At 33.9% G+C, this 144,179-nt stretch overlaps 1 protein-coding gene and 1 long non-coding RNA gene across 2 annotated transcripts; one reads left to right on the top strand and one right to left on the bottom strand.

Moving 5' to 3' along the window:
- Nucleotides 1-4,799: 4,799 nt before the first annotated feature.
- On the bottom strand, nucleotides 4,800-69,341 carry BCHE (butyrylcholinesterase). The gene is made up of 4 exons (XM_019024713.4): nucleotides 69,144-69,341; nucleotides 61,348-62,872; nucleotides 18,031-18,197; nucleotides 4,800-5,403 (listed from the first exon to the last, which is right to left on the bottom strand). The coding sequence occupies exons 1-4, from the start codon at nucleotides 69,256-69,258 to the stop codon at nucleotides 5,279-5,281; spliced, it is 1,932 nt and encodes a 643-aa protein (XP_018880258.3). The 5' UTR covers nucleotides 69,259-69,341; the 3' UTR covers nucleotides 4,800-5,278.
- Nucleotides 69,342-119,880: 50,539 nt separating this feature from the next.
- Nucleotides 119,881-126,899, top strand: LOC129532270 (uncharacterized). The gene is made up of 3 exons (XR_008677935.2): nucleotides 119,881-119,974; nucleotides 124,089-124,181; nucleotides 126,114-126,899. It is a non-coding gene; the product is annotated as an uncharacterized lncRNA (long non-coding RNA).
- Nucleotides 126,900-144,179: the final 17,280 nt, after the last annotated feature.

Here is a 144,179-nt window from a genome sequence, read left to right on the forward strand (position 1 = left end):
AATCCCCTTTACTTTTTCCTGTGTTTTTCTCAAACATAAGTAGGCTCTCTCCATAGCCACCACAACTGGGAATGTACTGAGTCTCATTTGAAGCCAGCAAGTCTCAGAGTCTCACCCAACACCCTCGACATAGTACCTGGGTATTGCTGCTGGTTATTCAGTGCCCAAGGACTTTTCAGTTATCAGGTGATGTATACCGCCAGGACTTGGTCCTTCCCTTCAAGGCAGCAGGTTCTCTTCTGGCCCAGGGTGTGTCTGGAACTGTTGTCCAGAAGATAGGCCCTGGAAAGGCAGCCTTATGACTCTGACCTATGCCCTATCATGCTGTGACTGAGCTGGTATTCAAGATGAAAGACAAAGTCCTCCCTATTCTTGCCTCTCCTCTCCTTAAGCAGAAGGAGAGGGTATCTTTTGGAGCTATAAACTGTGCAGCCTGAGGTTAGGGGAGAGGTGATGCTAGCTCGCTAGCTCTCCTTTAGCTGCCCTCCCAACCCCCAAGCAACCAAGTTCACTGTCTCTTGACCCAGTTCAGTACTAGAACTTTCCTAGGAGTTGCAGTTCTTGTGGCCTAAACTGCCTTTCAAGTTTATTTGAGGCATGAGAGCTCTTTAGCTTGTGATGGTGAGGCTTGCAGGAACTCAAATTCTGACTATTGGAATCAGCAAGTCTCCTCTGGCTAGGGCTTGTTTGCTCCCTCTGTGGACAGGCATCAGACATATTTTAACTGCTTTTCCTTTCTGTTATAACAGAACAGCACTGAGTTCAGTGCCTCACAATTGCTACATTCTCCCTCCCGCAGTGCACAGAAATGTTCCCCACACCACATCACAGCTGCTAAGGAGTGGGGGAGGGGTGGTGTCTCGATTCAAGACTGTTTTTTTCTACCTCTTCAGAGTCTTTATTAGTTATACAAAACTAAAGCCAGGTACTGTGAGAACTCACCTCATTTTTGGTTCTCATAAACTTGCTTTTGTTGTGTAGACGGTTGTTAAACTGGTGTCTTTGTGGGGGCAGGGGACTATCCTGTGGTAGCTTCTGTTCTGCCATCTTGCTCTGCCTCCTCTTTCTACTGCAAACTCTAATGGCGTGATTTTTAACCAGATGAAAGACAGGTCAAGATAAGTTAACCTCATTGAATCTGGGGGCTAATGGCTAACTGTAGAGGAAAATTTCTCACTCACTCTCTCACTTTTCAAAAAATTCTGAATTATAGATATTGTTTACTTTTGGATATACTATTAAATTTCAGTGTGGCTATATAGATATTTTTATTATTTCTTCCTCCATTAAAACAGTAATACCTTCCTATTTTTGTTGATAATATTTTTTACTCAATTACTGACAATGTAATATAATTTTTTATTCAATTAATTTGTAAATAAAAATGTTTTCCAGTTACAGCTGCAGTTGAAAATGACAAATCAAAAATGACAACTGGCCCTAATATATGTTATATTACATATTTTAATTTTAAAATTATATATGTATATAAATATTTTATATTATTTTATATTACTTTTTAATGCTTAATTAGATGACCTCCATAAGATCACCACAGACTGTCCTTTCCTAGGATTCAAAATATCCTTCTTTTTTCCTACTTGTGGAGACATTTATTGAATGGCTCCTTAAAAATAAAATGCAGTTTTCATCACTGTAATCGTATGTTGGACATCAGCAGGCTCCTGTATGTATAAACTTATGTAAGTATACATGTGCATATGCATGTATACATTTATAAAACTGGTGTCCCAGGTTTATTCTTTTACAGTCCGAAGGTATCACCAAGATGGTGTTGATAAATAGTGCTTCAGATTTACATTTACATTAAGTATGTTTAGTCAAAAAATAAACCCTATTTTTTTCTTGATTGTCTCATTTTAAAACACTGTTTACATTATAGAGAATATTGAATCCAGTATGACTACAGCTGCAACAAGAAATTGTACTAAGTATCGAGTTTTTCACCCCTCTTCAGCAATGTCAGGAAAGTTCTATTTATTAGAATATTATTCATAAATGTCATAATTAAAATTATGTTAAAATTTATCTATGAAATTTAGTTTTGTATTGGCCAGAAATTAATTACCTTAATTTTAAAAATTATTCTCTTCAATACTGTTTGGATCTGTGTGCCCACCCAAATCTCATGTGAAATTGTAATCCCCAGTGTTGGAAGTGAGGCCTGGTGGGAGGTGACTGGATCATGGGAGTGAAGTTCTTGTAACTGATTTAGTAACATCCCCCTTGGTACTGTATAGTGAGTGAGTTCACACAAAATCTGGTTATTTAAAAATGTGTGGCACTTGCCCCTTGTTCTCTCTTCCTCCTGCTCCATCCATGTAAGACGTTCCTGCTTCCCCTTCACTTTGCAGCATGACTGAAAATTTTCTGCATCCTTTCCATAAGCCATCATTCTTCCTGCACAGCTTGTGGAACTGTGAGCCAATTAAACCTCTTTTCTTTATAAATTACCCAGTCTTACATATTTCTTTATAGTAGTGCAAGAATGGACTAATATGCTCTGCATGCTAATAATATTCAGCAGCCAATTTCTGGAAAAACACAACTAGCTGTAATTTTTTTAAGGAATGTGACTTGTTATGCTAATCTTATAATGCTACATAAATACCAAATGATAAAGAATAATTACTTTCCAGTACTTAAAAAACCGATTGGGCTAAATGCCCTGATACTGGTTGGACTTACTACACTTGTTCTTTTCTAAACTTAGAGCTAATTTTCTCTCACACTTTGGAGAAATATACCTAAAAAGTTTACCAAAATCAGGTAATAGCCCCTGTGGCTTTGTATCGAATACAAATGCCTGTGGCTTTGTGTGTTTATTCTAAGATAACATCTCACCACAGTCTGCCCTGTAGGAAGGGTTTTATTCCATTTGGTGTTTTAATACTTACACACTGTTAATGTTAAAATTCACCAAACTTCTTGTCATCTATGTGCCCACTAAAGTACCAAGGAGAAGCCAAAGATACTGACTTCCATGTTTCTACCATCACTTGGGAGTCCCTGAATTAGAATCCTCCCTCTAAACTGACCTTTAAGTGGTGATATCAGTAAAGAAATTCACATGGATTCTGTTAGGCAACTTTTTTGTGGGTTTGTTGTTGTTGTTGTTGTTGTTATAATCTTAACCTAGATTTCTGCAACAGTGCTGGGAAAAGTAGATTCATGTTAGCTTTTTATAGAACAAACAGGGAGAGGTTTATGTGCTGGCTAACACTTCTTGTTGCATTTGGCTAAATGCATTACAATAAGTCAAGGAATGTCTAGATATAATTCAAGAGCACACCAATTGGTTGTCCAAGATGGGACAAAGTAGTTCACGGGATCTTTTCATATGACTAGGACTTGTCATATCAAGCAGTTTACAGATGTTCTATGAACATTTGTTGTTTTCCTAATGATTAATCTTAACAAGTATATTTTTCAAGCATCTTTAATGGTGTTGAACAGGTGTCATCCTGTTTTATATATCAGAGTATTCTACATCAAAAGGAGACTTAAGTGATTGAGAAAAACATAGTGGAATCCGGAAAGAATGACACCTGAAACAAAGATGGCGAGTATAATAACCCATCTATCCTGTGTGTGGTTGTTTTTTCTCAGAATGAGGGAGAAGCTATAAAGCAAATATCTTTATTTATCTTTATTTACAATAACTCATAAGTAATATAAACACTGACTTGGCTCTTATTATAACTGTATCTAGGGTACCATGAACTTTGAGTGACTGAGTGAAGATGGCAGACCCATACTGTATCTAACTATAGACACTTTTTGATGAATAAACAGTGGGGCTTGCGGCCAGGCACAGTGGCTCATGCCTGTAATCCCAGCACTTTGGGAGGTCAAGGCCAGTGGATAACTTGAGGTCAGGAGTTTGAGACCACCATGGCCAACATGGTGAAACACCTTCTCTACTAAAAATACAAAAATTAGCCTGGCGTGGTGGCACACACCTGTAATCCCAGCTATTTGGGAGGCTGAGGCAGGAGAATTGCTTGAACCTGGGAGGCAGAAGTTGCAGTGAGCTGAGATTGTGCCACTGCACTCCAGCCTGGGCGACAGAGGGAGACTCCATCTCAAAAAAACAAAACAAAACAAAACAAAACAAAACAAAACAAAAAAACAAAGAAACAATAGGGCATGCTTTAACCATCAGTACACAGACCTATACATTCAATTTGTCCTATCCTGAAGGCAAATTTTCAATGCTTAATTAGCATAAACAATATACACTCCCTTGTTTTGGAACTTAGAATACTCTGACTTCTCTCCTTTAGTAAACTACTCAGTAAATTTATTCAATGGCATGTGCTCCCTTGCCAAGCATGCTAATAAATGCAGCTCTGTAATTTTTTTAATTGCAAAAATAAGACAGTTTGTCTACAGAAAGTACAAACATTTCTCTTCTGGAATTGAACAATTTTCCTATTAATATGTTAATATTTCTGGGTCCAGGCAAGGGTTGCCCTGTCCCAGATGGTACACAACCTAACTTTAGACTTCTATGCATCCACTTTTTAAAAATTTTTGAATTACGGAAAGGTAATTCACATATGTACCTGTTTGTGGCGATTTGAGGATAGAGGAGGTGAGGGAGAGCAAGAGTCAAATGAAGAATATAATTTGAAGGCATTACATAAATAATTACATTATTTTATATTTTGTTTCTTGGTAGCAGCATTCTGTTTCTATTATAAGGTGTTTTAAAGTGGCTGAGCCTCTCATTTTAAGATTCTTTCTTGCCTTTATATAAAAAACAAAGAGACCAATGATTTTCTGTGCTTATTTTAATATCTCATATTGACATTCAATTCTTATTTTAATTAGGAAACATAATATTGTAAACTATGGTGTACAGTGTTTCAATATTTAATTCATTTAAAAAAGATACCTTTTTACGAGTGGTAATGAAAATACACGTGACTAAAAGCAGAGCACTGATAATTTTGAGGGGAAAAAACTTAAATTTATTAAGGAAAGAAAGAAATTGAAACAGGCCATTGTTTTAATATGCACATAATTAACTGTAGAACTTTATATTGTGAAATTTAATTAAACACGTTCTAGCCATTTGGGTTTTGAAATGCTAGATAAAATACTAAGTTAAAGATGTGAGGAATCAATATTATCCTTCTGGCATTTTTGTTTCAGCTACATAATAACTTTCTTAGTAGGTGTGTAAAAAAGCTCCTGATATTTTTGCCTTGATCTGAAGGAAAATACGTTCTATAAAGGGTAAATCTATTAATTAGAGACCCACACAACTTTCTTTCTTGCTAGTGTAATCGTTAAATTGATTTTTCCAGTCCATCATGTAATTGTTCCAGCGATGGAATCCTGCTTTCCACTCCCATTCTGCTTCATCAATATTTCCTGTAAAATATGGAATAAGTTGTATTAATCTAAATTTTTATCTGTTTCATTAACTGAAAAGTAATTTCAAATACAAAATCCATTTTCTCTACACAGTACAGCATTATTTTCTTTATTTATTCTTTATTATTTGTTATTAGCTCGCTTTGCCTGAAGAGATTTTAATAAAATCTTTACAGATTATGTGAAAATGCAAATAATGTATATATAATTTATATAACGTATAACATATAAAATGGAAAATGAGTTTATATATTGTATTATGTATAATTACATTACATATATTTTCTTTAATTGTCAAGAGGATATATAGATATTATGCTCTTTTCTTGACCCGCTTTAAAATAACACAAATTTCATTTAATGGTCTCATTTACATATAGTTACATAACAGATAATTTTTTCTGATGAAAATTATATATTAATACAGTCATCCTTAGTATTTGTGGGGAGTTGGTTCTAGGACCTCTCAGGGATACCAAAATCCTCTCAGACTCAAGTCCCTAATGTAAAATAGCATAACATTTTCACATAAGCCATGCACATCCCTAGATAATTCATACCTAATATAATGAAAGTGCTGTGTAAATGTTTATTATATTACATTGTTTAGGGAATAATGATAAAAAAAAGGTCTGTATATGTTTAGTATAGATGCATTTATTTATCAAATGTTTTTGACTCATGGTTGGTTAAATGCATGGATGTGTAACCCGCAAATACAAAGGGCATACTGTATTTATTAATGCATAAGGATAACTTTTTAATTATCATTCCACATAGATTTTACCCTTATTATAATACAATGTTTTATTTTATTTATTTATTTATTTTTTTTGAGACAGAGTTCACTCTTGCCACCCAGGCTGGAGTGCAATGGCACCATCTTGGCTCACCACAACCTCTGCTTCCTGGGTTCAAGAGATTCTCCCTCCTCAGACTCCCGAGTAGCTGGGATTACAGGCGCGTGCACCACCATGTTTGGCTAATTTTTGTACTTTTGGTAGAGATGGGGTTTCACCAGGTTGGTTGGCCAGGCTGGTCTCGACCTCCTGACCTTAGGTGATCCGCCCGCCTCAGCCTCCCAAAGTGCTGGGAATAGTCATGAGCCACCATCCCTGGCCAATACATTTTAATGGGAAACAACGTTAAGTCATTGTTTCAGCCACTTACTGTGAAAGCAGTTTATTAATTGTGTTGTAAAATAGAAGTATGATTAAGATAATTCCTGCTTTCAAGTAGTTTGCAAAGTATATGCATGTGTTAGGAGAAAGGGGTGTGCAGGTAGGAATAGCATGAGGCAGTGAACCACTGATGGTCTATATACTTCAAGAACTTTGAAATTCTGATTTATTTGGAAGTGTATTGTTAAAAAATACAGATTGTGAACAGTAAAAACTATTAAATTACAATGTTTTAAGACACATATTTCTGTTCCTGGTATAAAGGCATAATAAGCATTATATATAACTGTGGTTTTCTTACTTTTTAAACTTTTAGAATGCTAAGCTACAGTCATTAAACTAACAAAAAATTTTAAGTAATTTCATGTATACTGAAAATAGGGACTGGCAACTCTTTTAATATATACTTTTCAGTTAAAAATCTTTGAAATTAATTAAACTTTGTAAGATATTACTTTGGAGGAGAAAATTTAGTGACTAATTTTAAGCTAGTACAAAAATAAAAATATTTAAACCTTTTTGTAGACATTACAATATCCCTTGTAATTTAGGATATATTTAGGTTTGAAATGTCCACAGTGCTTGGACATTGGAAAAATATTTGAAAGTTTACATAAAATGTTTCACTTTCATGTAAAAATGGCTTTTAAAAAGGTCAGTCACTATAATCACAATTTTTTGGTGAATAGAACTTCTATAAGGGGTCAAAAAAGATTAGATGTGGAAGAAAGATGTTAAATATCATACCAAATTATCCATTTTTATGGTCTTTTAAAAAATAACAAAATGTTGTTTTAAATATTACTTATATAAAATAAAAACTCTAAAGTCCAGAAAAAAATTTTCTCGATAAATACATTTTTGGTAATTTAAAATTTAGACCATGAATTTTAATCCTTGTAGAAAGAGTCCTAGATCTGATTTTCCTTTTTTGTTCATGGAATAATACCAAATTCACTGATTTACATAAATTTACATTTTTTCCTATGTGTCTTAATCAAATGTCTATACAATTTAGTATTTTGAAATGCTTTTTAGTTCACAAATGCTCTATAAATCTAAATCTGCTTTAGAAATAGGGGGCATTGACTGAGACAATAAAATATGAAACATTTAATTATTTCCTAATGAAATCCAGAGAAAGTGAATACACCATAATGAGTAAATAAAATATTGAGTTTGAAATAAATCAAATTCAAAATTAAACGTTTTCCTCTTTCCTCTCCTTCTTTTCTGAGTCCTCCTCTTTTCTTTGTCTTCTTATTTCATATTGGCTTGTTTATTACTAAGAAGACAAAATCTAGTCACAAGTCAATTTTCACATTATTATCAACATCAGCAATATTCATGATTAAAAACCATGTAACTTAAGTGGCTGGAACATCATAATAAAAAATTTAGGGCTGGCACATTATAAACAAGGATTAAACTTGATTAGCAAATTTTAACTTATTTAAAATTTGAGGGGATAAAGACCTTTATGGTAGGCAATGTATTTGCTTTACAATTGATTAATTAAAACATAATTATATTGTAGAACAGTCATAATGCTCAAACAATGTAAGTTTCTTAGAATTGTAACCTCAACCAAAATGCAGGCTTCTAACTCAATGTACTTATTGTGAAGGGGATCAATATATATTTTGTATGAATTCAGAGATACAAAGAAAGAATAATGCTGCCACCAATGTTTCTTTTCATGCCTCATGGTGTCTGAAAGTCCACAAATATAATGATAATAGCAATGTTGATTGTCATTCTCTAAGTGTAAATATTTTTTATGAGAAAGGGGAAAAATAATCAAATGCTGAATGAGAGAAGAAAAGGAAATGTGTAGAAAAGAGAAAAAGAAAGTGGAGGCTTGATACTAAATGCACAGGTCAAATATTGATGTGACGTTTTCTTTAAAGAAGATAAAAATTAATTTTAGAAATAAAGAACCCTAACTTGTAGAAAGAGTTTTATTATTATTTTTTCTTCTTTATACTGGTAACATTTTGTGTTTTGGACACTGTGAACATAATGGAAAGATTACCATAATATATTATGGTTTTAATTATATTTTATAAAGAAAAATGAATCAATTGATTGACCTTTCCAGATTCTTATGTAGAGAGTAAATATAAAGTCCTCTTTATTCATACTACGATGATCATACTATATAATAATATGTATAAAAAGTGTCTTAATTCATAATATCAACAATAGGTCACATAGTATTTATCCATTGACCCCAGCTGATGGTATTTAAATAATACATGTAAAATACAGTAATATAGAGAAGTGAAAATAAAAGAACAAGGGCAAATATATAGCAGAAATGTAAAAAAAGAAAAAAAACAGAGTTGGCAAATGTATAGCAGGCATGGTAAAAATCAAGGCCACAAAATAAATGAGTAAATAAGTATATATTAATAGGATTTTAAATCTTCAATATTAATAAAGCTTACAATTCTTATAACTATTTTTCAGAGAAATATCTTCATTCTTGTAGAATTTCATGCAACTTTATTATTTCTTAAATAAAAATAGAGCAGAAATAAATAAGGACATTGAGGACCTTATTCATATAACTATGTAGTAAGAATATAGTTGATTTAAAACATATGTAACCTTAGAGACAGATAATTTACTTTTTGCCAAAGAAAAATAATGTGTTAAAAATAATGTGTTGTTACATTATCACCCCAATAAAGCTTATTAAATTTGTATTTAATAAATATATAAATATGTAAAATAGGGAACTGTATAATCTATGTTTACAAAATAAAAATTTATGTCAAGATTTCGAATGATCAAATAGACATATCAACTAAAAAGATTATCTAATACTTAAGATAGTTTGTGAATATTTATAACGTACACATATGTACAGATATATTAAAAACAAGTTTCTCCAAAGCAAATCTCTGTGTGCAAGGGCAAAGCAAATTTGCAAGTACAAATGTTTAAAAGAAAAGGTAAAAATATACACACAGTTGACCTTGAACAACATGAGTCTGAACTGCACAAGTCCACTTATATGTGGATTTTCTTCCACCTCTGTCAATCCAGAGACAGCAAGACCAACAGCTCCTTTTCCCCTCCTCCTACTCCTCAGCCTACTCAATGTGAAGATGACAAGTATGAAAACCTTTGTGATGATCAACTTCCACTCAATAAATAGTAAATATATTTTCTCTCTTATGATTTTCATTTTCTTTACACTAGCTTACTTTATTATAATAATATAGCATATAATACAAATATTATTCATAAAATATGTTAATCAAATGTTTACATTATTGGTAAGGTCCAGTCAAGTAGGCTTAATTAGTCAACTTAATCAGTAGTTAAATTTTGGGGGATTCAAGAGTTACAGGCAGATTTTCAACTGTGCAGGGGTTGGTGCCCCTAACCCCCAGGTTGTTTTTCCAGAGTCAACTGTTTATGTAAACATAGATGATATTTCCAAATTTGCATTCAGAGGCAAATTTACTAGTAAATACTTTTACACTAAAACAAGAAAAAGCCAGTTTAGAATAATTTTTAAAGCATAAATAAAATAAAATAAATATAAGAGAAGTGAATATATTCCTGATGCGAATGAACCAGCAAACAAAAGCAGCTATTTGGAAGAAAGACCCTACCTCAGAAATGAAATTATTATGTTGATGCCATATAATATTCTTACAATCTAGACTCTAAGAAGACAAAGGTAAAAAAAAAAAACTCGTGAATATAGTAAAAGCTTATACATTTATGAATCAATAACCAGAACTTGTCAGTTTCTCATTTAAAATTACTAAATGGCTTTACTTAGGATATAATTTAAATTCTTTAGCATGATGCACAAGACACTTCATCTCTGGTTCCTGCTTATCTGGCTTCTCTCCACTTTGCCTTCATATTGAGATTCAGTGCAGGTATCTTCTCTTCTTAAAAGCTTTCCATGGTCCTGGGCCCTGACTCCACTTCACTGTGAGGAAGCAGACCCTGTCATTTTCATCTGTGCAGCTCTAGCTGCTAGTGCAGTTCCTGGCTCACAGGAGCAGCATATAGGCTCTGTAAATGTCATCAAATTAGTTGACAAAAAAGATTTTTTGAAAGATAAATTATATTTCTATTAGGTATCTTGTTATACATCTGATAAGATGTCCTGAAAACATTCAGAAACTAGTTAACTGTCAACTACCTAGGAAAGATAACCCATTTAAAACCACCACAAATGTCTATTTATAATTTTTTTCTCTTTCCATTTTTTATATTTTTGTGGGTAATTGCTATTAGGAATATTTCACATCAATTTTCATTAATAAACATTTTGCAAACCAGTCACCTCCCCACCCACAAAATACTTATGTTGGCTTTAACAAAAATGTTAAGTGGTGTTTTGGAGAGGGGATTATACCAGCATTACTCATACTCATTGTAATTTTGACAACATATTAATCTCGTACTACGGATGCAAGTACATTTTCCACTCTGTAGGAAAAGAAACTGTTTGAAAATTCTGCAAGGGAAATGGCCTTCGATGAAATTCAACATCACCTCATGTTAAAAATTCTCAATAAACTAGGTATTGATGGAACATATCTCAAAATGATAAGAGCTATTTATGACAAACCCATAGCCAATATCATATTAAATGGGCAAAAGCTGGAAGCATTCCCTTTGAAAACCGGCACAAGACAAGGATGCCCTCTCTCGCTCCTATTCAACATAGTATTGGGAGTTCTGGCCAGGGCAATCAGACAAGAGAAAGAAAGGGTATTCAAATAAAAAGAAAGGAAGTCAAGTTGTCTTTGTTCGTAGACAACATGATTCTATGTTTAGAAAACCCCATCGTCTCAGCCTAAAACCTCCTGAAGCTGATAAGCAAATTCAGCAGTCTCAGTATACAAAAATCAATGTGCAGAAATCACAAGCATTCCTATACACCAATAATAGACAAGCAGAGAGCCAAATCATGAATGAACTCCATTCACAATTGCTACAAAGAGAATAAACTATGTAGGAACACAGCTAACAAAGGATGTTAAAGACCTCTTCAAGGAGAACTACAAACCATTGCTCAATGAACTAAGAGTACATAAACAAATGGAAAAACATTTCATCCTCATGGATAGGAAGAATCAATATCGTGAAAATGGCCACACTGCCCAAATTAATTTATAGATTCAATGCTATTCCCATAAACTACTATTGACTTTCTTCACAGAATTAGAAAAATCTACTTTAAATTTAATATGTAACCAAAAAAGAGCCTGCATAGCAAAAACAGTCTTAAGCAAAAAGAACAAAGCTGTAGGTATCATGCTACCTGACTTCAAACTATATTACAAGGCTACAGTAACCAAAACGGCATGGTATTACTACCAAAAGAGACATATAGACCAATGACATAAAACAGAAATCTCAGAAATAACATCACACATCTACAGCCATTTGTTCTTTGACAAACCTGAAAAATCAAGAATGGGGAAAAGATTCCCTATCTAATAAATGGTGCTGGGAAAACTGGTTAGCCGTATGCAGAAAACTGAAACTGGACTCCTTCCTTACACTTTATACAAAGATTAACTCAAGATGGATTAAAGACTTGATGGTAAAACCTCAAAAAATAACAATTCTAGAAGAAAATCTAAGCAGTACCATTTAGGAACAAGGCATGGACAAAGACTTCATGACGAAAATGTCAAAAGCAATTGCAGCCAAAGCCAAAATTGACAAATAGGGTATAATTAAACTAAAGAGCTTTTGCACAGCAAAATAAACTATCATCAGAGTGAACAGGCAACCTACAGAATGAGAGAACATTTCTGCAATCTATCCATCTGACAAAGGTCTAATATCCAGAATCTACAAGGAATTTAAACAAATTTATAAGAGAAAAGCAAACAACCCCATCAAAAAGTGGGCACATAATACAAACAGACACTTCTCAAAAGAAGACATTTATGTGGCCCACAAACGTATGAAAAAAGCTCAACATCACTGATCATTAGAGAAATAAAAATCAAAACCACAATGAGATACCATCTCACACCAGTCAGAAAGGCAATTATTATAAAGTCAAGAAACAATAGATGCTGGTGAGGCTGTGGAGAAATAGGAATCCTTTCACGCTACTGGTGGGAATGTAAATCAGTTCAACCATTGTGGAAGACAGTGTGGCAATTCCTCAAGGATCTGGAACCAGAAATACCATTTGACCCAGCAATCCCATTACTGGGTGTATACCCAAAGGAATATAAATTATGCAACTATAAAAACCCATGCACGACTAGGTGCAGTGGCTCACACATTTAATCCTTGCACTTTGGGAGGCCGAGGTAGGTGGATCACCTGAGGTCAGGGGTTCGAGATCAGCCTGACCAACATGGAGAAACCCTGTCTATACTAAAAATACAAAATTAGCCAGGTGTGGTGGCATATGCTTGTAATCCCAGCTAATCCCAGCTACTCAGGAGGCTGAGGCAGGAACATCGCTTGAACCCAGGAAATGGAGGTTGTGGTGAGCCAAGATCACGTCATTTCACTCCAGCCTAGGCAACAAGAGTGAAACTTCACCTCAAAAAAATAAATAAAGCCCATGCACATGTATGTTTATTGCAGCACTATTTACAACAGCAAAGACATGAAACCAACCCAAAAGCCTATCAATGATAGACTGGATAAAGAAAATGTGGTACATATATACCATGGAATACTATGAAGTCATAAAAAAGTATGAGATAATGTCCTTTGCAGGGACATGGTTGAAGATGGAAGCCACCATCATTGGCAAACTAACACAACTAACACAGGAAGAGAAAACTGAATACTGCATGTTCTCACTCATAAGTGGGAGCTGAACAATGAGAACACACGGACACAGGGAGGGGAACAGTACACACTGGGGCCAGTCGGGGGTGGAGGGTGAGGGAAGGGAGAGCATTAGGACATATAGCTAGTGCATGCGGGGCTTAAAACCTAGATGACGTGTTGATAGGCTCAACAAGCCGCCATGACACACGTATACCTATGTAACAAACCTGCACGTTCTACACATGTATCCCAGCACTTAAAGTAAAATAAAAAAATAAAGAAAATTCTGCAAAAGACCAAATGGCTCAGTATACATAAAACAGTTAAAATCTGGCAGATTATAAATTTTTATGTGGTATGAAAAATAATAAATAATAAAGTTTTTCTTTTCTAAAAATAATTGCCTAATGGATGAATGATAAACACAACACAGAAAATGTGAATTTGTATGATACAATATGCATAAGTAAATGTAACAACTCATATTGTTGACCTGAGTATTCCTTGGAAAAATGATAGTACTTTATACCTAGGCTAGCAATTTTAGTATAAATTTTCAAGCATATTAATAGGACATGAATCTAATAAGAGGTTAGAGGCTCTCTACATAAATATGAATATATCACATATATATATTCACCTTGATACCTATGACCTATTAATTTGTTATATTTTTATTCTCCAGCTTTCTATGCCCAATTTTAAATCAATAATAATATCCTTTTTAACCAACTCAGTAATATGAGTGATTTTAGTACTTTAAAATTATTTCACATGTCACCAAGTCTTGTTGTGATTGTAAAACAGAGACAACTTGCTTTGTGTGTGGGTTTTGGGGAGATAGAAAAGATGGGAATCAATTTTTTGTTTAATGCCTCACAGGGTAAAGAGAAGGGAATAGTCGTGGAAGGCAATTTGTGAAACAGTAAATTTATAAACACATTGGCATAACTTTTTCAGTTCACTTCTTTGTGATCTTTGTTTTGCATGTATTGTCACATTTGAAAAAAAATCGTTTTCTCTCCTTGAAAATAATAATGATAAGTTTTTTGTGTGTGGTTGTTGTTTTTTGTCTAGCCAAAAAGGACACTGAGTAAATTTTCACCAGAGCTAAGTCTATTTAACAAAGTCTAAGGAATTAGAAAATATTTTAGTCCATTCAGACTGCCATAACAAAACATCATACACTGGATAGCTTATATACAACAGCAATTTATTTTTCACAATTGAGGAGGCTTTCCAGCAGATTATACTTCCATCTAAGATCAAGCAACAGTAGACTGTTGTCTGATGAGGACCTGCTTTCTGGTTCATAGATGGCAGTCTCATTGCTATGTTCTCACATGGAAGAATGGGGGAGTTCCCTCAGGATTTTTTTTTTAAAGCATTAATCCCTTTTAAACGGGCTTTTTCTCCATGAACTCATCACCTCCCCCAACGATTGACCTTCGAATACCAGCACCTTAGTGGTTAGGATGTCAACATATGAATTTTAGGGGGACACAAACATTCAGACCCTAGCAGAAGAGAATGCAAAGGTGAATTAACCCACAATTGCTAGTGGAGGTGAAGATAGGAGAGATTATACTGATATTTAATTAAGTCTGCCATCATAATTAAGAAACAACAACATTCTTCATGTATTTGAGTGTTCACTGAAAATCTCTTCTGTCTCCATCACATTATTATTTTTCTGTTTTTGATCAGTTATTAAACTTATCATAGAATGCATATTTCTTTATGCAATAAATCTCAATCATTAATTGTTCTGTTGTAATTTTGAGCATGGGGTAAGAACATAGAGTGAACTAGTATAAACTTAGGCTAGGCTTTGTGAAGACTTCATGTAGTTTAAAGTGGAACAGTTAATTTAACTTGATTATTAAGTTATTCGAAGCCACTTGTTTATTTGTTTTGTTTTGCTTTTAATGAGGAATTGATAATTCAGGCATATTAAGACAATAAACTAGTTTCAATATTTTCTCCAAATCACCTTTGCACTCCCTCATCCTTGACTGCCAGTCTTGCTAACTGATTAGCAAATAGTAGTAAATGATTTTCAAAGTAACCAGTTCAAAGGGTATTTTGGCCCTTAAATTTACACGTGCTTTTTAGTGTTGGCAAGCACGATTTATTCAAAGGTCAATGGAGGAATTATTGGATCTAACTTTTTTTCTTCATTAGGATAATATGAAGGACTTTTATTCTTTAAATAAATTTACTCTTCCACTTTTAGTGAAAAAATATTATTATCCTTGACAATAGGTCATTTTTCTACTTTTCTTTTTTCAAATAGGTATGATATTGTAATATTGAATAGTTATATCCTTGTGGAAATCTGAATTTGATAACATTTGAAATAAATACTGTGAATTTTATTTCTTGCAGATGCATGCAATAACAGCACAGCCATGTGCTGAAGTATGGTCTGAAAGTTAAGTGTTAGAATTTGTGTGTTTAAACAAGTCTCAAGAATCATTTTATTTGAGAACATTTATTGCTCAAAGTAAACTACTGCTGAGGTGGTACTTACAAAGCTTACTGGGCTTCCATCTTGAGTAAGGTAAACATTTTTCCTTTTAGGAAAGCCAGCTAGTAGTTATTCTTTGAAATTTTTCTTTACGTATAAAGTTGCTTTAAAAAAAATTCCAAAAACTTTAGCCCAGGTCATCTGAATAACGCATTCTCAAAACATTAAAGATGAAAATATTTGAAGTTTTGTGACTTGAAAAATATAAGATATGGCAAGAACATGGGCCCTTAATCTTTTTAATCTGTCCACACTATTTATTTATAAAACCTAAATCCTTGTAACTTCAAACTGATTTTGTTCAAATGTAACATTTTTATTACTAGTGAATACATGTTACAATAATTGTATCATGCATTTACTTCAAAATTATAAAATATATCTAATATGAAAACCTTATTATGCGGGAATTAATTAGAAAAAATGGTATAATACAAAATTATATTTTCAAGACACACTGAACCTAACCTTAAGCGTGGTCCTAGACCACAGCTAGGAAGATATTTCCATAGAGCTCAGCGTTACACAAGCTAGGAATTTGTTCAACATAGTATGGGAAATAGCAGCAGCTGGCAAAAACTTTGGAGTTTGTTTATTTAATCTGCTTTCTGGCAGGTAAGTATTTGGAAATAGAAATTTGTGAAGGATAGTTTTTTAAAATGCTGATATTCAAATTTTATTGTATCATCACATAAATTGCAATAGATCACACATGATTTAACCAGAAGGGCTCAGCTTGGCTTATAATAAATAAGTCACTTAAAATAACCCACTCATTATATCTCAAATTATAACCCTCTCATATAAAAATATTTTAAATAAAGATTAATAATATATAGTATGTGATATGATAAATGATAGTATCTCTTTGGGTCTCTTGGCATATTAATGAGTTACCTCATCGTTATTTACACCTGGAGGGCACAAGGATGGCATTGTTGCTCTGCCAAGAGAAGCAGAATCCTATCCCTGGTTATATATTATGTCACAGAACATTTGGTAATACACAGAGCACTGGTATATCAGAAACATTTTCCAAGCAGATGGAGTACGTAATTATAATTTTTGTGAGTAACGTCTGATAATCAAAAGGCATATTAAACAATCAAATACAGCTCTGAGATGCCCATATTTGCTGAAACTAGCCCCCAACTTATCTAAACAAGAAATGGAAAACATCTACTCTATTATGATACCAAATATACAGCCTGAAAATTACAGATCGTCATGATGAGCAGAATAGCAAACTCTGAAGGACCTGACCAGCAATATGTCTGATGGCTGAAAATCAATTACTTTTAGAAAGTGTACTTAAGGAACCACATGGATTATAAACAGCTGAAATTTTAAAATCTAGACAGTGAGTTGGATATATGTCATATTTGTCAGAGAAGGTCAAACTAAGGTGACACATGTTTGATCACTCAAGTGGATTGAAATATTTTCTTAATAATGAATATTGAGATAATAATCTGAACAAATTTTCATCATATTTCCTTACCTATTTCTCACCAATCACTTCCTTAAGACTAGTTAACTAAATAACTATTTGTTTATAATATGTAATATTATATAATATTATATTATGTAATGTGTGTGTGTGCTCTTAGATAAATATTTCCAAGTTCAGAATATTTAGAAATTTTTTATTGTGTTTTTAAGTATGTAAGCTTTGGAGTTTTTTTCTCCGTTTAAATCAAGGTTCTATTATTTATCAATAAATCTGTTTTTACCAATTTATGCATCTTATTTTTTAGTTCTATACATTATGATTATTTGATATATTTATTTCTTTGTCCATTAATTAATTCCACAAAGATTATCTGAATAACAAGTAGGGCTCTATTTTAGTTTCCTTTTTCTATTTTATATTTCCACAGGGTGAAATCTATATTTTAGTTTTCTTTATTTAACTATTAAAGTACTGGTCATATAGTAAGAGTTCAAAACATATCTAAACTTGATAGAAGAAAGTCTTAAAAATAATGTGTTCATTAAATCAAGTTATTTTAAAGTCAAAGATACATATAGTAACTCCATCACCATGCCTTGGAGAGTATACTTCATCCCTTTTTTACATAACTCACCATCTATTAAATAACCAAACACTAAAAACAGACACACCTGTCATTTCCAAGACTTTTGGAAAAAATAATGTCCAGAATCGACATTGTTGAGCACGTAGTTTCGTCATTATTCTTGTTGACTCTGTATTCAAGGTTAGATATTTTTGTTCAGTGCTTTTGAAGACAGGCCATCTTGTGCTATTGTTCTGAGTCTCATTTGGATTCCTAAATAATAAAATAGAGACATTATAGTAAAATTGAAATCATTGTTAGATTAAAAAGAATATTGTTTTCTAACACTGTTCACAAGAGATTTAAAGAGTTTAAGACAGAAAAAATGTGGATATATATTGATGATATGAAACGTAAGTGAACTGGGCTTAGTGGTTTGAGTACTGAGAACCACTATGCTATTTAAAATTGTAAGAATTGAAATTTAAAGTTGAATTTTTTATATGCATTTCTGCTTAACATATTGGAAGAAGAAATTTTTTATTTCAATAAAATATATCTTCATTTACACTTAAACGTGCTCAAAGGGTGGTGTTACTTTTGTTTCATTATCTTCCCTTATCCTAGGCCCAAAAATTTCACAATAAGGAATCATATCACTTACTCATCTTTTGCATCTATTTCATTCTATATACTCTTATTAATACTGCTTGAGTTTAAGACCAAGTTTAATTACAAATCTTATTATGTAATAATCTCATTACTCCAGGAAACTTCTTTCAGTCCCACTTTTAAGTTTAGCTAACATCTCATAGATCTGTTTACTAATTTAAAATCTTTCAATAATTCTTCAGTGGTTTCATATTAAGGTTAATGAACATGGTACCACCCACATTTCCAAATTTATTTTCAGATATTCTTTTTATACACCCAGTCAATAGGAATTAGGGAATTAGATAGAGTTCCCCAGTAAATCCCTCCTTTTTTCATTTCTTCTCTTTGCTCTAGCTGTTACTTTTGCTTGGAATTCTTTTATTTTCCAATTTTATGTGTCTAAACTCATTCAAAACTTTCATATTATCTTTTTATGATATTTCCCATGCTTATAGTTGTGATTTGAAAATGAATTACTGTCGACTCTATCTTTTCAATATCTACAGTGTTGAGCTCATTTATACCTTTATAGCACTCAATAATATATTAATGCCAAGGTCACACAAACAGAAACTCAGAGATTTTTAAAAGTGGCTCTACACAGTCACTACATCTGTAGATTTCCTTATAACATATCTTTGTGTTATTAATATGAGTTAGACACAGATCTAGCCTCTAGAAATATAAATATGAAACACAAAGTTTTCCTCAGGGAATTTATAAGCAAGAAAACCCAGGGAAACAAAGAACTACAACATAAGATGGCATAAACCAAGTCTAAAAAAAGGGCCACAAATTGTTCAGAAGAAGGAGCAGTCATTACATGCTTGAAAGGAAATTACCTGATGGAATGGGAATCTGGCTGAAAGAGAGGAAATAAGGACCTGAGCTAGAAAGGAAAGTCGGGAAAGCTAGAAAAGGGGATAGAATTAACACAGACATTAATGATTAATCTACTTCTTAGTTCAAATAATGATGAAAGAACTAGTTTTGTTGAATTCTAGGATAGAAGGAGATACAATTGAATTTATGGACTTAGGATATTAGTGTTGTCACATTAAGGTCTAACAGCCCTGGAAAATTGTTTGAAATCGAACTTGTAGGCATTTACTACTCTTGAGGAACTTTTGACTAAATGGCTAGTGTGAGCATAATATTTTAGAAATATTGATCTGAAGGTGGTATTTAGAATAATCAAGAAACTATAAAGTTTTTCAGCCTTTTCTAACATAAACAAAAGATTAAAGTGGCAAAGATAAGTAATTCATTCCTTGCTCTGATTCTACCTTATGCTAAATCATATTAAGAAAAACTCTGGTTGAACTTTTCTAAAAGTTCAACACAAAAAATCCTTCATCATTCAGATACCTTCTGTATATTATTAATAGATAGAAATTTTGGAGTAGTATGAGCCGATCTAAGTTTGTTTTGTTTTGTTTTGTTTGGCCAAAGTCTCTAAGTCCAGTAGAATTTGGAAGGAGAAGTAAACATTCATCCAGTATGGTTATCAAGAGGCAGATTTTTGCCATCAAGAACTTATATTGAATATGCACCATAAATTCATATTTTACCATAGATGCAGACATGTTCAACCATGAATTCAGGAGCTTTAGAGACAAACAGTTTCTTGATGTACTAGTTTATTTTATGGAGGAATTGGGTAATTTAATAAGAATTATTAATAATCAGAGCTATTCAAGCTAAACCAATATCATAGCAAGATTGAAACCTCCTGCTTTAGGGTATTATTTGAGAGAGGTCAAGGAGAAAATTTCTCCAGATCACAGATGGCACAATTGTCTAGGTAAATTATGTAGTATTTTTTCTTTCTTTTAAAGCTGTGGAAACTAACAAGTACAGCTGCTGGAGGCTGGATATTAAACCAGGAGAACCGATGGTCTGATTCAGTACAGCAATTCTCATGTTCCTAAATTGTCCACTTTTCTTCTAATTCTGCTCTACTTTACTTATGGCACCATTTTAACTGCACATTCATTTCTGTCTTCTGTGAATGGCAACTTAAACAGAGCTGACTCATAGTTGAGTTCAAGAGCAAAGCACTAATGACAATGCCAGTGAGTGTTCATTTAACAAACTTTGTCCTATGAAATAACTCATGACATACCAAATTGTAATTTAGAGATAATAAGATTCCTTTGCCTATAGATGCAGATACAGTTTTCAAAAGATTGAAATAGCTATTGAAGTGATGCAGTATTTTATTCTATAATTTGAAGAAATCTCCAAAGACTTACAAAATAACAAGAGAGATAATTCTGTCTGTATCAATTAAAAACTTTGTGAAATACAACATATTTCCACCATGCACAATTCCAAAACACTACATATTTTTTATTTCAAAATTATAAGATAAATTTAAACATCTTGACTTTGCTATTTCTCAAAGAATTTTTTGTTCTCGTCACAAAATAAATACTTCAAAATAGTAATAACTAAAATTTTCCATGAAGTTGTATGTGCTCTATTTTTAGTATCAGGTTCTTTTTCTACTTTGTGGTATACCAAAATGCTCTACAGATCACCCATTAGAATTTTCTTCATATGTAGGTTTGAAAGGTTTTAAGACACAGCTAATTTAACAACAAAAAAAAGCAGAGTATCTTTTTTTTACATCTGTGTTACAGAAAATTACTTGCTTATCATTGATATTTCAGCACATAGTTGATAACTCATTTTATGAACAGATTAAAGAAAAAGACATCAATTGATTCAGGATGCCCTGATATGAATAAAAATTATGCATCTAGCTTCAAAAATGAAGTATTCTTGGAATTATGGAATCCTAGTGCTGCCTACCTAAGCCTAAAACGAGAATTAAAATTATCCTTAGGAATTCAGAGACAGTTATTTCTAAGTAAGCTATAGTAATTTTTGAGAGAATATATTTTAATTAGCTTTAAAATCTAGTAAAATGAAGCTATAGTTAATAGTTACATATTAAAAGTCTAGATGAAATCTTTCACTGTCATAAGAGGTTTGAGGAAAATATATTGAATAAGTTTTAAAATGTTAAAATATTTATAGATTCCATTCCATGTCACTTAAATGATATTCTATTTTAAAATAAGGAATAGAAGGGCTATAAGAAGACCTAAATTTAGAAAACAGATTCATTCCTTCGTTCAACCATATTTATAAAGTGTGTACTAGATCAGGTATTATTTGAGTGGTAAGAGATTCAACAAATACAAAATAGAAATTCCTTTATCTTGCCATTTTTATTTGATGAGAAAGACAATAAATAAGATCGATAAAGAAATGATGTAATATGTTAGATGACACTAAGTGCTAGTGATAATAAAATGAGGACTGGGGATAAATAGAAATGGCTGGTGAGTAAGTATCAGTGTGTGTGTGAGGGGGGCATGGTGAGGGAGTCCATAATAAAACATGTGATTGTCCTTTGTCTCTCCCTGCCAGAAAGACTGTCCATGTGATTAGAGAGTTGAGACTTTTAGCCATGTGATATCATACTGACCTCCATGGAGGGGAAGGAGCTGAAGATTGATTTTAACCATGCGAACAATGATTCAATCGATCATGCCTAAATATAATAATAAAATCCCAATAAAAACTAGAGATACAGGTGAGCTTCTTAGATTGGCAATACTCCATAAGTACACAGGCACAATAGATGCCCTGAAGATAATAGATCTCTGAGGACAGAGAAGTTTTGCATTTGGAACATTCTAAGTCCAAGATGCTCTAAGTGTCTCATTCCTCAGCTGGTTCTAATTTATAACTTTTTGCTATAAGAAAACTGTCATTGTAATTACAGGGCTTTCCTGAGTTCTATGAATAGCTCTTGTGAGTTATAAAATCTGACAGAGTCCACAGGGACTCCATATTTGTAAACAGCTAGTCTGAAGTGAGGGTAGCCATACAGACCCTAAACTTACGACTGGTGTGAGAAATCTCGGACCAATTTCGAAGACTGGAAGATTAAACTTGACTTTCTCTAACTCTGGGTAAGGGAGCTTTGTAATATTTAATAGAAAATGAAGTGAAGACTTGAGGAGAAAAGGGATGAGCCAAACAGTTGTTCGGGGAAATAGTATTTCAGTAGAAGGGATGGAAAACAAAGATCATGAGAAAAACACGTGCTTAGAGTTTTCCAAGGAAAGCAAAGGGGACAGTGTGACTAGAGTGGAGGGAGCAAGGGAATGAGTGTAGGAGGTGAGGTTGGAGAGGGGACAGTAAGGTCACATTATTTAGTGCCATGTATGTCTTTGAAAGCATTTTGTGCCTACTCAGAGTAAGAGAGGGAAGAATTGGAGGGTTTGCACAAAGAAAGAACAAGATTGGCCAGGCACGGTGGCTCACGCCTGTAATCCAGCACTTTGGGAGGCCAAGGTGGGCAGGTCACGAGGTCAGAAGTTCAACACCAGCCTGGCCAACATGGTGAAACCCCGTCTTTAATACAAATACAAAAATTAGCTGGGAGTGATGGCGGGCGCCTGTAATCCCAGCTACTTAGGAGGCTGAGGCAGGAGAATGGCTTGAACCCGGGAGGTGGAGGTTGCAATGAGCCGAGATCACACCATGGCACTGCAGACTGGGTGACAGAGCAAGACTCCATCTTGGGGGGCGGGCGGGAAGGAAAGAATAAGATCTCATTTACATTGTTTAAAAGATCATCTGTCTGTAGTGCTGGGAATAACTACAGATGGTTCAAGGTGACCAATTAGGAGGCTACTAAAATAATCTAGGTGAGAAGTGTTGGTTGCTTGAACTAGAGAAGTAGTGGCAGAAATTGAAATAATTAGTCAGATCTTACATGTATTTTGTAGGTAGAGCCATTACTTGGCAGATAGATTAGATATAAAGAGGAAAGGAGCAGGCAAGGTTGATTCCAAAGATTCTGGCCTGAGAAACTGGAAGAATGAATGTAGTTGACATTGCTGAGATAGGAAAGACTGCAAGAAGAGCATGTTTGGAATGCAATATCAAGAGTTCACGGCTGGGCATGATGGCTCACGCTTGTAATCCCATCACTTTGGGAGGCCAAGGCAGGCGGATCACTTGAGGTCAGGAGTGCAAGACCAGAGTGGCCAACGTGGTGAAACCCCGTCTCTACTGAAAATACAAAAATTACCCGATATGATCATGCCTGTGATCCCAGCTACTTGGGAGGCTGAGGCAGGAGAATGGCTTGAACCTGGGAGACAGAGGTTGCAGTGAACTGAGATCTTGCCACTGACTCCACCCTGGGTGACGGAGCGAGGCTCCATCTCAAAAAATAAAATAAAATAAAATAAAATAAAGAGTTCACATGTTAAGTTCACGTGTTAAATTTTACATCCAAATGGAGATGGTAAGTACGCAGCTGGAAATTTGTAGTTACTCTTGATTTTACTGATAGAATCTCTGCATTTCAATTAGATCCACCAGTTCTTACTTCACATGCATTTTTTATTGGAATGACCTTGCCTAGAATGTGACACACATTCCATGATTAAAAGTGAAAAAATAACAAAAGTTAGAATAGCTTTGTACTGAATAGGAGATTAGACAATATTACTTCAAGGAAACTTCAAATTCATTTAAAGGGCATAATATTACTTTTGATAAAAAAAATCTAAGTAACGGAAAATTTTCTTTTAGGAAAAATTACCCAGAAAAGAGTTAACCGAAACAATTTAAGAATAAAAAATCTTTGATTATAAAATACTTCTGATTATATGCTAATAAAATAAAGTGCTTCCATGAGAAATATTTGAGGGCTGAATTGCGACATCATAAAACTCAAATACTAGAAAACATGAATGGGATATTTTTACTTAGTAATGATTAGTAAAATAATTGGGAGAAAAGAATTATTGAAAAACAAGATGCCATTATATGTGGAAGGTAGCAAGCATATCTTTATTGTTACCTCTCTAATATTAATATGGATTTGAAATTATTTTGGTCAAAGGTTTTCACCAATTAATTAAGAATCTCAAATCGATTACTAAAATAAAATAGATTAATTTGTATGTATCACCATTTTAATGGTTACAAATTCAGTGTTCTTAGATGCTTACTTTGAAAAATTCATTAAACATGATATGGGTTAAATTCTGTATGTATGTGTATTGCAATAAAAACTGATTTAAAATGTTTGTTGTGCTGATATCTTCCTCCAAAAAGTGCTATCATTGCTGTCTGGGCAACTTAAAGTTGTACATTTGGTTGTTTCATCTTACTTTTCCTATAAACAATGTCTTTTATTGATTTGCAAATACTTTTTCTCATTCTGGAGGCTGTCCCTTTTCTCTGTTGATTGTTTCCTTTGCTGTGAAGAAGATTTTTTTAGTTTAATACAGTTCCATTTGTCTAAATTTGGTTTTGTTACCTGTGCTTTTACAGTCTTAGCCATAACATCTTTGCCTACATCAATGTTCTAAAGTGTTTTCCATATGTTTTCTTCTAGTAATTTTATGGCTTTAGGTCTTAAGCTCTTTAATGTAATGTTCTCCCAGCTACACTAACAAAGTTACTTAATTTACAAATTTCAATACAGCTATAATATTATAAAATACACATAATGCACTATACCAATTCATAGGATATACAATGCCTATATTTCCCCAAAGCATAGCTCCTTGTCCTATTCTCGTCCTACTGTCTCTTCAGACAGACCTTCCTTGGGAACCAAACTGAAGTAGTCAGTGTTTATCACCTCGTATTGTTCTATGTACTTTAGCTGTCCTTTTTCCTTTTTTCTCATGAGAGGGATTCAAACTATCATTTGATTGATTTGTTCACAACCTGAAATTGTGCCTGACTCACAGTGTGCAGGCAAGAAATATGAGTAAAATAAGTAAGAAACATCACAACTGATGTGTGGTTACCTCTTCGTCCTTCACAGTAAATGTTCACATTTAAAAACTACTACCACATGGAAAATAGTTCACAAATGACAATTTCCGTATTTTTAAGAAAAACAGTATTCCAAACCAAGTAATGTGAAATTCTGCTTCCAGTAACTATTTGTTGTGGCAATCAGACACCCTGGGACAACTTTTCAGTGTCTTACGTGCAAACCATTTTTTACCATGTTCATGCCTGTAATCCCAGCACTTTGGGAGGCCAAGGCGGTGGATCACCTGGGATAAGGAGTTTGAGACCAGCCTTACCTATATGGTGAAACCCCGTCTCTACTAAAAATACAAAAAAATAGCGGGGCGTGGTGGTGTGCACCTGTAGTTCCAGCTCCTCGGAAGGCTGAGGCAGGAGAATTGCTTGAACCTGGGAGGCAGAGGTTGCAGTGAGCCAAGATTGCACCACTGCACTCCAGCCTGGGTGATGGAGCGACACTCCATCTCAAAAAAAAAAAAAAAAAAAAACACAGATTTCTTAAATTAAATAAATTAATTATAGTATTTATTCTTAACTATATACCCAAATAAAATGAGTTTAATATCCACTGAATTTTATTACAGCAATTTAATATTAATCTGTGAATGCGTTACTAGTGATTTAATCACACTGGCTCCATTTTAATCCACAAGGCAATGTCCTAGGTAATTTGTTAGTTTTATAAAACCTTTTATTTCATGGTTTTCTACAAGCTTCTAAGATGAATCTTTAAAGATAAAAGAAAAATGAAAGTATTTTTTCTTTGCATACTCACACATATACACAAGCTGTCATAGTCTGCTTGGGATTATATAACAGAATATCATACATTGGATAGCTTACGGACAACAGAAATTGATGTTTCATATTCTGGAAGCTGGGAAATTCAAAATCAAGGCACTGGCAACTTTGGTGTCTGATGAGAGAGCTTACTTCTTGGTTCATAGACAGCAGTCTTTTTGCTGTGTCCTCACATAATAGAAGGGAGAAGGGAGCTATTTGAGGTCTCTGATATAAGAGCACTAATCTTACTCATGAGGGCTCTACCCTCATCACCTAATCACTTTCCCAAGGCCCAACCTCCTAATACCGAATACCATCACATTGGGAGTTAGTATTTCAACATATGAATTTGGAAGCACACAAGCTTTCAGCCTATAGAGCAGACAAATGTGTGTGTGTGTGTGTGTGTGTGTGTGTCTGTGTGTTTGCATCTCTGTATTCTGCAACTTGAATATTAGAAATACCCAAAATAACTGAACAAATATCATTTATATAAAATTTTATTTTATATTATAACATACAAATGAAACACTGTAACAATGCCAAATTATATAAATTGAAAATTATATTTTGAGCTTCAGAGAAAATCAGTCTTATCTATTTTTTCATGTTCAGTGCCTATCATAAACCTAGGAAAATATACACTGAAAAAAATGGTTTTTGCAGTAAGAATTAAGTGAATAGCTTTTGGAACTTTGGATGTATCTTGGATCAATTCAGTATCAGTTCTAAAATAAAACTTTTCACTTTATTAAAAAAGAAACTCACCTTTTCTCATGTGTTAAGTTAAAGAAAAATGTCTTGTAAATATTAATCTTCTAAAACTCACATTGAAAACTCACACTGATTCTTCAAGTGTCATGAGATAGCAAAACGTTTGACTTCAATGTCCTTCATCTGCTGATGAGGAGTCATTATATAGACGACTTCTCTTAAGCCTGTTCACAAACTAAAATCTAACTCAGATTTTCCAAGGCCCACTTATATTCTCCATCTTGACTTACTATAGGTTGTTAGGAAGGTCTTTATAACTGTATTCTTTTTGTTTTCTGGAAGATGTAATAAAGGCAGAAAAAATTAGTTACCAAAGCAATGTGAACTGTATAATAATGCAGCTGTGCATAGAGAATGTAAGAGGATTATTTGCAATTTAGATTATATTTAATGCAAATATCTCAATCTAGTTCACTTTTGTTAGTTGCTTCCTCCCATCTCCAGATATTTATATTGCTAACGGTAGAAATGAGAAAAATAAAAGCCGAAGAACAATTCCCTAGATTCATTATAGTTTGTTCAGTTTTTTTCTTCATTAAATAATAAGGTTTGTTATTTTGGGGCAGGAATCAAGGTACCTAGAGGGACAGGATTATAATAGCATACCTTAGAAATTTGCAAAAATTCATAAATTAAGGATGATTTCTTGTATCTAAATATACTGTGCTATAAGAGTCCATGGCCAAGTAGCTTATTAAACTTTTACTGTTTCATCATTCCTGACTTGTGGATTGGAATACATTCTGAGCTTCACAGAGAATTTGGATATAGGTTTTTATGAGAAAAAAGAAGGGAAGAGAAAGGGAGAGGAGAGGAGAAGAGAAGAACCCCACAGGAAATATATAATCTGTATGATCCTTTACACAAATTTGATCAAAGGCAAAACATTTCAGTGTGCTAAACTTTCTAGGAAATAAAAAAGAAGACTTACTTTCATCCAGCACTAATAAAGGGGAATAAATTACACTTCATTTAAATAAATACTAGGAAGATGACATACTAGCTGCACATAATTTTCAAACTTTAAGAAAAATTAACAGCTGTAGTAAATGGAGGCATGCAAAAATATTGGATGAGGTTTCATCACTAGCAATAAGCAAAGACCAATTATGATATAACATAGCTTGACATGTGTTATCAAAGTGGATGCCTCATAAGTAAGAAAGAAACATTTGGTTTGAAGGGGAAATAAAAACACACACAAAAATGTAAAACTGAATCCTGCATATAAGGTGAGACTTCTTGAATGATTTCTGGTATCAGAAGTCTTCCTTTACTCTAATCATTTGTTTTATTACTAGATCCTAATGAAGAGCCTTGTTCATATTGTCAATCAGTATTGTTAAGCTCTGTTCTGTTCAAGAAATAAAATGGAGTAAAAAAATGCCTTAAGCACACAGAAATATTTTTTCTTTTTAATCTAAATCAAAATCTTCACGTATTTTCACCGTTGCTGAGATGTAGTGTGTTTTTTTAATCCTAAATTTCTAACTGGGAATCAATTGCCCACTTAAAGCATATTTTTATATATTATGTGAACATTTTAATCTTAATAATTATTTAAAAGAGGCTTGTGTACTTAACCCACTCTCCTAAATACTTCACCAAAGTAGTTGGATAGAGTCATGAAAACAAATTGGTTCCCAGTGCACAGTTCTCTTTTAGTAATTTCTTTGTATTGCACATCTTCAGTTATTCATCAGCTGAAAGGGCAAAGAGTTACCACACAAAAGATCTCTAAGATCTTTAGTACACTGTTGGTATGATGGATGAACAAAGCTTTCATGGTCTGGAAGATTATTCTGTCTTCTTTCCTCTGCATTGTTTGGATATAAAGGTTTGCATAATTAGCTGGCAAGTTAAAGAGGAGATACGAGGCAATGTTTAGCCTCCTCCAACTTCAGAAAATGAATTGGGCTGAATACTAAATCATATTAAAGAAAATCAGAAACTTTTTCTTTCCTTTCCTTCCTTCTTTCCCTCCCTCTCTTCCTTCCTTCCTTCCCTCCTTCCCTCCTTCCTTTCTTCCCTCCTTCCTTCATCCCTCCCTTCCTTCCTTCCTTCCCTCCTTCCTTCTTCCCTCCCTCCTTCCTTCATCCCTCCCCCTCCCTCCCTTCCTTCCTTCCTTCCTTCCTTCCTTCCTTCCTTCCTTCCTCCCTCCCTCCAGTCTCTCCTTTCTTCCTTCATTCCTTCCTTTATTCTTCCCTTTTTCCCTTTATTCATTAGCTGGGCAAGTGCATCCAGATGTCTTCCCTAATTTCTAAATGTGAAGATGCATTATGTTTGCACCCATTTTCATCTTCCAGAGACAGCAAAGCAACTGTTATCATTTGAATGCGATCATACGAATCCCAGAGGAGTGACAGCCTAATGATCTGTAGAAAGCTCAAATATACTTTCAAATAATGGCACTAGAACACTTATTTTAATAAGGGGGCAGACTTTGCATTAATTATAGATAAGAAAATAATCTCAAACTTGAAACAAATTGGCTTCTTTTTTGAGTCTTCCAAATTCTATCGGTTTTGCTCTTATTCACGTCTGTTTGCTTTAGTCTGTGCCATAAAATTGATGGCAGCAAGCCCACAGTTTCAGGGATGAGTCTAGGAACTGCCAGAAAACAGAAAAGGAACTGTCCTGGAAACTTAGTTTTGTAGTAGCATATACAAATCTTAAAATAGCTTGATTTTAAATGCATACTTAAATATTAGAAAAGACTTGGGAAATAATACTCCAAGAAAATTATACAAAAATTTAATTGTGATGTTTTTCTTTAATGGGTAGTTTCAGCATATCAAATAATTATTCTTGAATTCAAAGTTATTGACTTTATATCACTATTCACTGGAAGTCCCTACATTTGACTAATCACCTCCATTAGACTTTAAGGCTCCGTAATAGCAGACAACATGTCTGTTTTTTGACTCTTGTAGACTTGCATAGAGTCAGTGTCTGATAAAAGGCTGTTTGGTAAAGGTTTTACCTGAGTAAGTAAACCATTAGACTAATTGTATTAGAAAGAACCTTTAAAGTGATTAGAATTATACTGCATACACTTGAAACTACAGCGTATCCTTTCAAATGAAAAATCAAAGTGTGTGTCTGTGTGTGTGTGTGTGTGTGTGTGTGTGTGTGTAGGTGTATTTTCTCTTCTAAACAACTGGTGTGGATGTTGGCTAAGATATTTTGAGGTTGTTTGAGACCTGTTTCAGAGGTATAGGAGTAAATTTAAGAAGAATATACTTTAAAAACATTTATTAGAAATTTTGTATCTATTAGACACTGAACTGAGCACTTCTTATGCAAAAACTCAGTTAACATTCACTATAATTCTTTGAAAGAGGCAATTTTATTATTCAGATTATACAGATAAGGAAGCTGAGATTGTCCAATATCACACAACTTGAATGGCTGAGGTAGGTGAATTTTCAAATCTCAAAGCCTACAATGTCAAAAACATAAATCTGGTGTTTTAATGATTTCAACTAAGTACCTCAACATTAACATTAAAAAAATTTATATTACTGTTTTCTAATAAAAAGCAGTTTTGCTGAATGTTGTGGTGTGTGCTTATAATCCTAGCTACTTGGGAAGCTGGACTGAGTTAGAAGGATTTCTTGAGCCCTAGGTTTCTAGATATGCCTGGGCAACATAGTGAGCTCCCCATCTGAATAAAAAAGAAGAAAGCAGTCTTCTCATGCAGTTTTTCTAAAACAAAACAAAACAAACAAACAAATAATAAAAAAAAACTAGAGTATATAGTTGCATACAGAGATACAAATGGAATATAAACAAATTTCATTCTCAATGATAGAATTACAAATAATACAGTTTTTAGGATAATATCTGTGGCTGTGGGTGACTAGCTCATCTCCTTATTTCTTTAGTACTTATTCAAAACATATCTGTATCATCTTACAGATAACTTAGTAAACTTTGATAAATAAAACATTTTTCAACTTTTAAGTTAAAATATTTTTTCTATTTTATTTGAAATCTTTACAAAAATCCTATCCAATTTTCAAAATATTTTGTCTCTATTTAGCGTTGTGTTTCCTTCCAAATGGCACAGATTTCATCTTGGAATCATGAGAATATAATTACCTTACATATTCTTCCTGCTTTAGAAAAGCTGTATGTTATTTTAGTTGAACTTCCTTTTATGAACCTACACTCCTGCCTAGCAGTGAATTTAGGTTAAAAATTTTAAGGTGTTGAACCTAGTGTCATTTTATGTATTAATATACACAGTGTCTAATATGCAATGAGGGGATTTTAGGTAATGTAATGAATTTATTGAAGCTAAAATTTTAAATATATCTATGTGTATTTAATTTTATTTGTATATCTACATAAGAGATGTTGTATATAGGGAAAGTAAGATGAAACAACCAAATGTGCCACATTAAGGTGCATAGACAGCAATGACACTATTTATGGAGGAAGCTGTCAGCACAACAAATAAACATTGTAAGTCAGTTTTGTTACCATAAACATACATACAGACTCGAGCCTAAATCATGCTTAATGAATTTTTCAAAGTGAGCATTGAACATTGAATTTGTAACGATTAAAATGGTGATACACACAAAATAATCTTATTTCATTTTAATAATCGATTTCAGATACTTAAGTAATTGGTGAAAACCTTTAACCAAAATAATTTCAAATCTATATTAATATTAGAGAGGTAACAATAAAGATATGTGTGCTATCTACCATATAAAATGCCATGTTATTTTTCCACAATTCTTTTTTCCCAATTATTTTACTGATCATTAGTAAGTTAAAAATATCCCATCCATATTTTCTACTATTTGAAAGTGTTAAAATGTCCCATTTAGCCTTCAATTATTTCTCATGGAACTACTTTATTTAATTAGCATGCAATCAGAAGTATTTTATAATCAAAGATTTCTATTCTTAAATTATTTCAGGTAACACTTTTCTGGGTATTTTTTCCTCCAAAATTTTTTTTCTGTTACTTGAATACTTTTTTTAAATCAAAAATAATATTAGGCCCTTTAAAAGAATTTCAAGTTATCTTGAAGTAATATTGTCTAATCTTCCATTCAGTGTTTTATTCTCTCTAGTATATCTGCACAAAGCTATTCTAACTTCTGTTTTTTCACTTTTAATAATGGAATATGTGTCACAATCTGGACAAGGTCATTCCAATCCCTGACAACTTTATTCGTTACTAAATCTAGTTGGAAAAATAGACCTGCATTCAGGCCCTACTAGAATTCCAGGCCCCAGGGCTATTTTTATTTTTTTTCTCAAAGAGAAATATGTCTTTATTAATACCAAATATAATATTAAGCTCAAGAATATCCCCATAAATTTTACCCAGGGTTTCTCTGCTTTTCCTATAGAATAAATTTAAATTCCCCCTATGACATAATTTTAATTGTACTTGACACCAGATGTATTCACTACTGCTACTCTCTCTCTGTATATATAGACCTCAAGACTAAAGATAACCTCTTCATTGTGAAAAAATGAGATTACTCTTATCTGGAGAAATGGCATATGAGGGCTAGTTTTCTGTTGATTTTTTAAAAATCCACAATAAAGAAACTGAACTGACTTTTTTTCAGGAAGCTGTTATTCAATAATTGAATTTTATTTCCTGACATGTGCCAGGAATGTGGGCAATGGATATAACAGTAAACAGAACCTGTAAGTCACTGATCTCTGATATCCATCAGTTTAATGATTGGAGATTAATAATAAATAAATTGATTAATAGATATTAATTAATGTAGTAATATCATCTATGAAGAAAATATAAGCAGGATAACCAAATTTTTTTAATAATGTGGTAATTTGGAACTGGCTATTGAGTCATAGAAAGGAGTTCTCAGCTGAACTGAAGAAGGGTATTGAAAGCCAACCTTCCTTCCTGCCCTTCTTGGCTACAGCTTTCTAGCTTTTGCAAACAAAGAGAAACGTGAGAAAGATGAACAGGCTGGACTTTACAGCTCTCATGCATGCTAAATATAGCACAAGCAATTCCTTCTAGACTCTTCTGAAATGACAGTGATGAATGTGATTTCTGAATGTCTTGCTAATTGCAGCTAAGTCAGTCACAGGATTTTGTTTCTTATGTCCAAGGCGGATGTGCCATAATGAAAACCGCAAGGATAATTATTTTATACTGAAAACTATTATTTAATAACTTATGATTTACATGTACCTTGGAAACAATCTCATGACTTTCATTCAGAAATGTCTATCTGAGGGAATGCTGAAGAATCAGAAGCATCTTGTTTTATTAAATGTTATACTGCTTTACAATTACAGCTACAGAAATATTGTTATGATCAAATTTGTTTTTTGCATTTTATATAAATACATCATTATGAAATATGGAACAAAGCATATAATATACATTATAAAGATAAATAAATAGAAAGATTTTGAAATTAGAAATTTTAAAAAAGTATTTTTGGATAATGTTTACTTACTACACTGAGCATGGTAACTTTATAAGAAACATGAGAAGTATTCCTGCCAATAGTATATTTATCTTGTTTATGTTGACCTGGTATTCCAGAAACAAGTAAGACCTTACTACTTAAAGGTTGTAAAAAGTAAAAAGTCAAACGACCATTCAGATTCTGAGTTCCCAAGACATAAGCTCACCCAGATTTCTGTTCTCTATACACTATTTTGACAAATGTATCCGTTTTTGCCTCTCATTATTCTTATACATGGTGATTCATATCTGTCTCTCCACATTCTTTCATCCACAATATCTTGCTGGGGTCTAGTCATAATATTACACACACTGCATACACACCTATATTTAGCTATTACCCACTTCTATTTTGCAGGACCACACTATATTAACCCTCACTGTCCCCAGCCCAAATATTTTATGTTCTGTAATTTCATTAATGTCCCCAACTTGCTTCCAGTAGCACATTACACTCTGAGGTGAGAACTGTATGCTGCATGGTTTGGAATCACCAGCTTTGCAACCAGAGTCTGCTACTAAAAGCTGGTTGAATTTGCATGAAGTTATTCAAATTATCAGAGCATATTTATCCATTAATTTGCAATAAGTGATATCAAGGAGACCAAGTTGGTTGAGTATAGTGAGCAGAGAGATTATCTTATCAGAGATTGTCAAACAATTTGTCATATGGGCCCATTTAGATAATGATAAGAAATTTAGATTTTATTCAAGATAAAATTAAAAAATCACTGAAGAGTTATCCAGGCAGTGCTAAGATCCGGCTTATATTTTGAAAGGATTGCTCCAACATAGGGAGGAGAATAAACTATGGAGAGAAAAGAGTAGGACCAGGGAGACTGGCTATTGTAGTAAACCAGAAAAGATACCTTGGTGGCTCAGATTAGGCTTGTAGTTCTGAAAATGAGACCTAAGTTACTTTCAGATCCATTTTAAAGATCAGGCTGATAGAATTTGCTGATGTGGAATGGGGAAAAATTTTTAAAATAGGAAAATTTGTTGTTTTTTTTTTTGTAACTTGTAAATGGAGACATTTACAGAGATATACATTCATGAGCATTTACATGATGTTTAATGTCATAGAAATAAATGATTTTTTGTTGTGTTTTGTTTTTGTTTTGTTGTGTTTTTTGAGACGGAGTCTTGCTATGTCGCCCAGGCTGGAGTACAGTGGCGCGATCTCGGCTCACTGCAAGCTCCGCCTCCCGGGTTCACGCCATTCTCCTGTCTCACCCTCCTGAGTAGCTGGGACTACAGGCGCCCACCACCAAGCCCGGCTAATTTTTCGTATTTTTAGTAGAGACGGGGTTTCACCGTTTTAGCCTGGATGGTCTTGATCTCCTGACCTCGTGATCCACCCGCCTGCCTCCCAAAGTGCTGGGATTACAGGCGTGAGCCACCGCTCCGGCCAATAGATGATATTTTTTAAAGGAAGAGTACAGGAAAAGAGAAGAAAAGAGAAATAAGAACTGAGCTCTGGGAAGATTTAGAGGTTGGGAAGGTGGGAAGAATCCACATAATAAATAATTAATCATATATTCAAAAATTATTCATTGACTACCTAATGTGTGCCTAATAATGTCGTAGGTACTGGGAATATAGTTGCAAACAAAATAAACGAAAAGTCCCATCTTTTTAGAGCTTACATGTTGGTGAAAGAGAGAAAGATGAGCAGGATCAATCAGTTAAGTAAATACATGCTAAGGAAAATTCTAAGTGTGTAGGAAGTTGTAATGAGTTTCTAATTCATTCTATTCACTTGCTTAATTCTGCAGTACAGACACTAAGAAATTTAGTATGCACTTCTAAAAAAAATAAAAAGTCATATTCTTACTGAGCCAAAACAACACTGTCACACTTAATACATTTATTTAACAATAATCTGTTAATATCATCCAATTCCCAGACTATATTTCTTACTATTCTAAATTACTAAATATGTAACGGACCTAATAATTATAAACAATGTACACTCTTAAAGATAATTCTGGTTTGGTTATTTTTCTAAAGGTCAAGTTGACAGAATTTACTGATTAACTGGCAGTGGAGAATGATGATCAATATTGACCTTGAATTTTTTGGCATAAGCAAGAGAAATAATGAAGTTTTTTTTTTAACTGAAGTGGGGAAGTATGTGAGGAGAATGTTAAAAGTAAATTAAGAATATATAAAGTTTGAAATGCATATTAAATACTTAAGTAGATACGTACATAAGGCACAGGGGTTTAGGAAGAGACCTGGGCTGCAGATATAACTGGAAGTCATCAGTATGTAGATGTTAGTTAATGCAGTAAAACTGACTGATATCACCATGGAATAAACATGCACAGGAAAGAGTGGTCCAAGGACTGAGCTTCAGTATATTACAATATTTTGACATGAGAAGAAATCACAAAGGAGACTAAAATGGTAAGCCTAGAAAGGTTAGAAAAAAAAAAAAAAACTCTGATGATTTCTGGGTTTCCATGACTCCACTGAAAGAGATGCTTCAAGGAGGAGAGAGACTACACACACATCAAATACTGATGATTCAGAAATAATTAAGTGACTTGGCAACATGGAAATACAGACCAATATGAGAATAGTTGGAATGAGATAATTGGGATAGTGAAATAGTTTAAATATAGAATGAGAGGATAAAAGTGGGCAATTGGTAGAGGTAAATTATTAGTGAGTTTTGCTGTCAAGAAGAGTATGAAAATGGGAAACTAGCTATTAAACAATGTGAAGTATTTTTTTCAGATTACATATTTTTTTACAGTAGTAAAACTACATGAATAAATGGAGAGCAAAGATGATTTTTTAAAAAAAGAAGAAAAATACTTTTAGAACTAAATTCTTGCATAGTCATACGTGGATGGGCTCTAGAGAATCCCACTGGCAAGTCTAGATGGGAGACAAGGGCATAATCGACATTGCAACTGGAGGGAGGTAGAGAGGACTTGGCCAGGGTTTTTGATAAGTTAATTGATTTTGCGATCTGATTAATTTTGGGTTTTGTTTTCTTGTGTGTGAGTGTGTAAAAAGCAAGTTTGTAGCTGTGCAAGTAGAGAAGAAATTTTTGAGTTTTGAGAAGACAGAACAGGTATAAATATCCTTTAGAAGCGTTGAGGGAATAAATTGGCTAGAGACATTAATGCCAGGCAACATTAAAGAATCTCTTGAGTTTAAGGTCTTGAATTTATTCACATAGTGTGTATACATGTTTATATCCAGACACATTAATTAAGCTGTTTGATAGCAATCACATATTTAAACATAAACAAGGTTGTGATTCTTGCAGGTGAGAAAGATTAAGAGAAAAAGGCCAAAGCATTGCACAGTTTATTTGTATGAACACTGAGATAATTAAAAATGTTTACAAGATTTTTAGTAGATAGAAGGAAAGTAAGCTAGATGCTAAAACATATTCAATGGATGAGTAAGATTCAGCAGGCTTTAAGCAGTTGAATGCAGCAAGAATAAAATGTAAATAGTATACTCTGATATAATCTAGTAGAATCTACTTTAAGAGACTTTATTCTGTGGAAGAAGGAGGAATAATGTTTTGAAAAAAATAACGAGCTCTTAGTAGACATATATACATATATATGGCTCTATGGTACACGAATAGCAGAATAAAAAAGCCATCACTTGAGAAGGGTGAAGATGAAATAGAATCTTCACGATCAGTCAGGCATCAGTGTAAAAGAAGTGTTCATAAGTTGAAACTGCAGTTAGTTTTGCTGCCAGATTGCAAATCGCAAAAGAAGAGTTGAGGGCTTTAGAAGCTTAGAAAATGTGTTAGTTTGACTAGTGTAGATGTCAGTATAGGTTACTAAAGGTTACTGCTAGATTACACAAACCTGTTTCTGAAGGACTTTAAAACATGTTTCTTAGTGGCATACAATGTTTTGTTACATATTTAATTCTTTAGCATATTTGCACACTCATATGCACATAGGCAGATGGAAAGACATGTCTCTTCATATGATTCTGTAAGATCTGAGATACAGCACAGATGGATGATAGCAATAACCTAAATCATTAAACATAAAGATCATATTTTTAATCTTTACCAATCTTTTATTTTTGTTAAACTTACTTTCTTTGCCTTTAGAAATGACACATTTCTTTTTCTAATTTTTAAAACACTTCTTCTTACTTTAATTTTCAGTCCGACATACATTCTTAACTCATGAAATGGCCCTGGATATTGCTAAGTAAGAAAACTGAATAACATTCATTGATTTTCCTTTCTTCTCACACACTCTCCATATCTACCTGATTACCAGAGCTCATAGATAATATTCCTTGAACATCTGAAATCCATCCTCTGGCTTGTCTTTTCATTCCCAAAGTTACTCCCCAGTGTAGACCATTTGTATTGCTGCCCTGGAACACGACCATGTGTCTCCTCTCATTCTCCCTGTCAGCTTTCTTACTCTCTTCTATGCCATTCTCTCTTCTGCACACAAAATGATTTTTCTAAAATTCAAATTTGATAGCATTCTCCCCTCACATTAAAAAAAAAGTTTTCACATGGTGCTCTTGGCACATAATCTAAAACAAGCTTGGTTTACAAATGTACAATCTGGTTTCTTCATAACTCCCCAGATTCATGTCTCCTCACACCTGCCTTTTTACTTTCTCTTTCTCTATCACCTCTCGGTCTTTGCCTGTACTGTTTCATCTTACCCCAAAACTTTTTATTTCTTTAAGAAAGGTTTCTATAAGCTTTTAAGACTGGACTGAGTTTCTCCTATGTTGTATTTCCCAAGCCTGTAGTTAATCATAGTATAGTTCTCATTATGTGGTTTGGTAAATTGCTTATTTGCTGTTATCTGCCAGTGGTAAGTGGTAACCTCAGTGATGGTAGGCCTGCATTTTACTCTACAATATATTCATACTGACTCCATAGCACCTAGCCCAGTGCCTAGCTCACAGTTGGTGCTCAATAAATATTTGTGAAATGATTATAGTAAATCATACACATGTGAGGTAACATTTAATATAAAATATCAGATATTTTATGATCATCATTTACATTCATAATGTTGTATAAAACCAAAAGGGATTAGAATCAGATACACAAATAATGGTGTAAACACATCTTTATTATAATAATTATATAGTTTTTTAAATCTGCCTAAATAATAGCCAAATCATAAATGAAGTATTATTCTAATTGTTTAATGGCCATATTTGGTTCTCTTTATGACAGTATTGAATGATTATGCAAAACTCAATTATTAAATGAGAGAAAGAAAACAGCATGACCAGAACACTATAATCTTATAGAAACAATTATACATCATGACACCGTGTCTTTAGGAGGTTATGTTAAATAAATACAATCAAAATCTCTAACTTTAAAACAACTATGATCGATCATATTTTCCTTAAGAAATTATTACTTTTTTGGGGGGTTGGTGGAGCGGAGTAGGAAATGTAAATGGTATCTAATTTTCATTTCCTTTTTAATTTTAGAGCTAAAATATTACAAAACTGAAGAAAATGTTTCACTGAGTTCTTCATGTTAATTCATTTAAATTTTTCGCACTGGTATTTTTTATAAGTTCAGTGTAAAAACCTTGAAGATTGAGGTAAATTATAATTGAATTATAATGTTTGTCTACCTTTCTGACATAATACGATTTTTATTTTTTCTGCGATCTCTCATGATAAAGGCCATTTTAAAAATCAAGTCATATTTTCTAGAACCCTATTTTGTCTAATAAATTTCCTTAGGAAATATAAAGTTCTCCCTATTTAGAATACAATAATACTTTAATATACCTAAAACATAGTTGTTTTCAACAACCAGTTACCATCAGCGGCATAGTACACTCAGATATTTACTTAATAATGATTGAGATAAAGATAAAGAAATGTTATTATGAGATGTATTTATTTATTTATTTATTTATTTATTTTTATTTATTTTTGAGACAGGGTCTCATTCTGTCACCCAGGCTGGAGTGCAGTGGCATGATCTTGACTCATCACTGCAACCTCCGCCTCCCAGGTTCAAGTAATTATCTTGCCTCAGCCTCCAGAGTACCTGGGACTACAGGCACATGCCACCACGCTTGGCAATTTTTTTTTTGTACAATATTTTTAGTAGAGACAGGGTCTCACTATGTTGGCCAAGCTGGTGTTGAACTCCTGACCTCAAGTGGTCCACCGAACTGATCCTCCCATAATGCTGAGATTACAGGCATGAGCCACTACACCTGGCTGATGTATTTTAATGCAAAAATTATTTACTCATAGTGAAAATTGTATGCTTAACATTTGTTGATTTGAATTTCCTTTAATGGAAACTGACAACCTGGTATATTGTTGCTTGTTTTTTTGTTGTTGTTGTTGTTGTTGTTGTTTGAGACAGGGTCTCGCTCTGTCGCCCAGGCTGCAGTGCAGTGGCGCCATCTCTGCTCACTGCAAACTCCGCCTCTAGGGTTCACGCCATTCTCCTGTCGCAGCCTCCTGAGTAGCTGGGACTACAGGTGTCTGCCACCACGCCTGGCTAATTTTTGGTATTTTTTTAGTAGAGACGAGGTTTCACCGTGTTAGTCAGGATGGTCTCGATCTCCTGACCTCGTGATCAGCCCGCTTCGGCCTCTCAAAGTGCTGGGATTACAGGCGCAATGTTGCTTGTTTTAAATAATGTTAAGTGTTCCAACTCCAGCTATTGAAAAACAGTGACAGATTCTAGTCATTAATTTATATATGCTGATGGAAAATAGATTTCAAGATTTATTTTAATATGTCAAATACATACCTAATTTTTGCATACCAGATACCTGTACCATATGAAAATAATGAGAAAGTCATATATTCCTTTTAGTAGCTGTTGATATGTTTAATTTGTAATACTTTAGTCACTTTTATGAACAAATGCTACATAATTTATGATGTTGTAAGATTAAAAATGTATTTTACTTGAATACCAATTTGGTTTTTTATAAACATGATAAATAAATATTTAATTTTAAACGCTATGACTACAGATCGGGTGAGGTGGCTCATTCCTGTAATCCCAGCACTTTGAGAGGATTGTTTGAGCTCTGGGTGGTTGAGGCTGCAGTGAGAGCCCTGATTGCACCACTGCACCCCAGCCTGGGAGACCGAGCAAGATCCTGTTTTTTCAAAAAAAAGGCTATGACTATACTGTGGTTACTTTATTTCTGCTACAACTCAAAAAGACTAATTTTGAATCACATCTAGATTGCTATAAATGTACTTCTAAAGAGCCATTCATATCTACAAAACACGGGCATATACTGCAGAAAAAATGCTAAATATAATTTTCTCTCTAGATAAGTTAAGAAAGTAAAACATAAGAAAAAAGAAAACTATCAATTATGGAGTAATATACTTACAGTTTTTATCCCTTTTGACTTTATATATTATATTAAGTTTAAAAAGTAAGAAAGCCAATGACTATGCTTACTTTATTTAAAAAGTAAATGATCCATATGTATTTCTCAAAATATTATTAAATTTTTTAATGGATATCATAATGTTATTTGGTATTTAGCTTATGGAAGAAAAAAACCGTTATGGACTTTCATGTTTCTATATTGCAAAAATGTTAATTTGTATTTTATGTGGTCCTCTTGAGGGATTGGATGGACTCCATTAAGCCAATATAAGCAAACATATTTAAATCCAAGTGTAAAACCATAGCTAAACCCAACTTCCATGTGGTTTAAATTTTAAACACATATGAGAGTTTTCAGCTTTTGTGAAAGCATTACACTATTGCCAAATTTGAATGTTCATGTGTTTTTTTTGTATGGCATTCTGAATAAAACTTACTTATTGTATGCTTTTAATGTTTTTATTATGCACTAAACATTTAGGATGAATGAGCAGATTTTAAATTTTGTATATGCAATGTGCATTAAAATGTTATTTCTCACTATGTATATGTCTATATAATCCCACATGTATAACTTTTTAGATCTATTGCACAAATTTATCAAAGGTGTATTAAGGCAACTGTTTGTGAGGTATATTTTACTCAAATCATTCACCCAAATTTCCATGCATTTTCATAACACAAGGGTAGCATACTTTCATAATTTAGTACTCCCCAATGATAATGTACACAAATCCTCTAAGAGAAGTGTCATGGCTTTTATAATGATTAAACTTACAGTAATAGCAGCAGCTCACTTTAAGGATGTCTAGTACATCATTGTCTTAGTTAAATTTCTTCAACTGTCAAATTTTTAAAAAGTATTATCATACTAAGAATTATTTTATCACAGTTTATGGGAAAATGCTCCTATTTCCACTCTTTCATTAGTATTTTACAGGGGTCAGTAGAATTTTACACATTCCTAGGAAACTTTTATATTTTTATTATTATTGATAGTATAAGTTACTATTAAAATTACTATTCTTAGTCATGCTTACTAAGTGACAGACATCGTATTGCATGATTGAAATAATTCTTTAACATCAGTTACAGAGTTGAGATTTATTTTGTAGACAAAGTAGTATGTTTCAGATAGGCTATCTTTTGCTTACTGAGTTTTTAAACATAAATATCTGATAACAAGTGTTAGTTATCTTCAGTTACACCCAGTGTGAGGTAAGGATATTCTTCTGTTCAAGTTGTGATATTCTAGCAGCAGATTCTAGTTCACAGAAAGTGTCTGTGAAAGTTATCCATATTATCCCTCCTAGGAAGATTATGCCCACTCAAAATATCTCAATAGACATTACATATGGTGTTCCAGAAGAATGCAGATTCCCAGCACATCCATTTCCTTCCTGTGTGTTCAGATAGGCGTATTTTAAGAGATTCACTGAGTACTTTGCATGGATTCATCGCTTAACATTGGTTCTTATTTTATCTTTGGATGTGTTATTTTATTGTCAGATTTCTACACTGAGGCTAGGCTAGGATATTGTGCCAGCAAAATCATCTACTAAAGGCATGACAAACATGATAGGAAATATGAAAACAAACACCACTAGTCGAAGTGCTGCTGGGAGTGGGGATGCATTGTGTTCGTTAGCTCTGTTTTGGGGCTATCTGGAGAATTAAGTTCCTCCATTTGAAATGAATGGTAAGTTTTTCAACATTGGCTTCCTTAGCAGTGTTTGAGGTAAGCTTGCTGTTACTCTTTCATTTTCTTTCAAAATATTTTGGTCTTTAGTATACTGTTAAATGAAGAACTGGTGTGGTGCTTTCATCTCAAAGGACACACCATGACATATCCAGCTCATAAAACTGATGGGGAACTTTTTTAAGAACAGAGGATTTGGCTCAAGATTAATATATAACAACTCTAACTAAAATACGTAGTGGAGTGAAGTATCCTTTTTCTTCTACATCTTATTGGAGTTATACGTTAAATTGACTGAAATTTATTGCACAGTGATGATACAAGTAGAGCTGCATTACCTAATTGATATTTAAGACGCAAGAAATCTTTATTTTAAAAAATCGGTCATGAAAATAGCAGCAATGTTATATTTTAATTAGTAGAATATAAACACCCAAGAATCAAAACTATCTTGCTCAGAAGTGAAAAAGTAAAATTATAGGTGAACTTAAAATAGAGGATTAGACCGCTCCATTTTGTAGGCAGTTAGACTCTTGACAGAAGGGTTAAATTTAGAAATGATCTCTACATATGCAGGTGCATGTTTAAGGCTTCTTCTATCTGAATTTCCATTTGATACCTAAGGAAACCAGGCTGATAAAAAAGTGAAAACATACTTACCTACATATTCATGGATGGATAACAAGTTGTATGTAGATGTGCCTAAGAGAGCAGTGTAAGTGTGTGTGTGGAATGAAAGAATGTGTGATAAATGAAAAAATAATAAAATTATTTTAAACATAAGGGAGGTTTTGCATGAACAGACAATGGTAATGCTCTAGGAATAACTGAATTCTCTGTGTCTACCAAAAAACACTGAACTGACAAAAAATTTGATTTGCTCTTAGAAAATTCTATTTTTGGAATTCTGTTCTCAGTATTATATTTTTAATTTATAAATTTCAAATAAAACAATATAATAATTTAGAATAATATTTCCTGAGCAAGATGATAGTGTACACAGATAACCATAGTTTTACCTTCCTAATGCATAGAGTTAGAGCCTAAACACAGAAATATTATTAATAATAAGTAGTGAGCCCAGTGAGGATTAAGAAATAATAATCAAAACAGTAAATTTAGAGTGACAAGGTGGCTAGGTGGTCTAGTAAAAAGAAATGGGCTTTGGTGTCAGAAAGACTTGGATACAGAAGCCCATTTCAAACCATATCTAGCCTTTTGACTATTTTTCCTCCTTTTGTTCCTTTCTGTCCTTTTCATCTTTCAATCTCCAGAGATTCCTTTTCGTGTAGATTAGTTCAAGCTCAAAGTATCTGAAGGCTGTATACTAAAGACTGTGAATACTGACCTTCAAGAACAGACGGAGGACCACCTGAATTACATCAGGAATAAACAAGTTTATATACATACATGTTTTTGCATTCTCAATATTTTAGTACCAACTCTAAGATATACAATTTTATCAATAGCTGAACAGTTTGGAAGTACTAAAAATACTATTAATATCCTTATCCAACTATTTCTTAGACATCAATCTATCAGTGGGAAAAAAAATGGATCTCATGAGTCTTTTGATTTTTTGTTGAGGTCCCACTACGTTTATAATGTATTTTATCAAATCTTTATCACATAGTTTATCAAGTATTTATCAACATTTATACTCTATATGTAATTTTAGACATTATCTGTTCTTATTGGCATGATAATCTAACCATTTATTTTGCATGTTACACATAGGGAAACAATAAAATGATTTTAGTGTACTTTCAAACAAATGGAGTGTTCCATGCTTAAACTGGATTTAGCATGGGCATTTACAATTTTCTGTATAATCACATCTTTATTTCATTTGAAAATTTATCTCTTGTTTGTATTTAGAACTCAACTACTGTAGAACAACAGAAAATTTTAAAAAATGAATTAAATATTTTACATAAAAATTTCCGTGTTTTCATTGCCAGTGGCATAATTGTTATTTACTTGGGCTGTATTTTAATGTGGTAGTTTCTCATAATGAAAAAGACTTCAATATTCTCTCAAAGAAAGCATAATACAGTGAATATGCATATACTCTAATCGTGTGTGAGTATTGCAGAGGTGCTTCCTTAAATGCCCCCTCAGATATGAAAGTATAGTCTGGTCATTAAAGGACTGGGGTCCATAGCAGTTTACACCAGCATTAGTTCTTCCAGAAGTTTTTTCTGTACCTCTTTCTCTGTGTCCTCATTGAAAGCTACTAGAAATGTTCAATATCCTTCATAATGCAATAGGATTTTTACATTTTTCTAATTACTCTATCATCATTACTTTTGGTCTGAAGCATTCCATGAGAGTCCTTTTTTTTTTCTATCAGGATAATTGTTTAAAACTTTTTTACCAGAAAAAAATCATAAAATTAGAGACTACTGTGGATTTAGCAACAGAAGTTGAAAAATTATAATAAACAGTGCTCTGAATCATACTATTAAATAAGACTACTTACCAATAAAATTTACAAGATAATTTAATATGTAGTTGAAATCTCTCTATTGCTGAACTAATTTTTATATTATGCTTAGGTATTAAGTAATCAAATCATTAGGTTTAATATTTTATAATAATCATATATTTTATACTCATATTTTCTTCCTTATTAAATGAATAATATCTCGTTCTAAAATTACGTAATATTGCATTTTCATCATCTTATTCTTTTCCATTTGTAGATATTTGATTATGTGTCTATATCTAAAGTAGGTTCAAACCTCTGGTTTACCAATATTTTGTAAAGTCAATGCTATTTACAAAATAATATTTATTCTTTTTGAAATCTCATTGAAAAGTTTATTACAAGCATACTGTGTTACAACTGTGATTGAACTTATCATTTTGATTCCTTTACTTCAAAATCTTTTCTAGTCCAGAAAAGAAGGAAAAAATGTTGAAACACAATAAAAATAAACGTATGAGTTAAAAACATATTTTCTGCAGAAATTTCAAGGATAACAAAGGACAATTATAAAGATAAAGTTTAATTTTATATTTAGTAGATAATCCTTTATCTGACTCTAATAATTATTTATTCTTTATGTATAAATGGCCTGCATCGTACTAAAGGAAGATAAATAATGTAATTAAATTAAGAAAGATAAAAAACAACCAGTTCAGCTATCACCTATAATTTGAGGTAGAGATTTAAAAAAAGTCTTAATTTACACATACTCTAACGTAAGTCTGAGTAACTAACAGAATATCTGACGCCAAAGTTGATGGAGAAAACAAGATTAGGATTTGTACATCCTAGAAATACAGTAATTTTTCATAAGTGTTAGGTTTCTTTGACTTCCACAATGATTTCATTATAATAAATATAGGTAGTATCCCTCATATTACGATAGCTGAATTAATTATATGCTAAGTATATAAGATTATGGTTAGTAAATTTAGTAATAAATAATTTGCACATGAAATCTGAGATTGCAGTCTAGTGCTGTAAATAGAATTAGTTTAAGGTTTTACAAATAACACATTTTCTGGTTTATGTTATTCTCCTCTCACTCTCTATTTCAGGGTTCATTAATATGATTCAAAATTTTTATGACTACCTTCTTTGAAATATTTATTCCCCAGATGTTACCATTTTTTTAAGAAGATAAAATGAAAGAAAAATCAAAAACAATAAAATAAATTCAAATACATAGTTATAGCTTTAGAGATTCAGGTTAAAGGAGAAGGCAAGTTTATTTTAATCATAATGTTAATAGTTTAGTTTTTGTTCTTATGATGTTAATCCTTACTTTCCTCAGCTCACTAATACTTACTGGAAACCTGAAACGTGCATGCTGAGCCCTGCCTAGCCAAGGGCCAATCTTCAGGAATTCAGCCAAACCTTAGAAATGCAGCTTGTCCCAGAGTCCCCATTTTCCAACCCTTGCTAGCCTGATTTCTTTTCTGCCCACCAGCTCCTGGCCCCTTGCTGAACTTTTCTAAACTTATGTCTGACATACTTTTCAGCTTTTGTCAAAATTTTGTTCCTTGGGGCTACTTCCTAGTCTCTTTAGTCCCTAACTTGCAGTTAGGTTTACCAGATTTAGTGAAAACAAAGCAAAACACCCAGTTAAATGTGAATTCCAACTAAAATACAAATAATGTTTAGTATAATTATGTCCCATCAGACGTATGGGTCATATTTATACTAATATATGTTAGAATTAATATTATATTTATACTAATTTTTAACTTATACTAATATTTAATTATAAATCATATCTATAATAGATATTAGTATTAGTAAATATTTATAATTAAATATTAGTATTAGTATTATATTCATACCAATATATGTTAGTATTAGTATCATACTTATATATTTAAAACAATGTATATTACATATATATATTTCTGGTTTAGCTTATTTTTCACATTTAACTGAATGTCCTGTATTTTATCTGGCAATATTACTTACAGTATGTATCTGGAATAATGTCAGGCATATTACATATAGTTTCTCAAATTTCCATAACAGCCAAGGAGATAGGTATTAACACTTTGATTTTAGAAATAAAAAAAAAATAAGGGCAAAGGAGATTGAATTCTTGCTCTTTTCCTTCCCTAGTGGTAAGCAAAAATTCTAATAGAGAGGGAGCAAAGTTTAGGGAAGATGGATCTGGGTTCCTCCATCACACCACAAAGTTCAATTTGGAGTTCTGGTTTTCACTGATAGCTGTGGAATTTTGAGTAGCTTCAGCTCTGTAAGCCTCAATATCCTTATCAACACCTGTTGAGGATGATGATACTTCTTTAGAGAATTGCTACAACCATGAAAGTGAAGTCCTGAGCAGGGTGCTAGCAAATGTTAGCAATTAATAAATTTAATTGATGTAATTTTTAATATTATAGATTTAAAATTATGACTCCAAAGGCTACCTGGTCAGTACTTTCTTTAGAATATCCTGACTATACAATAGGCTAAATTATTATTATTCTTTACATATTACATAAGAAGTATATTCTTTAAGGACAAGTATTTTTATTACAACATATTCATTATATTTTAACAGATTAATTTTCTATTAGACATTACATAATACTTCTATGAATGTTCAAGGACACACAGAGAGCAGCACGTACATGTTTTGTGGTCTAGGGTCAATATTTTGTCACTACTTATACCAGCTTGCTTATGAGAAGTTATTTTCCCCCGCTTTCTTGTCATGCAATTAGACTGTGACCTCTCAGTTCTATTGTAAGGTTACTTGCCTTCTGCCTATGCCTTCTTAGAAAATTGTTGTTTCTGATTTGTCTTTCATCAAAAAAAAAAATCAATGAGTAATTCTCTTAAAATTTAGGGCACAGTACAAGTCAATAGGTTTCAATATGACCTTTTCTATGGAATACATATCAAAGAAATATTTGTCATACTTTTTTGATGTTCAGAATATCTAGGATGTTGTTTATTTTTCTCTTTGCTACCTGTCTCTTGATTCCTTTTATTTTAGATCCACATAGTCTTAATTACTGATGACCTAAGTTCTAACCAAGTGGTTTGCCTTGTATTTATGAGGATAGTTTTCTATAAAGAAAGTAAATAAAATTAAGTAGATAGAGTTGATGATTACACAACACCAGATTAATCACTATAATCACTGTACCATTCCCATCAGTTCACAATCATGTTGCAATATTCCCCATGAAAAAGCAAAGCCAATCAAAAACACCTCTACCCTCTCTTGTCCAGCCATCCCCTGAGTTGACTTCCCTGATCCACTTTAGAGTAATGCTCTTTGAAAGAGTTGCCTCAAATTGCAATTACTGATTCCTCTCCTCTCATTCTCTTTTGCATCTCTATTAAGGTTTTAGTTCCCACCATCCCATCAAAACACCATATCTTTGCTACCAATATGTCCACATTTCCAAACCCACAATCATACACAATTTCACATAATTTTCTTTGTACTCATTCTATATTCTATACGGATACTCCTTTCCTGAAATATTTTCTTTATTTAGTCTTGAGTGGATACCATGTTCTCCTAGTTGTCCTCCAATTCATTTGGCTACTCCATTCTCTCTCTACAGTTTTTTCTTCCTCCTCCCTCCCTCTAACCTTGAGGTGCTTAGACATGTGTTTTATCTAAAACCTCTGTAAGTGAAATAAACCTGTCTCATAGCTTTAAACACCATCTTCATACTTTTAGATACCAAATTTATAGCCCCTTTTTCTCCCTTGAATTTCAGATGTCTTGGCACAATAAAAATTTAAATATAAATTAAACAATTTAATTTAAATATTTCTGGAAAAACAGGTCCCTTAAACTTGAAATGTCTGAAATAGAACTTTTGATTTCACTCTCCCAACCACATCCTCCAATAGTTGTTAATATCTCAGGAAATGTGACCTCTACTCTTCTGGTGGCTCAAATAAAAAATTTTGCAGTGTAGTATCCTTGTCCCAATTTATTCTCTTATATTCCACATCCAATATCTCAGCAAATATTGTCAGACCTTCCTTCAAAGTATAACCTGATTCTGATCATTTTTTCCCACTTTTACCTAATCTATGATCATTTCTTAACTGGATTGCTGTAATAACCTCCTAGTTCTTCTGTACACTTCATTCTTGTGTACCTACCTGTCAGAGATTTCTTTATAATGTTTGAGCCAAAATATGCTACTCAAATTCCTGAATATTTCATAACTAAATGTCTCACTCAGGAAAGATTTCAGAAACTCATCCAAGCTTCAAATCATATATCTTGGCTCTTTATACTTCTCTGACCTTACCTCTTATCACTTCCCCTTCACATACCTATTCCAGCCGCACTATCTTTCTTGCTGTTCCTGCAACATCCCAAATACTTTAGTCTTAGAGGTTGTTCTCTCTTCTGGGAAAATTTTTCCCCAGATATTCACATGATTTACTCTGTCCCTCTATTTTAATAGAACTTTGTCAGAAGCTTTTCGTGACCGCCTTACAAATGGTAACACATTCTATCTGCATCTTGCTCTATGCTTCTGTGTTTTATAGTTTTTCCAGAACTCTCACCATGATAACACACAACTATATTTGAAAGCTCACATGCATCAAGCATTATTGAGGTAATATGGATGCAGCAGTAAACACAACATAAATAGGCAAAGATGACAAAGCAAATAAAAAAACAGTGAGGCATGGAGAAGAGAGAGAAAATCTTTACCCTCAAAGGCCTTACAATCTAAAGAAGGAAAATTGCAGCAGGTATAATTTCTTAAAACTCATCAATCTGACCATAATTATTTTATACTGAAAAGTATTATTTAATAACTTGTGATTTTAAAAGCAGTGTACCTTGGAAACAATCTCATGACTTTCATTCAAAAATGTCTATCTGAGGGAATGCTGAAGAATCAGAAGCATCTTGTTTTATTAAATTTTATACTGCTTTATAATTACAGCTACAGATAAATTGTTATGATCAAATTTATTTTTCACATTTTATATAAATACATAATTACAGAATACAAAACAAAGCATATAATATAAACTATAAAATAAATAAATAGATTTTGAAATTAGAAATTATAAAATGTCATTTTGGATAAAGTTTACCTAGTACACTGAGAATGGTAACTTCATAAGGAGGATGAGACATATTTCTGCCAACAATATATTCTTATATTTAACTACTGTTTTTCTGATTTTAGGACTACTAAAGCATTATTTTAGGTACCATAATTTAAAATATCATTTTTAAATCAAGACATGCAGGTGGAAAAATTAACCCACAAAAATTAAAAATTAAAAAATTAAAAACAAATGTTAGTTGTGTCACCTAAACTTTCCAATCATCAGTAGCTTTCTTTGTAAAATAGGGATATTAATGTATTTTACACAGAGTGGTTGTAAAGACTACATGCAAAGTCTATCTGGAATATTTAGACCCTTGCTTGGATCTTACTGAAACATCTAGTAAATGGAAACTACCAACACGAAGAAGATCATGAAGCAGAGGAAGAGACGTTAGTGAAGAGAACAACAATACCATCCTATTACCAATCTAATTGTTGCTTACAGACTTATCCATAGGTATACCCAGATCTATTTGCATCTACAATGAAATACATATAAACGTATTATTCACTGGGCAAGTTTTCACAATAACCATGTGAGGAAGGTTTTATTAGAGAAATAGAGACATAGAGGGAACAATTAACTTGGCAACTATGTGGCAAACATGGCTTCAAAATCAAGCTATTTTCCTCTAATGCCATGCTCTTTTGATGCATCATGCTATGTTGGAAATTCAATTAAAAGTCAAGGCCTTTCTTTGGAGGTGAAAAAATAAACAAAAAATTTAATTCTTAAGTACTGTGTGTTTAGGTTTTTAACTTTTTTTTTTTTTTTTCCTGAGACAGAGTTTTGCTCTTGTTGCCCAGGCTGGAGTGCACTGGCACAATCTTGGCTCACTGCATTCTCTGCCTCCTGGGTTCAAACGATTCTCCTGCCTTAGCTTCCCGAGTTGCTGGGATTAAAAGCGTGCACCACCACACCCAGCTAATTTTTGTATTCTTAGTAGAGACGGGGTTTCACCATATTAGCCAGGCAGATCTCGAACTCCTGACCTCGGATGATCCTCCCGTTTCGGCCTCCCAAAGTGCTGGGATTACAGGCATGAGCCACCATGCCTGGCCTAGGTTTTTAACTTCTAACTGGGATTATTTCAACATTTTTAGAATTAAAAGTAATTAAAATAAATAGTATTACATCTCTTAAAAGTGTTTATAATTTAAAAAATTATCATTCCAATTCATTTCTAGGAAGTACATTCCTTCATAAATGCATTTACCAGTAAGTGACACTACTTTTTATATTGTTTATACAAATGAGAAGAGTGTTAACCACAAAATAGTTTTTAATCAACATACTTATTTATTTTAAGGCTCTATCTGTTTTACTGCTACCATTATTTTCTTTTATGCTGTTAACCTTGTCTTCTGTGTTTGTAGTTTTAAAAATATTTTAGGTGTGTTTCTGTTCTTATGTTTTTGCTAAATTCAATAAATAGAGAATCATTAGCCTGAGTCATATCTGATTGTGGAACAGAAAAACTCCATACAGAAAAATACATAAATTCACATTTTATTTACTATGTTTTGTTACTTTGCAATATTTAAGCTATTATTTCTGACAGATCTTTTGAAGCATTACATCTATGTGTACATTCCTGAAATTATTACTTTGATTTCTAAAAAAATGATTTATTAATATTAGACTGAATTTAATATGTACAAGTGGACTGAATGTTATACTTTTTCCAACTAAAAAACATGTGCAGAAACATAGCAAACAAATCAGATTATTTCCAAGTAAATCAATCCTATAAATGAGATTTTCCATGTTTTAATGAGCCATTTTATACTGAGTGCATTAGTTTTTTTCTGCTGCACTGCGAGAGAGTATTCTGAAATACTTGATCAAACATATCTCAGTTTTATAGCTCTCTTTATAGATTTGCCCCTTTGGGGGACATCGGATTTCTCTATCTCATTCCACTGTCATTCATTGTAAAATATTGCTGCACTCTGAAATGGTTCTGAAAGTGATCTTATATACACTTTAAATTGTCTCATAACACAATTATTTCTTTTCAAATACATTACACTAACGGGTATCCATTTTTTTTAAACCTACATTTATATTCTATCTGTTAAAATTAAGGTAAGTTACAGGAATACTACAGTTGGCATTTTTGCCTTATTCTTTTCTGAGTAACTCCTAAATTAATTTCTAAGGAGAAAAAAAGATTTAAAGTGATAGAACATTGATGCTGTTATGATAACAATAAAATAAATCCAAGGGGATTTAAGCCCTGATTCTTTTTTAAAGTCATGAAAATGTTCCATTGGGTTAATTATGATAATATACCACAAATAATTGTAGAATCAGAGGGTAAGAATTTTTCTCTTCACTCTGGAAGCCACGTGAACTATTATCTGTCAGAAAATCTAATTATAAGTCTGATAATAATTGGACTAGATGGCCAGATGACAGTCTCACAAACTTAAACTTGCCTCTAAGTCTCATGATGTCTAATTTTAGTCTGTTCTCTGCCCTTACCTCTATAACATTAACCAAGCAGGTATAAGCATGCTAACGTTTAAAATTACAAGTTTACAACCAAATGCATTTTGTAAGCATACTTAATGACTGCTTTTAAGAATTCATGGTGAAGGCAGCCTGACGAATGTATAATACAAGGAAATGAAAGTTAATAGCCTTGAGTCACAGTTAATCATTGTTCTGTCACCTATTAGTTGCAATTCACTTTTCTTCTATGGAACATAATTTTCTCACTTAAAAAAAGTTAGATAGTCTCATCCTTTCAGCACTTTAAAATTCTAATAATAGAATGCATATACCTCACACCTTGTCATTGTGATAGTACACTGTTCATGTTAAGAGTATCTTTAACTGATATTATTTTGATATATTGAAGAGACCTCTAAGAATTGTATTGTGGTAAAGTTCTATAATATTTATTAGTTGAAAAATATAACAAAAAGTAAATTCAATTATAATTTGGAAATTAATTTCTTGGTGAAGGGATTTGCACAAATACTATATAATAAGTATAAATATATGCTAAATTCCTATACAGACATTTAGAATGAAGTAGCACGATTTCTCCATCCATAATTTCTTTGACCTTTCCCCAGTTTTTCTGTTGTCATTTAAAAACATGGAATGATTCCAATTAAAAAAAAAGAGAGAGAGCGCACCAAGAAAATATACCCATTTAGGAAATAAGTGATGTTAAAATACTGTTATTTCAATCAATTTTTTACTGTGTCATATAAAAATATACAAATTAAATGCTAAATATTAAATTAAAATTACATTAAAAGCATTAGAGAACAAATTATTGAGTGTATTCCAGGTACTTTAATGACGTTATGGCCATCTGTATGGCCACCCTTCCTGCAGTGTGGGTGTGTGTATCTCAAATCAGAAACAAAATTGATTCCTTTAGGAATCTGTCAAATCTGCAATTTCTGATTATTACAATTAAAATTTAGTAAAAAGATGAATATCTATTTTCAAATTGTCCCAATCATTTTAAAATATCTTGTGTATTAACATTTGGCTTAGCATGTAATTGTCTTACCCACTCCCCATTACAAAAATGAAGAACTGTTCTCATTTACTTTTTTCCAGATCAGTTAACTTCAGTGGTGAAAAATTTATTAATACATTTTTGTTCAAGTTTAATAAATTGCTCATTCTGTGATAAATTTCCTTAAAGTGTAAGAGAATAAATAATAAATAAAATATTATGATATGAGAATAGCAGCATGTGTGCTGTGATGTTACTTTCAAATTACTTTGTTAAGTAGCTTGTGATTTTATGATATCAAAACAGGACAAAATAAAAGTGACATGTCAGAACATTTATTCCTGGCAAAAAAGCATTAGAAAATATTAACCATTTCAGAGAGGTTCTGAATAAATAAATGATAAATAAATAAGAGGCTATGAATGAATCAATGAATGAAAAAGTATAGAAGCAAGTAAATTGCCTCAATATTAAAGTTTACCTTTATTTGTTTGAAAGCTTACATGATTAATTAAGTAGTTTTGAGTCAGGAAATTAAACAATTGTACTTTTTTTGGTGTGGAAGCTAAGTTTAATCTTAGATAAGAATAGAGCATGAGGAAGAACTGATTTTTTTAAATAGAGAAGTGGAATACAATTTTCTGTCAATGACAAGTTTTAAAGGCAGTGAGAGAGTTATATTTATATTCCCATTTTACAGATAAGAAAAAAATATCAGGGAATTTTAAGTAGCTTACCTAAGTTTACATATACAAAGGATCTGTAAAAAGATTGACACTGGGAACATTACATTGGCTATCACACATGATCTGGAAGGCTGTGTAACTGCACTGTGAATGGTTCTCTCTGAGATTTTACACTGAAGAAGCTCTGAATGAATAGAGCACCAAGGGAGGATATTGTAAAGAAAAGATTATCTGCAAGAGTAGAAAGAAGCTGGAGGGGTTTTGAAATAATGATAACCTCCATTTTATACTATCTTACTAATTACATTTGGCATATTTTCCTTCTTTAGTGCTCTGGTCTTTCTCATAACCCAAGTTTAATTTCACCAATTTTCTGTACCACTTGGATAGTATTGACAACATTTCGTTAAGTTCTGGTTAACTTAATTTTTTTCGCTATCAAGTTATTTCTTGGATGGGTGATTGGCAGACGTATTATGTTGTACTGATATTTTCACATATATTATAATATAAAAGACATAATGCACACATAGACCTGTGTGCTATTTAGGTAAAATTTTAAGTTCATTTCTACAGGTAGCATTAGAGGAAGAACAAAACCAAGTAAAATATATATAGGTAGCAATTCCAGTTAGCAAAGGCCTAAATTATATTATGACTTCTATTCTGTAAGAAATCTTAAAACACTGAAACCAAAGACATCAAATTTGCATGTCCTTTAGTGCTAGCTCAAAATAACCTTTAATTTTATTAAGAAATCAAATTTAAAAATCTTATATCTCTTTGATAATTTATAAAGTAAGTGAAAAATGAGTTTTATATAACTGAATGAGATCTATAAAGGTTAAGATGCCCTTAAAATACGAACGGAGAGGAAAGTGTTGGACTTTCACCTTCATCCATGATAAGGTGAGATTAGCCTTCTCATCATAAACAATTATAATACTGGACAGAACAAACAAGGCAATGAATTTCAGAAACTGGATAATGGGCAATGCAAACCTATGACAGTTAAGAAAAGGGGAATGCCAATTGATAATGGAATAAATGGAAAAATAATCCTTGAAAACTATAACCTATCACTACTGAATCAAGAAGGAATAGATGTCTAGATAGCTCTATATCCTATGAAGTATTATATTTATAATAAGATATTTTCCCATAAGGAAAACTCCAGATCTAAGTGGTTTCATTGACGAATATGTTAAATATTTAAAGACTTAAATAATCCCGATGGTTTGCAAACTAAAAAATCTTGAAGCAGAAGGAAGGTTACTACATATTTTTTTTCTCAGATATGAGATCTGTTCTGTCACCCAGGCTAGAGTGCAGTGCCATGATCATAGTCCACTACAGCCATGAATTCCTGGGCTCAAGTGATCCTCCTGCCTCGGCCCCATGTAGCTGAGGCTACAGGTGTGTGGCACCATACCCAACCAACTTTTTTTTTTTTTTTAATGTAGAGATGGACTCTCTCACTTTGTTGCTCAGGCTAGTCTAGAACTTCGGGCTTCAAGCAGTCCTCCTGCCTTGGCTTCCCAAAGTGGTGGGATTACAGGCATGAGCCACCATGTTCAGCCTAAGATTATTCTTACATGAAAGCTTTACAAAGAAATTAAAATAAATAAAATTGTATACTTATATTTTTCATGAATAAGAGGAAAACATCAATAAATTATATTATTATTAGAAAACAATATAAAAATCTATTAAAATGACACTATATTAGATAAAGTTGTTTTTATTCTAGGAATGCAAGATTGTTTTAATATAATTCACCACACTAACAAAATTAATGAGAAAACAAAGCAACAAAAATATGATGGTCCTTTCAATAGAAGCAGAAAGAGCATTTGTCACAATTTAATATCTATTTATAATAAAGACTCTCAAGAAATAGGAATAGAGGAGAATTTCCTAAATTTGATGAAGGGCAAAACTATAGTTAATATAGACAATACTAAAATGGTGAACTCATCCCTCTAAGATTTGAAACTATGTGCTCTCACATCTATTATTTAATATTGTGCTAACAATCCTAGAGAATGCAATAACAAAATCATCAAGAAAACGATAGATATAAATATTGAAAAGGAAAAAGCCAACTGTCCACCATCATTCACAGAAAATAGCTTTATCTCCCAAATTAAAAAATTGATAAATCTACCAAACTTTATAAGTGAAATTAGCAAGGTTGCATGACATAGAAAATCAAGTGTATATTTAGATACTAGCAAAATCTAAATTTTAAAATACATAAAACTCTTAGGGATAAATTTAATTAAATATATCCAAGGACTGTACATGTAAAACTTTTAAATATTTATAGAAATTAAAAAACAACAAAATAAAAGGAAAGGTATACCATATTCATGGATTTAAAAGCAGTAATGTTAATATGAACATTCTCTTTACATTAATCAATAATTTTAACACCTAATCAGCTTTTGTGAAAACTGAGAAGCTGATTCTAATCTTTATTTGGAAATGCAAAACTAAAATAGACATAACTGTTTTTTTTCAAATCAAAAGTTTTTTTTGTGAAAACATAGTGTACTCCTTTAAACTCTCCAATTAAAAAAATACTGTGTAGACATACTATATAAGGCACTCCAGTACTGGCATAAGAATAGACATGAGACCATTTAGTGGGACAGAATAAAATGTACTCATTCATATCCACACATATATGGTCAGTTGATTTTCAAGAAAGTAGCCTAAGTAATTTAGTAAGTAAAGACATGTCTTTTCTAAAGAATAGTGATGTAATATCTGAATATTTATATGGGAAATAATGAACCTCAATGCCTACATTAAAAGGTCACAGATATGAATGTAAATATATTATGAATCAAAAGTAAGAAGCTAAAACCATAAAGCAAGAAGAAAACAGAAAAAAAACCAGTCTTCACAAATGTTGGTGTAGGGAAATATTTATTTGATAAGATGGAAATAAACTAATAAGCTGAGATTCATTGAAATTCAACATTTTAAAAATCAAAGTAAGATATAAACTGGGAAAAAATATTGAAAATATGAAAATACATAGGATATGTATCTTTTTTTATTTATTGTACTTTAAGTTTTAGGGTACATGTGCACAATGTGCAGGTTAGTTACACATGTATACATGTGCCGTGTTGGTGTGCCGCACCCATTAACTCGTCATTTAACATCAGGTATGTCTCCTAATGCTATCCCTCCCCGCTCACCCCACCCCACAACAGGCCCCGGTGTGTGATGTTACCCTTCCTGTGTCCATGTGTTCTCATTGTTCAATTTCCACCTATGAATATAAGAATTCTTACAAGTCAATGAGAGATAAACCCAATAAAAATTGGCAAAAGACTTAAACATTTCAAAATAGAAAAAATACCAATGACCAGTAAGCATAAGAAAAGATGTTTCACATCTATATCCATCAGAGAGAAACAAAGTAATAGCACAATAAGATGTCATTACAAAGCCAGAAGAACAGCTAAAATTGAAGATTGATTAGTTGCGAGTGATGCTGAAGATGTGAAACAAGCGGGGCTCTGGTACATCATTGCTTTTGGGAGTATAAAATTCTCAACTAAGGAAAATAGTTGAACAGTTTCTTTAAAAAAAATAAGCATGTGCTTATATGTGTTCCTGCAATTCCTCTCACTTTTTACTCAAAATAAGAGAAAAAAACATCTTCTACAGATTTTATACAAGACAAAAGTCTTCCAGAAAAATATTCGTAGAATGCTAGTCATAATATCCCCAAAAGGAAACAACGTATGAATGAATGGATAAACAAGTAGTGGTACAATCATCCATAGGAAATAGCACTTAGCAGTGAATAACAAATAAACTACTTACACATACAACACAGATGAATTGCAACTCTACTATGCTGAGCAAAAGAAGCGAGACACAAGATTATATAGGCTATGATACCGTGAATATAAAGCTCTAGAAAAGGTAAAACTAATCTATAATAAAAATAGAATCAGTGATTGACTGTACATGGGGAGTAAGATGGCTGTTTGCAAAGAGGTGGGGGGTGACTTTATTCTGAGGCAATGGAATTATGCTTTATCTTTATGGAGTTGTACATATTGGTAAAAATTTACTGATCTTTATGTTTATTGTGTATATTTTTACAGTATGTACATTATATTTCAATGAAGATTATAAATAGTAGACATATATTTACTAATTAAGAAGAATTTATTAAAACATTTCATGAATCATGAACTTGAAAACTCATTTTCCTAAATGATAATTACAGCTCCAATTCTACTTTTACTTTCTTAATAAGACATTTTGAAGTTCTGAGGAAGTAGAGACTAGAAGAGTTTCCCAAACTTGGCATTATTTACATTTTGGAATGAATAATTATATCATTGTGGAATGCCGTCCTGTGCATTACAGGGTGTTTAGCAGCATGCTGGGCCTTTACCTTGCTGGTATCATCTGTATCCCTAGTACTGACACTCAAAAAGGGCTCCAGACATTGTTAAATGTCATTGGTGGGTAGAAAGAAAGGGGCCTAGGAAGAAAGTCTTTGCCCTTGGAAATTACAGATTTGGGACATCAAGTCTGTGGTCAGAAAGATGTGGATAGATTTCCAGACCTAACAGTTATCAACTTTGTTTCCACTGCAGTTCACTTAATTATTCAAAGCTTCTATATTAATTCACATGTATACTTTGAAAATAGATAACAAACATCAGGATATTAACATTATGCTTGACAACAAATCAACCCTTAACACAAATATATAATGTTATTATCTCTGTTCAACAGTGCAAATATCGTCTGCAAATAAAATTACTAAAATAACATCTTGTTATTGCTACACTACTTTACAGTTTAACTCTTTATAGCTTATGATCTCCATGACATATATGTATTATTATTATTAAAATGTCAATTTTTATTTATTTCCCATTATAAGGTTAATATTAAATAACCTTATTAATTAATTAATTATTAATTAAATAATTAAGTATTAAATAATCCTATTAAGTGTCAAAAATTTTCTTCTTTGGTCTGTTATATGGGTGCCATAAACAAGGCATTTAACACATCTGATTCTTTGTGTTCTCCATTGTGAAATGAGAAAATATAAATTCCTTAATGGTTGCAACATGCAAAAAAATGAAGTAGTCCTTTGAAAAGTTTAGGTTTCAATAATTTCAAAAATCATCCTTAAATCCTTAAATGATTTACAGTTCCTAGAATTTAAAGAAAGAATTAAAAACATATGTAAATGATGTAATATGGATAAAGTCTGGAGGGAGAGAGCAGAATGAGATATAAGTAATTCTAATACACCTCTAAAAATAAGCTGATCCTTCTTTCCTTGAGCAGAAATTTATGCTGATGTTGAGAAGGAATAAAATATTTTACAGCTACGGGTAATACAATAACCCACATATCTTGAAAAGGCAATATAATATTTTTTACACATACTATCTTTTACCAGCTCTCATTCAATCATTTGCCAAATATTTGTTAAATATGATACATACCCATCATAGTACTTCAATGAATATCAAATCAAAACCACAGATTCTGTTTCAAGAATGTAGTTTAGTATGGTTGAGGAAGAACAGCTTACAATGAAAGAGGAAATAGACAAGTTACAGTCAACTTCTGTGAGAGTGAACAAGAAGTCTGAAGCAATTGCAACTCTAGGAATTAAAGAAATGCTGCATGAGATGTGTAGTAGATTAAGACCTTAAAAAAGTAGGACTTTGTCATTAAAGAGGAAAGACGTAGGTGTTCTAAACAGGGCACATTGCGAGAAGAAAGATCTAAGGTGCAGTTAAGCTCAGAATCTTTGGTATTAGTGAGATAACTGGCTTACCCAGAACCTGGTGTTACTGACTAATGTGAGTTGCAGCAAGATTATAGAGGCCTTTTAATGCTAGGTGGAAGATTTATAACTTTATCCACAGTGAATAAGTATTAAACGGTTTTGAAAAGAATTGTACAACTGATATTGTAGAAACATACATACAGTAACATGAAATACAAAGAATTCCAAATGGAGGGTGGAAAAGAACACCAGAAAGCAATAATGTAACTATCAGCATTTTGTTTAGTTATAAAAGATAGTGTGATAGACTGAATTACTGAATCAATCTACTTATGATTTATGTAAACACTTCTTGTATAAGTAAATTTCTAAATTTCTATTTTTTTTAAAATTATTCACATTGGTGCAATTTACTCCCATGTATAAAATGTGGTTTTGGTTTACAAATGTAGTGGGAGAAAAAAAAACTACTTTATTTTCTATAGATACACACGCATATTTAGAAAATATATACTAAATGGTTATTTTTTCTGACTCTTGTGGACATACTATCACAATACTTATAATATATGGGGGAAATATGTTTTTTGTAATGTCTCTGATTATCTAATGTCAGCCATAAGACTGCTCAGGTGGAGAACGGCTTAGCTAAACCCTCAGGGCCCCAGTCAAACACAGGCTGCCTCAAATCTGATCAGGCCTACTAGGAAAAAAAGAAAAACCAAACAATACAATGGCAAATGTTGTGTATTTTGGGTAATCTGAGGGCCAACTGCATCACCATCATGTCCCTTCAATTTCCTAAGCAGAGATATATTACTTCACGTATCAGGTATCATGGTACCAAGCTGAAGAGCTTGGGAAGAAATAGTCCTACTCTGACGTAAATCTGTGAACATTGTAAACTTGCAGGTTAAAAAGTATTCTCACATTAATTTTAGTTCTCCAACTAAGCATCCTTTTCTATAAAAACTTTGGCTAACATTGTTGAAATACTTTGAAACATTTTGGAGATGAAATCTGAAGATATTTTTTATAAAATTTCTAAGATAATGATTTCTTTTAAACACTCTGACACAGGGAGTTGAAATGCACTTCATCAGAAAAAATAAAACCAGCTTTGGTACAAATAGAATAAATAATTAAAACATTTCTGTGTCTTTATACTAAAGTCTACCCCAGAGACCAAGCAAAGCTAAGCAAAACGGATCAAACCAAGCCAGAGAACAATGACAAAAATCAGCACTTACCCATATTTTGCAAAATTTGCCCACCGTTTCACTATGGATCTACTCAAAATTTCCTCGGCTTTTGTGTAATTATCTCTTCTTTCCAGAGGTAAACCAAAGACAAATTCAATTTCATAGCCATGCATCACTCCCATCCATTCTGGCCACGGAAGTTTGGAGGATCGGTGTTCAAAATAGTAGAAAAAGGCATTATTTCCCCATTCTGAGAACTTCTTGGTGAACTCCAAGGCAGGGCATATGAAATTATAATCCCCAACAACATCACCCAAGGCCTCACGGTAGTTTTCAGGTCTCTGATCATCTACCCAGTCTGTGTAATGAAAAAGGATGGATTCCTTTCCAAACTCACTCACTCCTGGAAAAAATATTTTTAAACCTTCCTGAAATTCTTTTCTAGTTATAATACTATTGTTATCTTTGCTGAAGCCAGGAGCACCATAGACTAAAAAAGCTGTCCCTTCATCTTTATTAACACCCACCAAAATCTGGGTTTTTTTAAATTGTCCAAGTTCAAGTAATATGTCTGGCATGTCAGTGAGAAAATCACCATCCACGGTCGGACCAAAGTTTACTGACAAAGGAGTTCCATAGGGGACAACAAATGCTTCATTCAGAAGAATTTCTTGGGGATCTTTATTTCTAAGACACTTGATTATTTCGGTCTCATTCTCTCTAGAGCAACCAGTCAATTTAGCTAAGTTCAACGTTCTGTTCCTAGCTTTATAAAGAGATGTTACCGCCCAAGGAGCATTAAAGGATCCACTTTGCAGAATGGCTCTGGTAAACAATGAATGGCTTCCAGGAGAAAGCAAATGCAGGCTAACTGAAGCTGCTCCTGCACTTTCTCCAAAGAGAGTTACACTTCTAGGATTTCCACCAAAGGCTGCTATATTTTTTTGAACCCACTGAAGAGCCAACTGTTGATCAAATAAACCCATGTTCCCTGGAGCCTCAGAATTTCCTGGCAAAGCTAAGAATCCTAGGGCACCCACCCTGTAGTTCATTGACACTACAATAACTCTTTCAACCCGAGCCAGAAACTTGCCATCATAAACATGTAAAGATGATGTTCCAGTTTGAAAACCACCACCATAAATCCATATCAATACAGTGGCATTTTTTGGTTTAGGTGCTGGAATCCATACATTTAGATATAAACAGTCTTCACTGAGGTCAGTGTTTGGGTTCCACATCTCTGATCCATGGAAGCCTGGAAAACTTTGATCTATGTTCTGATAGCAAGAATTTGCATATTTTGTGGCATTCCAAATATCAGACCACTTGGTCAGAGACTGTGGCTTTTTGAATCGAAGTCTACCAAGAGGTGGCTGTGCATAGGGAATTCCAAGAAAGGCTGTTACCGTGCCACCAAGAACTGTCAAGTTCATCCCTCTGACTTTTCCATTCTTTGTTGCAATTATGATGTCATCTTCAGTATGTGACTTCCCAATAAGCATGCAGAGCAAAAGAAACCAAAAGAGAAATCTGATGCATATGATTGTGACTTTGCTTTGCATATTGATTTCTGAAAGAGAGGTAAGTATAATGTTTTATAAGCCTTCTACATATAGCATATTATACTTTATTGATGATAATTACCTAAAATATAGTCGTTAGTAATTCTACAAATTATGAAAACAAATAAACCTGCTTCTGTAAAGGCCTACATAGGAAAAAATAGAAAACAGAGATTTTTAGTTTTCAATTTAGAAAAAAAGATAGTGGAATGGAAAATAAAAAATATTCATTTTAGGGATATTTATTGTCAAATCTTTGTAAGGAAGAGCTAGTATTTTAAATAGAATGTTTGTCCTAGTCAAATTTAATGTTACTTCTGACTATATGTACAGCTCCACCAAAAAAGCAGTAAACAGTAGTCTACCTACATCAGATATAATTTCTGCCTTAGTAAGAGGAGAAAATACAAGTTCATATATTCTCTGAAATATCATGACTGGCTGGTTCTTGGCAGAATTGTTAAGTAGGTTAAGAACTTTTAAGGATCAATAGATTGTCATTATTGTCCTTTTCTGTTTTCCTTGTTTTTTCTGTGGTCCCTTTTGCCAAGTGACATCTTCCTCTATACAACCCTATTATACAAACTGAAGAGAATTTAGACAATTTATTCACAGAATATTAAGTAACAAATATATGGTAGTCACCATTTATGCTACAAATTGTAAAAACTAACAAACATGCTACCACTAGTAAGGGCTATGGAAAAAATAAAGAGCGAAGGCTGAGGATATATTCCAGGTAATTTCTCCAAAATTTAATAAACATGAGGGACTCTTTACCAGATTTATAATGTCAATAGAGAGAACCAGGGGCTAGTATTATAATGTCTGGGAGAAGATTGTGGCTTCAGAGGAATTTTGTACTCAGTATTACTCAATATGTATTCATATTTGTTATAGCAATTTGTTAACAGATTAAAGTATATGCAACCAGTGAAGCTAAATAATGTGTTAGCACAGTCAGAATTATTTGTATTTTTTATAATGAAAATATGACTGAAATTAGAGAATCAAAGCTTAGAAACTATTGGGCCACATGGCAGAAGCAAAAATAATCTTTGTGACCTACAAAATCATAAGTATTTGACATTTATGAATTAATATTTAATGGATGACATAGACTATTAGAAGAGATCTAAGTTTTATCAGAAATTCATAATGCAGATGTGAGTTTCTTTTCAATAAAAAAGAAATTAAAAATCAGATTTGGAAACTCTGTGACAAAGAGGGACAGCAAAATATGATGCAAATATCATTTAAAAGAACTAATGTCTCTTTTGAGATGGAGGAGTCTCACTCTGTCGCCAAGCTAGAGTGCAGTGGTGTGATTTCGGCTCACTGCAACCTCTGCCTCCTGGGCTCAAGTGATTCTTCTGCCTCAGCCTCCCAAGTAGCTGGGATTACAGATGTATGCCACCACACCCAGCTAATTTTTGTATTTTAGTAGAGATGGGGTTTTACCATGTTGGCCAGGCTGGTCTCGAACTCCTGACCTCAAGTGATCCACTTGCCTTGGCCTCCCAAAGAGCTGGGATTACAGGCATGAGCCACCGCGCCCGGCCATAAAAGAACTAATGTGTTTATATAACTAAAATAGTCAATTACAAATACTGATTCTCACTGACATAATAATAACAAAGATCCATTAATGTACAAAGTCTTCCCTTTATTTTTTCTCATGCTGTAATTAGGTTGCTGTAATCCAACCTACACAACGAATAAACGAATCCTACAAATACTAAGCATTTGTATTAGTTTTTTCTTTGTTTATTTAATTTAGATTTTCTCAAAGAAAGAGAATAAATAACTATTCTAATGCCTATGTCCCAGACGTAGGGTATCATATTTCAAATCAGCCTAATTCACCAATGGTCATAGGATATCTAGTGACCTACAAGTATTTTTTATCCCAATAAATATCTCAATTTATTAATCCATGGTCTGGAGCATTTGGTTCAGGGCTTGATACTTATTGGATATATCTATTTCTATATCTAATTCTAACAATATTCATATGTATATGCATATATATTTACATATAAAATGAATGCTATAATAACAAGGTTTTAAAAAAATCAAGCCACAAGATTATTATTTTTTCAGTTCTGTTTGGTACAATTAGATGTGTGCTAAGATCAATAAAACATAATTAAAATATATTTTTAGCAGCATTTCTACATTCATGATATTTAGGTACTATTATATATAATTTAGGTACTATTATATAACGTATCCTTGTCATATGCCATTTATTGACAGGGATACATTCTAAGAAATGCATTGTTAGGCGATCTAATCATTGTGCATACATTATAAGTGTACTCACGCAAACTTAGATGCCATAGCCTACCACACCTTTAGGCTATATGGTATAGGCTGTTGCATCTAGGCTACAAATCTGTATAACATGTTCCTGAATACTGTAGGCAATTGTTAGAAAATGGTAACTGTATGTGTATGTAAACACAGAAAAGGTACAGTGAAAATACTATATTATAATTGTATAAGACCACCCTTATTGATTGAAGCATCATTATGTATTGTATGACTGTATCATAAATCACAGTAAATAAATAAGTAAAATATAACAATGACTTAAAGTTTCCTGTTACCTGACATTAATAACATTTCAGACATAATCAAGTTTTAGAGGCACTCTACTGCTTCAGTTCTTTTTTCTTTCTGATAACCGCTAATCCCTTTCTCTTTAATAAATGCAGGAGAGAATCTGGAGAAAAACAAAGTGCTAGTATGATTTTTTTATTTTCTTTTTTGAAAACATCCTCTGGGAATAAAAAGTGAATAAGATGCAAAGCTGATTGGGCGGTTCGTTCTAAGCTGCAATTTAATAAATTAATTGCATCATCCCTGGTTGTACCCATTCTCCCTCTTGCCTAGCTCAGTCAATGTTCTTCTAAGTCTAATGCAAAAATCATGTATTTTTTCCTTGACTTTATTTGAATATTAGTTTGTCTTTAGAAACCAAACACCAAATTGAAATAAATTTTGGTCTCTGATAGTTTTCAAACTTGTTCTACAAACAGTTTATATTATTGCAAAGCAAGTACTATAGTTGCTACAAAACTGTATTTGTGTTTTGTGTAATTATGAAATGTGATGTTTCATTGTTTATGTTAAACAGTTGCTATAACATCCAAATGGTTGTAATATCTTCCCATGTCACTTAACTTGATTTAATACAAAATTTATTATATGTTGATATTTATATTTTATGCTGAGTAGGTCTTGTTATATAATAATATGGTGTGAATTAAAATCTTTAATTTTTCGATAATGATATCTGAGTTATCAACTTGCAAATAATGTAATTGGTAACAATCAAAGCAATTCTTGTAAGCATGCATTCATTGCAAGAATGACAATATAATGCCAACTCATATGTATTGTTGCAGTGTCATATGACATATTATTTAATGTGTACTTTAATATGAAAATATGCAGATGTTCATATACTGTTAGTGTATTGTAGACTAATGTTTTTATATTTAATTGCAGTACTTTATTTTTTAAATAAGCATCACTTTGCCCTTTTTATAATCTGGTATTATCTATTCTAACATGCTACTCTGTAGTTTTGCCATTAAAAGACTTTAAAAATTTTGATATGTTTATCATGTAATTGAGCAATCAAAAGAGAAATAAATGAAAATGGAATAAAAATATCGAGTCTATATCTCAAAATTTTTATTAATGATTAGGATATTCAACAAAACATTATCGTTTTTCTTTTTTTAATTTTATTATTATTATACTTTATGTTTTAGGGTACATGTGCACAATGTGCAGGTTTGATCGTTTTTCTTTTAATAAATTCTGGTGCAATTGGATACTGTCTCATATGATTCTGAGAGAACATAGTACCATAAACGTTATCATAAAAATGGGGCACATTTTCACAAGTACAGCTGTGTATCTGAATTTAGATCAATTTGCTTATCAAAATAGTATTTAATATTGGAAATAAAGACAGGAGTTTTTGTTTGGAATTCAGACAATTCTAGTTTTTGAGGAATTGAGTTTTTGAGGAATTTGAGTTTTTGAGGAACTGAGTTTTTGTTTGGAATTAAGAAAATTTACTGGCAATTTTTGAAAATGCTAAACTGTTATAACAATAACTTTCAAATAAAAAAGGTGACAAATCTTTTTTTGTATTTTTAATTCAATTTTGAAAGTACTATTAATATTCCCTAGCTGATTTTAACAAAAAATACTAAATGTTATACTATAAGATGTGAGTGTGATAAAATAATTTGTATAAAGAGCTATTTTTTGGGATACTTGAATATCAACCAGATTTTCAAAATAATGGACAAGCCAAGAATTTTTAAAAGATGTTCAAGAAAATATTCAAAATATTTTCCCTGTGTATAATTTCCCTATCTTTTAAAAAGTTACAATTAAATAAATATTTATTTCTGCTTGGAAATAAACCCTCTTAAAATGGTAGAGAAAGAGCCATCCAGATAATATCAATATGATCTAGAACAAGCGCTCTTAAATGTATTTGAAGAAATTGGAACAACGACGTCTTTATATCAAACTTAAAAAGCTTGTTTTGTTGCAGAATAAGTGAAGTGGGGAATTGAGGAATTCTGATTATAAATAGACTACATCACTGTCTTTCAGGAATTCTTCAGCTATGCTTTAGGCATGTATACATATAGAAGACACTACATTAGATATAAGAAACTTAAGATGTTTTATCTGTCCTCAATTAGGAAGAACATTTGCAAACTTCATTGTGTGAATAATTTGAACATTCATTAGAGAGATTTCTTGAGTCTTCTCTGAAAATTAAATCTTCTCTTAGGTTGCTATCTATTCAATTACAATTCTCTTAACATCTGGGACCGTCTAATTTTGGTAAGAATGAGCAGATGCTGGCAAGAAACCATCGAAATGAAGATAATATTCAATGTAAATATATATTATACTTATCAAGAAATGACTCGAAGAAGGAACCAAATATATAGATAAGACGTGACTTGTTTAGCTATTATTAGCTTATGTTTTATAAAAATGAAATATGGAATACATCCCAAACATATTTTTACAATTAAAAAACTAGGACAATACAAACAAGCAACAACAAAAAAAAATTAGGAGAACAAAACAGAACTTTGATAACCCAATTAGAAATTTATTTGGCATCCAAAAGGCTACTTTATTTTATATCCAGAGAAAATTCTGAAGATTTTTATTCAAATGTTAAAGTCACACTTTAAAAGCTCACGCTTATCCTTAAACAAAGTAACTACTTATATAAGGAAACGGTCATTTTATTTATTGTAACTATGAGATAGTTTATATTAAGGAAGGCATTACACAGACTAGTGACAGGAGCTCCTAATTGAGTTTATTATCATGAAATATATTCATAAAAATGTAGAAGACATACTCATAAGATAAAAATATATAATAAATAGAAATCATAAACAATGAAATCACATTTCAGTTTACTTTTAGTCATTCATAGATTTTATAATCCTTAATATTTAATTCCCTGGTTAAAGTGGAACAGATGTTATCAAAATAATAGTTTTACAAGATTATAGGATGAGCAGAAAGTACATTTGCTTACTATTTCTATAATAGTAAAATAAAAGCAAATGTAAAATATTTTGCTACAATTTAAACAAACATATAAAAAGTGAACAAAAAGGGCAAAGGGGACATGTTCATAAATCACTGTAAATCAAATTAGAAAACAGGTTTTGTTTTTATTTACATAAAATAAACAGACCTCTCATTTGCCAGTTGTTATTGTTAAAGTTTTAGGTGACAAAATGTTGATTGAGAAAAGTATTTTGTTCAGGAAAAAATAAGTTAACTACTAACTTTATCCCATTTAAAAAGAAAAAAAAAGTAAGACTAATCAAAGATTACTTTTACAGAGAGATTCAATAAACAATGCATTTAAGGGTAAGCCAGTATGAAGTGTGTTTTCTTAGGAAACTCACTAAGAATATATATCACAGTGATTCCACACGTGCTATGGTCCTTTATACAGAGTTGAATAAATTCATTATTTTCTCAGCAGTTAAATAAACAAAGTCTGCGTTCCCTGAATAATAGGAAGATTTGATGCATGTGCCTGCTGGCTCACTTCCTCTGTCCCATTTGCAAGCTTCAGTAACTGTTCCCCACAGAGCACCAGAGGGACACAACAAACACATGAAGAGATCACTCTCATCCCACAGAATGAGCTTTACAGTAACTTGGATCTCTACACGAAGGTGTAAATTCAGAGCAACTTACCCGATTCTCTGCAACAAAGATGGTAAAGTTTGCAAGGAGTGAAAATCATGTAATACTTCGGGGAAATGCAGGATGCAGCTGCTGCTCCAGCCTGTAAATTGGACTGCACTGACATTCAGTGTTACTGAATGTAACAATCGACTGTTACTGACAAAGCTCGCGAGAGTTGGCAGCAGCAACTTGAAATCTGTTCAGAGGCTAATGGTATAAATGCAATAGTGATTCATTTACAGAAGTATTACAGGATTCATGCTTTACAATTGCAGGTAGTCTTCTAAGAATGAAGAAAAAAAGCATAGAAGATTCTTTAACTAAAATAATCTGAAATGTAACAGAAAATGCATGTTTCTTTTAACTCTAAACTTTAAAAAAATTTTCCTTTTTTAAAGAATATACATATTTCCTATGCTTGTCTTAAGATTTAAAGATGTATACATCATTCTAAAGAAGTGCTATTATTGAAATCCATTATAGCTTCAATCTGTGCTAATTATGTAGTTAGAGAAGATAGTAAAATAGAAAATAAGAAACAGAATGCTCTAGATATAAGCTATGCAAATCAAAAACTTAGTTCTATTAACTGAATGGATGTCTCTGATATGTATCTCCTTTCAACGCCCACACTTCAACACTTATTTAAGTCATACAAATTTCACCATTGGTAATTTCCTATTCAGAAGACCCTGCAGGCAGTCATACATGATGAGAAGCCACAATTTTCTGGTCAAGACAGGAAAAATAAAATGAATAACCTTCACCAAACTCTATAAAAGAGACACATTTGTCAACTTGCAGTGCACATGCTCTGGAGAATATATTTATGTCTTTGGCGCTTATCTTTCTTGAAATGATGTTCAGGAAAATAATTTTTTAAAAAACCTTTAATGAACTCCTTAATCCCCATCTTCTCAATGCAATATATTCTTAATCTTCTGTAAGTGATAACTTTCACTTTTAAATCTCTTACTTGTGGGCTCTCTATGGACTAAACAGAAGGCATGTATTAATATTTGTAGGTGAGCACTTTTTTGCCTTTTAATAGAGTGTTAAATTTTCAAACAAGCAAATATAATTAGCATTTGTTGTAATTCTACCTTATGCCAGTCATTATAATTGACAATTTATATTAAATATTTTATATTATTTCAGGAAATATGAGAGTTAATATTATTAACCACCTCATCAGATGAGAAAGCTAAGGTTTCTACAAATCAGAAGCTTACTATATTTCTTACCACTAGTAGCTGTTGGAAAACAGAATTTTAATCTGTATTAGTCTGTTATTTTATGTCAACTGCTTCCAAGAGAATAACCATTTCGGTCTTTTAAAATTATCTTTTCTGTGAAAATTGCTACTTAGGCAGTATTAATTCAATAATAAATGTCATGATCACAATAATTTATAATGTATTTAGAATATAGTTTATGTAATAACAAGTTAGTTACACAGAAGGTACAGAATACATAATCTATCTAAAAAGGAGAAAAAGGAGGTGGAGCACAGTGGTTCATGACTGTAATCCCAACATTTTAGGAGGCCTAAGTGGGCGGATTGCTTCAGTGGGAGTTCAAGACAAGTCTGGGCAACATAGCAAAACTCAATTTCTACAAGAAAATGGGTCAGACATGGTGGTGCACGCCTACATTCCCAGTTACTTGGGAGGTGGCTGAGGTGAGAGTATCACCTGAGCCTAGGAGGTCGAGGCTGCAAGCCACGATTGTGCCACTGCACTTCATCGTGGGTGACAGAGTGAGATCCTGTCTCAAAAAAAATTAATTAATAAATCAATAAAAGCAGGAAAAGGCTTTTTAAATGGAAGTATATTGACAAATTTGTAATGGTTTTTATAGTGATGGCATTTCTGTTTAAAATATAGTAAATCTGATGTTCCACATGAGAGTTCATGGGTTCAATATACATGATTTTTAAAAATCCAAATGTCAAAATTCTTCTCTCCAACACAAGTCCACTGCATTGTTTCCTGTGCTAGCATACGGTCAGCCTATCAAACCCGGCAATTATTAAGGAATATTTTGTGACGTTAGTGAATTCAGCAGAGCATTTTACATGCTTTCTGCATCTACTCACTGCTAGGTAAAATATGTCACATATATACACATATTTCATTTTCATCTTTAAACAGGAAGCCAAACAATAAAATAATTGGTTTCAAGCAGATCTTTATCTTTAATGCATGTTTAAACTGGCTAACTAGCAACATCAACTGATTACACAAGTTGGCAATTTTTCTTCTGCTCAGTGTCTTTACTTCAAAGAACCACCTTCTGTTACTGTCCCTGTAGTTCTTTTCCTCGCATGATTTCACAGCTATGCCACATTAGTTCATTCATTATTTTAGTGCACCTCTAAAGCATTTATTCTTCCTGTCTTGAGAGTTTCTTCCTTGTGGCTCAACTTACAGCAGCTGCTTTGCTTCTGTGGTGTCATCATTTTCTCACACTCATCCAGCGGAAGGATGTAGGTCACACACAGTGAGCTTGTTTCAGGGTTAGTAGGGAAGCACTATTCCATTACATCACAGCATGGATGGTTAATGATCCTGCTGTTAAATGTTGAGTATGCCTTGTAAGTGACACTGATGAAATACCACAAGACACTTGACACGGCATTAACACTGCTCACATTTTGCAACCATATATGCTGAAGCTTGGGCAGGACAATCATTATGGTTTTGGCTCTATGATCACTTTCAGTTAGCCAGTCACAGTGGTTTTTTGCTTTTAAGGTCCCATTGTAACTCAGTTACCACTGTTTTCTAGATAGCAGCATTCAGTAAGATTTGAGATGGTGTGAAAAACATTAATCCTGTATTATACATTAGTTTTCCTTAGGGCATACTGATGCCAAAAAAGTGCTCTAAACTTATATTAATTTTATTCATTTTTTTACAATAGCACTGCATTCTCTGAAATGAATATGGATAACAAAGAAAAGTATATATAAGTATAGATAGATAGATAGATAGATATAGATAGATAGATAGATAGATAGATGATAGATAGATAGATAGATAGATAGATTTTTTTTTTTTTTTTCCTGAGATGGAGTCTCACTCTGTCGCCCAGGCTGGAGTGCAGTGGCAGGATCTCGGCTCACTGCAACCTCTGCCTCCTGAGTTCAAGCAATTCTCCTGCCTCAGCCTCCTGAGTAGCTGGGATTACAGGCACCCACCACCAAATCTGGCTAATTTTTGTATTTTTAGTAGACACAGGATTTCACTATGTTGGCCAGGCTGGTCTCGAATTCCTGACCTCAGGTGCTCCACCAACCTCGGCCTCCCAAAGTGCTGGGATTATAGGTGTGAGCTACTGCATCCAGCCCAGAAAAGTATATTTCTACGTTTTACATATCACAGAGAATGAAAAGATCATTTTGTGTATTCCAATTAATTTTTTAAAATATGTGTATGTGGTTATAGTTACATAGATAAATATAGTGGTAGTCAAATGGCTTATCATCATTCTTCTTGCTTTTTATCTTATGATATTAATTTCCTATTAAAATATTTTGATTACTGTGTGATATATTATCATATGGGCATATTATGGTTCATTGTATCTCTTGTTACTTATATGATGATAATAATAATTTTAGGTAATAAATATTATTCGAAAACACTATTCTATCTGCGTTGAATACATGAATTCATTTAAAACTCATGACTACCTTTAAAATAAGTACTATTATTAACCCTATTTTACATTTGAGAAAATATAGCCACAAAGAGTTTAAGTAACTTGCTCCAAATCATACAGATACTGAGGTTAGCTTCTGACTTTTTTTATGTATTATTACAGTAGGCATTTTGTATATCAATATTTGAGTGCATCTTTTAATTATTTTCTTAATTTATTTTCCCAGAATTGGAATAACCAAATACGACATGACAAAGTACATATACATATATGTGTGTGTGTATATATATATGTGTGTATGTATATATATTTATATGTATATTCAATCTTCTGAAATCCTACACAGACTGTTGAATAGAGATAACTTTCCAACAATTCTGGCAAAAAAGAGAAATGTTCTTATAATCAGAACTAACCTGAACATGTCTCTGGAGCCCAGGGACTAGACCCTCATAGCTGGATGTGGCAGGTGTTTGAAGGTGGATATCTCCAGAGATATTAGAAGTAGGTCCAGAGCCACAGGTAATAAAATTCTTTAGTGATGTTGTAGCAACTAATATGGAAGGCCTTGCAGGAAGTGACATCTGTAAGGGATAACACATAGATATTTTGGGGTTAAGCGAGAGTGAGTGATGGGAGGTCTGTGGTGCCTTTTACATGAAGATACAGATAGTTTGGTTAAAGGAGTTTTGGAAAGAGACAACAACAATTTGGTGAGACACTAGAATATTAGACTCTAAGAACAGAAAGAAAATCAAGAAAAAGCAAGAGCTTCTAAGGAAATGTGGTGCCAAGTGGATTTTCATGGAATTGGCAAAGCCAGCAGAATCAAAGTAAGAAAACAAATTCTGAACTAAATTGTTCAGGCCTTGAGCAAAAAAAGGAGAAACTCATTGTTTTAAAACATAAAAAAAGAGAGAAAAACAACAAGCTTCTTTGTTTATCACCTAATTTACTGAATTGGCTTAAATTTACTCTTCCCAAACCCTTGACTATCTTTGGAGTCTCACTCTCAGAAAAATTGCAAAGTAACACATGATCAAATTCATCAAAGTGCTATTTAAACATCCAGATTTCTAGGCCACAACCCTGGGCTTTGGTTTCAGTAGACTTGAGGACAGCGTTATACTACTGTCTTCTGTGAAGCTGATAGAGGGAGTTCACAAACTACACACTAAGAGGCAAAGTCCTGGAGCTTGGATACTAAGGACATTTTTGTGCTACCATATATATATATGCTTTTTCTTTTTTTTAATTGCTTATTCTCATGCACAACTGTACCTTTTGCTTCAAGCTAATTTGGAAATGCATCATACATAGTCTTTGGTAGCCTACTTTCATATAACCTATCTTAAGTTTTTCCAAAATAATGCTATCGAATGTTTTTTTAACTTCATTTATATGCCTATGTATTAATTATTTGTATAAGTACAATATAATTTATCTAACTTGCTTTTATTGTATATGAAGGCTATTTTAAATTTTTCCTGGAAATAGTAACATAAAAATGGACTTAGTAATTATAAATATTTTTAAATATTTCTTATTTTTTATGGAATAATTGCTTAAATCAGAATTCTTCAGAAGGTTATCTATGCTTTTATGGCTAAGACATATCAACCAACTACCTTCACAAAACATCAGCAATTTATACTCTCACCAGCTGTCTAGGAAAGTGTATGTTGTTCTCATGCTCTAAAACGCAATTTATTATTACATATCTTTTGTCATTTCATTTGATAAAAATGTACTATTTTTAGTTTATTTGCTTATAACTGTTACCACCCATATTTCAGGTGTTTAAACGTAACTTTTTATTTCTGTACAATTTTAAATTTATGGAAATTTTCAAATTAGTGCAGACAACTTCTATATACTATTTACTCAGATTCACCATGTGTTAATATTTTAAGCCATTTTCAGTTATGTCTTCCTTTATACATGAGATAAAATATGTGCATTTACAAATTATTTTTTCTGAATTATTTCAGTTATTTGTAGTACCAATGTCCTTTATCCCTCAACACTCTGGTAAGATCTATGAACATTCCCTTTTCTCTGGCTGTAAATATAATAAGTGAATTCAATCAACAATCTGGTAATAGAATAAAAGACTATTTGTGAGGAAAAGCCCTGCTATTATGGAACAACTCTAATTTAAAGAAGAAAGACAACTAATATATGTAGAAGGAATAACACAGCAGAAAAAAATTTTCAAACCTTGATGAATATACTCATTCAGTTAAGAATTAACAATTGGTGTTAAGATCACTAGATGTATGATTGAAGGAAAACTGGATAGGTGATATTCTTGAGAAACCACACATACTTCAATCCAAATTTTATAATTAAAGCAAAGGGTAAATTTTAATGTCACAAATAGCAGAATCAATAAAATGTTAGGTAAACAATATCACCAAGTCTATCTAAAAATTTTAATTTGAGTCTTTTATTATCACATTGAAGATATGAATTCAACTTTATATTTATATGAAATAAAGAAAATAAATGAAAGAAACAAATTGTATCTCAATGGAGCACCCAGCCAATTCCTGAAAGTGGAACATTCTGGCTTGGTCATTTCAACAAAACAATGAAAGTAAAATTCTATGAAAGCCTGGGCAAAATGCAAGAGACATAATCACATGTAGTATATGGTTCACGACCAGAAATGGGTTTTTTGGGGGATAAATTTTGGAAATTTAAATAATTTGGTGGTACTAGCTTAGAAAAAAATAACTGAGGTGAAAATTCTTGAAGAAGTGGCCTGCAGAACATTATGAAAAATATAATCCCACTGTGGTATGCGTGTATACAGACAGACAGACAGACAGACACACGCACACACACACACACACACAGATTTGGAAGAATAGAAATTAAATGACTTTATGCTGAGACGATTTGGCAGAGATATTTATACAAAATTATGGAAACAATTTATTTTTATTTTGCCTTATATTTAAGAAAATCAGGAAGAGAAGGAGCTGCCAAATTTTCTTTACTGAAATGATATAAACTTCATGTCAAAGCAAGTTAAAAATAATAAAAAGCCAGCACTTTGGGAGGGCGAGGCGGGCGGATCACGAGGTCAGGAGATCGAGACCATCCTGGCTAACACAGTGAAACCCCGTCTCTACTAAAAATACAAAAAATTAGCCGGGCATGGTGGCGGGTGCCTGTAGTCCCAGCTGCTCTGAAGGCTGAGGCAGGAGAATGACGTGGACCTGGAAGGCGAAGCTTGCAGTGAGCCGAGATCGCACCACTGCACTCCAGCCTGGACGACAGAGCGAGACTCCGTCTCAAAAACAAACAAACAAACAACAGAATAAAAAGAAAAGAGAAGTTGGAGTTTGAAGAAACTGAGGCAACGAGATTTTAAGGGGAAATGGAGTAAACAAATTGAGAAGAAGACTAAAGATAACAAATTAAAGAAAAAGGAGCAATTTGGGAAACCACTCTAAAGAGTAGAAGTTTTGGGGAGGTAGAAGCATCATAAAGACTTCTAGAATGATATTTGTGGTGAAGTGTAAATCTCTCCTGAGAATCTTCAAACTTGTTAGGAGAAACCAACACTGTTTTTTAAAAGTTCTGGAGCAGATGTGTATGTGAGTTTGTGTGTGTTTCTGTGTATGTGTGTGTGTGCGTGTGTGTGTGTGTACATGTACTACAGAGACAGTGGATACAAAAGTATCCAGAGTTGGGCTTCAAGGGAAAAAATGGTACAGTCTCATTTAATAAAATAAACTGGCTGAATATTAAATATGTTAATGAATTAAGAAAATAAAATTGTTATGCTATTATGTTTCTGAGGTAGAAAATTGTACCATTTTATATGATTTCTTCATTTCTGTAATTTGAAAAGTTTTCTAATTTGCATATAATATGTTCAAGTAAAAATAAACTTCTTATAAAATAAATTTGATTATCATAAGATCACATTTTGGAGCCATGTAGTCATTTCTGAGATGAGAGTTAAAGAAGAGCATCCAGTGGCACCCTCCACAGCAGGGTCTCACCTTCAAAGCCAGGGTCATCTGGTGCTGTCTTCTCAGACTTTTTTCTCTACCTCAATGTTTGTCTTCAGTCTTCTTTCCCTTTATCATCTTTGCAACATTCCCAGATATCTTTCTGTTTTTGTTTTTTTGTAACTGTATTTTATTACTTCAGAATAGCTTTGTAAATGCCAAAATTTACATCTTATTTCTTGGGGGGAGTCAAAAGCTACAATGCAGAAATTGTGAAGTGCTGAGATTCACCTGTGTTTTGGAACTGGATCACCAATGTAATGCCAAATAATCTGATATTTAGCTAAACTGTATTGCTAGTATATGACTGCAATTACTAAATATAATTAGGCAAATAATAATTAATCTTGATATGTCTCAGTTCAACCTGTATCTTAACATTGTTTTTCAGTCTGCTCATATTTGGTGATTATATTCACAGCATGATTTTACCATAAAAAAGAGATTTACTCAGGGTGTATTTCTAAATACATAGAAGCTTATTTTGCTGGCCATGAAAAAACAACAGTATAATTTACTGCCTCCAAGTAATTGTTTTATTTCTGACTTCCTCCTTAAACCCAATTAATGGTACTTTAGCCCTTTTCTGTATCATCATTGTTCTGAAGTCAGATTTTTGGCTCCGTTTAAATGATCAACGTGACATAAAACATATAGATTAGTGTTACAAATCCCCAGAAACATAACTGGAAGGGACAACTTATTTGCAGGCCTCACAAAGTATTCTTCTGCAAATAGACAACCATATCTAACTGATTTTTATGGACAAATTGTTAAAACTATGTCTACATTAACTTTGTAAATTTAAATCAGTAGTCACAGAAAAGGCATGAAAAGCTCTGTGATGATTGTGTCAACTTCACTGAGTAAATGAATGCCCTAATAACTGGGAAAACTTTTTTTTTCTTGGTCTGTCCAGAAGAGATCAGCATTTGAATCAGTAGACCGAGTAGCTCTCACCAATATGGGCAGGTGCCATCTAATCCCTTGAGGCCTCACCTAGAGAACAAGAAGGGAGAGAAAGAATGAATTTGCTCTCTCTTCTTGAGCTGGGACATCCATCTTCTGCCCATCCTCTGCTCACCTTCTGCTCCTAGTTCTTGATTCTTGGACATCTGTCATCCCCACTCAATTGTCAAGCCTTCGACCTTGGACTGGAAATTCCAACACTGATCAGTTCTGAATCTCTGGCCTTCAGATTTGGACTGAATTACACCAACAGCTTTCCTGGCTGTCTAGCATGCAGATAGCATATTGTGGGAATTAGCCTCCATAACCATGAGAACCAGTTTCCATAACAAATCACATCTTCTCCATCTCTATATATCCTATTAGTCCTCTTTCTCTGGAGAACCGTGACTAATACGAGATCTCAAGCGAGAATATGCATTTCTGTCTTGCCTATTTCATTAAGTTTTGGGGAAAAAAATCACATGGAGTAATGCACAGAAATCTTGTTATGAGATTGCCAAAAGTTCCATTTATCACCTACTCCATCTCTTATCCTATAGATATTTTATGATTTTCACAACTGTGTAAAACACAGAAGTATACATATTGAAAACCACTTATAAACTATTTCTGGATTTAAAAAGAAGAATCAAATTGATATTACAAAATAATGTATAACAAAAACACTACATATAAACCCATTGTAACTTGCAACTGAATAGATATCATTATTAAAAGAAAATTGATAGATGTAAATGCTTGTTGGAATAGAAACAAAATTGTAAACAGTGAAGAATCCCATGCAAGAGCTAAAGAAAAGAATGATAAAGAAAACCAAGAGACAATATAACATTAGAAATTGTAGTAATGAGAACAGAAATTAATAAAATAGAAGATGGGGGGAACGACAATGGGAGCAGCAAAAGCAGAACCGAGTTCTTTGAAATATTCCTATCAAAAATCTGGGAATAATTATAACAAAATATAAGCTCTGTATGATAAGTATTTTACGTTTTTATTAAATACATCAACAGATGACCTCTTCTACCCCAAATAGAAAACTATGTCTTGTTCACACATGGGAAATCTCAGTCCTGTAAGATGTTCAGTCTCTATTTGTTACACAATTCCAAATAAATTCCCTTCAAAATTTTTAACGAACTTGAAAACTCACTTGAAAAGTTATGAAAAATAATGAGCTCAAAATAGCCAATATAGTTTTAGAGAAGAAAAGTAAATAGAAATTAATTTGTCTCATTAGATATATTTAATAATGCACTTTGATGATTAAAATTACATAGCATTTGGATATATTGCATTTGGATAGTGATAACCTTGTAGAAGAGAATAGAGATTCTGTATACTCAGTTGTATATAAGGATATATTATATGGTATATTAGAGGGATATTAGAACATGACCTATGTAATAAGTGAAATGAAACAAGTGTTCATCACATAGAAAGCATTTTGATTAAATTTCTACTTTAACTATAAACCATACACAAAAATATTTCTGCATGAATTTGAGACCTATGTATGAAAAACAAAATGTTAAAATTAAGAAAACCATGAGACTACCTCAGTGGAATTCAGGTAAAGGCAATTTTTCTAAATAAGACACAAAAGGCCATTATAGAGAAACATTTAATTGGAATAATTAAAATTCTAAAATTACCAAGAAAAGCTTAAAAAGTTAAAAAACACACAAAGACAGAAAGATGCATATAACCAATAAAGAACTATACTCAGAATATAGAAAGAACTAGAAATTAAAAATAAGAAGACAACTCAAAGAAAAAAATGATAAAAAGATCTGAACAAGCAATTCACGAAATGGAAAGCCTAGTGGCCAATCAACATGAAAAAATCTCAATTTTTCTAATCACTGATGATATGAAAATTAAAAAACAATTAGATGCCAATTCACACAAACAGAAGTTGTCCAAATTGTATGTCTGCTATTGCTCAGTATTAGCCCAGAAGGGAACTAGGAATGTGAAAACATGTTACTGAATTTTATGTTGGCATAAATTTTTAAAAATATTATTGAATATATCAACCCTAAAATCAAAATTCTAGGCATATACACTAATGAAACTCATGCACATATACACAAAAGTCATGCAAAAAGTCTAGATTTTTATAATTTTTTAATAATATAAAGATACTAGGAAGGACCAGATTATGACTAGACAAATTTTTATGGTCCTAGAGTAGAATAGCATGTAATAATCAAGAATAAAGATAGGCCGGGCTTGGTGGCTCACGCCTGTAATCCCAGCACTTTGGGAGGCCGAGGCGGGCGGATCATGAAGTCAGGAGATCGAGACCATCCTGGCTAACATGGTGAAACCCTGTCTCTACTAAAAATACAGAAAAAAAAAAAAAAAAAAAAAAATTAGCCGGGCGTGGTGGCGGGCGCCTGTAGTCCCAGCTACTCCGGAGGCTGAGGCAGGAGAATGGCGTGAACCCCGGAGGCGGAGCTTGCAGTGAGCCGAGATCACGCCACTGCACTCCAACCTGGGCGACAGAGCGAGACTCGGTCTCAAAAAAAAAGAATAAACATCAATACCAAAAGGTTGAGAGAAAACATCGACATGTGGAATGGCATGATGTGTTTTTAATACATTTTAAGTACATATTAATTTTTATTTTATTTACCAAGGTATATGCATTTGCTTGGATGAACATAATATTTGGATAGTTGCTATATATGGAGAGGTAATACATTTGTAATATATCTATACTATTTATTGAACCTGTTGACTCTTGACTCCTCACCGTAGCCCTTAGAAAATTTTGAATTTTAAATTTATTTGTATGTTCATTATTAGTTTTGTCTTTTTCCCCATAGTTATGGATTTTAAAATGAGAAGAAGGACCACGTCCAGTTCATAATCCACTAGTGCTCAGCCCTAACAGTGCAACTCTGGTGTTCATTAAATAATTATTGAATGAATAAATCCCCATATTGTATACTCCCAACCACATTTGATATTATCTTTTTCTAATAATTGTATACTTATTATTTAAAAATTCTCTTTGAACGTTCATTTATATGATTTATATATTCTGAAAAATTATTCCATTCCATTTCAGTTAAATCTTAAAGTATTTTTCTTCTATTATAGTTTTTTATTTAAAATAATAGTATGTGATTATTTTCCCTCTCTAGTTTGAAATAGAGAATTTAATAATTATAAATTACTAAAGTTACTAAAAGATATAAATACCTTTATATGCTTAATTTAATCATTATTCTCCCTTCTTTATATACTTTCATGCTATAAAATATGAATTTGTTGTCTCCATTTTGTGTTCTATTACTGTATATTTTCTTTTTTATATATCACACTATATTTGGATCTTCATGTTTTATGTTGAGGTTTTCTTTTGTTTTTTTGTAACCAAATAATATGAACTTTTTTCCTTCAGCCTTTAATTTCCAGGGTACGTGCGCAGTATGTCCATGTTTGTTACATAGGTAAACGTGTGCCATAGTGGTTTGCGGCACAGATCAACTCATCACCTAGGTATTAAGCCCAGCACCCATTAGCTATTCTTCCAGATGCTCCCCCTTCCCCTGCTCCCGCAAAAGGCCCCAGTGTGTGTTGTTCCCCCACAATGTGTTCATGTTCATGTGTTCTCATTGCTCAGCTCCCACTTATAAGTGAGACCATGCAGTTTGATTTTCTGTTCCTGCATTAGTTTGCTAAGAATAATGGTGTCCAGTTCCATTTATGTCCCTAAAAAGGACGTGATCTCATTCCTTTTTATGGCTGCATAGTACTCCATGGTATATATATACCACATTTTCTTTATCCAGTCTATTATTGATGGGCATTTGGGTTGATTCTATGTCTTTGCTACTGTGAATAGTGTTGCAATGAACATACACATGCATGTATCTTTATAATAGAATAATTCATATTCTTCTGGGTATAAACACAGTAATGGGATTCGTGGGTCAAATGGTATTTCTGCCTCTAGATCTTTGAGGAATCACCACACTGTCTTCCACAATGGTTGAACTAATTTAAACTTCCACCAACAGTGTAAGTATTCCTTTTTCTCTGCAATTTCACCAACATCTGTTGTTTCTTGATGTTGGGCCTTTTTATTTTTCCAGATGAAATGTCATTTTTTTAAAAAAAAAACCTAATAATATATCCATCCATTAGAATCTGGCTTATACAAAAGCAACAGAAAACCAACTCATTAGCTTGAGACAGCATGGGTTTTATTTTTCTTACATAAGGAATCTGGAGATACATGGCCATGAAAGGAAACTAAAAAGTGAAGGTGTTTTTAGTCTGCTGTATTGCAACCCTGAACAGAATTTGTATTTTGTTAGTAAGGAAGAGGCCAAATTTGCATAGTATAGAAAACTATTAATATTTACCATTGTGTAGTACTTTTAAAAGTTCCATCAGTTAATTTCATTAATTAAGGAAAAGTGTCTTCTTATAAGTAAAATGGATATCTCTCAATTTATTTATCTATGTACCTAAAAGTTAATGTAAAAGAATTATGATATATTTTAAAATATGGTTTATATCCTATGTATTTTTGTATGTCTTTAGTTAACTTTACACTAATTGGCAATAATTTGTGAACATATGACCAGAAAAATATTTTTATTATTTTTTTTGGAGATGGAGTCTCACTCTGTTGCCCAGGCAGGAGTGCAGTGGCACGATCTTGGCTCACTGCAACCTCCACCTCCTGGGTTCAAGCGATTCTCCTGCCTCAGCCTCTCAAGTAACTGGGATTGCAGGTGCATACCTCCATGCCCAGCTAATTTTGTATTTTCAGCAGAGCTAGGGTTTCACCATGTTAGCCAGGCTGGTCTCGAACTCCTGACCTCAGGTGATCCACCTGCCTCGGCCTCCCAAAGTGCGGGGATTAGAAGTGTGAGTCACCGCACCCGGCCAATATTTTAATTTTTATTGCTAAGCATATTGTGTTTCCTAAAGCACAAATTGTAGTGCCAATAATGATTAGTCCTATTTCTATTTTTCCTCCTTTTCATCTGCCTAAAAAATATAGGCATAATTTTAAGTGTAAGTTGTACTCAGTGCTTAAGTCAATTAAACATCTGAAAAGGCTGGGGTAGGTAGTCACAGAAAATAAAAGGGATGCACTTAGAGTAAATACCTTATTGTTGCTTATGTGTTAATTTTCTTGTGTCACACTCCTATATTCAAATTTATAAAAGGGACCTAATTTTGTTTGATTTTGTGAATTTACGAAGATAAAATTCACCTTGCAAATTTCCTGGCACATAATATATACTATATAAAAATTTGGTACTTGCTTGACTATATTAACAAAGTATAAAATATGTCTATTCTTTTTCTTAAAACTTATTTCAATGTACAGTGTGCCTCTTTCTCTAAGAATTTCATTGTTAAAAAGAGAAAGCACTCTTAAAAAAATGCTCCTCATCACTGGGGATATTTTTTGAAGCCATTCATCTATTATAGGTGGTTATCTACTACAGGGATTTGTCAGTACCTTTCCCCAGGGTATTTTCTCAGCCAGTTTTATTCCAACTGGATGCACTCACTGAAGAAATTTATCTGAAGGTTGAGCATATCTATTTTATCTAAGGAAGGCAAAAGAAAATCTGGAACATCAAATTCAGAAAGATATTCCTGAATTAGTTAGACACGTACCCAAGGTGATTATGCCGATGGATGATTGTATTCATGAAATGCAATGGCAAAGGGAGACCTCATGGAATGCATAGGTGCACGTAGGCATTAGCAATCATGGCTCCAATCAAAACCTTACTGTTCTTGCTTAGAGGAAGGTTTGTATAAAATTTTAATATAGCACACCCAATCTTAGTAACAGCTGATTATTTATGATATTTTGAAGGCAGATCATTACCAATGTTTTGAGAACTACTTTAATCAGAATTTAAGTTTTTACTTAAAGTTTACAATATTTAATGGGGCTCAGTTTCTGTAATCGAAGACTTGAAGTACATTTGTCTGGGAGACTTCTGGTATATGCCTGTTTTCTCTGTATAATTATTAGTAACACAACCTTTCACTGGAAGATATTTAATGACCAATTACATAAACCCCTACTGATGTTAAAAAGAAGTCAGTGAGAAATACTATAACATATTTCTACGTGACAGAAAACAAATATGAACTCAGAGTTTTTAGTAATATATTTTTGTGTAATGATATGGCTATTAATGGTTTATATATATTAAAAAGAAAAAACAGTATCCTTTTTGTGAGATCACTATGTAAACAAAGAAAGATCTTCAAAATCTCATTAGCATGATTACTTTTCATCATATTTTCTTAAATTACCAAGGTATTTCATCACCTGTTAAGATAAAGCAGTTCATGGTATCAGCCTGGCACAGAAAGGATTTATTGACTGTGTAGTCTGGAATGTTACATAGTGATGAACATAAACCCTGCTTCTTGCCACTCACACTTCACCTTGCAGTGTTGCAGCTGTGCTTAGCAACAGAATGCCAGATGGCACGGAGACATCAATTGATTACTACTCAGGAACAATGTCACTTACCAGAACGGAGGACAGATAAATTGACAAAGACAATGCTATGTTTGCAAGCCTGAATAAAGAAGCACTTTAAGTAGATTTATGGCTGCATTTTAAAACATATACTCTTTGGAAACTTTCGTCCAAGGATAAAGCAACAAACAATTATATGCACATTCATGTTTTGCTAGAATCTTTTTTTTAATGCTTAGATTTCTGTGCCGGTCTACACATGTAGAAGATAATATATTAAAGCTTTTTGTTGTATGCTATTGCAAACACCAAATTATCTAAACTCTGTTTTTAAAATGCATTCTTAACTATCTTTTTGTGCTGATCAGTTAACATTACAAACTTGGGCTAGAGAGAAAGGCAGTAGAAAAACTGCCTAAAGAATTCTGGAATTCACAAGCTGTCAGCATGAGTTATCTGTTCACAAAGAATGTCTTTTATGAGTAAGCCTCGTTTTTGTAGAAGGCATTTATTATCACATTTGGCATCACTTTATGTAGCATATCTTGGATTGTTTGCCCTCAAATCTTGGCTGTGCAATATATCTGATGTCCTGGAATGGATGTCAATGCTGAAAAACACACATGCCAGGTTACTCAACTTATCTGTGGTAAATAAGTCCTATTGATTTTCAAAAATAATATGCCAACTTGATTGTTGTAGCTTCTTCTCAAATTCATTTGAAGAGATGCTAGTATGATAGCAGAAATTCCATTTCAACAAATACAGTTCATTGCTGCTTTTGTGCAGTGCATGAATTGCCGATAACTATTGTTCTTGATAAAGAATGTGCATTTACTTAAGTTCAAATATAATATTGCTTTGGATAGAAAATTGATCTACTCATATGGAATGCTACCAAAGTGCCTCACTTGCTGCAAAAAGAGCTTTACTTGGAAGACCTAGGAAGACTACTGGAAAAGACAGGTCGATGGATCATGGCTCCTTATGTGTTGAGTTATAATTTTAACTCTGCAAATGTAAATTTATTGTCTATAACTGAACTCATTGTCTCTCAGAACACACTTTCTTGCTGATGGTGGTGGCAGAGGAGTGGATCTTACACTTGTTTCTTAAACATAATTTGATCTCTTCTGGTTTAAAATAGTTGTTTTCACTTAAATATTCTGTCAATATAAAGTTGAAACACACTATGAGAACTATTTTCTGCTTCAAAGGGTCTCTTTCTGCCATGACTTTCTGGAGTTCAGTGCCTTGCTTCAGTGTGAAGCATTTTAATCTTTATCAAAGGTATTATCCATACACATCATCTTGTCCTCACTGAACTTCACACTGGCCGTCAGTCCTGAACTGGTGACTGCAGGTGTGCCCCCTGGTTCTAACTGGTTCTAGATTATCAGGCCGGCATTCACTGAGGATGACTGTAGCCCCCAACAGCCTCAGATCACAAGTTTACCTGATTCTGTTCTTCTCTGATTCTAACTTGGGGTGTCTTGCAGGTCACAGGTCCTCTTGGTATTGTCACATGTCCAAAGAGAAAATGAAGAAGTTCTGCAGCTCTTGCATGCCTCAAGCAAGCTGTGAGATCTTTGTGGCACCATTTTTGCCATTGCTTCTGCATGTGCATGTCAGGCCTCTATTTTTAGTCTTCTTGGTTATCATGTACCTCAGGTATAAGGTCTTCTCTTTCAGCTCACCCCTTTTCCTACCATGGGATTATTTTATCTTTTCCCAATTCAAGACTTGGGGCCTGGGTCCTTATCAGAGATCTCAAGACCTTAAGTATCTGGATATTTATATTCCTAGCACTTTTGAAACATTTATTTCCTTTCTAAGTCACAGTAAAGCTGCCATGATATCATTTATCTATTATGTCCTCTATGCACTTTGGCTTTGGCAAAGAGCCATACTCAGATTTTTAAGTTCCGTCTAGATATTTGAAATGAAATTTCTAAAATGTAGGGGGAAAATTAACAATGCCTATTATCTTTCTGTAAACTAAAAAAGACATCTAACTTAAAAGTAAAAATTGAACAATAAATACTTTATTTGGGCTGTATTTGACCTTGCTCTAATACAAAGCATGCCATTATTTCAATAGGTATGGAAGCCAGGGTCCAACCGAGGTTATTAGGAATAGAATTCTATTGCTTTAATCTACAAAATGTAATCTCCATTTCATCCTACCTCCGTAAGACTTTTCCTACCTGGAAAAGACACTTCCTCTTACATAAGCGTGCCATTTAATCCTAGAAGTTGAAAGCTGAATATTATCAAACTTGATTGTTCTATCACTTGCCATCTCTCCAAATTTGGCTAGGTAAAATCTGGAAACTAACTTTTATTATCTTATGTGAACATTAGAGGGCACTATGCATTTCCCTAAAACAGTAGTTCTCAAATAATTGTGCCTCAGAATCACCTAATGCGCATATTAAAGCATATTGCTGACCTCCATCCTCAGAGTTTCTGATTCTTTAGGACTGAGGCGGGCCCATGAATTTACATTTTCTTCATTAGTAGCTTTGCCACCAGCACAGGCAGAGCTTCTTTGAGCAATTGTGCATCATTATCCTGTTGTGACTCACAATGGCATCTGGCTCAAGAGTGATGGAAGTGTCCTCATATCTTAAACAATAACAAAACTCAGTGTGATATTCTTCTCTGACTTCCCAAGACCTCGCAAAAGTGACTTCGTGTCCATATTTCCAGCTGCGAATTTTCTTTCTGGCCTTCATATTGGCTCTGGTCTTTTCCTATAAATCCCACCCCTTTCAAATATTCTCTAGGCCACAACACTTTGAGCTTAAGATGTTGCTGTGGATATGTTCATTCTGTACCTGAAAAGAGGCTTAATATGGTGACAGTTCAGAGTCCAAGAAAGAAGATTTAGAAGATTTACAGACGATTTTATAGGTCTTTCTTTTTCTTCTTTTCTTACTTTTCCTGAAAAACCTGTTTCTTCCTTGGTGTGCATGTATACATGTTTGTTTTCCTAAAAGATCATGACCTTGAACTCAAATAACTAGGCTTCTGGTTTTTATTATAGGGATTGGTAATTATTCTGTCTGCCGTATGGATATAAATCCTCATGAATAACAGACTTGGGACTGGACTCCACAGTGCAATCACTAAGGTCTTTCCTGTGTATATCACTGTAAGTTCCTGAATTCTCTTATGATGTTCAAAAGGCCTACAATTGTGCGAAAAGTAAATATTGGAGTGTCCACATTGGCAATTTTGAATAAAGCTCAGAAGAATCTTGCAGCATGTGTGAGAATCACTTCCATGGGATGATTCAGAGGCAACCTGCAGGAAATTGTTGATGAAGACCTTGCCAAACAACAATAAAAAGGATAAGCTACATAACTTCTCAATCCAGCTTATGTAAGGCATGTGCTTAAATGGGAACTGGTATGCTTCAAGCCTTGGCTTGCCTTCCATGGTGCTCAGTGAGAGTGGTAGGGCTCATGCTTGCCAGGCTTATGATGCTGTATTTGCTTCTTGACATATGGTCACTGTAAGTTTCAGCACTAACTATTGCAGGTTTCATTGTCTTCTTCTAAACTCTATTTCAGACCAGATGAGGTATATCTTCTAGGGGCTAAGCTTCCCATCTTTATCATTTCTCCAATTATTGATGTGACATAAACGTATGTCCTGCCATTTAAAGTGACTTCCCTTTTGCTTTTGGAAAACATTTTCGACATGGTTTGGCTGTGTCCCCACCCAAATCTCATCTTGAATTCCTACGTGTTGTGGAAGGGACCTAGTGGGAGGTAATTGAATCATGGAAGCAGGTCTTTCCCGTGCTGTTCTTGTAACAGTAAGTCTCACGAGATCTGGTGGTCATCTGATGGTCATTATAACAGTGAGTTTTCCTGCACAAGCCTTCTTCTTCTCTTGTCTGCCGCCATGTGAGACATGCCTTTCACTTTCCACATGGTTGTGAAGCTTCCCCAGCCATGTGGAACTGTCAGTTCTCCATTAAACCTCTTTCCCTTGTATACTGCCCAGTCTCAGGTATGTCTTTATCAGCAGTGTGAAAACGAATTAATACAATTTTATTCTCTTACAAAAGCTAAATTATATAAATCAAAAGCTGTGACTTTAAAATAGACCCTCAAAAAGCCTATATTGTAAGGATTTTTTTTCTTTCTTTTTACATACCTGCTATGTTAAATTTCCTTGAGACAGCATGTATTGCCCAGATGCACTCTGGAACTTGCGCGACTCAAGCACTAGGATCTTAGGTGTAGGAAGGCAGTAACTTTGATTTAGTGCTATCATTTCTGCTAAAGAATAGCTAAGGCAAAATAATTAACATAAAAATACTGGAAGCACTATTCAGTAAACAATGTTTTGTGTCTGAAACATGCTACAGTATCACATGTGGGTAATACCCCTTTATTGATTAGCATATACTAGCTCCAGGACACTGTTTTTTTCTGATATAGACATGGGGTTTTAGGGACCCTTTTAGCCCCAATGCTTAGTACAGTAATTTGATTATTAAAATTCTTAATATATTTTCACTGAATAGGATAAGAGAAAAAGAAACAGGAGATCCCAGTCATTGTAAGTTTTTATATTCATAGAGAAAATGGCAATAATCTCAGGAATTGTAGACTGATCTAAGACAGAAGTTTTCAAAGTTTTGAGACTTTGGACTCCTTCATATATTTAAAAATTATTGAGGATTTTAAATATTTTTAAAATACAAACTATACCTATTAATATTTACAGTATTAGATCTTAAAATAGAAAAAAATTAAAAATATTTATGGATTAATGTATTTAGTTCAGTAATAAACATGTGTTAACATAAATATATTTTTATATAAAATAACTCTTTTTCAGATCAGCAAACAGTATAATCAAAAGAGTGTCATTGTTTCACATTTTTGAAAATTCTTTTAAATATCTATATTAATAAAGACAGCTGGACTCTCATATCCACTTCTGAGTTCAATCTGTTGTCATATCACATGTTGTGCAGCCTCTGGAAAACTTCACTATACACTCTTCAGATAATAAATGTGAAAAGGCAAACAAGGTCTTAGTATTAGGAAAATAGTTTGACTTTGTGAAAACCCTGAAAGGGTCTTAGGGAAATAGAGGCATCTCTGATCACATTTTAAAAACTGTTGGCCTCATTATTCATGGGTGGTTTTGTTGTTTTCTTATAGCCACTAAATACAATCCTCAACAATTAAAAAAATGTAAAAGTAAATAGATAAGCAAAAGAAACAAAGGAAATATGGGGAAAAACTATTAATTCTCTCTATATCTATTTAATTCATACCCTTATAAATATACCTGTATGTTTAAAAAATTTTCCTAAACCAGAGTATATTTAATGTGAAGTGCAAACTGAAGGAAGAAAAACAAATTTTCCATATTATTGTATCGATTTGTTTTGTATGGTATATTTACAAAGGTATGGTTAAAAAAATGTGTATTATATTTTTCTTAATGAGAAAAATATGACAACTTAGGACCACATAAGAAGAATCAAAATATCACAAAATTATTGAATTTTAGTTTTTAATGCTGTCATCATTTATTTCAATAAAAGTTCCAGATATATTGAAATTTTAATAAAATGGAGACAGCAAATTTATTATACATCAACCAAATTCAAATTTATACACACTCGAAGCAATGTGCCTAGGTAAAAGTGTTTGTAATTCAGCTTTGAAATATAAAACTAAAAGATAGGTGGCACATAAATTGGCATATAATTCATAAGCTGTGGTTTGTAGTCTTAAAGTTCAATAATGACTGTCAATATAATAAATACATAAATAGGTGAGAACTGTTATTTATAATATCAAAATATAAAGCATACAATGAAATTAAAACATTCAGAAATATTTGTGCATGTTCCAAATGGTCTCGCATCTTCTTCCACTGAGTTTTCGGAAAGTGTGTTTTTGTAAGCAGAGTGGTAAATGAGAGACATACACACAGAACGGAGCATAATATAAATAAGCTAGGACCTAAAATATGCTAGAACCTTTGTGTCTTTCTCCATACATAAATCAGAGAAACAACATTGATATCAGAATTGAGACTCAGACATTCAAATAGTAGAGATTTAATATCTCAGTATTAAAGAACTGAGAAATATACCATTATGATCTGTGTTTCTGCCAGTTATTTGTATTTGTATTATATGTGATTTATTTGACTTCCTTGGGAATTATCAGTCAAGATTCCAAGTCACTAGCTCTCTATTTATATTATCTAAAGTCCTTTACAACTCCAGTTTGATTAGCCTTGTTCCTTTGAATAACAGCTTTTATTTTTTCCTGAATGGTTCATTTTACCTATTCTGTAGCCTGTATTTAGGGGAGAATTGATATAGCACCTCAATTCATATATCTTGATATCACCATTTATTTTTCACTTGAAATAATATTTTCTCCATGAAAGAAAATGCAGTTGTTCTCAAATGATTGACTGGAGAGCTCTGTGGTTAAGGAGTACAATTGTATTGAGATCTAGAAAATACCCTGGGCTTAAAGGTGTTTACAAAACACCTTTAAGCCCAGGGTATTTTCAGCTTCTTTAAAAAAAAAAAAAGAATAAACTAAATTGATACATTCCATCAAAATCTTCTCTTAGAAATATTTTACCTTAAAGATTGAAACCACCAAGCGTAACAAATATATTTACTGGGGAATACATCATCCTTAAACCAAAGCAGTGCCACTAAACATTTATAAAAAACTCACCACATAAGCTTCTTTCATAAAAGAAGGATCTGTTATTCTCTGAATGTACAAGTAGTATGTGATCATGAACATCTCATTATAAGCATCTGTGCAAAGTTTCCAGATTCATGCCATGATTCCTACATATTGGATAATTTATCATAGTGCCATCTGCTTAAAATCATAGTTGCCAACATGGATGGATGATCAGAAAAAATAAATTATTTTGTGTCTTTTTGTAAATGCTTTTGACGATATATGCATGAAAATTCTGCATAGATCATTAGCTTTTCAAAGCAAAATAACGTTGTAAACATGGAAAAACCTTTGAAAATAAATTTAATTCCAATCAAAGCAATAACTCTTAATCAAAATGATAACCAAGTATCAGTTTTTCTGGTCAGTTCATGAAAAAATGCATAGAAATAAGCAAAGTGATATTTTGGGGAGAAAAATATTCCATCTCTAAACATTTGTGCTGGTCTCATACAGTTACAAACTTTTTTCATAGGAACATAGTAAATACATGTGGCTATTTAATTTGTATGTAAAATTTCCTATTGCAATTTATTTGCAATTACAATTTTTGTAATGAGTAAACTCATACATTTCAAAGTCAGTTGCAGACCTCAGTACACTTTATCCCTAAATACTTTGACATGCATATCATTGACCTGAGTTCAGTATTTATTTATAACCTTTTCTGAAGTAAACTCTACCACATATCACTTGGTTTTTTTGTAAAAAATACTATGCCTTTCCTATCAAGCTCTTTAATTTTGAGAACTGCTTCTTACTTAACTCTATCCCCACCCACCAAATATCTAATAATGACACTGGTAATGAGTGATAAACACAATGAAAATAGTCGTGGCTAACATATGTCAAGCACTTCCTTTGTTCCAGGCACTGCTCCAAACATTTCAAATGATTTAACAAATATATTTTTCTGTACCTTCTACACCATTTTGCTACTAGCACACTTTTGCACTTTACTAAATTCAGGAGCCCTATGCTGTCTTCGCTTCCATCAGAAAAAAAGTTAAGATTTAAAAAGCTGTTACTTGAGAGTGCTGAATAATATAAATGGATACATCACCAAAGGTTTTTTTTGTTTTAATCCATCTAACATGGAAACATCAACACAATCGGAAGAGATAATTATAAATCTATGTTGACTACACCTGACGTTTAGGTACACTTTATTTTGAAAGTCATAATTAAAATGAAATATTAATATCTTATGTGTGGGTAGAGCAGCACTTTATAGTAAACACATCCACATGCACGCTCAAATTTTATGCTCTTTCTAAAAACCTTTGAGACATGTAGGACATTTCTTAGTTTCAACTGTATAAAGAAAATCTAATTGGTCCAGTTCAATTTTTAAGTGTGATTGCTGAGGTCAAAACATCTCTTAGTTTAGGAACTGGCAGATGCTCAATCCTAGTATAATCAAATGTGGTTGGAATAGTAGGAAAAATGATCTCATCTGATAAAATTCAGGGCTCCTATTGGGTCTATTGATATGACAGTATCCTTTAATGTTTTTTTTTTACTTTTTTTTTTTTTTTTTTTTTTTTTTTGTCATTGAGAAGCCACTAGGTCTTAGTTCTCTGTTGCTTGGTAGCAAATTATCACAAACAAAAAAATAGAAGGCTTAAAACAACCAGGATTCATCACTTCACAGTTTCTATGGGTCAGTAGCCTGAGCTAGGCTGAGCTTTTTTGTGTGCCTAGCATCTCATAAGGTTGCAGCATAGGTCTGCCAGGGCTGCAGTCTTAGCTGGATGCTTGACTGAGAAAGGATCTATTTTCAAGCTCACTCAAATTTTTGGCAAGATTCATTTTTCTTCACAATTGTATGACTAAGTGCCCCAGCTTCAGGATGGGTAGTGGATAGAGATACCTTCCTTGTCATGTTGGGTTTCCTAACATGTCTGTTTACTTCATCAAGCCACTAAGGAGTGTCCCTAGAGCCAGTCTGAAAGCAAGATGGAGTATTATATAATATTATATATCCATAGGAGTGACATCCCTTCACTTTCCTTTGCCAAATTCTATGTATTAGAAGCAAGTTACACCTCCTGTCCACAATCAAAAGGAGATTATTACACAAAGGTGTGAACCTCAGGAAAACCCGAGCTTGTTGGGTGTATGTATTCATTAAAAACAGGTTTTATCAGCCCTAGATGAAAACAGCAGAAATAAAACTCTCTGAAGTTTTAACATCACTAGCAAATGATGACTCCAGTATTTAAAAATAAATCACTCTTGTTCCCAGAATTAAAACCTCTATATGATGAAAAGTTTATATCCGGCTCCTTTTCTTGGCTCTTTGACTTCTATTACACAGCTTAGCAGCATGAGTCAGTTCAGCCCTGGCTTCAAGCCCCTTCCCAGCTTCATCCCTGGCCTTCACTCAGTATTCACCACTGTACCTAGTTGGCAGATGATGTGTTTCAGATGCCTGCACTCCACACCTGCTTCTGAAATTTCAAATACAGAGAGGCATAGCATGGGAAATAGGCCCACAAGACACTGTCTGGGAAGAGAGACCCCAAGGCAAGCAGAAAGTAACTCCACAGAAAGCAGAGGAAAATCAACTGAGGAACAGAGAAAATAAGACGATAAAATGAAGGAAATGGCAGGAGTAGAGGGAGACTCCTCTCTTTATGTTCTACATGTTTTATCTGGAATATTTTTAAAAATGCAGACTTGGCTATAAGTACAAAATTGTAGGTGGCAAATTGATACCCTGAGGGCTGCATATTTTAAAGATGTAAATATATGTGAAGCATGCTGCAGGCTGCTCCTCCTCCATTGGGAAGGATGGCGGAGGTGATTCTGGATGAATGGTGAGCAAGGATGCAATATAGAGACTTAGATGGTAGGGCAAGCAGTTCAATGGTAGTCCAAAGCAATCATCAACGTGAAGGGACCAGAAACTGAGGTTCGGTCCTGAGGCATATAGTTAAGGATCAAAGAGACAGCTAAGCAGTAAGGTCTATGGAGTATTATTCTGGGAAAATCCCTAAGAAGGAGGTTGTTCTTGAAGATAATGCTTGCCACGTGGTGAGCTGGCTGCACGTGTCAGGAGTGTAACAGACTGTGGTAGACAGAAGATGTGTCCTACAGCATCAAGAAATCCTGAATGCCCTCTGCTTTAGTCATCCAATGTGAGGCTACTCATTCATTCATCAAATATAGCAGTCAATAAAAGAGATGGAAACATTTTCTTTTGTGGAGTCTGGTATTTTAGGAATCAGACTCTCATATAATAAATATGTACATTAAATAATGATAGTTGATATGTCCCATGGAAAACAACTAATAGGGCAAGGGGTTTCAGAAGCATCGAGTTAACTATAAAATAGACTTCACTGAGAGAGTGACATTTAAACAAATTATTGAAGAAAGTGAAGGCATAAGCTGTACGGATATGTCCTGAGATGGAGTCACATCTGCTGTGTCTGAGGAATAAAAAGGAGGTAAGTTTTCTGAGGAGACTGAACAAGGTGTATGTAGTTATAGATGAGAACAGACAAGTAAGGAAAGACCTTATCATGTAGGACCTTCTAGGACATTAACAAAACTTTGGCTTTTACCCTGAGTGAAATAAGAAGCTGTTGGAGTGTTTAGACAGGTAACAGGAGGCCTGGAAATTTTGTTGGTAAGATGCTACACCTACAAGCAGGCTTCAGTGTCCTCCCCTATGACTGATTTCTGTTCCTACTCTTTCTGACCTCCAAGCTATAATAATCCTATCAAACATACAGAAATTTCCTGACCTTGCATTTGCCCCTAATTCCAGCACGTGATACTGCTGGAATATGATCTGGGAAGTAAATTTCAGGGATTGACAAATACCTTTGCCTTGTAACTAAGCAGTACCTGAGGAATGTGCTTTAAAATTTTATTTTTTATATTGATGTTTTTGTAGTATATGAACATAAAACAAAATCTAAGTCGGCAAAGGACAATTTTGACATATTTGCAGGTCACTAAAATCTGATGATAGTGATCTGTATAATGTTAAGTCAGGGACAGAGGGCAGTGATGCCTAAAATCATATTCTAACTTCACATATTTTCAGTATACGACTTTTAATTATTTTTAAATGGGAAATGACCCACCTCCATCTTTTGGATTTTAATGTTCCCTAAACACTTCTCCCTTTCTCCACTTCTTACTTTTATCCACACAGATGTAAGCAATTACCTGGTTGTTGGACAAAATCTGTTGGTATGCATTTTTCTATTTGACAGAGCAATCTACCAAACAATATAAACACTGGGGATTTTATTTCTTCTTCCATCTCCATCTCAAACCAGTGTAAAACAGAAAACAGAACAGGAGCACTTGCTCTTCAGACTTAAACTCTTCCCCAGGTGAGTTCTGCCAGGCCTGGATGGAAGCTCAGCAGATACTAAGCCCACATGATCTCACTTAACTCTATCAATCAAGATAGGCTTATAAAACTGACATTTTGTACTTTTTTGCCTTTTTTCTCAATCTGTTAGAAACATTCGGGTGATTCAAAATGTTTATTAGGCCTCTTTAAACTCTAGACGCTCTTTGTAGATTAAAGCAGACGTTGGTCCCAAGATAATATAAGAAATCTGAAACCCTAGTAATGAAAAGATGGCTATATCATTGTGAAACCATGATTTTTCACTGTTTTCAGCTTTGTGCTGAAATTTCTTGTCAATCTCAATCTTGCTATAGTAATATACTGCTACTAGGTGAAAATGATGCTACATATTCCAGACTTCAAGCTTCATTCCTTTTGATTTACCTAGAAGAAGTGAGCACATATTTGTGTCTCTGTTAATAAAAAATAAATGGCAAGTGCAAAAGTCTATCTTAAAATGCAAATAAACAATACCAACACAACCCATGTTTTTTTTTTCAATTGAAGAAGATTTATTTATGGGGCATTTATGCATAATCTTAATTGTATACTTTAATAAGTTTTGACCAATGTATATACCATAAAACCAACAGGCAATCAAGCTGTTCCATGACCTCAGGGTGCCTCTAGTGTCCTTTAAAGAAAATGATTTTTGAGGGCATAGGATAAAAATGTTAGTAGTGGAAAACCCAATTTAGAAGGATATCAGGATTTCCGGGGTTGGGTATAGTTCAAAAAGCATCTCTTCACACAAATCACATGGGAAACTGAGGGTGTATGTCTTACTTCTGCCTTAAGAGTGTTAACTTCTGAGAATGTGTTGTGAGAATAAATGCTCTAAGAGTGAAAAAAATGGGTGGAACACCTAGAACATTTAATCAAATAAACCCCTAGAAGCAATACAACACCTACTTTCAATATCCCTGGATGAAACATCAATCTTAAACATCGATTTGCCCATTGTTGATTTGAAGGCAAAAGATTTCCCCTGAAACCTATGTTTAAGTTAGGTGTTTCAGATAGCTTTTTCCTTATTGTTAGACGAAATTGCTGGACATAGACAGTTTAGCTAAGTAATCAGAGTACCTTTTTAAATTTTCAATGGCCTCATGTGTGGCATAACAGGAGAGTAAGAGCTATATATGTGGGTCCTCTTTGTAGAAGAGCTTCTACCAGCCTTGGAGTGTTTACTTTTATCATAAGAAAGGAAATATAAATTTATTTACAAAGATAAGTTGCTCACTCATCTTAGATATATCAGATGGATTTTTCCAGACAGTTATAATTTAATTTTTTTTTCCTCTCCTAAAATGGCTTAGCAATCTGCAACATTTATAAAAATGTGGTGCAGGATTTTTCTCAGCCCCTTCACTGAACTCCCTGGAGGGGCACCCCCCTACCTGGCCTGTGGGCTCAACCCCTCATAGGAGGAAGCACATGAGTTGAGCAGGTGTGGGATCCAGGCACCAATATAGGAACAAGCTCTGCGCGAGTACCCCAGCCAGACCAGGCATGTAGCCTCTGGGGGGATGCAGTGGCACCCAAGGGAGGGTGCCCACGACACCGAAGCCCCGGAGGTGGTGTTGCAGTGCTCCCTTAGTTCTGCCATCCATGGACAGCAATGTGTTAGCAGCTCAGTTGACCCCTTGCCCCATCATGTGAAGTGGCTACCCTCCATAGGCAAAGGAAAAGGGCCGGTGTGACAGCCTTTCTGTGTACCCAGATTTAACGGGTCCCAAGCTCTTGTCCAGTGTCCAAGAAGATGGTCACATGGATGGTTGAAGGATGGTGAAGGCGGAGAATTTTCTGAGCAATGAAAATGGCTCTCAGTGGAGAGGGGAGCTGGAGAGGGGATAGGAAGGGCAGATTGTCTTCACCGAAGTCAGGTTGTCTTTTTTCCAAATTCAGGTCATCTTCTCTCTACTGGTAGAATCTGGGCTCTTATAGGCCCAGGATGCTGGTTGGTTTGTGAATATGCAAAAAGGCTAAAGTGAAAACACCACTCAAAGGTGAGTGTGACAGTGTAGAAAACCAATTAGGAAAAGACAGGTATATGTAAAATAGATGAAGGGTGGAAATCAATCAGAGGAAAGCACGCCAAACAGGAGGACAAATTCTCAATCAGGTCTGAGGATTTAACTTTTAGCTTGGCTTTCAGGCTTTAAACTGTCTTTGTCTCGGACTGGGGTTTCACCAGGTACTCCTCTCTCTGCCTAGGCATTTACCTGCCTTCTGTCACTATCCAATGCAAATTGGTTTAGTAAAATAGCTTTAAAGATTTCATGTCTTAGGGAAACAAAATAATCTACCCCAAACAAAACTCAAATAAAGCAAGTGTAATTGTAAATACTATGAAAATTTAAATAAATTTTAAATAGTATATTATCAAATAAATAGTAAAACATTAAGAGAAATTTCTTATCTTTTTTTAAAAAAATTATTTTTCCCTAAGTTATTGGGGTATGGGTGGTATTTGGCTACATGAGTAAGTTCTTTAGTGGAGATTTGTGAGAACCTGGTGCACCCATCACCAAGGAGTATACACTGCACCATATTTGTTGTTTTATCCCTTTCCCCCTCCCACTCTTCCCCACAAGTCCCCAAAGTCCATTGTATCATTCTTATGCCTTTGCGTCCTCATAACTTAGCTCCCACATTTCAGTGAGAATATACAATGTTTAGTTTTCCATTCCTGAATTACTTCATTTAGAATAGTCTGTAATCTCATCCAGATCATTGCAAATGTTAATTCATTCCTTTTATGGCTGAGTAGTATTCCATCATATATACATAACAGAGTTTCTTTATCCACTCATTGATTGATGGACATTTGGGTTGGTTCCACGATTTTGCTATTGTGAACTGTGCTGCTATAAACATGCGTGTGCAAGTATCTTTTTTGAATAATGGCTTCTTTTTCTGGGGTAGACTCAGTAGTGGGATTGCTAGATCAAATGGTATCTCTACTTTTAGTTCTTTAAGGAATCTCCACATTGTTTTTCAAAGTGGCTGTACTAGTTTACATTTCCACTAGCAGTGTAGAACCATCCACACCAACATCTACTCTTTTTTGATTTTTTGATTATGCCATTCTTACAGGCATAAAGTGGTGTTGCATTGTGGTTTTGATTTGCATTTCCCTGATCATTAGTGATGTTGAGCATTTTTTTCATATGTTTGCTGGCCATTTGTATATCTTCTTTTGAGAATTGTCTATTCATGTCCTTAGCTCACTTTTCAATAGGATTGATATTTTTTTCCTACTGATTTGTTTGAGTTTGTTGTAGATTCTGGATATTAGTCCTCTGTCAGATTTATAGATTGTGAAGATTTTCTTCCACTCTGTGGGTTGTCTGTTTACTCTGCTGACTCTTCCTTTTGCCTTGCAAAAGCTCTTTAGTTTAATTAAGTCCCAGCTATTTATCTCGTTTTTATTGCAATTGCTTTTGGGTTTTTGGTCATGAAATCCTTGCCTAAGCCATTGTCTAGAAGGGTTTTTCTAATGTTATCTTCTAGAATTTTTACAGTTTCAGGTCTTGGGTTTAAGTCCTTAATCCATCTTGAGTTGATTTTTTGTACAAGGTGAGAGATGAGGATCTGGTTTCATTCTCCCACATGTGGCTAGCAAATTATCCCAGCACCATTTGTTGAAAAGGGTGTCCTTTCTCCATGTTTTTGTTTCCTTCATCAAAGATCAGTTGGCTGTAAGTATCTGGGTTTTTTCTGGGTTCTCCATTATGTTCCATTGATCTGTGTGCCTATTTTTATACCAGTACCATCCTGTTTTGGTGACCATCGCCTTATAGTATAGTTTGAAATCAGGTAATGTGATGCCTCCAGATTTGTTCTTTTTGCATGGTCTTGCTTTGGCTATGTGGGCTCTTTTTTGGTTCTATATGAATTTTGGAATTGTTTTTTCTAACTTTGTGAGGAATGATGGTGGTATTTTGATGGGGATTCCATTTAATTTGTAGATTGCTTTTGGCAGTATGGTCATTTTCACAATATTGATTCTACCCATCCATGAGAATGGGATGTGTTTCCATTTGTTTGTGTCATCTATGATTTATTTTAGCAGTGTTTTGTAGTTTTCCTTGTAGAGGTCTTTTGACTCCTTTGTTTTGTATATACCTAAGTATTATTTTTTTTGCAGCTATTATAAAAGGGGTTGAGTTCTTGATTTGATTCACTGCTTGGTCACTGTTGGTGTATAGAAGAGCTACTGATTTGTGTACATTAATCTCATATCTGGAAACTTTGCTGAATTCTTTTATCCATTCTAGGAGTTTTCTGGAGGAGTCCTTAGGGTTTTCAATGTAAATGAACATATCATCAGCAAAAAGGGACAGTCTGACTTCCTCTATACTGATTTGGATGCCGTTTGTCTCTTTCTCTTGTCTGATTGCTCTGACTAAGGCTTGCAGTACTACGTTGAAGAGGAGTGGTGACAGAGGGCATCCTTGCCTTGTTCCCGTTCTCAAGGGGAATGCTTTTAACTTTTCCCCATTCAGTACTTTTTTGGCTGTGGGTTTGTAATAGATGGCTTTTATTACATTAAGGTATAACCCTTGTATGCTGAGGGTTTTAATCATAAAGGGATGCTGGATTTTGTTGAATGATTTTTCTGCATCTATTGAGATGATTGTGTGATTTTTGTTTTTAATTCTGTTGATGTGTTGAATCACATTTATTTATTTGTGTATGTTAAAGCATCCCTGCATCCCTGGTATGAAACCCACTTGATCATGGTGGATTATCTTTTTGATATGTTATTGGATTCAGTTAGCTATTATTTTGTTAATGATTTTAGCATCTATGTTCATCAAGGATATCAGTCTATATTTTTCTTTTTTGGTGTGTCTTTTCCCAGTTTTGGTATTTAGGTGATGGTGGCTTCACAGAATGAATTAGGGAGGGTTCCTTCTTTCTCTCTTTTGGGGAATATTGTCAAAAAAAATTGGTACCAATTCTTTGAATTTCTGGTAGAATTCTGCTGTGAATCCGTCTGGTACTGGACTTTTCTGTGGTGGTAATTTTTTAATTACCATTTCAATCTCGCTGGTTGCTATTAGGCTGTTCAGGGTATCTAATTCTTTTTGATTTAAGCTATGAGGATTGTATTTTTCCAGGAATTTATCCATCTCTTCTAGGTTTTCCAGTTTATGTGTGTAAAGGTGTTCGTAGTAGCCTTGAATGATCTTTTGTATTTCAGTGGTGTCAGTTGTAATATCCCCTGTTTCATATCTCAGTGAGGTTATTTGGATTTTCTCTATTTTTTCTTGGTTAATCTTGCTAATGGTCTATTAATCTTATTTATCTTTTCAAAGAACCAGCTTTTTGTTTCATTTATCTTTTGTACTTTTTGTTTGTTTGTTTGTTTGTTTCAATTTTGTTTCTCTCTGCTCTGATGTTGGTTATTTCCTTTCTTCTGCTGGGTTTGGGTTTGGTTTCTTCTTGTTTCTCTAGTTCCTTGAGGTGTGACCTTAGATTGTCTGCTTTTGCTCTTTCAGACTTTTTGATGTAGGCATTTAAAGCTATGAACTTTCGTTTTAGCACTACCTTAGCTGTATCCCAGAGGTGTTGATAGGTTGTGTCATTATTGTCATTCAGCTCAAATAATTTTTTAATTTCCATCTTGATTTTGTTTTTGACCCAATGCTTATGCAAGAGCAGGTTACTTAATTTCCATGTATTTTCATGGTTTTGAGGGTTGCTTTTGGGTTTGATTTCCAGTTTTATTCCACTGTGGTGTGAGAGAATGCTTGACATAATTTCAAATTTCTTAAATTTATAGAGGCTTATTGTATGGCCTGTCATATGGACTATCTTGGAGAAAGTTCCATGGGCTGTTGAATAGAATGAGCATTCTGCAGGTGTTGGATGAAGTGTTCTGTACATACCTGTTAAGTCCATTTCTTCCAAGGTATAGTTTAAATCCATTGTTTTTTTTGTTGTTGTTGACTTTCTGTCTTGATGACCTCTCTAGTGCTGTCAGTGGAATACTGAAGTCCCCCTCTATTTTTGTGTTGCTGTCTATCTTATTCCTTAGGTCTGTTAGTAATTGTTTTATAAATTTGGGAGCTCCAGTGTTAGGTGCATATATGTTTAGGATTGTGATATTTTGCTGTTGGACAAGGCCTTTTACCATTATGTAATGTCCTTTTTTGTCTCTTTTAACCACTGTTGTTTTAAAGTTTGTTTTGTCTAATACAAGAATAGCTACCCCTTCTTCACTTGCAGTATCCAATTGCACGAAATGTCTTTTTCTACCCCCTTACTTTAAGTTTATGTGAGTCCTTATGTGTTAGGTGAGCCTCCTGAAAGCAGCAGCTAGTTGGTTGGTGAGTTCTTTTTTTTTTTTTTTTTTTTTTTTTGAGATGGAGTCTTGCTTTGTCGCCCAGGCTGGAGTGCAGTGGCGCGATCTCGGCTCACTGCAAACTCCACCTCCCGGGTTCACGCCATTCTCCTGCCTCAGCCTCCCGAGTAGCTGGGACTACAGGCGCCCACTACCACGCCCGGCTAATTTTTTGTATTTTTAGTACAGACGGGGTTTCACCGTGTTAGCCAGGATGGTCTCGATCTCCTGACCTCGTGATCCGCCCGCCTCGGCCTCCCAAAGTGCTGTGATTACAGGCGTGAGCCACCGCGCCCGGCCCGGTTGGTGAGTTCTTAACCATTCTACAGTTCTGTATCTTTTAAGTGAAGCATTTAGGCTATTTATAGTCAATGTTAGTATTGAAATTTGGGGTACTGTTGCATTCATCATGCTTTTTGTTGCCTTCATTGTTTTCTATTTTTATTTTTTGGTTTTTTGCTTTTGCCTTTTAACTTGTATCTTTGTTTTATAGATCCTGTGTGCTTTATGCTTTAAAGAGATTCTGTTTTGATGTGTTTCCAGGATTTGTTTGAAGATTTAGAGCTCCTTTTAGCAGTTCTCGTAGTGGTGGCTTGGAAATGGAGAATTCTCTCAGTTTTCATTTGTCTGAAAATGACTGTATCTTTCCTTCATATATGATACTTAGTTTTGCTGGATACAAAATTATTGGCTGAAGATTGTTTTGTTTGAGGTGGTTGAAGATAGGGCCTCAATCCCTTCTAACTTGGAGGGTTTCTGCTGAGAAGTCTGCTGTTAATTTGATAGGTTTTCCTTTATAGGTTACCTGGTGCTTCTGTCTTACAGCTCTTAAGATTCTTTCCTTCTTCCTAACTTTGGATAACCGGATGACAACGTGCCTAGGTGAAGATCTTTTTGTGATGAATTTCCCAGGTGTTCTTTGTGCTTCTTGTGTTTGGCTATCTAGGTCTCTCACAAGACCTGGGAAGTTTTCCTTGATTATTCCCCCAAATATGTTTTCCAAGCTTTTAGAATTCTCTTCTTCCTCAGGAACACCGAATATTCTTAGCTATGGTCATTTAACATAATCCCAAACTTCTTGGAGGCTTTGTTCACATTTTCTTATTCTTTTTTCTTTGTCTTTGTTGGATTGGGTTAGTTCAAAAACCTTGTCTTTGAGCTCCGAATTTTTTTCTTCTACTTGTTCAATTCTATTGCTGAGACTTTCCAAAGCTTTGCATTTCTAAAATTGTGTCCAAAAGTTCCTGAATTGTTGATTGTTTTTTCTTTAAGCTATCTGTTTCATTGACTATTTCTCCCTTCACTTCTTGTATCATTTTTTGGATTTACTTGCACTGGGCTTCGCCTTTCTCTGGTCCCTCCCTGATTAGCTTAATAACTAACCTCCTGAATTCTTTTTCAGGTACGTCACGGATTTCTTCTTGGTTTAGATCCACCGCTGGTGAACTAGAGTGATTTCTGGGGGGTGTTGATGATCCTTATTTTATCATATTACCAAGGTTGGTTTTCTGGTTCCTTCCCATTCAGATAGGCTCTGTCAGAGGGAAGGTCTAGGGCTGAAGGCTGTTGTTCAGATTTTTTTGTCTCATGGGGTGTCCCCTTGATGTTGTACTCTCCTCCTTTTCCTATGGATGCGGCTTCCTGTGAGTCAAACTGCAGTGATTGTTGTCTCTCTTCTTGGTCTAGCCACCCAGCAAGCCTACCCAGCTCCTGGCTGGTGCTGGGGATTTCTGCACAGAGTCTTGTGATGTGAACTGTCTATGGGTTTCTCAGCCATGGATACCAGCACCTGTTCTGGTGGGGGTGGCAGAGGGTGCTGGCTCCGTGAGGGTTCTTAGCTTTGGTGGTTTAATGCTCTATTTTTGTGCTGGTTGACCTCCTGCCAAGAGGTGGCGCTTTCCAGAAAGCATGAGCCGTAGTAATGTGGAGAGGGACCAGTAGTACGCAGGGCCCTAGAACTCCTAAGGTTATATGTCCTTTGTCTTCCAGTACCAGGGTGGGTAGGGAAGGACCATCAGGTTGGGGCAGGGCTAGGTGTGTCTGAGTTCAGACTCTCCTTGGGCGGGTCTTGCTGTGGCTGCTGTGAGATTCCCAGGTCACCAGAGTTGTGTACCTAGGAGGATTACCGCTGCTCCTGCTGAGTCATGCAGGTTGTCGGGGAAGAGGGGAAAAGCCGGCAATCACAGGCCTCACCCAGTTCCCACGCAAACTGAAGAGCTGGTCTCACTCCCACGGTGCCACCCACCACCTGTTTCCAGGCGGAGAGCGGGCTTAAAAACTTGTCCGAGGCTTTCTGCCTCCCAGCTGCAAAAGAAAAGGGCTTCAGTTCTTCCCTCACCTGTGAAGTCTGCAAGCCAGATTCACACCCTCCCCTGCGTTCTGGCCAGGAGGCTTCTCTGCCTGCTCAAATTGTTACAAAGTTCAGGTGGGGAAGTCCTTCTCCCGGTGGGGTTTTACCCCCTGCTCCTCTGGCCACCCTCCTGATGGATCCCTGTGGTGCCAGGCAGGCAGGAATGGGCTATGGGGATTCAGTGAGCTCCCAGGGCCTCCCAGCTACCTCCTCCACCCCTGTATTTCAATCACCTCAGCTCTCTAATTTGACTCAGCTCCAGGTAAGTCGGGAACGTCTGCAGCAAACAGACCTTCAGCTTCTCCGGTGGGGGTGTGTGTTCGGGAAAGGAGGGTCTCTTTCCCACTTCTGCAGTTGGGGCACTCACAGTATTTGGGATGTCTCCCTGGTCTTGCAGGAGCAGTCTGCTTCCTTCAGAGGGTCTGTGGGTCCTCTCTGGGTTGCTGGTTTGTTTTTGCAGTCAATCTGGAGCTAAAATTCACAATGCAAGCCTCTGCATACTGTGCTGTCTGGAGCTGCAGTCTAGTCCTGCCTGCTGTCCGCCATGATCTGCTGTATCTCTCATACCTTAAATATTTTTAATATGGAGTTTTAGCATGTTGATCCTATGATGATGGTGATGATGATGACGAGAGAACTTAATCAGTCTCTCCTAGTACCAGTCTCTGGGCCAAATGCTTTGCATGCATAACCTCAATGCATCCTCACTGCGACTCTGTGAAATAGAAAGCATATTATTCCTGGCTTGCAGTTGAATTAACTGAGACTTAGCAACACTAAATAAGTAATGCCTGAGTTGGCTTATCTGAAAAATTGGCGGACTCAGGGTCCAAAACCAAACAGTATTAATCCAAAGACCTATGCAGCTTCCATGACAATATTTCTCCAAATATGGGCCATGAAACATTTACATCATTGTCAGTAGAAAATGCAGATTTTGCTCTCACACTATGCCTTCTATGTGTATGTCCAATGTTAATTCAATAATTACATTTTGACCATACTCAATTCTTAATACACAATTCCAACATCTACATTTTCCTAAGAGCTTAGTGTAACTTCAAAGGCCAAGAATGAATAAAAAGGATTATTTCATCCATATGACCAGCTTTTGGAATGGGAAAAATAATTTGTGTAGACTTTTCTTGTCTATGAAAATTGCCTAAATATTATGGCATCAAAAGAGAATGACTTATTTTTACTAAATATGAAATTCTGTTTAATGTATAATAATGCAATGATTCTCAGTCATTTGACTATCCCTCTACATGAAACAACTAAGGAATAAAATGCATTCCTGTCAGTAAAAGTGGCTGACTGAAGCAGTGATCTAAAAATGGGAAGAAAAGGAGACATGTAGTTAATTAAAAGACTCTTAACCTCTGATTTATTTGAGAATCCCTAATGACATTTTTGTCAACCATTACTATTGTTAATTTCAACAATGTGCTGTTTTGAAAGTTGGTGAAAAAAATCATAGAAATATTATTAGCAATATTCACAAGATATTTATTTGTGGATCAAACATTGTACATGTAGTAATGGAAGTATAGAATGTTTGGGAATTAGCCAAGAGGAAGGTCCATTTTACCTTGTTTCACCAAACAAGGATAAAAAATTGCTTGCAATTCAACAAGAGGAAAAGTATATTCTTGCAACACAAAATTGTGGGTAATATATTTTATTGTGTAGTAAATATGTATAAGAAAAAGAGGTTTATTATATACTGTCCATGCTGACATAGCATATTGTTTATGACATGAATACATAATTTATAGAAAATGATTAATTTCAGAGATTTTACATTCTATCACTTATAAGCTATAAATATTTTGTTGCTAAAAATTCAATGATCAGTTTTAGCTTAGACTGACAGATGTCCCCACATTAAGATGTCAGTTATTTGAGTTATTCATTCTGAATAAAACCACAATGCCAAATGCTGCCACAGAATGTACAGAAAATTGTCATATCAATTAAGATGAAGTCAGTAACGATCCATATGTTAAAAAGTCATAATTGTGAAGGCTGAGTCATTACTTAGGAATTTGAGTTTTATATGTTTAAGAATACATCATTGACATATTAACTATTTCTCTTTCTCTGCATCTATATAATTCAGCAGTACTTAAAATAACATTTTGTCAGCAAATTTCAAAAATTTTTGGAATTAAAAAACTCCAAAACTTACTGCAAATTGATACCCTGTACACATCCCTACATTATCTCGGCTGTATGTCTTCACATGCCTGCAAAGATGGTCACAATGGAGTGTTTGAAACCATCATTTTCTTTGTAACTTTTGTACAGCACATAGCCTCTTGAAATCTTGTCTGTATTGCAGCTCTCTGTGTGCACCTTTTATCATCTCTACTGAACTCTAAGCTCTTTGAAGGTAGAGTCCAAGTGTTCATCTTTGTTTCTGTGCTTATAGATTAGAGATTTAACAGTGGTAGGTTTTGAGTTAAAAAAAAAAGTACTTTCCCAATTTTGTTCTTCCCATAAATGACCTGAGCAGAGAGGTTATGAAAACAGGCATTGCATTTCTATGATATAATTCAGGGGAGAGTCAGGACCTGTGGTTTCTGCAAGCTGTTATCACAAACATAGGCCATTTATAGTTGTCATAAACATTTGTTGCAACAAGAGAAATATTTAAAAGCATTTTCTTATGTGGATATGACTGCATTATGAGTTTTCAAGTCTCTTTTCTCCAATATATTGTGAGAATTAAAAATACATATTTATCATCTACTACATGAGGCAGTGGGTTGTGTGGAATGGGGAGGAAGAGAAAGCGGAAGTACTAAATCTGTTGATATCTCTCTTGATCATGTTTCTATGTGTCTGGAATCGGTGGCCAGAGTCAAGAAATCTCAAGAAGTTTCATATCTCTAAATCCCGTTCAGAGACAAGGGATATGGAAGTACAAAGATGGACTCAGTAAATTGCCTAACTTATGTGAATATCCTCAAATATCGTTAATTTCAATTTATTACTTTTTATCAAACCCAAAGTACACTCAATTTTTTACATTGGTTACCTTAAATTGTACTTCCTTTCTATGGAAATAACTGTTAATACAAAATCAGTATCTTCTTATATTGATTAAAAATTGTTAATCAAATTATAAGATCTTACATTTCTATTAACATTAATATTTGAATTATTAAACCTGAACAGCTACACACTTAAATTAATAAAATTTTCTTTCATTGACAAAAAGCTGTCAGACTATATAATAAAACTACCTCATTTTAAATACCAAAATACTGAATAATTTTACATTCAACTCATTTATTAAGAATAATACAGAATATGTTGCATGACAAGCATTCACAAATGTGAATATAAGATATTGACATAACCTAAATTAGAATATACAAATATATTTTATCACAATATTTTATCTATAAGGATGAAAAATGTCATTTCATACAATTTAGAGGTATGTTCAATGTGTCTTGAAACAACAAAAATCTCTATTCAAAAATAAGTGTTTCCAGAGAAAAAAAAGAGTAGGTTTTTATTTTTATTTTTATTTTTTATAATATGCAGTCATAAGAAAGAATGAGTTCACCCCGTCTCTACTAAAAATACAAAAAATTAGCCAGGCGTGGTGGCGAGCGCCTGTAGTCCCAGCTACTTGGGAGGCTGAGGCAGGAGAATGGCGTGAACCCAGGAGGCAGAGCTTGCAGTGAGCTGAGATCACGCCACTGCACTCCAGCCTGGGCAACAGAGCGAAACTCTGTCTCAAAAAAAAAAAAAAAAAGAAAGAAAGAAAGAAAGAATTAGTTAATGTGTCCTTTACAGGGATATGATTGAAGCTGGAAACCACCATTCTAAGCAGACTAACATAGGAAGAGAAAACCAGACACCACATGTTCTCATTCATAAGTGGGAATTGAACAACAAGAACACATGGACACAGAGAGGGGAACATCACATACCCAGGCCTATCGGGGGGTGGGGGGCAAGGAGAGGGAGAGCATAAGGACAAATACCTAATGCATATGAGGCTTAAAACCTAGATAACAGGTTGATAGGTGCAGCAAACCACCATGGCACTTGTATACCTATGTAACAAACCTGCCCGTTTTGCACATGTATCCCAGAACTTAAAGTGGAAAAAAAAAAAAAAGTGAGACAGTTTTCTTGTGCTGGTCGTAGGGCAACAGCTCACTTCATTTATACTGACAGTTTTCTGTATTTGTTATATACATTGTGTCAAGAAAAGAGAGACATGTGGAATTTCTAAATACAATCATCACTGTTAAGGTTTCCTATAATTTAACTTTTTAAAGTTTCCTTATTAAATTTTGTTTCTGTTGTTGCTCCTGTGCCCTATTCAACTCATTTAACACTTTAATACTTTGTGCCTTTTCCTGATACAAATTTCCCTCATGGTCCCCCTTTCCCTTCAATATTGTTAGCAACTAGAAGTCAGAATTGAGAGTCCATCTTACTCCCCGTTGTATTTCCCACATAACTTATTGTGGGTTCATAAGAGACCTCATAATTGTTAACACCAGGGGAAATAATTCTCAATAGTTGACAAATAGGTGGACAAGGGTGAGAGGTAAAAAGAATAATGTTCTCAAGAATTGCATATTAAGCTTTTTGATGTGCTCCTGGATTCGGTTTGCCAGTATTTTATTGAGGATTTTTGCATCAATGTTCACCAAGGATATTGGTCTAAAATTCTCTTTTTTGGTTGTGTCTCTGCCCGGCTTTGGTATCAGGATGATGCTGGCCTCATAAAATGAGTTAGGGAGGATTCCCTCTTTTCCTATTGATTGGAATAGTTTCAGAAGGAATGGTACCAGTTCCTCCTTGTACCTCTGGTAGAATTCGACTGTGAATCCATCTGGTCCAGGACTCTTTTTGGTTGGTAAGCTATTGATTATTGCCACAATTTCAGAGCCTGTTATTGGTCTATTTAGAGATTCAAGTTCTTCCTGGTTTAGTCTTAGGAGGGTGTATGTGTCGAGGAATTTATACATTTCTTCTAGATTTTCTAGTTCATTTGCGTAGAGGTCTTTGTAGTATTTCTCTGATGGTAGTTTGTATTTCTGTGGGGTCGGGGGTGATATCCCCTTTATCATTTTTTATTGCGTCTATTTGATTCTTCTCTCTTTTCTTCTTTATTAGTCTTGCTAGCGGTCTATCAATTTTCTTGATCCTTTCAAAAAACCAGCTCCTGGATTCATTAATTTTTTGAAGGGTTTTTTGTGTCTCTATTTCCTTCAGTTCTGCTCTGATTTTAGTTATTTCTTGCCTTCTGCTAGCTTTTGAATGTGTTTGCTCTTGCTTTTCTAGTTCTTTTAATTGTGATGTTAGGGTGTCAATTTTGGATCTTTCCTGCTTTCTCTTGTGGGCATTTAGTGCTATAAATTTCCCTCTACACACTGCTTTGAATGTGTCCCAGAAAGTCTGGTATGTTGTCTCTTTGTTCTCGTTGGTTTCAAAGAACATCTTTATTTCTGCCTTCATTTCGTTATGTACCCAGTAGTCACTCAGGAGCAGGTATCCACCATGATCAAGTGGGCTTCATCCCTGGGATGCAAGGCTGGTTCAGTATACGCAAATCAATAAATGTAATCCAGCATATAAACAGAACCAAAGACAAAAACCACATGATTATCTCAATAGATGCAGAAAAGGCCTTTGACAAAATTCAACAGCACTTCATGCTAAAAACTCTCAATAAATTAGGTATTGATGGGGCGTATCTCAAAATGATAAGAGCTATCTATGACAAACCCATAGCCAATATCATACTGAATGGGCAAAAACTGGAAGCATTCCCTTTGAAAACTGCCACAAGACAGGGATGCCCTCTCTCACCACTCCTATTCAACATAGTGTTGGAAGTTCTGGCCAGGGCAATTAGGCAGGAGGAGGAAATAAAGGGTATTCAATTAGGAAAAGAGGAAATCAAAATGTCCCTGTTTGCAGATGACATGATTGTATATCTAGAAAACCCCATCGTCTCAGCCCAAAATCTCCTTAAGCTGATAAGTAACTTCAGCAAAGTCTCAGGATACAAAATCAATGTACAAAAATCACAAGCATTCTTATACACCAATCACAGACAAACAGAGAGCCAAATCATGAGTGAACTCCCATTCACAATTGCTTCAAAGAGAATAAAATACATAGGAATCCAACTTACAAGGGATGTGAAGGACTTCTTCAAGGAGAACTATAAACCACTACTCAATGAAATAAAAGAGGATACAAACAAATGGAAGAACATTCCATGCTCATGGATAGGAAGAATCAATATTGTGAAAATGGCCATACTGCCCAAGTTAATTTATAGATTCAATGCCATCCCCATCAAGCTACCAATGACTTTCTTCCCAGAATTGGAAAAAACTACTTTAAAGTTCATATGGAACCAAAAAAGAGCCCGCATTGCCAAGTCAATCCTAAGCCAAAAGAACAAAGCTGGAGGCATCACGCTACCTGACTTCAAACTATACTACAAGGCTACAGTACCCAAAACAGCATGATACTGGTACCAAAACAGAGATATAGATCAATGGAACAGAACACAGCCCTCAGAAATAACGCCGCATATCTAAAACTACCTGATCTTTGAGAAACCTGAGAAAAACAAGCAATGGGGAAAGGATTCCCTATTTAATAAATGGTGCTGGGAAAACTAGCTAGCCATATGAAGAAAGCTGAAACTGGATCCCTTCCTTACACCTTACACAAAAATTAATTCAAGATGGATTAAAGACTTAAACATTAGACCTAAAACCATCAAAACCCTAGAAGAAAACCTAGGCATTACCATTCAGGACATAGGCATTACCATTCAGGACATAGGCATGGGCAAGGACTTCATGTCTAAAACACCAACAGCAATGGCAACAGAAGCCAAAATTGACAAATGGGATCTAATTAAACTAAAGAGCTTCTGCACAGCAAAAGAAACTACCATCAGAGTGAACAGGCAACCTACAGAATGGGAGAAAATTTTCACAACCTACTCATCTGACAAAGGGCTAATATCCAGAATCTACAATGAACTCAAACAAATTTACAAGAAAAAAACAAACAACCCCATCAAAAAATGGGTGAAGGACATGAACAAACACTTCTCAAAAGAAGACATTTATGCAGTCAAAAAACACAGGAAAAAATGCTCACCATCACTGGCCATCAGAGAAATGCAAATCAAAACCACAGTGAGATACCATCTCACACCAGTTAAAATGGCAATCATTAAAAAGTCTGGAAACAACAGGTGCTGGAGAGGATGTGGAGAAATAGGAACACGTTTACACTGTTGGTGGGACTGTAAACTAGTTCAACCATTGTGGAAGTCAGTGTGGCGATTCCTCAGGGATCTAGAACTAGAAATACCATTTGACCCAGCCATCCCATTAATGGGTATATACCCAAAGGACTATAAATCATGCTGCTATAAAGACACATGCACACGTATGTTTATTGCGGCACTATTCACAATAGCAAAGACTTGGAACCAACCCAAATGTCCAACAATGATAGACTGGATTAAGAAAACGTGGCACATATACACCATGGAATACTATGCAGCCGTTAAAAAGGATGAGTTCACGTCCTTTGTAGGGACATGGATGAAATTGGAAATCATCATTCTCAGTAAACTATCGCAAGGACAAAAAAACCAAACACCGCATATTCTCACTCATAGGTGGGAATTGAACAATGAGAACACGTGGACACAGGAAGGGGAACATCATGCTCTGGGGACTGTTGTGGTGTGGGGGGAGGGGGGAGGGATAGCATTAGGAGATATACCTAATGCTAAATGACGAGTTAATGGGTGCAGCACACCAGCATGGCACGTGTATACATATGTAACTAACCAGCACATTGTGCACATGTACCTTAAAACTTAAAGTATAATAATAATAAAATAAAATTAAAAATAAAAAAAGAATTGCATGTTATCATTATCTGAAATGATCCTCCAGTTTTCAGTAATAAAGTATAAAATGGTAAAAATTAAAAAAATAAATTGAACATCTCCTTATCTAGAGGCATAACTTTAGAAATAACTATACAGTCTCTTAACTATTTTCATCTTTGATTAATGACCAGGTTACATTGGAGAAAAAGTCAGTATTTTCTACTGGTAAATTACGCAGTTCTACCAGTAAAGGTTTAGGCATGATTTGGACTGTTTTAAATAATTTGCATTTTGAAAATACTCATTTACCACCCTAATGTGTCACCACTATACACTCCATAGGGTAAGGTGAAGGGTATGCATTGAAGTTTTTAGTCACATCGAAGAATGTAGATTTAAAATTCAAATGATGATGGAATCAGCCTGCATTAGAAAGCTGCTTTTCAAATTATTCGAATTGATGTTTGCATAAATCTGGATAGTGAAAACAAAAGTATCTTCTACAGCAAAATGGTAGATCTAAATATACAAAATCAAAGCAGAGTTATGCTGTGTCATCTTAAAAGAAAAGGAAGTGTCAAAATTTGGTTAACAATATTAAGATCCCTGAATAAATAATAAAGTATAAGATGATTACTAAAGGAAAAACAGAAAAATCACCAAAGCAAATTAGTTTGTTTACATTTTCTGTGTTCAAAGGGCTGTGATCATTTCTTAAAATATAGCAGTAAGTTCATTGTGTTCATCAGATTAAATCAGCAAATTTAAATGATTAAAAACACATAATAAACGTGTGTTAATAAAATAAGCATATACATGAAAGCATAACTATAATGAATGTATATAATATATGTATATACAAATAAATTCATGCACGTGTATATATATACTAGAAGGCAGAGTTTGTGAAGATAAGAGGTGACAGAGTGTTCTACTTTAGATTGGGAAGTGAAGCAATGTGAATCATAGCTCTCGGAGTTTATGTTTTCATCTGAAGGGTGATCAAAGGGTGGCGTAAAGAAGTGGTGGGGAGGTACACAGTTCGGTCAAATAAAACAGCAAGTGCGAAAGCCCTAAAGTGAGATTTACCTGTTAGAAAACTGGAAGGCAGGTCAGTGTGGCCACAACCTAGCAAGTAAAGGTGATACTAATAAAAGGTAATTTTGTGATAAATTTGTGAAAGCCGATGGGAATTCTTCACCGTCTATCTCACACTTCTGCTACCCTCTGTGTTGGTTTCGTTTTCAGGCAGTTTTCTTCCCATGATAACAAACATTAGCAGCTCCAGTCTTTAGGGCTCACAACACATGGACATGACCTAACTTCACAAACCTGCTCCTTTGAAGTCTCTCCCATCCAAGTTAAGGGGAATTCCATCTTTCCTATTATTTGAGGGCAAAAAAAGTCAGGATTACCTTTGTCTCTTCGTTTTCCTACATTCCAAATATAAGCAGTAATTCTGGTAGGAGGCACCTTCAGAATATTTCCAGTTTCTGTCCATTTTTACCACACATGCCTCAGCTATTATCTTCTTTCACTTGGATTATTACAATAACCTTTTCAGTGATCTATTTTATACTTGTACTGCATTCTATTTTCAATGCAACAGCCACTTCTCTGACCTCATCTCTACCTCATCTGCCATCCTTTCTCTTTACTCACACAGCTCCAGTCACACTAATAAGCCACACTGTTTACATAAATTTTTCTGTGCTTTAATTCACAGGATCTATCTCATGAAATTATTTAAATAATTATATGTAAACATGCATTTAAATGTTTCTTGTTATGTTTCCTAAAAACTTATAATTAAATATTAGCAGGCATATTAATATTGCTGATTAAAATTTTGGTTTCTCAATAGAGAAAAACATCATACCATTCAAAGAGACTTTTATAGTTTTGTTTCTAGTTGTTACTTAAGTTAATATAATACTATTATAATTTGCACACTGCATCTTATTTTGTAATGCACCAAGTTAAAAATAAATTATTAATTTTGTATTAACATTGCTGTAAATTTGAGCCAAGTAGAAAAATAATATTCTTGATTCAATATTTAGATTTTAGGTGACTATAAATGCACAAAAACAATATCCTTCAAAGAAAGACGGATTATAGGTCAAATTAGCACAGGGACTTGACATAGTCTGTGATTCTTGTGTGAATGAGTAAAGAGTGGCAGGAGGTTCTTAACATCCACAAACACTGAAACTAATTAGTGTAATCAAGAGGACATTACAAAAAATATGTGGTCTTTTTTATTACTTATTTGCAATTTTTCACTTTGAGTTCCTTATTCTTGCATCTAAAAGGCAATTTAAAAAGGGACTTGGAGAAAATACTTTAGCCGAGAATAACTATCTGTATCTTACTGTGAACCCCGAATATCTGAGACAGGTCTCAGGTAATTTAGAAAGCTTACCTTGCCAGGGTTGAGGACACGCACCCGTGACACAGCCTCAGGAAGTCCTGACGACTTGTGCCGAAGGTGATCAGAGCACAGTTTGGTTTTATACATTTTAGGGAGACATGAGACATCAATCAACATATGTAAAAAAAAACCTTGATTTGGTCTGGAAAGGCGGGGCAACTGGAAGCAAAAGCTGGAAGACTTGAAGCAGGGATGGGACTTCCAGGTCATAGGTAGAGAAGAGACAAATGGTTGCATTCTTTTGAGTTTCTAATTAGCCTTTCCAAAGGAAGCAAACAGATGTGAATTTATCTTTGTGAGCAGAGGGGTGACTTTGAGTAGAATGAGAGGCAGGTTAGCCCTAAGCAGTTCCCAGCTTGACTTTTCCCTTTAGCTTAATGATTTGAGAGTTCCAAGACTTGTTTTCTCTTCACATTACTTTCAGACTTTTTCTTGATCTGTAGTTTTCTTGTTTATGGTATTGTTCTTCTTACTGCTTAAACAATGGTTAGATGGTAGTTCATGATAAGGGAACAAACATTAAAAAAAAAAATGCCCTGTATCCAATAGTAAAAACACTATCTGTTACACTTTCTGTGCTGCTTACTTGAAAAAAGCATGGTGAGCATTATTAGCTCATCCAGTTAACTTTAAAGATTGTGAAATCTCTTCAGTCTCTATGCCCTTAAAAAAATGGGACATCACATGTACTTAATATTCTAATTAATCAATTATTTATGAAATGATAGCATAATGACCAATCAAAGACAATATGCACAACAATGTACCTAAACCCCTTTCAGGAGGAATCTCTTGCCAAGAAATAATTGAACCATATGCACAATATAAAATATGCATTTCTGTACAGGTCTTTAATCTCTGCAAGAAGAGAGGTACTCTTGATAAATATTAATAGAAATACATTACCATTTAAAATGCTAAATAAGAAGGCATTCCTAATCTCCAGTACTTTATGTGAATTACTGCTCTTTTTCTGGCAAAATGTAATTTCGTAGACAAAACCTAAGTTTTGATAAACATAAGTATAAAATATGTCCTTTGTAAGGCAGGCTATTCCATTGTGTTTCATAAAAATTTATCATGACAAAAGTATAAATCTTAGTTTATTCTTTAGTCTGTTTTTCTTTCCTTAATAAAACATAGTTTATAAAGTAAATTAGAGTTGAATGGCGTATTTGTTGTCATTAATAAATGAAACCATCATTTATTCATTAGTGAAATTGAAAGTATTATGTAATAGGACCTTAGAACATGGGAAGAGTATAGAAAAATAGAATAAAAATAATCAACATCAATATTTACCAATGTTAGCATGTTATACAGTTACCTATAGTGTTTCAATGTGCTGTCATTAATTTAAAAGAAATATGATCATAGAAAAATGTATAAACTTAATTAGGACTTAAAAAGTGTATACCCTTTAATAAAAGGGATACTTTTAAGTTAATAGATTCATAATGAAGCATTAATTGACTAAATGTTTTAACTGGGAAGTTAGTGAAAATATAAATATAGGCTCAACTTGAAACCCTATATGTAAGTTATAGATAATGCTCCAAATATAAATATATATATATATATATATACACACACACACACACACACATGCCTGAAAAATGATAAAGGTATTTAATAATTAAGTTTGTGGTATCCATATTTACCTGACATTGAAGATGTCACAAATTTGGCAGAAATATATTTTGTCATTTTCCTGTTTGTTGACAGTGTTGATGGTAATACTTAATTATTCTATTAGCAAAGTAATTAATTAAAACCTAGCTAATCTGGGCTCTATGCTATGAAATGGTATTAAATACAGCATAATATTTGGTCCTAAACACCAAAGTTCTCATCATCAGGTTGTGGAAGCAAAGTATAAATACAATGAACCCAAATCCAAATGGAAAATCATCAGGTAGTATCTGGACCATTATAACGCTGTTTTCCCAAAAATTGAACTGGAGATGTGGAGATAGGGACAGGTGTTTGGAAGCAGAACCGAAGATTATAAAGAAATGTCAGTGCACAACATATGCATCAGTGAAAACCACAAAGGATTAATGTAAGTCATGCAGAAACAGAAGCTAAGATGAGGGAAAGTTGTGGAGTGGAGATAGGAAACACAGAGTAAAGGGAGAAAAGTTAATTGTAGCCACAGGTGGAGTGTAGTCAAAGAAAAAAAATATTTAATTTTAATGATGGAGTATGACATTTTCCCACTGTTGTAGATATGCTTGAAATACATTTAAGATCAATGAGGCAGTTTAATTCAACCACTGGGAGCTGGTTGTGTTCTTGCTGTGGGATATCATGACATAAGACAACGCTTTGTGACTTTTCTTTTCTTTCTATTCAATTTCTTTCTTTTTCCATCTACATCTTTAAAATAAAGCATCTATTTCACTGTTATATGAGGTTACCACATATATTAATTTCCTATTACTGCTGTAACAAATGACTACAAATTGAGTGTCTTAACACAAATTTATATCTTATAGTTCTAGAGGATGGAAGTCCTAAAATGGGTCTTACGAGGCTAAAATTAATCTGTTGGTCAGGCTGCAATCCTGAAAGGAAGACTGTAGGGAAGAATCCGTTTCCTTAACTTTTCTAGCTTCTAGTTTTCCAATCTCTGTCTCTGACTTGGGCCCTTCTGACTCCATTTTATAAAAATCTTTGTGATTATATTAGATCCACCTGGATCAGCCAGTATAATCTCTCTGTCGAAAGATACTTAATCACATATGCAAAGTCCCTTTTGCCATGTAAGGTAACATATTCAGAAGTTTTGAGGATTAGGAGGTGGACATCTTTGGAGGGTCATCTTCACCCTCCCACACTTCACATAATAAAACTTCAGTGAACAAGTTGACAAATGGTTTTAGTATGTGATGGAAGTTTATTAGCAGGAGAAAATCCTTTGAATTTGGCCCACCAAAACATAAACTCAGTTAATGTAGCAGAGGGATTTGAGAAGATTGACTACAATTTTGAAAGAAGTTCTACTGTGGATAAAATGATATCAAACAGCATTGCATGCTATAGAAAAATATTTTGTCAAAGAGTCAATCTATGTAGCAAACTTCATTGCTGTTCTATTTTAAGAAATTAACACAGCCTCCCCAACCTTCAGCAAGCAGCACCCTCATCAGTCAGCAGCTACCAATATCGAGGCAAGACCCTCTATCATCAAGATGATCATGACCTGCTGAAGGCTCAGATTATCATTAACATGTTAGCAATAAAGTGTTTTTTAATTAAGATATTTACATTGATCTTTAGACATAATGCAATTGCACACTTAATAGATGACAGTATATTGTAAACGTAATTTTCATATGCAATGGAAAGCCAAAAACTTTGTGTGACTCATGTTATTGTGATATTTGCTTCATTGCAATGGCTTGTAACTGAACCCACAATATCTCCAAAGTACACTTGTATTTGAAAATAAAAAAAAAAGAGGAGAAGCAAGTTGAATTGAATTTTGAAGATTAGATGAGTTTTCTTACTGTCAAAATAAAGGAGTAATTTAATGCCAGGGTACAGGTAGAGAAAAAACAACAGCATAAACAAAGATATGAAGAAGAAATAGGTTCAAAAGAGAGATACTTTGATCAACTAGTGACAGCAGAATATTCACAGAAGCAAGGAGAAAGAGAATAATTTAAGAATTTAGATTTGGAGAATGTATGGAAAAGTTTGAAAATGTAACAAAAAAAGCCTTCATCTTACCCCATAAGCATTGGCTTTCCAATATAATAATAGTAAAGAAAAAGAAAAGTTGTGGTAAAGAAAAGGCTGGAGGGAGAATTCCAGGTTGCTATTACAGTATGAAATCAAGAAATTTCTAAGTACCTACTTCTATAATGAGGTTAACAAAAATATATATATAAATGTTAAATCTTACTTTGAATTTGAAGAGAATTTTTTATTTGGTGAATATAGATACACAAAATATAATTTTTGACTGTAGGTAGATGTGATTAAAACCTTCTATTTTTGCTATTATTTATCAACATTTATTGTCAGTTAACATAAAGAAGTAATGGTAGTTTCTTCCTATAGCAACAAATAAAAAGTAACATTTACATCTAATTAGAACATACTTAGGCATAAATATGATTTTAAATCTTTCATGCTTATATGTGAATGAGTAAAAATATCTGAAATTCAAAGTGAAAACTGATGTTTTACAGATAAAAAGAACTGTGTTGCTTTTACATTTTTACACTATTTAGAAGGCTAATTTATTGTTCTTCTTGGCTTGTTATTGATAGTTTCATCTTCATATACAGCCTAAATCAGAGCTTGCACTATTGCTATGAGAGTGATGTGTCATATCATCACAAAGGTGAGAAAGAAAAAAAATACACAATTCTTTTTGGTTTAGGAAGCCCTCTTTCAGAAAAATTCTTCTACTACTAATGTAGTAGAATTGATATGTTCATGTCAATCAAAGACAGTTAATTCCAACTCTAACTAAACAACAGTGACTATTTGAAAACAAGATTTACCTTGAATACTATTGTCTTTGATATTAGACAATAGATGATAAAATGCCTTAAGGAATAATGGATAGTGTTTCAAAAAAATACTATACGCCTGGTACTTTATAAGATATATTTCTCACAAAAAAAATACTACATTCTTTCTAATATAAGGATACTGCAATCCAGATAGGTTAAATATTTATTGTCACTGAGCTAGAAATTGGTGATTGGAGTGTGGAGAATCAAACACTTTATTTCTATTTTTGCCACCTGGTTGCCAAAACTCTTTATATTAAACAGTATTGCCTCTCTGAAAACTAAAAATTTGAATTATGTGCTCTCCAAGATCCATCCAGTATCAACATTCTATAAATATTAGTGTAGCTAGGATAAAAATATGACTCCTAATTATCTCCCTTATAATAGAATTGTAATAAAATAAAGAATCATTTTATGACATTAAAAAAATTAATGACCTAATTCAAGGACAGGAAAGCACAAGCCATGAAGTAAGGCACAACTTTCAGAAACTAAATTGTTGGAAGAACTGGGTTGATACATGCCTTTCAGAGTTTTTGATCTAATCAGATATAGAGTGTATTTTAAATATGAACACCTGACAAGGTCTTATGGCGTAGAAATGTGCTGAGAATCTAGCCAGAAACAATGATTATCTGCACTCTAGTCACCTAACAAACAACAATAACAACAAACAAACAAAAAGGCCTTATATCAGTAAACTGTTGGTGAATATCAGTCATTCTCAAACCTCTTTGTGCATTTGAATCATCTAAGGTGCTTTTTAAAAGATGAATATCTGGACCCCTCTACCATGAAACGCTGATTTAGTTGATCTGTCATGAGGATTAATTATCTATATTTTTAAGTATCGCTTTGCATTTATATCTATTATAGATGCTGCTATAAGAACCTCATTAAGAACAGTGAGGAAATATGTTCCTCGAAGCTTGGCAGTGCCACAATATTTATTGCTGTTACAGTAAATTATTAGGGTAAGAATGAATTCTTCAATTAACAATAAATATGCTAGATGTTTCAGAACATGAGAAATTCTTATTGTATGCCAAAAATAAGCTCTGGGACCACATGGAACCTTTTTTATGAAGGCCATAGAAACGCTTGCCATTAAAATAATGTGCCTCCTCATTTCATGAATATAAATTCTTAAATTTTTATTTTTTATCAGTAGTATCAATGGATGAAAATATTTCCAGATTATGAATTTTCAAATGGACAACACTGAAAATATTGTATCTGGTTGGCCATTTGTTGAAAGGTGAGATGCCTGAGGGAGGGACCCATATAAGGAAGTTTTGCTTTTGTTCTTATAATTTAGAGTTATAGAAGGGTTATATCTGGGATATGTTTTCTAAGATGAACTTAAGTTTTTAGATGCTCCTTCCAGGCTTCTCAGAATGTTATTACTCATACATTTAAAATTTTGTCAAATAGATAAAAGGAAAGCTCCAAAATATATAACTGTTCTTGGACTGGTTCCTTAAAAAGAATGTTCACTTGGATTTCTGGCTTACAGCTTAAATAATAACATCACTATTGCTAACAAATCTTTGTAAAGACAACTAGAGAGAAATAGTTACATCACTGCAGCATATGCATGGTTTTCTCCACAGGCCAGCATTTCCAATGCTTTGGTCTGTATTAAGGAATTTACTAGCTCTTAGGGTTAACACATTTAGATGGATGATGTGTGATCAAGAAAATCGTTGTTCCAAGTTCGGATGAACCACCACTGCCTCATAAAATAAAGCAGAATAATAATTGCTTAAAAAGGAAGAATTGGAGCTGGAAAACAAATGTTTTTACTGGTAGTTCTGGGTAAAAAGGAGTGCATCTTGTGAGGTATACATGATGTTAATAGGGATCTGTCTTAGTCAGTTTGTGTTGCTATAAAGAAATAGCTGAGGCTGGGCATGGTGGCTCATGACTGTAATCCCAGCACTTTGGGAGGCCAAGGAGGGCACATGACCCGAGGTCAGAATTTTAAGACCAGCCAGGCCAACATGGTGAAACCCCGTCTCTACTAAAAATACAAAAATTAGCCAAGCATGGTAGCAGGTGCCTACAATCCCAGCTACTTGGGAGGCTGAGGCAGGAGAATCACTTGAACCCAGGAGGTGGAGGTTGCAGTGAGCTGAGATAGTGCCACTGAACTCCAGCCTGGGTGACTATTTTCAGAGTGAAACTGTCTCAAAAACAAAAAATAAATAAATAAATAAAATAAAAATAAATAGCTGAGGCTGTGTAGTTAATTTTTTAAAATCATATTTATTGGCTTATGATTCTGCTGGCTAAAAGATTTTACTTCTGGTGAAAGCCTCAGGTTGCTTCCATTTATGGCAGAAGGTGAATGGGAGCAGGTGTATGCAGAGATCACATGGTGAGAGAGGAAGCAAGAAAGAGACAGGGGAGGTACAAGGCTGTTTTTAAACAATCAGCTTTCCCAGTATCAGAGCAAGAACTCACTCATTACTGCGAGGATGGTACCAAGCCATTCAAGAGGAATCCACCCCCATGACAAAAACACCTTTCATTAGGCCCCACTTTCAACCCTGAGGATAAAATTTCAACACAAGGTTTGAAGGGGACTAATATCCAAACTATAGCATGATCCATCTGTACTTGTTTGTTTTTTACCTCTGTCACCTAAAATAGGAATTAGAAAGCCAGTATTTTTAAAAGAGAATTTGCTCTTTTGCATGATGGAAACAGCATTTAAAAGCATTCTTGGGATGAAGCATCTCAAGAATGTCATCTTCTTTGGGGAGAGACTCTTTGTCAGGGGTGGGAAGCACAGTCAAATCAGCAGGTGAGTTCCCATGCCTCTTTGCCCTGCTGTCACACCATCGAAAAAATATAAATCTTCAGATTGAATTCAGTCAAACTTCTGGTCAAAAACTGGGCCATGGTCACTGAGCCTATTTCATTGGCAGGCACACTGACACTCACTGCCTTCCCAAATATCAATTGTACATTGATATTACATTGCAAACTCACATGCCCCCACCCCTCCAAAATTATTTCAGTTTTCCCCATATTTCTAAACTGGCAGTAACTTCACCTTATCCATCCTTTTCAGCAGTTGACCTTGCTATGAAATCACTTTTTCTATACATACCCACCATCATTGTTTTATCCTGTTTTCTGTTATAGTGTAAAGGTTTGGTTCACCGTAAGATATATCCTTACATGTGTGTTCTGATGCTCATCTTCTCTATCACCACCTAAAAGAATGTCTATACATACATTAGTTGGTCTAAAAGAATCTGTGATAGAGAAACGTGGTTCTTTACATTTACTACAAAGAGTCAATTTACATTAGGGATTAATGAGAAGGAATGATTTCACTGGAGATTTTTATAGGAATGGAAGAATAACTGTTGTAAAACACTGAATAGAATTTCACTCAAAACTCAATTAAAAGTGTCTAGTGACTATTCAGAATGATGTCCTTTTGCTTTTCTTCCCATATAAGGAGCCCAGCAGTCCCAGTCCTACTTTTTACATAGCTAGGTGTTCCCCATTAAGTCTTAATTTTCTTTTTTCCCAGGTAAAATAAGCTAACTCACATTTATCCTAAATCCATACTTGCCTCATTGCTTAAAACTCTTCTCAGCTAAGTGGATTGCCAATAATAATCTGTACCCAACAGATTAAAGACCCTCCACTTACCAGAAATCACCTTCTTTAGAAGTAATAGATAATTACAAATATCCCAAGAAACTACTCAGCTACACAATTATTCCTTTTCAGTACCATGCCTTCAATTTTTCCTTCATCAGTTCTTTCCTAGCCCATATTTAAATATATTCAAAATGTTTCTATTAGGTTGGTATAAAAGTAATTGCGGTTTTTGCCATTGAAAGTAATGGCAAAATTCACAGTGGATTGTATTGTGCGTTGTTCATGAGGGACAACATATGAAATATATTATGTAGTGTCATTGGTCACATCATATGTTATATGATGTAATAGTGATTCATTATTATTTATATTCACTTATGTTTTCAGACTATGGCTATGCCATTACTTTCAATGGCAAAAACTGCAATTACTTTTGCACCAACATAATAAGGGAAAAGACAGGCAAACAACAACTAAACCTACACCCACATGCAAACAACCAATCCAAAGGCCTAAGTACCATCTGTAAACAGATAATTCCCCAATGCCAACCTTTATACGCTTAACAACAACTCATATACCTAAAACTCAGTATGTCCGAAATCGGATTTGTCATTTTTTCTTGCAAATTTGCCCCTTCTTCAAGTTTTTCTGTCTTATTAAATAACCTCCAACTATTTAATCTGAAAAATACCTTTGATTTTGTATTTCTTCTCCCTCTACATTTAACAATGACCAAATTCAGTTGATTGATTGAGTCTTTAATGTCTCGTAAGCCATATACTATTCTCCAAACATACTGCCCCTAGTGTGGGTCGCCACATCTCTGTTCTGACCACTGCAGTAATCTCCGGTTGGTTTCCCTGCATCCACTTACTCTACTCCAACACATTATTTTCAAATAAAAAGCTAGTTAGTTGTGCCAGTTCTACTTAAAAAATATAAATGAATTCCCATTGCTCTTGTGATACAATCCTAAACATTTAATACAGCTCATAAGAGTCTCCAAATGAAGCCTTAACTTTCTTCCTACTCTGCACCCATAAATTCTTCTTACAGTGCCTCGGGATGTCACATTCTCACTCTGGTCCAGTGCTTTGCATATGCTTTATCCTCTGGTTAGATTGAGCTGACTCATTCAATACTGCAGCTGCACTTCAATAAAATCCATTTACCTTTATAACATGAGCTTAATGCCATTTTATTATAAAGCCTTCTCTAACTTCATAGACTAGGTTAAAATCCTCTGACATATTTCTTGTATCATATTTACTTCTACATATCACATACAAAAGTAGACAATCTATTTCATGAGGACAGCTATTTTGTCTTATTATTCCCAATATTCCAATGATCAAGACAGGTTTTCATCAATAAATGATTTATAGAATTAATTATATATATGGTCACAAAGTCTGAACACATAGATATTGTGTGGTTTGTTTGTTTTGTTTTTAATTGCAGAGCAAATCTCTTCAGTGGTATACTGAAGGCCCATGCTTATTTAGAGAAAATGAGAGACATGAAGCATCTAAGAAGACAGGAAATAAAAGAAATGTAAGGATAATGCACTGAGTTTATTGCAATTTTGCACAGTGTGTTGTATTATGCATTGTTAATAAGGGACAACATATGAAATATGTAGTGTCATTGGTCACATCATATATTATAATGTAATAGTGATTAATCATTTGTTATTTGTATCCACTTATGTTTTCAGACTATGGCTATGCTAAAGAATGGACACGTATAACTGAAAATTTTAGTCTTCACCTGAACAAAATTGGTTCAGAGCTTTTTTTTTTTTTCACAGTAATAAACTTTCAGCAGTAAGCGCTGGAAAGAGTGGTCTCTTTGAATGAATAGATCAGTGAGGCACAGAGATAGAAAGGTGAGGATTTAACAAGTTGCCTCTGGAATAAAAGAAGAATACAAGAAAGAATTTCAGTTTCCAGATATCATCTAAGGAAATATATTAAGAATTGTGTGAAGAGGAATGCCTTTCTAGAGATCACATTTATAGTCTTTCCTTTTTTATTCTTGTGACATAATAAAGAGGGGCTTTCCTTTGGGCCAAGAGTTCATTTGAAACATTTATGAGATGTGATTTTTTGCAATATATACCACATCATGAGGTTTGTAACAAAGGAAGAAGAGGAGGGGGTAGTCAGTCACTTTAGAGACTGAAGGAGCTACAATAATGGCTCTTCCCAAGATACTGACAGTCACTGTAGTAAAAAATGCATATATATACACATAATTACAATTTAAAGCTTAGTGTAAGCAGATTAGAGGGAAGCATGGCACTGGTCTGTAACCTTTTGGGAGTTTTTTTGTTTTGGCACATGGTTCCTGTATAAACAATGCTTGCATCCTTTAATGGCAATGCTTGCAAGTGTCATCTGACACGAAAGCATGTATCTATGATATGGGACAGTACCATAAGTATCTGGGCACAAGAGGGCGCTCCAGAGGTAAGTAAGAAATGTCAGAGGGTTCGCAGGTGGGCATTGCTCCTGGGTTCCACCAGAGTAGGCACCTACCAAATTTGTTTCAGAACTCCTAGTGCCCTGGCGTATGGGAGGCCAAAATGTTAGAAGGGACTTTACATAGAAGCACTAGAGAATCTAGCGATAGTGAAGAGTGGGTTGCAGATAGCCACATGTTCAAATTATTTCATGAAATGCATTTCTCATGGTAAATATTGATTGAATCATTTCTACTGAAGATCAAATATTGGAGCTTATTCTTCGCTCAGGTACATGGTGGCTCTGAGAAGAAACAGCTCCTCCTGATATGTTGAGACAAAGGGCTAATAATGCAGAGAATGGTAGAAATGGTTAGGACTTGCTCCAACTTTTAAGAAGTACTGTCCCAGTACTTCAGGCAGCAAATTGACATTTTATCACTATAGGTCATTTGCATTCAAATTCTCAGGGTAGAAGCCTATCAGAAAGTCAAACAAAGAAAAATGATGCTATCTCTGCTTTCTCTTAGATTTGTACCACGTGAAAGTCCCCAGAGTCCCCACTCAAAAACAGTATAATTTCCAGAACACCTGAGAGAAAGAAGCCACAGAAGGCTTTGCCATATCTGGGATTGTGCTGAGAGCAAGAAATACAAAATAAAGCTGCAACATGTTTGACCTTTAGGAAAATATTGTGCTAGTTTAAATCTAGTTTGTGGGAACACAGAAGGCATGCTGATATATTGCATATTCCCTGAGTTCCACAGGCCCTCTGCATCCTCATCTTTTAGGTGCATAAAAAAATCAAGAATTATAAGGCTGTGGGTAGAACATGGTACTCTGAATAGACTTATTAATAAATTGTAAAAATATATCCTGAATTCAGAATGTCCTAGGGTGTTTAGGAAAAGGTTCTGGTTTTCATCACAAGATTTCAAGAAAAGATATAATTAAATAGTTATGGTTAATGAGAATAAGGCAAAATGGCTTTGTTTTCTTCAAACATTTTATTATTTTGACAGGGTGCTTGAAGACGGTGCTTCCCATTCTTCCTGATGGAAGGATATGCATAGAAAATGATACCATTGGCATGAGACACAAAAGTTAGTTGACAAGGCTGCTCGAGGTAAAAGGTTTTCAGGCCAGGTGACTCTGGAAGCCAAAGGCCTACCATTTAACAGTGACGAAAACGAGTACGGCAGCACATCCAAATCCCTTGCTGCCTGGAGGACTGCAGTGGCACACTGATTAGGCAGCTAAGCCCGCAGGTTATTTCAGGGGTACCACTACTCATCTTGACAGAAAACATTCACTGGGGACGTGATTTAGTTGGAAGGTTAGTTCATGTTTGTTTTCAAATTTATTCTTCTATAATTGTTTGTAATAGTCCTTTTCATGATTCTTTTTTTATAATCAGCAGTCTCCCTCACTGCCCTCCCTCCCCAGGCTTTTACATCAATATTCTATTTGTGCTTTTCTCTATTTTTCTTTATTCATCTTGCCAGAATGTTAATAGAATTAATTGTTTCAAATATTCAGCTTTTTGTTTGTTTAATATTCTATAGCATGTGTTGTGTTCACTGTTTCATTGATTTCTGCAATTTTATTGTTTCATTTATTTTCTCCTTGGATTTATTCTGTGCTCTTTAAAATAATTTTTGACTTGAAAGCATTGCTAATTTTAAAAAGTCATTAAGGTATAACATACATGTAGTAAACTGCTTTTCTTAATGTACATTTCTTCAAGTTTTGATAAATGCGTATAGTTGTGCAACTACCACCGCAATCATGATATAGAATAGTTCCATCACCCCCCAGTTCTAACGTGTTTCTTTGTATTTGACACTTTTCCCACTTCTAGTCTCTGGCAATGACTGGTGTGCATTCTCTCTCTTTTTTTTTAAATCTTTTCCGGATTATCTATAAAGAGAATCATTTTGTAAGCTTTTGGATATGGCTATTCTTCACTTGGCAAAGTTTATTTTTTTCTTTCTTCCTCCTCCTCCTCCACCTCCTTCTCTTTCCTCCTCCTCCTCCTCTTCTTCTTCTTCTTCCTCTTCTTCTTCTTATTATTATTTTATTTTTCATTTTTATATTTTTTGAGATGGAGTCTTGCTCTGTTGCCCAGGCTGGAGGGCAGTGGCACGATTTCGGCTCACTGCAACCTGTGCCTCCCGGTTCAAGCAATTCTCCTGCCTCAGCCTCCCGAGTAGGTGGGACTACGGGTGTGAGCCACCATGCCCAGGTAATTTTTGTATTTTTAGTAGAGACGGGGTTTCACCATGTTGGCCAGGCTAGTCTCGAAGTCCTGACCTCAGGTGATCTGCCCATGTCAGCCTCCCAAAGTGCTGGGATTACAGGCATGAGCCACTGTGCCTGACCGGCAAAACTAAATTATAACATAAACATGTTGCTTCACATATATATATAGTATTTCTCTTTATTGTTGAATATTCTAGTTTATAGATATGCCACTGTTTGTTTATCCATTCTTCAAGTGAGATACTTTGTGTTGTTGACAGTTTTTTGCTGATTATGTAATATGCCATTAAAATCATATATGTACAGTTTTTTTGTCTTAATATAAGGGTATTAAAGCCAAATAGATGCTAATGTCCTGTACAAAGGTGAAGTCTACCTGGATTATAAACCTAAATTTGAAAGATAAAGAAATATACTTAACAGAGAAAAATAGAATTTCTTTAGTAATTTATAGGCAGGAAAAAACTTTCTAATTTTTTTCAAATGCACTAAAGAAGAAATGTAATATTGTGATCTGATCACATTATTTCTCTTCAGTGGAAGAGAAATAGAATATGCAGCTGAAAGAGAGAAGTTATTTACGATGCTCGAAATCAAAAGAGGATATTTAGCACATACAAGGAACTCCTGTAAATTAACGACATGCAAGATCCCAAGTTCAAAAGTAGAATATAAACAAATAATTTTCAAAGAGAGAGAAACCCAAGCCTATGAAGCGAGTCTATGAAGGGAGATTTAAAATTATAAATATTTGAAAAAATACAAATTCATGCAAAAATAAAAGATCTCTTTAGGCTGATTTTACTGGAAAAAAAAAATGAAGAGGTTGGATCATGCCCAATGTTGACAAAGTGAGGATATATAGAAGCTGCTGAAGAAGCTGTAGGCTGGTAAAGCCATATGGGAAAGCAAACTGCTGTCACTCACTCAAATTTAATATATTTGTATATTGAAAGTCAGCAAATCTTCCCCTGGGCACTTAGCCTATTAGGAAATATGAACCAGATTGTTAATTTTGGTGTTTTTTGTGGTATCAGGAAGTTAGCAAAAACCTGGGAATCCAAACATAGGAAAGTACATAAGTGAACTAGGAAAGATCCTCTCAATGGTATGGGTATTATGAATAGATAGTAAAATGAATCTTAACAAAAAGTTGAATGAAAATACTAATATCAGAATAAGATATAGGAAACAATACAAATTTTACAACAAACACATGCATACAAAACAATTCTCATTTTTGTAATAATACATACAACACCATTAAAATGTTAAATATATTTGAATGATAACTTAAGGAGTTGAGAAAGAAAATAGAAGTAGAGTATAGGAGTAAACGATAAACCAGCAAATAGAAATCAAGGTGGCATTGTATCGAAAAATACAAGAAAGCATATGTTTACAATTCCCTTTCTCTGAGTTTTTTTTTTTTAAGTGCTAATCAACTAGGTGACAAAATTGGTTTTTACTGGGCCTTAGAAAAATACGAAATCTTTCCATACTGGACTGCATGAAGGAAATAGAATTAAAATTTGATTTTGGTAAGTTTCTGCTGGACTTAGGTAAAATAGGACTGACATAAAGTAATTTCAGTGTAACATAAAAGTTGAGATAGTCCTAAGAGAAATGAAACAAGGTTCTACATGGTTCTAAAATGATTTTGACATTGAGGAGCTAACTGTGATAAAGTGTTTAAGGCTTTAGTAGTTAATTTAGAGTAATATTTTGACTTTGCATTCTACAACCATTTGCAATTCTTTGTCATTATACACAAGAATATCTAATTGGAGGGCCCTGAGGAACCACGAAGAGACCTGTTACCTTCACCAACAGGGATCTGCCTATAGTGAAAATTGTAACATAGTTGTTTTTTTAAAAAGACTTTAACTTAAAATTCTCACCATAAAATGTTGAACATTTTTTTATATTCTTTTTCATATATATATATTTTTGTTATACCTTAAGTTCTAGGGTACATGTGCACAACTTGCAGGTTTGTTACATATGTATACATGTGCCATGTTGGTGTGCTGCACCCATTAACTTGTCATTTACATTAGGTTTATCTCCTAATGCTATCCCTCCCCCCTCCCCCCACCCCACAACAGGCCCCTGTGTGTGATGTTCCCCTTCCTGTGTCCAAGTGTTTCTCATTGTTCAATTCCCACCCATGAGTGAGAACATGTGGTGTTTGGTTTTTTGTCCTTCCAATAGTTTGCTGAGAATGATGGTATCCAACTTCATCCATGTCCTTACAAAGGACATGAACTCATCCTTTTTTATGGCTGCATAATATTCCATGGTGTATCTGTGCCACATTTTCTTAATCCAGTCTATCATTGTTGGACATTTGGCTTGGTTCTAAGTCTTTGCTATTGTGAATAGTGCTGCAATAAACATATGTGTGCATGTGTCTTTATAGCAGCATGATTTATAATCCTTTGGGTATATACCCATTAATGGGATGGCTGGGTCAAATGGTATTTCTAGTTTTCTAGATCCCTGAGGAATCGCCACACTGGCTTCCACAGTGGTTGAACTAGTTTACAGTCCCACCAACGGTGTAAAAGTGTTCCTATTTCTCCACATCGTCTCCAGCACCTGTTGTTTCCTGACTTTTTAATGATGACCATTCCAACTGGTGTGAGATGGTATCTCATTGTGGTTTTGATTTGCATTTCTCTGATGGCCAGTGATGATGAGCATCTTTTCATGTGTTTGCTGGCTGCATAAATGTCTTCTTTTGAGCAGTGTCTGTTCATATCCTTTGCCCACTTATTGATGGAGTTGTTTGTTTTTTTCTTGTAAATTTGTTTGAGTTCGTTGTAGATTCTGGATATTAGCCCTTTGTCAGATGAGTAGATTGCAAAAATTTTCTCCCATTCTGTAGGTTGCCTGTTCACTCTAATGGTAGTTTCTTTTCCTGTGCAGAAGCTCTTTAGTTTAATTAGATCCCATTTGTCAATTTTGGCTTTTGTTGCCATTGCTTTTGGTGTTTTCGACATGAAGTCCTTGCCCATGCCTATGTCCTGAATGGTATTGCCTAGGTTTTTTTCTAGGGTTTTGATGGTGTTAGGTCTAACATTTAAGTCTTTAATCCATCTTGAATTAATTTTTGTATAAAGTGTAAGGAAGGGATCCAGTTTCAGCTTTCTACTATGGCTAGCCAGTTTTCCCAGCACCATTTTTTAAATAGGGAATCCTTTCCCCATTTCTCATTTTTGTCAGGATTGTCAAAGATCAGATAGTTGTAGATGAGTGGTAGTATTTCTGAGGGCTCTGTTCTGTTCCATAGGTCTGTATCTCTGTTTTGGTACCAGTACCATGCTGTTTTGGTTACTGTAGCCTTGTAGTATAGTTTGAAATCAGGTAGCGTGATGCCTCCAGCTTTGTTCTTTTGGCTTAGGATTGACTTGGCAATGCGGGCTCTTTTTTGGTTCCATATGAACTTTAAAGTAGTTTTTTGCAATTCTGTGAAGAAAGTCATTGGTAGCTTGATGGGGATGGCATTGAATCTATAAATTAACTTGGGCAGTATGGTCATTTTCACAATATTGATTCTTCCTATCCATGAGCATGGAATGTTCTTCCATTTGTTTGTATCCTCTTTTATTTCATTGAGCAGTGATTTGTAGTTCTCCTTGAAGAGGTCCTTCACATCCCTTGTAAGTTGGATTCCTAGGTATTTTATTCTCTTTTAAACAATTGTGAATGGGAGTTCACTCATGGTTTGGCTCTCTGTTTGTCTGTGATTGCTGTATAAGAATGCTTGTGATTTTTGCACATTGATTTTGTATCCTGAGACTTTGCTAAAGTTGCCTATCAGCTTAAGGAGATTTTGGGCTGAGACGATGGGGTTTTCTAGATATATAATCATGTCATCTGCAAACAGGGACAATTTGACTTCCTCTTTTCCTAATTGAATACCCTTTATTTCTTTCTTCTGTCTGATTGCCCTGGCGAGAACTTCCAACACTATGTTTAATAGGAGTGGTGAGAGAGGGCATCCCTATCTTGTGCCAGTTTTCAAAGGGAATGCTTCCAGTTTTTGCCCATTCAATATGATATTGCCTGTGGGTTTGTCATAAATAGCTCTTATTATTTTGAGATATGTCCCATCAATACCTAATTTATTTAGAGTTTTTAGCATGAAGTGCTGTTGAATTTTGTCAAAGGCCTTTTCTGCATCTATTGAGATAATCATGTGCTTTTTGTCTTTGGTTCTGTTTATATGGTGGATTACTTTTATTGATTTTCGTATGTTGAAGCAGCCTTGCATCCCAGGGATGAAGCTGACTTGATCATGGTGGATAAGCTTTTTGATGTGCTGCTGGATTCGGTTTGCCAGTATTTTATTGAGGATTTTTGCATAGATGAACATCTTTTTATATTCTTATTTGCTATCTATATAACGTCTTGGTGAAGTGTCTGTTCAGATCCTTTTGCCCATTAGTAATTAGATATTTCATTTTCTTTTTATTTATTTATTTATTTATTTTTATTATACTTTAAGTTTTAGGGTACATGTGCACATTGTGCGGGTTAGTTACATATGTATACATGTGCCATGCTGGTGCGCTGCACCTACTAACTCGTCATCTAGCATTAGGTGTATCTCCCAATGCTATCCCTCCCCCCTCCCCCCACCCCACAACAGTCCCCAGAGTGTGATATTCCCCTTCCTGTGTCCATGTGATCTCATTGTTCAATTCCCACCTATGAGTGAGAATATGCGGTGTTTGGTTTTTTGTCCTTGCGATAGTTTACTGAGAATGATGATTTCCAATTTCATCCATGTCCCTACAAAGGACATGAACTCATCATTTTTTATGGCTGCATAGTATTCCATGGTGTATATGTGTCACATTTTCTTAATCCAGTCTATCATTGTTGGACATTTGGGTTGGTTCCAAGTCTTTGCTATTGTGAATAATGCCGCAATAAACATACGTGTGCATGTGTCTTCATAGCAGCATGATTTATAGTCCTTTGGGTATATACCCAGTAATGGGATGGCTGGGTCAAATGGTATTTCTAGTTCTAGATCCCTGAGGAATCGCCACACTGACTTCCACAATGGTTGAACTAGTTTACAGTCCCACCAACAGTGTAAAAGTGTTCCTATTTCTCCACATCCTCTCCAGCACCTGTTGTTTCCAGACTTTTTAATGATTGCCATTTTAACTGGTGTGAGATGGTATCTCATTGTGGTTTTGATTTGCATTTCTCTGATGGCCAGTGATGATGAGCATTTTTTCATGTGTTTTTTGGCTGCATAAATGTCTTCTTTTGAGAAATGTCTGTTCATGTCCTTTGCCCACTTTTTGATGGAGTTGTTTGTTTTTTTCTTGTAAATTTGTTTGAGTTCATTGTAGATTCTGGATATTTTCATTTTCTTATTGTTGAGTTTAAGGTTACAGTTTAGTTTTGATTCAGAATTGATAGGATCTTAATAATCAAATTGCTATGGGAAAAAATTAATACATGTGGTGATTTTTTAAGTACATGCTTACTTGAAAAACCATGAGGTGAGGAAATAGAGGAAGGCACCTCTAACAATATACAATTTCAAAATTTAGTAGATATTTTATTTTTATTCAAAAGGCATTGTTCCTACTTCAGGAATAAAGTCAGGTCATTCCAAAAATCAAGATATAAGGTGTATTTTTCAAGGCAACATGACCATATTTGTTGGCATACCTAAAGGGATTGAGAAGATTTTGCCCACACAGGTCCTTTGAGAAGCAAATGGTAAGGTGTTGTTATGTTTCGCAGGGGGTTATTGGGAGAAAATTTTTATAAAAGATATAAAGGAGAGGAAACAAAAGTAAGTAGGAAAGGATTTTCATCTCTGATACAAATATGGCATCTATGAAAGGAGATGGGGAAGAAAGACAAATTGGATAGGAAAAATCTCAGTCTGTGGTGCAACTTTAAGAAAGTCTTTGTAGGACATAAGATAAATAGAAAGCTCTGGGACAAAGAATGCCCAGCAGTGAGTTCCAAGTTGAAAATAAATTGTCATAATACTGTTGCCATATTCAGCTATTGACTGATATTTATGGGAATATCATAACTTCAACTCCAACGTGGTGGTGGATTCCTAAGGGACTGCAGCTAAAGATCACTAGCTAATTTCACACCTCGTGGCAGGTTCCTTAGAGAAGGTTCCTTAGAGAAGGGAGGTCTGCATAGCATATTTCTATTGTTGCTACAACCTTCTGCTTGTTCCAAGAAGTTTGTTTCTCCATCATTAGGAAAGTAGCTCTTCCGTGGTTCTAAAGTACTCTTTCTCTTGAAGGGAAACTTAGAAGAGAAAGGCTGGTGATACACAAAATGGCCCCATTGCTCTCAGGACCATGATTTGTACTCACCCTTTCCACCTTCCACTATCCATTCTTAAACCCTCTTTATTCTCATCTGTGATCTCTTTATGTCTTGATTATTCTTTCCTCATTCCTAAGGAATCTGTTGTGAACAAACCTTTATTTACGATGTGATCTAATGCTCATTTCTGAGGAATCTGAATCCCTTGCATGCATACCCTTCTCAAGCCAGAGTTGTCGCATTTATCCACTTACAGTGTCAACTGGAATGGGAATACCAACAGGCACCCATGTGAGTCACTTAAGCTCCCTACATACTTTTCCTGTTCCAATTGCGTAACAGCAACTCTATCTCATTTTGCCAGTCAGAGGCCGGTTTCTGTGGCCTCTGTCTTGAAAGGAACTCCTCGGTTAATCAGGATTTCTACCAGATCTTGCCTTTGGATTAGCCAACACTTTCTTAGAGCTACAACACAACCAGGAGTTTTTCTATTGAATCTTCCCTCTTTCTTCATTTCCTTTCACAGGTATCAAATCTGCATCATAGTCTGGATGCTTTCCCTTCTACTACTGATCCTCTCCCCCTGTATCTTTCACAGACGTTATCCCTCAGTAAGTTTCTGGCACTATTAACTGTCTTGGCATCTATTTCCCAGAGGACAGAAACTGAAACGATAAGCAAGTGTGGAGAAGGGAAAGAGAGTAATTCAGTTTGAAGATTTCAGAGTCCCCATCTGTTAGTATAAAATAAGGGTAAACATTCTAACGTTATTTTGATTATCTGTCTTCACTGCTTTATAGTCAAGAGATTGGCAGTTTAAGTTGTTAGATCAGAATGTGCCCAATGACTCTTCTTGGGAAGCATCAAAAGAGGTCCTGACAACATTCTGTCATGATTTGCATTCTTAAGAAAAGCAAGTTAAAGTCATAGAACACAGAAGAAAGAAAAAAGAAGTGTCCTTGGAGCCTGCCATTCCTTAAATATACTGCTGAATATTGTACTCATATACCTTTTCATTGCTTCATTGTTTTCTCTAATAAATCCTTTCCTTCTCTCTGGTATACAGCTTTTATCTATTTATTATCTTTACCTAACCTTTTCCTTAAAGCAAAAATACGACTAAAATTATTCATTTTAAGTTTATTTTTATTAATTCAGACTAATGCAGTATTTCAGTATCCCATTTTTTTATCCTAAAAGGCAAATCTTATTCCTGATTATGTAAGTATGTATTCTAGGTTTATATTTAATACCACTCTTTTTTATTTTCATTCCTTAAAAGACTTGTTTGTTATGTTCTGTTATGAACCAGATACTGAATTTAATTTGTTTATATTTAATTATATAAGATATAAAATAGCTTCAAAGTCATATCTACAAAATAAGATTTATTCCAAGAATTCTATTTTCTATTCTTATCCCTTGTTCCCTTCACACTGCCTCCTTCCTCCTTCATAAATAGATTTTTTTAAAGTTTTAAGCTAGCTTTGCATATTTTATGAAAGCAAATGCATATCTGCTTGTTTTTTCCATTTTTTGTAGATAATAAATATCACGTAATATTGCTTTTTCCTAGCCTTCTGTTTATATTTAAATATCTGTTCTGAAGATTTCTAAAATAAACTCTGCATTGCTATAGGAAAATCATTCAGATAGTTTTATTAAATAAATATGTTCTTATTTGAAACATACTTATATTGCAGGGTCTTTTTTAACTCTTCAGATAATTTCTTTGACATTATACTTGGGACCCTCTATGAGCAAATGGCAAAAGCGCATACCTATAATATACACAAACATATCTATAGCAAAACCAAAGACTAAATGATGAAATAATCAAATAACGAAATAAATATAAAACACACTGTGTTAATTGATTGAAAAATTCAACATAATAAAGATGCCAATTTTCCCCAAATTGATTTAATTTCCATCAAAATCTCACAAGATGTATTGAAGATATAGCCAAGATTATGCAAAAATTTATAGGTAAAACCATGGGCCCAGCAATAGTTAAAAGATTTTGAAGTAGTATAAAGTGAATGGAATTACTTAACCTGATATAAAGACTTATTATATAACTACAATAATCAAGATAGGCTTGTATTGTCAAAGAAATAGATATGTAGATCAGTGGAGAAGATTCAGAACCCCAAAATAGCCCACACAAGTGTGCTCAACTGATTTTTGGCAAAGTACAGAGAAATTCAATAAATAAAGCACAGTTTTTTCAACAAATGGAGGTGGAACAATTAGACAGGCATAGGGAAAAAAATAACCTGATCTAAACCTCGCACTTTATACAAAAATTAAGTCAAAAGAAAATACAAGCTTAAATGTAAAAGATAAAACCATCAAACCTAAGCAGAATGCTGGCATAAATTATAACATTTTATCAAAAATCTCCTTAAATAAACAATCTTTAATTTGAATTAAGAACCATTGAAATGACTACAGAATTAGTATTTGGTTAGGATGGTTCAGAAAATATGAACAGCCACAGCCTAGTTAGGACAAAATAAAAATAAAGTACATTTTACATGCATTTATAAAGTAAGATCAATGTAATTTACCAAAGCTAGCATTATTTACTTTGAAAACTTGGATATAGCTCACCTTAGTAAAATTCAAATTATTTGGAAAATTGCTAAAGGCCTGTACATTTGAGCAATTAAAAATTATTGAGTACCATTTTACGCTAGTGTAGTCAGAAAGGGAAGGACCTATTTTAAAAAAAATCTGTGAATGTTCTGAAATGCATCAATATCTCATTTTTAGTTTACTTTTATAATATACTGTTTATTTTTACTGCTGTTCCTCTACAAGGTCAATATCAAAGAAATATAAGTTTTTAGGTAAGGGACCTATCTTATTTTATTTACCACTATAGTAAGTCATTATTACCTTAAAAGAAATTGAGAGATCAATGGAAGTTCTACCAAATTAGATATTTTACCTAGCTATTTTCTGATTGTTACCAGCAAGATTATAGCAATGCAAAATTAGTATTTATACCTTTGCAGCATGACAAACTTTGAAGAAACTTTTTCTTTCATAAAAATATGCTCATAAAACTTATGTTAATTTTTTCTGCCTAAAGAAAATATTTAAACATCTTTCTGAATATTTAAAAACCATTTTTGTGTATGTGTTTGGGATTTTATTTGCATATATAAAATTGCTATTGTGAATCACTTATTCTGCATATTTTTCTATTTCATATATATTATGTATTTTATATATTTAAAATATGTATTATGTATGTATTTAATGTATATTATATATTAAAACATATTACATATATGTTACAAAATACATAGGTTTTTAATATACTTTTTATTTTAAAATTATATATTTAAAGTTTTTTTTTTTTTTTTTTTTACAAAACCACTAGTCCCACACAAATCATTAATTATAATCAGAAAAATAGAAGAGTATGGACCTCTGAAAATTTACCACTTGGAAAAAGCAATGATAAAACTGGTAAAAAATGTTCAACTTCTTCAAAAGTCTTGAAGAAGTCGACTTCTTCAAAATTGATATTAATCAAAGGCTATCAGTAACCTGTTGAGCACTTATTCAAGAAACATGGCTGGATCTTAGCAATAACAGTTAACTTTTTAACACGTTATGTTACTCTACTCCTAGTCTTCTTTCTGTAGCTCAGTGGTGGCCTTGAAATATGACAGTTTACATCTATATGGAAGGGAGGAGAACAAAGTGGGAGCTTTTCCAAAGCTTTGTTATTGAAGAATTGTCATTTGACTTGTCTGGTGGTTCCTTAAAATACCTGCGTTGAAAGACTATTTGATCTTACTCAAGCCTCATTCAGTGCTCAAAGCCTCTTTTCAGGAGACTTTGCCAAAACTATTTACTGACAAATGATTAAACGTCATGGCTTCCTGGAAAAAAATGGCTAGTAGTTGAGGCAAAGAAGAGAATAACAAAAGTTTAAGAGGAAAAGCTCAGGAATTAGATGTCCATAGGGAATTTGAAAGGCTCAGACATATTCCTTGGAGTCTAGAAGACCACAATGCTTGCCGATGGCTGTACACATTCTCAGAAAGTATATAGTGAGGCTCCAAATTCTCACTTCTGACTAATCTTGAGGCTCTGAATAAACAGGAAATGAAGGTTAAGACAGAGTGGCAAATTTAATGGCTAAGTGTTGAAAACATGCTGTAACACACACAAAGACCTTTCTATAAAGACTGAAAGATTTATTGGTTACAGATATTTAAGAAATTCTCTTCAATTATTAGCTGATAACTAATCAAGCAGAGAATTAGTGGCCACATTTGACAATACAGATTTTCCAGAATTAGTTCAGAAACGTCACTAAAAAATTACTGTAAAAGCAGCACTAACAACAAATCCTGATTTGGTAAGATAATCTGATTTTTCACAAAACATGATACATGTTAAGAAACTGGAAACAGTTTCTTTAACTCATACACAGGGGGGAACAGTAACAGAAACTGTTTCCAAATATCCAATAGAAAATGTAACTAATAGAAGCTGTTACCAAATAACCAACAGAAAACGTAACCTATAGAAACTGTTCCCAAAGAAGCTCAGATGTCAGACTTAATGGGCAAACATTTAAGTTGGCTATTTTTCGTATTATATAAGAACTAAAGGAGATCATATATAAAGGAGTAAAGAAAAACCTAAGAATGATCTCTTACCAAATACAGAATAACAAAAAGAGGAACGAACCAAAAAGAAATTGTGTATTTACAAAGCAAAAGATGTGAAATGGGAAATTTACTGGAGGTACACAACAAAAGATTTGAACAGGTAACAAAAGAATGACCAAACTTGATGATAGGTCAATTGGAATTATCTAGTCTAAAAAACAGAAAGAAAAAAGAATGAGGAAAAAATAAGCAGAACCTCAGAGACCATCAGCATACACAGAATGGAAGTCCTGGAAAAAAAGGACAAAGAGAAAGAGGAAAAAATAATACTTGTAGAAATAATGGCCAAAACCTCGTAAATTTGAAGAAAAATTACTCTAAGTACAACAATCACAATGAACTTCAAGTAGGATAAATTCAAAGTGATCTACACCTAGATGCATTATAATCAAACTGTTAAAAGACAAAGACAAATAGAGCATTTTGAAAACAGCAAGAGAAAAGTCAGTAATTCCATACAAGCGATACTAAAAAAAAAAAAAAAATTAATAGCTATTTCTTCCAAAGGTAATGTAATGAGAAAGTGCTAAAAACATTTAACGAAAAAAATTATATCTATCTGGCAAACAAAACCTTTAGGAAATGAAAAGTTAAGACACTGTGCTCTCAGGGAAACAAAAATTGAGAAATTTTATTGCCAGCAGACTTGCCCTATATGAAATAGTAAAGAGAGTCCTTCAGGCTAAAATGAAAGGACACTAGACAGTAATTCAATTCCACATGAAGAATGAAAGAATATTTCTTAAGCTCACTGCGTAGGTAAATTTAAAAGGCAGTATGAATATATTTTCTATGTTTGCAACTCCTTTTTTTCATATCTAATCTGATTTAAAAGACAATCCCATAAAGCAATATTTATAAATATATGTTGTCACCTAATATATAGTGATGTAATTTGTGAAAATAATAGCATAATGGGGGGTAGAACTGTATAGAAACAAAGATTCTGTATTTCATCTATTGAAATTAAGCTGTTATTAGGTTGGTGCAGAAGTAATTCGGTTTTTGTCATTACTTTCAATATTAATATTAAGTAATTGTAATGTTCTTATGTACAAAAAGTCTTAAAGAATCCACCAAGAAAGTATTAGAGCTAATTTAAATGAGTTCAGAAAGTTTACAGGATACAGAATTGATATTAAAAAATTAATTGTATGTCTATACACTAGCAATGAGCAATCCAAAAATGACATTGACAATAGCATACATTAAAAATAGCATTCAAAAGAATAAAATATTTATAAATAAATTCATCAAAAGTAATACAAGACACTAAAAACTACAAAATATTGTTGAAAGGAATTGTAACAAACTTTAATAAATGCAAATTCATCCCATGCAAATGGATTGACATATTTATTATGGTTAAAAATGGCAATATTCCACAAAATAACCTACAGATTAAATGCATCTATAGAAATGGAGAAGCTGAAAATACATATGAAAATGGAAGCATCCCAGAATATTCAAGACAATTTTGAAAAAAAAAAGTTGGAGGATTTATGCTTTCTTATTTCAATACTTATGGGAAAGTCACAGTAATCAGGACAGTGTAATACTGACAAGAGGATATGCTTATAGGTCAGTGGACTAGAATAGAGAATCTAGAATTAAACCTGAACATCTATGGCAAATTCATTTTCAACAAGAATGCCAAGACAATTCCATGAGGAAAAGATACTTTTTTTCAAAAAATGTTAAAGTGACAAGAGGATATTCACAAATAAAAGAAAGGATTTGAACTACTACTTTACACTATATACAAAATTATCTCAAAATAGATAAAATAATCTAAATGTAACAACTAAAACTATGAAGTTATTTAAATAAGGGCTAAGTCTTCTTTACCTTATAGTAAGCAATGATTTATTTGATATGACACCAAAAACACAAGCAATAGAAATTTAAAAAAAGATTTTTTACCAATAAAATAGATTAATTGGACTTTATTAAAATTAAAAATCTTTTTGCATTAAAGGACATTATAAAGGCTGAAAAGACAACTCAGAGAAAGGGAGAGAATATTTGTGCATTATATATTTCTATATTATAAGACTTTAGTATCCATAAAATATATTCTTAGAGCTCAGCAATAAATATACAATTGACATCATTAAAAATAGGCAAAGGACCTAAATAGGTATTTCTCTAAATTAGACATGCAAGTGGCCAATAAGCACTTAAAAAGATGTTCATCGTTATTTGTCATTAAGAAAAATGCAAATTAATACCGTAAAGAAACACTATTTCACACACAATAGCATGACTATAATAATTATTTTAAGGAAAATAACAGGTATTAGTACAGTTGTGGAGAGACTGGAATCCTCATACATTACAGATGGGACTGTAAAATTCCACAGTCATTGTTAAAAAAAAATTGGTATTTTTTTAGAGGTAACCATGGGGTTATTGTACGATCCATCAATTCAATTACTAGATATATCCTAGTAATTTAGGTATATCCTAAATATATATATTTAGATATATCCTATTAATTGATATTGATGAATCATACAAGAAACCCGTGTAAACTCTATCCATGAGAATTAAAAATAATATGTGCAAAAAGCATATGTACGTGAATGTGTTGATACCTGCATCATTCATAACAATCAAAAAGTAGAAACAATCCAAATGTCCATTTGAGTTAGAACACATAAAATGTGGTGTACTGTACAATGGAATATTACTGAGTCATAGAAATGAATGAAGTGCTGATACATGCTATAGCATCAATGAATGAAAATATGCTCAGTATAAAAAGTCAGTAACAAAATAATACATATTGTAACATCCTATTTGTGGGAGATGTCCAGAATAGGCAAACACCAGCCACAAAGTAGATTAGTGGTGTCAAGGGCTTGGGAGAAAGAAAAAATGTTAATGAGTACAGGGTTTTTCTTTGGGGTGATGAAAACATTTTGGAATTAGATACTGGTAACGACTGTATAATTTTGTAAGTGTATTAAAATACACTAAATTGTATACATTTAAATGGAGAATTATATGACATATAAATTATAGTTTTTAAAGAAGAAATTGAACATTTGAGCTGAAATAGAATTCGAACATCATCTGGCATTAGATATAATGATATACCTAAATCTGTCAGTGATGAAATAAAGTTGTGGATCTATTTTGTTCTACTTTCCCTTACTCAGCATGATCTCCCGAACTGGCTCATCATTGAAATTACTAGAAGAGGTATCCAAACTGGCTCATCATTGAAATTACATGAGGAAGTTTCTGTACAATATACATTTTCTAAACATTTTCATTTCATAGGTCTAAGGTAATACAAAAAATATATTTTTAAAAGATTCTGAGATTATAAGTAATATTTACATTTGAGAAACCTTGACTGGAAAATAAAAACTGAGGAAATAGTGACATGCCTCAAGATCAAAGATCTACTAGTAGATAGAACCAGAAGCCAAGACTTTCGGTTTCTCTTCCTTTATCTTTTCATAATGTTGTACTGCCTCACAGTAGTACCTTCAAACCGATTAAATTTATACACAGATTTTATATGTCTTGTACATTGCATGATAACAGAAAAATCCATTAAGCTGGGTTTTCATCTTATTTACCCTAGGCCGGCAACCAATTTCTTCTCTTCTTGCCTCTTTCTCTTTAAAATCCCCCTTTGCTCGGTGTCAAGAGAACACTCAAGACTGTCAAGAGAGCAGTAGAGTTTACACTGCATATTTGGGAGATCATGCTGAGGAAGGGAAAGTAGAAGAAAATTGATCCACGACTTTATTTCTTCATAATAGATTTAGGTATACTATTATTGTTGTATTGTTCCTGCCTTTCCCACTTTTTTCTACCTGCTCTTTCAGATTTCTCTGTCTCTTATTTTCTTCCATTTGAAATAACATATTTTACTTCTGAGAAGAAAGCTAAACAAAGTAGAGTTGATTTGCATGATCTTACTTTCTTCAGTATTTGTTAGTAATATCTCTGTGAGTACTTGAAAACTCAAACAGCTATTTGGTTGTATGTCTACAGAGAGGGAGAAAAGAACAAACTCTGATGAAATCATTAATGTGACTTTCACTTGGACCTTTCTGATTACAGGAGCTTCATCCTAGTTGGCCTGAATAACACATTTGCGGAAGAATATTCTAGTTTTTTGTTTTTTTTTTTTTACAGAATGAAAGGAGCATGACGTTATGATTTAATATGGTGATTAATTTAATAACATGGCTTAACTGAAAAGTGTTTAGAACTATGTCTGACACATAATGTTTTATAAGTGTTAGTTATTACATTGTTAGTATTATTCCTAGAGTCATAGCATAGATTTCTTCCTGTAGTGCAATAGCAAATATACTTCTGCCCCACTTCTTGAGACCATAAGGTTTCCTTCCTTGTGGATGAGGCATAGTTGATGGTATGGAACAGTAAAGGGATCCTGACATGGAAAAAAAGAGATGAAAGCAGGCACGTAAACAGTTAAGAGACCAGGGCATTAAATAAATTACCAAGGACTACCAACTCTCTTTTGCCAGCATAAGCTTGCATACAACTTCCCGCAGACACCATCATGGAAGAAAAGCAGAAAAATAGCAAAGCTATTTGGGAGACAGTATTTTTTTCTAGAGATACTGAACATTAACTGAATGAGAGGACTATTTATATGATAAAAGTTAGTAAAGGCATTAAAGGGACTTCCTTCAGTGTTCCCTTTACTACTCTGTTGTATTTGTTGTTTTCTTCTTAGCATACATTATTCATTCTTTCTGCAGTTGCCCCATTTAGCAAGTCATCTTTTCACACTCTCAATCTGTATGGATGGCCTAATCAAGTAATGGAGTCTATATTACAGCCCTAACAAATCAGTGCATCTCTTTCCCCTAGGAATGCAGATTAGCTGTAGGCACATGATATATCTAAGCCAGTCCAATAGGACAGTGCTATTAATCCAATAATGGGATAATGATATTTTTACTAGAAAAAAATTGCAATTGTAATTTGTATTTATGGAATGTGAATGTATTAGTCAGGGTTCTCTAGAGGAACAGAACTAAAAGGATAGATGTATATACAAAGGGGAGTTCATTAGGGAGTATTGACTCACACAATCACTTGGTAAAGTCCCACAATAGGCCATCTGCAAGCTAATGAGTAAGAAACCCAGTCCCAGTCCCAAAGCTGAAGAACTTGGAGTCCAGTGTTCAAGGGCAGGAAGCGTCCAGCATGGGAGAAAGATGTAGGTGAGACTAAACCAGTCCAGCCTATTTACAATCTTCTGCCTGCTTTTATTCTGGCCACACTGGCAGCTGATTAGATGGTGCCCACCCCGATTAAGGGTGGGTCTGCCTTTCCCAGTCCACTGTCTCAAATGTTAATCTCCTTTGGCAATGCCCTCACAGACACACCCAAGAATAATACTTTGCATCCTTCAATCCAATCAAGTTGATACTCAATATTAACCATCACAGTGAGTGTCTGGGTTCCATTTCTGTGGTCCCACCTTTTAAATGTATATGAGTGTTTCAGATAGACCTGCAATCCTGTTTTGTATGTAACAATGTTAGCGGATGACATTTTTCTCAAGTGGAATCCAATACAAAATACTTAATACTTTAACGTGATAGTTATTCTTTCTAAGTAATACAACAGTGCCAAAGATAAATCTGAAACACTTTATTTGTACTCATAAAGTACTTCTCTTATGTGAAATGTACATTTTTAATGTTTGTTTAGTAGTTATAAAACAGTTCTTTTATAAGCATTGCTAGTCTAGACATTGTAAATTTACCATAGTAATCCCCAGGCAAATTCCAATCA

This window comes from Gorilla gorilla, chromosome 2, assembly GCF_029281585.2.
Source record: "Gorilla gorilla gorilla isolate KB3781 chromosome 2, NHGRI_mGorGor1-v2.1_pri, whole genome shotgun sequence".
Classification (NCBI taxonomy): domain Eukaryota; kingdom Metazoa; phylum Chordata; class Mammalia; order Primates; family Hominidae; genus Gorilla; species Gorilla gorilla.

Bases quoted from the DNA above. Each gene is read 5' to 3' on its own strand.
- BCHE (XM_019024713.4), bottom strand. From the start codon at position 69,258: ATGTCAGTGCAGTCCAATTTACAGGCTGGAGCAGCAGCTGCATCCTGC. The intron at 62,873-69,143 runs GTAAGTTGCTCT...CCTCTCTTTCAG, and splicing joins TCTTTGTTGCAGAGAATCGG to AAATCAATATGCAAAGCAAA. The intron at 5,404-18,030 runs GTGTGTCTGTTT...CATATTTTACAG, and splicing joins AAAAGTCTTGGAAATGACAG to GAAATATTGATGAAGCAGAA.